This window comes from Brienomyrus brachyistius, chromosome 6 (genome assembly GCF_023856365.1).
Source record: "Brienomyrus brachyistius isolate T26 chromosome 6, BBRACH_0.4, whole genome shotgun sequence".
NCBI classification, from domain to species: Eukaryota; Metazoa; Chordata; class Actinopteri; order Osteoglossiformes; family Mormyridae; genus Brienomyrus; species Brienomyrus brachyistius.
Window position 1 is genome coordinate 23,747,036 of NC_064538.1, and position 141,049 is coordinate 23,888,084.

A 141,049-nucleotide genomic window follows, 5' to 3' on the forward strand; every position below is an offset into this window, starting at 1 on the left:
CAGTGTGACTGCTGCATTTTCATTCAAGAAAAAAACAGTCCACTGTTGTTCTACATGCCATTGCGGTCATGCTCAATGCAAGCTAATAGCTGCGTCGTATAGGTTTTCACTCTTTTCAATGTGATTGGAAATACTTCCATGTCACAGCACCTGTGCAGATAGTGATCATTTTCTCTCTTAAATGACACCGTAATAATGACACCGTAGCCTTAAAATATTCGGCATGGTACTTTTCCTTGTTGGGAATACCCCATCTTCCTCCTATGTGTCAAATGTTTCACCTTTGGGAAGTCTTAACAGCTGCATGCCATTTACTGTCTTTAACTGCACCAATGTTTGTCTTTACTGTTGCAACAAAATCCACATACGTGTAGTTTGTTTAATCAAGAAAATATGCAGCATGGTTATGTAAAGGAATGACGTTTTCTCCATTTTTCTCACCGATTGAAAGCTGGTAAACTTGAGTTCCTTCCCCCTGTAGCATTGTATCAAAAACGACTGAATCTAGTTGTGATTGCGTAGTCTAACATGCTGAAGGATGACTTGCATGGTGTTGATCATGCATTGACACTGTCTGATATTTGGATGATGTGGTACCATGTGAGTCTGCTCAGAAACAAGTAGCATTGCCTGGATTGGCTAATGGTTTTAAGAGGATAACTATGTTCCTTGTTAATGTCCCCTTTTAATGTCAATCTAATGTAAGCACTGCATTGCCAACTTGGATATTTTCTCATCAGAACCTTTTCATCCCCATACCCCCACCTGACTTAGCTACCGTGTGTACTGCTTGCTTGGGGATGGCGAGTGCTCCGAAGGCTCTGTGTGGGAGGCCATGGCCTTTGCCTCCTATTACAAGCTGGACAACCTGGTGGCCGTCATAGATGTGAACAGGCTGGGTCAGAGCGAGGCGGCTCCACTGCAGCACGACACCGAAACATATCGCCGGCGCTGCGAAGCCTTTGGGTAAACGCTCGAAGCTTCGTTATTGTATGACTTCTGAGCTGAGGAATGACCATTGACCCGTTTACGTTTAACACTGCGAGGCTGCCATGTTTTATGCGTAACCCTCACAGCTGGAACACTTACGTGGTCGATGGCCATGATGTGGAGGAGCTTTGCAAGGCACTGTGGCAGGCTGAGCAGGACAAGAGCCGGCCCACTGCCATCGTAGCCAAGACCTTCAAGGGCAGAGGTCTCCAAGGTGAGGGGCTGGTGGTGGGGGGGCAGAGTGTAAAAGATGAGCAGATGAGGTTCTTTTCATTTTTAAGGAAGAAACGCAAATAAAAAATAAAAATAAATGATAATAATAAAAGACAAAAATCCTAACGAAAATAAGAGGTCCATAGCACTAGGTTTGTGTATGTGGGACATGAGTGAAAGTGCCCCCCCCCATGCCAATATAACCTTTACCCTTTAACAGGAAGTTCCCTGTTTTTAACATGTGACTGGGTAGCCCGAGGTCTGATTTGGTATTGCAGCACTGGTACAGTATACATACTTATCTCTTTGTTCAATACGCAGCAATTGAGAACGAGGACAATTGGCATGGCAAGCCCATCCCGAAGGACCGCGCAGAGAGCTATATTTCAGAACTTAAGGGGCTGATACAAACCAACAAGCCCCTTTGTCCAGAGCTGCCCACTGAAGATGCTGCCCCAGTTGATTTCTCCCCCGTCCTCCTGCCATCCTTGCCGAACTACAAGCTGGGAGACAAGGTAAACCAAATGATTTCTGGGGCCTGCTGATGACCTGCATGATATAGAGTATGTCTTAGCTACTGAGTGGTCTATTCTACCATCAGGCAAGTATGATAGTAATGCTCTTATAAAGTTACGCACTTTTGGTACGTGTATTCTTCCCTCACGCCCACCGCACTTAACCCGACAAAGAAGGTGCAGCCATGTAAGAAGTGTAATTAATAATCAAACAGGAAAAGTGGCTTATGATTTTGGCAGCAAGTTTAACGTGGAACATGTACTATTTTATTTATATCGTGAAGCTAACTGAAATCTGTAAAAACACTTTCATTTTCAAACTAAAAGGATGGCGATACTAATATGTTTATATTGGGTCATTTTCATGAACAGTAGAATCTTTGACGAAAATGAAATGTTACATTGTAATACGGCGTACATTGGCTGGTTTTTCTTTTTTACTTAAGCAAGCGCATGAGAGAATGAAGCCCTCAGTGCATATGCCCGCGTTGTGCCCTGTTTTCAGATATCAACCCGAAAGGCATATGGTGTGGCTCTCGCCCGACTGGGGCAGAGCAGCACGCGAGTGGTGGCTTTGGATGGGGACACCAAGAACTCCACCTTCTCCGAGCTCTTCAAGAAGGCCCATCCAGACCGTTACATTGAGTGCTTCATTGCTGAGCAGAACATGGTGAGCAAGGACGATTATTGCTACGGCTCTGACCCATGATTTATTACACTTCTAACTGATGCTTAAAAAATTCTTTTCTTTTTTTTTTTTTTTTTTGCTAACAGTAACTCACCATTATAATTGTGGATGTGTAATCAATTTTTTGTCAAACAGTCTCTCAACTGAAATGTCCCAATGGAAATTGCCAGGTTTATAGACCTCTGGTTAAATGCATTTGCAAGGGAAATTAACTGAAATATCTTAACCATTTTTTTTATAGTAAGGACATCTTTATTTTTACTATTTTAATAGAAATGGTCCCTTTTGCATCCTTCAGGATGATGTTATACCCATTGCATTGTTATCAAATGGAAGGATCTGGAATAATCTGCTGTGAATCTTTACTGTCATCATACAGCTGGGAATAACCTTAACATATCCTCTTGAGAGTACTGTTAGGGCAGTAATACTCTGTACTGGCCTTTCAGCAGGATTTCTCTGTTTTATCCTTCTTCAGGTGAGTGTGGCCATTGGCTGTGCCACACGGGACCGCACTGTGCCCTTCGCCAGCACATTTGCCGCCTTCCTGTCCCGGGCCTATGACCACATTCGCATGGCAGCCATCTCCCAATCAAATGTCAACCTGGTGGGCTCCCACTGTGGCGTTTCCATCGGTAAGATCAACATCATTGTAAATCATGATTTTACTCATTTCTTTGCTAAATATTACTGGCTAGGATGTCCTTCATTAATTTGCAGATTTTTTTATAAGTCACTGAGGTCACATGACTTGAGACCATACCACTGTGCCCTCTTGTATATTGTCTAGGTGAGGATGGCCCCTCACAGATGGCCTTGGAGGACCTGGCCATGTTCCGAGCCATTCCCACCTGCACCGTGTTCTACCCAAGTGATGGAGTCTCCACCGAGAGGGCTGTGGAGCTGGCTGCAAATACAAAGGTGAAAGCTAGAGATTGTTGCATACCAACATTTTTCTTGCAACATCAGGGCAGGACTAGCCATCTGGTTTACTGTGGGTATGTGGGCCTGCAGAATTTATCGTTCAGGGCCTAATTTTTCTTATAATTTTTTTAAATTAATCCAAGTCCAACCCTGTGTAACACCTTACAGGTGTGTTCTTGTAAATCCTGGGATCAGGGCTGGTTGAAGCTTCACTGTCGCCCCTCAATCCCCTGGCGACTGCTACTGCCTGTAGCTCGTTGTGCTATGAAACACATGGACTAACTGAAGTAAATGTATTATTCTGCTACAAAGCTTAAGCAAGTTGGTGATGAAGTTTTTATAAGTTAATACCTGGTTTGTGTTTTACAGACAACTTTCCCCTCTTTGTTAATCACTGGTGTTTGATATTTGGCATACTTGCAAAACTACATGTATAAACCTCACCTTTCTTTCCCTCTCCTTTACCCTGCAGGGAATCTGCTTTATCAGGACTAGTCGCCCCGACACTGCAGTGATCTACTCCCCAGAAGAGACGTTTAAAGTGGGGCAAGCCAAGGCAAGAGACAAAATGCTTAGCCATTAATACTTAACGATGCAAGAACAGAATTAAGGGTGCTTTTGAAAAGGCTACATCTTGAAATTGGTAATTGCACAGTAACTGGTGCACCACTAAATGATACTGGGCAGATGACCAGAAAGGTTATGAGTTTAGGCCTTGCAGTTGGTGTTTTGTGTAGTTCTCTGTACAAAATCAGAACTCATTCATTCCTAATTTTGTAGTTTTGTCGCCAACAAGCATTTCTCCACACTGAAGTTACTTTTTCAAAACTCTTCACAGCTTGCATTACCAACATGCAGCTTGACTCAACAATTAAATTAATCTTAACTCAAATGCACTAAGACCAGATCCATGGTGCACTGGTTTTTGGGATGACCGCTCAATCAGCTAGTAACAGTGGGTTTCCAGGACTGGAGTTTGACTGAGAGGTCATCCCAAAAACCAGCTATCCGTGGATCAGGTTCCTTACCACTGCATTGGAGAACAACACATTTTCAATGCACAGCATGCACTGAAGTACACACAAAATTCTGCAGTATGCTTCACTGAGCTTCACATTTAATTTGTTTTTGCAAAAGTAAATTTTTATATAAATGTAATTATTATCTGCACTGCATCTACTGGCAGTATATCTGGGAAGTTATCTTTTAGCATGCCTAATCCAACCTTGGTAGTACTCAAGAGAAATATCTCATCATTTCTTCATTACATTTCTTCCACCCTCTGCTAGCACACATTCATTCTCCTCTCACTGTCGCTCGTCTTCGTCTAGAAACTTCTCTTACTTGATCCATGTTTATAAATGAAATCATTCCAAAGATGCCTCCTTTTTTATGGACAGTAATGAGTCTGAAAACCAAACTCCTGGATGAGTGTTCAGCTGAAATGGGAATCAGCTTTCTTTGGTCTAATTTTTAATTTTATTTCTCAGTATGTCAGTATTGTCATTATGCAAATGTGCCTAATTGCAATAATTCAGTTTAGAACATATTTTTAGGTATTCATGCATGTGCAAAATACATTAAGTTTTTATGGAATTTGAGTGAGAAGAATCTAGTTTTGTTAGATGTCCTGAAAAATGCTCCACAGTTTAGTCCATGTAGACCGCTGTTGTGCTAACTCTGTAAAGTGTATGAGCTTTGAAAAAGTGACTTCTGTATGGAGAAACGGTTCTTAGCATTTGTTGAAAAAGTTTAACAAGAAAAATTGTGTCCAGGTGGTGCGTCAGACAGGAAGTGACAGTGTCACTCTGATTGGTGCTGGAGTGACTCTGCATGAGGCTCTAGCTGCAGCTGACCAACTGGCTAAAGAAGGTATGACTGTGAAATTTAAGCGACCTTAGGGAGAGTTTACAGTGCATCGTTGGTAAAGAAAAGATAGATAAGATCAGATGAGACAAGATATGCTATATCAGTCCCAGAGAGAAGTTATTTTGTATACAGCAGTGAGATACATGAAATACAAAAATGCAAATGCTTAATGCAATCAAGGCAAGTACAGTGATCCCCCTCTATATCGCGGTTCAGCTGTCGCACCCCCGCTATACCGCTGATTTTTCCCAGATGCATCACAGTTACCCCTGCGGGCATTTTTGCAACTCCAATTAGCCTCAGCATGTTTTTGGACTGTGGCGGGAAACCGGAGTACCCGGAGGAAACCCCACGACCACATGGAGAGAACATGCAAACTCCACACACACAAACTCCCACTGCACCACCATGCCCCACACACACACACACACACACACACACACACACACACACACACACACACACACACACACACACACACACACACACACACACACACACACACACTATTATGATGTTACTCATATCCTTAGCCTGACATCCACATATCATATGTGTTTACAAAGTGTGTTTTAATAAGTTTACATGTATTTAAAGCATGTGGGAGGGGTATTTTAAGGCATAAACTATAAAAAAATAATAATTTATATAGTCTTTCTATATAGCGAAATTTCACCTATCGCTGATGGGTCTGGAAAGTAACTTCCGCAATAGTTGGGGGATCATTGTGCATGCAGTATTCTTACACTGTTTAATAATATACTGTACACTAGTGTAGGCTTATTTATTTGTGGGAAAATGTTTTAAAACGGACTTTGATAATGATGACCTTCAGGATTTATAAGTTGTGTAGTGATATGATTGGTACCTGATACAGCGATAGCATCTGGTGACTTTACCTTTTTTTTCTTTATCTTTGATAAAGTAAATAAGAGCTGAGTGAGCAAAAACCAGCGAACTTAGTAGCCACTCATTTTTAGCACTGTAATAGTGTTATGCTCCCAGCATAACATTATTCAATGAGAGTATGTTTGGGCTTGCAGGTGTGAATGTGCGTGTGATCGATCCATTCACCATCAAGCCCCTGGATAAGGACACCATCATAAGCAGTGCCCGGGCCACAGGCGGGAGGGTCATCACCGTTGAAGATCACTACCCAGAAGGTGAGCCTCAAACCGATCATTGCAGTTTTCTGCTATGCTGCTCCTTCTTTTCTTTATGCTTCCATTTCCTCCACCCTGTTCAGGTGGCCTGGGGGAGGCGGTATGTTCTGCGCTTCAGGGAGAGCCTGGGATGATGGTGCAGCGGCTGGCTGTGTCTGGGGTTCCCCGGAGTGGCAAACCCCAGGAGCTGCTGGATATCTATGGTATCAGCGCTAGTAAAATCGTGGATGCTGTTCGTACTGCCTTTGCCAACTGAAGGCAGATGCATCCTGCCCGGCATTTCAATGCCCAGTCAAAGTTCTTTTGCTGTGTAGGCTCTTGTTAACTGTAAGCTAAACACTGCACTGCTGTGTCAGTCTGTCTTTTTACGATTTCCCTTGGCCCACATGAGTTCCGCACCATTTTGTTTTTATAAATCTGCTTTCCCTGTCTTGCCACTCTTTTTCTGACCTGTAGTGACTCTGTCCTCTGTAACTTAAGTCAGACCAGTTCCCAGTTCCCAGTGCGAGTATTGCTAGCTGTGGATCTGGAGTCCATGCCATGGATAGAATTGTACCCCAAAAGTCATTGCTCTTTCCTGAGTTGATGCAGGCCAGGCATTGGAGTGGCATGTATAGGTTTTCATTTTTAATTTGTCTTTTAGCAGTTTTATCCACAGTCACTGGTTTCTCGTAAAGCGTGAATAGCTTAAACTGTACATTACATGAAAACAGCTGTAATATGTACAGCCCCAATTGTTTTCTGAGGACTGCAGCTTGATTTGCAGGGAAATACATTCCTAACTTTACTAATGTTGCGTGAAATGACCCTTATCAGCACATGAAGATGTGGTAGTCCACGCGAGATTTTACTAAATTGACAAATGCAGTTGTTTGCCCTTAGTTAACCCTTTATAATTAATTTTAATATTTTTGATTGCACTGTGAAGGTTACTGATCTAAATGGGAACACTTTTTTTCCAGCCTGTTAAAATGCTTATTCAGACAGCCATTGTGTCTGTGTTTGTGAGTGCATTAGTCTGTTAAGAATAAAGCACTTTGACACCTGTTTGCATTTGTGTTTTTTTCTGGTGTACAGTAGGGGGTACGTTTATGTATGAGAGAGGATCAAATATACCTGTGCTTGGTATCTAACCTCTTGCAGGTATTATAGAGTGGATCATAAGGTTTTAGTTGGTGCCTAAATCCTGTTGATGGTCAAGAAAGAAAAATCTGTAAAACAAGTATTTCCGTGCCACGCTATTGGTCTATTGTTGCCTTTTTTTTAAGCATACTTTTATATTAAAATGTACAGGATCTAATATAGAGAGGTTTACTATATGGATAAAAGTATTGGTTAGGGTTAGGGTCTTAATCATTGAATTTACGTGTTTCATTCAGACCCATTGCCACAAGTGTAAAAACCAAGCACCTAGCCATGCAATGGGTTGTTCAGAAGAGCTCAGTGAATTCAAGTGTGCTACTGTCATAGGATGCCACCTTTGCAATGAGTTCATGAAATTTGTTCTCTACTAGATATTCCATGGTCTACTGTAAGTGGTATTATTACAAAGTGGAAGGATTTAGGAACAACAGAAATTCAGACATGAAGTGGCCGACCACATAAAGTAGCAGGGGGATGTACAATTGCTGAGGCGCATACTGCATAGAAGCCGCTAACACTCTGAACTAGACTGGCCCACGCAGGGCCCACACCTCAACCATTAGCAGTGTGCTAACCCTAATTTGGGGACTTGGAGTGATACAACAGGCTGTTGGAAAGTAGGAAATATGCTACTAAAGCTTGCTAAACTGGTTTCCTATCCTATGGGGGAGCAGAACTGTCATAAAAACACATTCTGATGCCTGCTGATGCCATACTTTTTCTAATCCTAACCCTAGCCTCAGATGCCTAACCCTAGTTTGGCAGCTTAGGGTGATATGACAGGCTGGATAAGAAAGTAACCAGTAGGTGGCATTGTAAGGCAGCGTTTTTGTGAGAGCCTGGGGGAAGCTGGCAAATTAAAAAAGAAATGCCTGTATTGTAGTGATTTTTGCTTCAGTGAGCATAGTGTTTTTGCTTTTCAGGGACTGGATGAGAGTTGTGATATATGAAATAGGATCTCTACTTCAAGAACTAGTGAAATTTCTAAGGTTCAGTTTGATCTCAAATTTGATCTTCAAATATGGATTATAATATAAGATACTGTTTATTGTTTATCTGTCAAGTTGGGTTCTTTCCTGTATATAACAATTTTTTTCAGCTTAACACCATAACATCTTTGTAGTTATAACATTTCGTATAAGCTGAGTTTGTACTGTACATTCCAGCGTATAGTCCCTAGCCAGGTATTGGTATTTCATTTGGGTGCTTAGCTTCTGAGTCGTTATTACTCCTTTGTTTTCCTAAAAGGAGGCTGACGTCTCATACAGGTCTGGCCACTCCTCCACCATAGAAATATAAGGGCTAACAGAAGTAACCATTTGAGATTGTCGCATTGCCACATGAGGCGTACAAACACAATCATCTTGTATGGCTGCTGTAAACAAAGTTGCAGGTTGTTATTCGAAACACAATATAGGAATCGGTGTCTGCAAAAACCAAAAGTAAAAAACAAAATTGAAATAAATACAAAACCAAAATGGAATCCAGTGTGCAGAGATATAACAGACTAAGGGTCACAATACACAAGGAGATCAATGCACAGATAATATTGCACGGAAATGACTCAGTACAGAAAGACTTGCTGGTCAGCATGCTTTGCATTGCACCATGAGTATGAGTAAAGAGTGTAAATTAATATATGTATTTGTTTATGTTGTAAATAGTAAATGTTATGACCATATATTGTTTGCCGTGGAATTATTAGCTGTATAATGATGCGTGTGTCACATGATTGTTAGCTTCCATGCTTGTGCCTCTGCTAGTTGTAGCCTAACGGTGAGCTGTCATAGACTAAATCTCCATTTTAAAAGAGCTATAATCTCCTTTTATTAAAAGGACCTGCATACTCATTACATTGGTGTCAGTAACGGGATCACAGAAGCGACAAGAAGTTAACAAGAAGGTGCAAGGAGAAGATGGTCACAGACCAAAGGGGGACCCTTGGAACAAGCATTGTGCCTTGCTGGTTCAACTAGAATACTAGATGCTCATGCTAGTGTACTGCAGTGCCTGAGCTGGGCAGCAGAGGGAGCCATGGCTTCACAACAAGATGCTCCGCCAAAATTAATCATGCTGGATGGCAGGGTTTTGAAGCTGCCATGCTACAGCAGGAAAGAGCCCTATCTCGCCTAAGTTTGCCCTTTGATGTGGAGCACTGGTTGGCCAGCCATGGTCCACCTGGTGCTGGTGCTGCAAAGGGAAGCCATCCAAGTGGCCCTCAGCCTTACCCTGGACGAAAAGCAGAATCATGCCACTCTGTGCTAGAGCAATGATTCCAAAGATAGCTTTCCTGAAGATGTCAGGAAATGCTGGAGATTCTGGGGGCTTTCGCTGCAGATCCCTGCAATTATGCTGGCAGGGTTACTCGCACTTCACCCTGACCTTCAGGGCCGAGGAAATCCTGTCTCTGCCAGCAATACCATGCCAACCGCCAGCAACACTGTATCACTCACTGCAAAGTTGTGCCTGCAACACTGGGACCCCTGTGAGGAGTCCTTGCCCACTGATGAGTCTTCAGACATGTTCAATCAAGTCGACTGGCTGGGCCATGAGTAGAGCCTCTACGTAGAATGTATAACGGAGTGCACCCATTCCCAAGCCTAGGTGTTCACCTTCAACTGCCCAGGCATCCTCCGCGGCACTGACCAGGCAACTCACATCTGTCACAGGCATTTGTGTACTGATGACGGGAAGGTGGATGCTCAGTATCGCACTAACAGGGCAGATCATGGAACAGGAAATGTTGTTGGCCAAGATCCTTGACTGCTGCAACATCGGGCTTCACTTGCTGTCCCTTCTGGGGGCTTGTGTTGATGCGCTTCATCGCATTTTAGGATCGATGTGGTTCATCTCCATAGACTCCGAAATGGCTATTGGTTGAACTAGCCCTGGATGCCTGACCCAAGGAGTTACCATTAGTCACAGTCTGTGGCAATTCCAGGTCATCCTTTTCGTTATATGTAATATACCCACCGCCTTTGAGAGGTTGTTGGAGTGACTCCTAGTCTGTATCCCCTGGAGTCAGTGTGCTGTCTACGTGGATGTCCCACACTGCAAATTAAGATGGGGTGCTGAACAATCTGCGCATTGTCTTCACTGCCACCCATGAGGCCAGAGGTGAGGGCATGGTAGTGAACCCAGGGAAGATTGCTAGGGTAAGTGTTATCACAAACAAGGCTTCCGGGCGAGAGGGTGGTGGCCTAATTCAGATGCTGAGCTGACCCCAAATTAAGGGAATTAATGTGTCACGCGTTGTGAGCTCCTGGCCGTCATCCAAGCCTGTCGACATATTCACCCCTACCTCTGTGGATGCTGCTTCCAGCTACACATAGACCATGCATCCCCCCGATTGCTCAGCATCTGCAACCCACAGTAAAGCTGGTGTGTTGACTAGAGGTGCTGCAGGAGTATGATTTCAAAGTTACAATTTTTTTGTTTTACTGCAGCATTTTTGTTAAGCAAGATTTATTGTGTCCAAGTCAGTGATCACACATGAAAGAATGTCATCATTGTAGACCTGGGAGGTGGGGGGACATCCCTTATTTCTCAAGATTGAAATCATCGTCATGACTTCAATCTTGAATTTTTGCTGGAGTTCCTTCCAGCCAACTCCTCATTCCTCAGTCTAAATGAGGAGTTTTTTTCAGCATGGAGATGGAAGGTTCATGATCATTAGCTGCATGATCCAATGTCTGGCTTGATGAAATGGATGCTGCTTGTGCAGACATCACAGCAGAAACACGTACAGGATGGAGTGCTAAAAAATGTCTTCACTGTGTAACAAAGAATAATGACAGATGGGTGGTAGAGAAATTCTGTGGCCAGATATACAGGTGCAGATGGATGAGTGAGGTGATGGAGTTATTTACATTATTTTGATTTTTTTACTGTAGTTTCATAATGAATTTCAGTTTAAAGGCATTTTCTTTACAGTAGAACTATACACAAATATTTTTGTATTTCCTGTTTTCCATTACTGTAAAGGTACATTCCATAAACAACAACATAGCTAATTATTTTGCTCATATTGGTGTTTGTTATGGCATGGATATGAAGAAATAATTTTAACTTTATTTGTTGAGGTTGTTTTTCTCAATTTCAATGGAAAATGAGGTGAAGAAACACATTTTCATGGTATCCTATCCTATTGACACTTTCCTTTTGGATTTTGATTGTTGCTGTTTAAACAATAATAATGATATAATTCATTTTGGTGACAGCATTCATTGATGATGGTTTGTGACACATGAATTAAACATTTTGAGTAAGTTATGGCATTTGACTAGTGAAATCTAGTGTATAGCTGCACAGTATAAACTGATATGGTGACTGCACTTAAAACCTTTGAAAATTTTAACAGTGTTTCAGAGAACTTGATTAAAGAATTAGGAAAACTGTAACGGATGTAAAGGATGACATTAGATTAAAATTTTACTACATTTAGTATCAGATTTCCACTGTCCACAAATAAGATTGTGATAAGGCTGAAACTATAGCCCAAAGCAACAGATTTGTACACTGTAAAGTGAATTATGCTGTCACGTGGGACCATTTATGCAACAGTGTTGATATGTGAAACCTGCAGATGAATAGCTTAGGCATTTCAGCATATAACCTTTGGGGGGTAATGTTTACCCTATGGGATGTGCTGCTCTACACATGGCTACTTCCTAAACTCACAGAAGCACACGGTGGCACACAGAAAGACATTCAGACTTGCGGTCTTGCTGATTGTCTGAGTGTTTTTGACACCGTTTGTTTATTCAACCCCCTTCATGAATTCCAGGAACTCTGTCAAGGGAACAATGAACATTGAGGTGTGAGAGTGACACATGCAACGTAAAGGTTTGTCCAGCATAATGAAATATCTTTGCAAGATGATATACTAATTTTGTGTATTGATTATCTGACTCCAGTTCTTGGAACAAATATCCTCATATACTAAGTCATATACTAGACTAGGCTCAGAGAGGGTTGTGTGCTCACCATCATAGTCAATCTTGCCATCATTGTTTTTGTCACCGTCTTTCATCAGCTCCTCAATGTCATCTTCTGTGATGGCTTCACCTGTAGACTCCAACATGGTCTTTAGCTCCTCCAGGTCGATGTAGCCATCTTCATTTCTGAGATGAGCAGTGATTGCATTGAAATGATTAACTTGGGCCCTCTCTTAGACTTTCTCTAAGATGCCAAATACAAAAGACCTGGTGTTTCTAAATTCCCAGTAGTGATTGTGGGTATATGCACACTGAAATGCATTGGGCTGGTGTGCCTTTGTTCCCCTACCTTGTGCTCTATGTTTTTTGGGATGTGTAATACACTCCCTACTGTCCTGTACTGGGCTGGAGGTTGAATGGATGTGATGATCTTACTTGTCAAATATTCGGAAGAGCTCGGCCAACTCCTCCTCTGATTTTCCTTTGCTCTCCTCTTTCATGCAGCGGACCATCATCACCAAGAACTCGTCAAAATCCACTGTTCCGCTGCCTGCGATGGCATACAAGTAAGCAAGTTAGGCAAGCTTTCAGAGATTACTGCACTTCTTGGATTAAATTATAGCTAGACTACAACTTCTTATAACATTTTGTGGATATCATTAGAGGATAACCATTTTATAAATTCATTATGAAGTATGAATTTAAAACATCATCACAAGATCTCCATGTTATGCCCATTGACGCTTAAAAGTATTGAATTTTATGGTAACACTTTTTATGAATGCCGTGACTATAAGAATCTATGAACACATTCATAACACATTATAATGCATACATTAAGCATTATAAACACAGCTATAAAATTTTATATAAAAAGGCATAACATATTATAGTGATATTTATTATTCTTTGACTGCCTTAGGAAGCTCCCATCGATAATGCATTATAGATTCCTGCATAATGCAATACAAAGTATGCTTCATTCTCATACTGACCATTACAGTACATGATGAAGTTATCTATAATGCATTATAGATGACGGCTTTAAGTAAAGTGTTACCAGTTTTATTTTGGAATGTGAAGGATAACCTATCATTGGTGGACAATTTGTTGGCTTACCGTCCTCATCTACTTCATCGATCATTTCCTGTAGTTCCTCAGGGGTGGGGTTCTGACCCAGCATACGCATCACCTTTCCAAGCTCCTTGGTACTGATGCAGCCATCCTCTGCGTCTTGTACAAAGACGTCGAAGGCAGCTTTGAACTCTGACAGAGGGGAGATTCACACAAGGCTAACTATGTACTCAGCAGCAGCAAGACAATTCATGTGGAACATATAGAGTGTTTATATCTTTATATTTGGGGAGGCATGTAGTGGTTCTTGCTAGAAGCTAGGCTGACACTCACCATTTTTCTGCTCTTCTGTCAAGTTCTCAACCTTGCAGAGAACAATCAGGGAAAGAGTTAGTACTAAAACATTATAAAGGAAATGAGCTTGCAGGGAAGCCTTAAGGGCCAGATGTTGTGGTCATGAACATGAACAACATTTATTAGGCACAATGATGGATAAGGTATGTAAATGACTTTGGATAAAGCCAGGCAGTAAATAATGCAGAGTGATGGGGGATATATCTAATAACCTGTAATAATCAATATTTGCGCCAAGAATTCAATACAGTGATGATTCTACCTCAGCCCTCTCTTTCTCTCCAGTATTATGTGATGTACTACTTGTTCATGAAATATGTTGCTTTGCTCATCTGCTCCGACACATACTGCCATGGAAAAAAAAATAATAATCAGGAGACCACTCTATATTTTTAAACAAATCTGCATTTTTAAATCCCGGATTAATCGTAGTTCTGCTGGCAGAAGGTTCAAAATTTCTAAGACAGCAGGACAAAAGAATAAGGTGAAGCAGGAGACACTGGGAATGACCAGAAACCAGCCAGGTAAAGGGCGGAAGCGACAGTGTAATGACTGCTAACTTATTTTCTTATGAATCATCAAGTGACCTTCAAATGGAATGGGAAACATTAAGTGTAGGTGTGAGGTGCACTGCAAGGACAGTTTGTATCAGGCTCCAGTAGAAGCAGGACTGAAGTCCAATAAAGCGATGAAGAAGCCCTTCACTAATGAGAAACAGGATTAATTTTGCACACACAAACACACACCCATAACTTGAGAAATGAGTGAAACAAAAAAAAAATTGTGCTGTGGTCTCTTAATTTTTTCCGTGGCTGTGATTGTCCGTATAAAATGCTGTTTTTCGTTATTTTATACATGGTTTGTTTACTCCAGCGATTGTAATCATAGACAATCCCCTATTGATAGCAGACACATAGAGAAAATAACTTCTCATTAACAGAAGGTTAATAATGTTAATAAGAATACAGTTAAAAATGGTTGTACTCATAATATTTATGAACAAATTTGATGTTTAATAATTTTCAATTAAAAACTAAAAAAAAAAAGTCAAAACAAGTGTGTGCGTTTATTGGAAGTTGTGGAATTAAAATCTGGCAATTCTCATGCTTACAAGTAATGGTAGTAAGATCTATCAAAGTTCAAAGAGTTAAAAAAAAAAATCAAAATATATTTCTCCTGTTCATATGATCTCATATGAAAGACTGGAAAAGTTTCCACAAATAATTCGAGCAATATGCTGATCATGATCTTATCACTGTGCAACACAGTTTTCATTTTGGTGTGATCTGTCTGAACATTATTCTTTGTGTCTGTGATAAATCTGAAAAAGATCAAATACTTTTAGAGATACAGTGTGTGACGAAGTGTCCTCCACAGCTTCTCTTTCCTTTTTTGCTGCCACATTGCATTTCTGCTTCCTTTTTTTGCAATTTGTCTCAGAATAAAATCAGATATAGATCTCATCCATATTATGTTTTGTAAAGTAGTAATAAGATCCAAATACTTGATTGTGATTACAATCACAATCAATGGTAAATCTCATCTGGAGTCACTCTTTCTGTTGCTTCCCTTTTTTTGGGCAATTTGTTTCAAAATTCGTTCAGTTCCAGTTGTTCACCAACACAACATATTCGCAGTTTGAATAAGATCCTTCAAATTATTTTTGAGTTAGTTATGGTAACAGGATCAAGTCTCAAAATTGCCCTTTTCATTATTACTAGCAAAGCGCTGCTACAATTCTGGTGCAAATTATCTCGAAATATTGCCATTTCCAGTTTGCCACCACTACAATGTGTCTGCAAAGTTTGAAAAATATGTGCCACTTTGAGTTATTGAACTAAGTGGATCAAATGTTTGAATAAAAGCAATCTGACTGACAAGTTTGCAGTTCAATGGTTAGCAGCTTTGCCACAAACATGTTGTCAAACCATATATATCTGCCGATCTAAGGTATGATGAAAAGTCATCATAAAGCATAAGCTGACAATGCATACCATGACGATCATGGAAGGCTTTGTTACCCCCCATCAAAGACAGGTACACCTGCCTTACTGCTTGAAATCTAACCTTTTATAGCCTTCAAACTGGAGCCAGAATTTCATAAGTCACAAATGGATAGTCTTACAGGCCCAGCTAAGAGTCAAATCCAGCAACTAAAATTATGAGCATTGCCCACAAACCTACGATGCAAGTACTTTCATGCAAAGAGTGCTGTCACAACTAAATTATTGAATAGCCATGGCAGCCACAAAGAGTGAAAGGTAGATTACATCTAGCTGGGACTGACAAGGCCAGCTCCATCAACGATAACAAAGTCATTGCCAGTACACTCACCGCTGCTTTATACACATCATCCATGGCTGCTTCCTAAACTCAAACACGCATATGGTGGCACAGAGAGAGAGAGAGAGACGCTCAGACTGCCACGCACTTAGGATAAAAGGCGCAGGACTACACCTGCTTCCAGTTTTATGGTTGGAGACCCAGGCTTTAAAAAAAACCCTGACACCTCACACCATTCGCCTGTTATCATCAAGCTGAGAAAGCGAGAAAGACAGTGTTATTAATAGAAGTGCTGGACAGGACAGACAATAGACAATGACCTCCAAATTAGTTTATGACAGAGTTACTTCACCTCGGGGCTTTAGGGGACATTTACTTCTCTGGGGAACATTTCTGGGAAAGCCAAAATTGGTCCCCAAGTGATGACTCCTTGCCTGCTGTCTTCATTATTTCTTCGAAAAGGTACACCTGCTAAGGATATTTCATCACTGATTTGTTCTGATTCTGTCACAGTGCAGCATGATGGAAATAAGGGGACAATTAACAGGGCGGCTTCCGAGATTATTAAGAAAACAGAACATAACAGGGAAGGCACAAAATAAAAGGACAGCGAAAGGTCCAAAAGCAACCTGGAATAAAAAGAACTAACTTCGAGAACCATAAGTAACACAACAAGGGAACAGGGCAACACAGGGAACAGGGTATAGAGTGCCGACCACACAGTAACATAACACAATGACTGACTGGAGAACAGAGTAGGAACAGACACTTAAATACATACAAGGGTAATGAGACATAATGCAGAACAGATAAGAATAATAACCAAATTAATCAACAAGTGGAATCAGAAACAATTAACACAGAAACTATGAGACATAAACTGCTCACTAGGGCTACAACGTAAGGAAAACTATCGGATAAACAGAACATAGTACATGCAGTGCGAACCTAGTACAAGAAAACTAAGATAGAAAATAATAGACAGCAGGGAATAAATATCTAATAAATACAAATAAACAGCCAGCCTCTAGCCAGCCTCAATCTCATGGCCCAAAATTTCAGTCTTTAAGCTATACCCTCAACCAATAGCATCATGTGGTTGTACCAGGGAATCACATTAGGGCTAACAGACAATAGCAGGACGGCCTGTTGGCCAAACGGGGAAGGCAGACCAAGGGCAGGGTTGGACGGCACTGAACCTGACAGTCTGTTTCCTGTCTGCAGTGAACCTGGGGTGACTGTGGACAGGCTCCCCTTTCTGCCAGGAGCAGAAACCCTAATTTATTGTCTTAAATTATTGGGGGATGTTTTCATTTTCTCATATGGTGGTTATGTTATACTGTTTTATTATATGTGGTGAACTTTTATCAGTCTTAGGGAATAATTATCATGGAAAGTTTTAGTCCATAAACATCATTCTAACAGTCATTGTAAGGGAACTGGTAATAGCAGTAGCTGGTAGCACTGTGGAAAGTTTTTGCAAAAAGTGAGAATAGGTGAAAACGTGCCTGTTTCTAAATTTTTTTTTTTGGCAGAGGCTGCTATACCATTATGAGAGAAGGTAGGGCCAGACAGTTCCTGGGCCTGGTGGGAGTTCTGTGCCTTGCTTGGGGGCCCCACTGTGATATCGTTCTGCTGAATTTGTGATTTGAACCCAGGATTCTCTGAGCATCGGCACAGCAGCCTACCCCCCTGAGCCACACATCACCCTGTGTATGAATGTGCCGTTTAACCTCCCACAGAGGAAGCGAGAGACAGAGAGGTGGCGCAAGGCATGGAAACAGGGAATGGATCAACAGCAAACTAAGAACAACATCACCCACAACTTTTCCTTCGGTTAGTAATTTTATTTAGGTTGGATGGACATTCTGGTTAGATAACCTCCAACTGAATTAAGTAGTGTGTAGTAGATGTGCAACTACTCCTTCAACCATTTACTTCAGATCAGTTCCAAAGATGGTCATTTACCTGTTTTCCTTAAAACTGGTCTTGTTCACTCATCTATTTATAGAGTGTGTGCTCAAGTCTACGGCCTATATTTGGTGGTCTGTTCTTCTGCTTACCGTAGTGTCCTCACATTAGAAACAAATGGATATGGAACTGGAGGTGTATCTGGTTACCAGAGCAGCCTTGGGCCTTGGACGTTTCTGTACAGCTGCTGCATCTCAGTGCGAATAAACAGGGTGCACGTGTTTGGTCAACACTCATTTCCAGAAGCATTGTCCACTGTCCTGTGACCCTGACCAGGATAAGCAATTAGGAGATGGATGGTTGTCCAGTGTTAAGTTACTTAACTAAATGGCTTTTACACTTAACAGAATTTAACATCAACGTACTATAGATCAAAGAAATGGACGTTTAAAGTGCGTGTTAAGCAACGCACCCAGTGAGCTTTACTGAAATATATACGTTTGCAGTTACATAATAAGGAATCGCCTCTCATAGAATAATTTAAAAATTGCAAAGACAGAAGCAAAATAATGTAAAAACTGCAAAGACAGAAGTAACTATAGCCCCACATGGACTTTCTTGCTTCTGTGTTTCAAAACCTTTGACTTCTCTTGGTGTATGAATGACAAGAGAAACCATTGCTTTCACATTCACATGCTGGTCAGTTCAGAGCTGTCAGGATCATAGATGCTGCTATTTTAGATGTGCCATGTCCTTGACTCAGAATAGTGCTACTTGCGTGTATGAACCTCTCAGCTGTTGTAAAGAAAGAGTCGGTGAAGAAGTAAGAGACTGTGGGCATGTTGACTGAGCAAAGTCTTTAGTCACAGCAAGTGGAGGATCATCTGTCTTTGTCTTGTACAGGTACTTTCGTGGATTGACACCAATGTCAAATGTCAAATGTTTTCCTTTTGCCATAAAATATGGTGGTTGTTAGTTGCCTATGGGTTCCATGAAATGGGAACCACTGCCATAGGCAAAGTAGAGTAAGTCAATTAAAGGTTAAAATTCAGTAGAAAATATTTCAATTAATATTTCAATTCATCGTTTGTTCTGCAACACACCGTTTTTTTTTCATAATCAAACAACAGTACAAGAAATTAGCCTGCAGAGGTTAGGTTGTAGAACTAACATTTGACATAATTAATGGAGATGTGAAATATGCCAAAGTAGAAATTTACTTTAAGGTGTGACTAACAAGCATAACATGACACTTTTTTTCATATTAATTATTTATTGTCTTTGAGGCAGCAACCTACTTCATATTTCATTTTCAACTGGTCATTATTAATATCATTATTTATTGTAAGACAGTAACATGAATCAATATCTTGTATGTGAGAAGTTTAGTGCACACAAATTAGTTGAAATGGAAATGGAAAGTGTACTGTGATGCACAATCAAGGATGGTGTCGGAACGTCAGCAATATATTCCCCCGGACAGCCCCAGCACCCCTCCCCCACACCCCCAACCTCTACAATTTCTATGAGTACTGGAAATGTGAAAGCCAATAAATGTTTTACCAGAGACCTAGTCGTGACACGAAATTCTAAAACTACACTTATTCATTAATTGCTCATTCCACTTACAGTAGGGCACTTTTCCACTGCACCTGGCAGTGATTTTCCACTGGTGTAACAACTGGTACTGCTACTGAATGACATCACACAGGCACAGTATTTTGTACTAAATACAAAGAATGGCTATAGTAGATTAATGGGCTGGAGGACGTGAGATATCAATACCATTATCACACTGTATGCACAAGCAGTTCTCAAACCACAAGGACTGCAATAGTCACTTGCACTGACATCAGGTTTTCCCATATCTTCATGTCGTCTGCAAATTACAGCAAGGGGGGTTTAAGTTTAACAAGAACATTTTTATTTTGTCATATTGATTCAAGATTATCTACTACATGTTTTAAAAATCAGATTAAAATTTACTGCTGCTTTTGCATGAGCTCTGCATGTGCTTTTTGAGGCAATCATAATAATTTTCACCTTTCATGCAAAATTAATTTTGAACTCCATTTTCTTTGTAAATCTCCCAATATTTATTACAGCAATCACTTTGCAATATTTTAATTTTATTTTTTTTCCAATATTGGGCAGTCCTTATATATATTAGCATTTTTAAAATGATTTCTTGTCATGTCATCCAGATCTTCTTCTGGTTCTTCAACCTCTAATCCATCTTGGTACTTAACATTCATGCCATCCTCCCAAATGACACTGCATCTGACCCTCATCTTTCATCTTTTGTGTAGTGGGTTCACAAGAGGTTTCCATGTACCCATTTTTTAGTTGTGCCTGAATGAGTTCTGTGTATGGTTTATCCACCAAGTGCTCACTAGGCCGACCTGACTCCAGGGGTGGTTCCTGGTAACTATTCCATGCAGGGTACACATTCTGTTCTTGGTACCTTGGTTTTTTTTATTATTATTATATTGTGATTTTCCTGGACTCTTCCCAGAGACCACTGGAGGCCCTACTCAGATTTCTGAATAATGTAGATCTACAGATCATTAAGGCATTCAAACCTCTGTACCCAACTAAGGTCATAATCCGAGGACAGAATAACTCGGCTGTAATAGTAGGGTTACTTTCGTCAAGTGTATCTTTAAATACATCCTGCAATAAGACAACCTCAGACTTAAAGAACAAGCCACAAGCTATTTAATGGTTCCTCAAACATGTCTTTTCAGGATCTTAAGAGTACAACACCTCTCTTTTACAGAAACTGTAAATAAACCTTCAGGACCAAGACTAGCTGGACCAGTATGGACAATTTATTGCTTAATTCACAGTGTTTTAAAATACCATTGTATATTAAATGTTAGAGATTACACTACAATTATGTGAAACTATACATGTATATGTATTAGAGTTTGCATGTTTCAAGGTTATTAACCAACTGTGTTATGGTACAAAGTTATGGGAAAAGGTTTAAATTCTGGTTGTTGTAGCATGACACATTTCATGAAGAATTATTTATTTGTTTTTTAGTTTCCATTACATTTACAGGGATAGCAGTTTGACCCAATGTTGATTTCAAGATCTTAAGAATCATTTATGGTATGAGTCCTCCATCGCCCAAGGAATGTGCGCATTTCAGCATCTATACAGAAGAAATATCTGACATTAAGTTTTGCTGAAAGTCTTTTTTGAATATGTAAAGTGCTACAAAAACTTTAAAAAACAGAATAATTTGTACTGCACGAAGCATGTTGATGGACTGTTCAATTAAAATGTATAAATATTTGGTGCATTTGGTGCAAATGATTATGCTCAATGAGAGGGGATAGCAGAATGCAGGGAAATGGCAAGCAATCAAGGTGAGTCATTGTCAAATGTGTGACTGAACATGAAAAGCAAAGCAAAGCAAAAACTATACTAGTAAACTGCAGAATAAATGTAGTGACCCAGACCATAATGTTCTGAAAAATGTTCTTCAGAGATTTAAAAATAATCAGTAATATAATTTGGTAATGCTTTACATTAATTGCACCTTCATAATGACGTTATAATGCATTCATAGAACATTCATAAGCGGCATATAAGCATTTAAACAAACATAATTGTACAATCATTATGTAATAAACATTATAATAAAAAGCATTATAATTGTACAATCAGTATATGATTGTATGATTATAGTGTTTGTTATTATCATATAATGTTATTAATGTATATTACAGCTCTTAAAGTATGCTAAGACAATAAGGTATACGTACATCCTGCTTATGAATTTTCTGTGAATGCATTGTGAAGGTGCATTGAATGTTCTATGAATGTATAATGAATGCATTATGAAGGTACAGTTAGCGTAAACTACCCATCATTCATTATACGTGTCGTTCTATTTTTTTCAGGAAACTATCCCTGACCTTAAGTCTACCCTTAAAATTTTTTAACAGATTGCTTAGTACTTACTTAGCTAGACATGTTTTTAAGTAGATTTCGTGAAACAGGATATGTTACAGAAATAGAGCACAAGGAGACAATATTTGCTTATTCTATATTTCGGTCACAAACAGGTAATAGTAACTGGATTAAAAATTCAAACTTGTGGAATGAGGGGGAAGATCGATGTGGGTTTGTGGGAGGTTCAATGTATCATCCACATTTTTCCCTGTATGAATATAGTTTGGACCAAAGACAGTTTGGGGGTTTGTATGCTTTATAGCTGGCAGTCATATGTGCAGGGGTGTACAATGAGCAAAGAGGTCTGTGACACCAAAATGGAAGACATGGTGGTCAAGCGGTGTTGCAAAGCAGAGGCAGAGAGAACAGGGAATTTCTCAGGACTGTGGTCTCTGTGTCCTCTCTGGCATGTTGGCTGATGGAAGACAAAGGGGTCTTTCATTCCTGACCGGAGTCTTTTTGCGAAATTTACCCAGGGCAGGGTCTCTGCCCTCCCCAAATTGAATACCCCCTGTCAATGGAGAGTGACCAACATGGGATGTCTACAAAAATCTCTAGAAAGACTTCAGTGTTTTTTATTTTTTACAGTCTTGTTTTTAGGATAATAATAATTTAGTTTTTTTTGTGCGCAGTGCGCGGAATTTTTAAAAAATATATTTTTTTTAGCTATTTGGTTGACATAAAAATTCTTGTTGCTGATAAGCTCTCTCTTCCTGGACACCATGCTACTACTTGTTTGTTTGAGACCAGGACCTGGGGGTGTAAGGGGGGAGGGTGAGAGAGGTGGGCTAGGTGGTTTTCTAGAGGAATCAAAAGGGGGCTTTGTTGAAATGTTTTCCCATACCTCTTCCTCCCTCACATTTCCTTGGCTATCCACGCCTTTCACTTACAATCACACCTTCATATTTTTTTTGGAAAAGCCATTCCCCAGGCAAGACAATATAAAAAGCCGGGCAGGATTAAAATGTGCAGATTCATTCTGTTATTTCTCTCTAAGTGTGTGAGAGAAAAAGAGGTCAAGGACAACATGGACGGGACAGTGGTGCTGTGGGTCATCATTTGTGCTGCTTCTGCTACTGCTGCACATAGAAGTAATAGTGAGTTCACCAAGTATAGGCAATGGGAGAGGAGACACCGTGTCCCAGCAACAGCTTCTGTGGGTACGACTGGAAAACCCCACCCAGGTAAGTGCTGCTTGGAATGGTGCTGCACCATCTTTGTCACTAATGTTAAATATGAAACTCTTGAGGCGGAATTCTGTGGTCTTTACCTGTGTATGAGTGGTAGTGCTAACCTGCTGGTGCCTTTGTGACAGGAAGCACCGGGTGTCTGGTGAACGGACTTGTCCTGTTCAGTGGGGCAGTGTGGTTTAGTCATCCCTGCTCTGAATGCAAGTGCCTCAAAGGAGCTGTCAGCTGCCGCCCAGTCTTCTGTAATAATACTGGTAAGATGGGGGCCATTTTAGTGATAAATTAGCAGTTTTAATCAAAAAGTGCAGAGAATATGAATGGGGCACAGTGGTCACAGTAGTATAATAAGTGCAAAAGTTTAATGGCAGCAGGATTTCTATTGATGTTTTTGTAATAAGTTAACTATGAGATATCCCAATGTCCAGCGCACAGACAGAGACAGCTGACCCAAGATCAGAGGCATAATAAGGAAAACATGAAAACCCCAAAGTCAGCTTACAAGAAGAAAGTGTCTGGATTGAGAGTAGAAGAGACTAATTACAGGAAACCTGGGACTGTGCTGAAGAAGGTGAGTGTGGGTTCTACCTCGGTGGTGGAACTCGTTCACTGGCCCTGTGGTGCCTTTATTCCTGTAAAGCTCTGAGCTGTACTGAAAGACACTACCTAGTTTTGTGTTTATATCTGTGACAAGCAAAAATGTATTTCATCCAAGCACCATTCAAGGTGGTCACCACTGTTCTGTGATGCTGTCACCTGACACAGATTGTGCCCAAGGTCAATGCGAACCCGGTAGTCATCCCAAGAAGGCCGAAGGAGATTGTTGTTGATGTGAGGAAGATAAAGACAGACAATACCCTGAAAAGAAGAGGGCCGACACTTAAGGAAATTAAGAAATATAGACTTGAAAAGAAGCTTTTTTTGGGCAGTGACGATGACGACGATGATGACAGCAATGGTAAAGAAGATGATGACAACGATGATGATTTTCCTGCTAGAAACATGGCAGCTTTTCGTCCTATTATTCATCCTGCCTTTCGCACCGTCCCCCGTGCCACCTATAGAAATGGTGTCATGAAATATCTTCCTGCCGGGTGCCTGCTCTCTGAGTCTGTGATTGCCTGCGGGAATGCCGGTCTGACATACTGGCCTGTCATCACAGACCTGAGCATTAAAAAACTCTATCTGGCAGGTGAGCAGGGGCTGTAGAGGGTGAGGAGGAGGGTAAACAGAAGTGAAATGAACACTGTGGATTTTGTTCTGGATGTAAGCTTATCCTGTAATGAATTAATACTGGAATATAACATACATTCAGGTATAAATTCAATTATTTACCTTGGCCCCTCACCAAGCACAGAAGACAAGGATTTTGACACTGAGAAGGTTACAAAACCAACAGTCACATTAAGGACATATCAGTTTATTATCATTTAAGTGTTTAGCTAAAAACATGACATCCCAATACATTCATTTGTCTAAATTAAAATCAACGATCACCGATCACCGTGATCTTGACTGAGATAAGCAATTATAGAAATATTTTATTGGGAAGAATTACTTTCAAGTTGATTGCTTATGCGATCCATTTACAGAAGTTTCCTCTCAAAATTAGTTTGCAGCATGTTTAACCTCCCAAATAAGACAAGATGTGAAACTGTCATATGTTACCATGTTCCCGTTATTTAGAAAACAAAATCAGAAATATTCCTCCTCGGGGCCTAGCTGGACTGCCCAACTTGGAGTGGCTGGATCTCAGCAAAAATAAGCTGCATGACTCTTCAGTGACCCCAGACTTATTCAGGGTAAGTGTGCAGCCTGCTGACCGACAAGCCATCTGAGCAATCCTCTCAGCTTTTTATTGACCGCAGCAACATCCTCTAACTTGTGCTCAGTGTTTTAAACTGTTAACAACAAAGACAAACAGAAACTTCAGTATATAAAAGCACTGTTATTATGATCTTTTTAAAGCAAAACACCAATTATTAAAATAAAATGCCACAATACCCCTATTGCCCAAAAAAGATAAAAATAATGTATTATCAAACTGGACAGTCTTATTGCTGTATGCCACAAAGACAGCACCAACACACACATGCAAATCATATAGTTGTAGAAAGCACATCTAAATTAATTGACAACTAACAAGAACGTGGATGAATGGAGACTGCATATTTGCTTTGTGAACCCCAAAGGCTCACTCTCCCAGCTGCTAAAGCTGCCAGTTAGGCAAGCAGTTCTGTCAACACTTTATTATTGGCACAGAGCCTGGCTGTGCCACAAAGCAATGCTGAAGACCTTGGCAGCCCTGAGCCAGCCTGTCCAGATATGTGGAAAAAGTAACAGTCAACAGATAAACCGCATGTAAAAAAACGTGTATGTTATCTGGAATGATCTAATGTTTCACAGTCTTTCTGGCACTCAGATGCCAAAAAATACCCTCAAGCATTTAACAGTCAGCCATTTTAATACCTGAACACTGTAATTTAATATAATTGCTCCCAAAGAGTAGGCAATAGACATGCCTTTAAAAATTATAGAACTATTTTAAATAACACAATATGATTCAATATGATTTTTTCTACATTAATTAATCATTGAACCCTATTGCAGAATCTAACCAAACTGAAGAGGCTGAATTTGGATGGGAACAATCTTACCAAGATTCCGCTTCTACCACCATCTCTGGAGGAGCTCAAAATTAATGACAACAAAATCAGCATCCTCACACCCTACAGTTTTCAAGGTATTTTCTGAATTTCATCCTACATTTATATGTGTGATGCATTATGAGAATGTGCGAGACAAAGGATACCTGGGTTATATGTGATCCATCTCACCACTCACCACATCATAACCATCCATTTTCCAACCCGCATCAGTACATATCATTAATATTAATTATTATAATACTCTTTAAACCAAAAAGGATTTGAAGTGCTTTTTTTACTTCATACTATAGGAAGTATGAATATAATTTAACTAGAAGTTAAAAAATGAATATAATGAAATTAGATAAACATTATTTTACACTCTATCTTTGTTTTACAATTCCTATATTTACCAGTGCAAAATATAATTACTCAAAACATCAAAAAATACTGAATTGGATTACTTACTTATTTACTTATTTCCATGCAGTCATGTAAGATTCCTAGGACTGGTCTAACTAAAAGTGCATTTGTCATGAAGGAGATGAGTTCAGTTTGAAGTCAGAGTCAATGAAAATAGCTCCCATTTGCCTGAAGTGCAGGCTGTATGTTCCTGGTGGCTTGGAACCCTCGTCATATCTGTAAATAGTCTTCCTGTTTACTGCAGTGCAGCACTTTGTTCAAAAACAGAAATGTTTAGAAGTGCAGAGCTGAGTGTGACTTTTCACAGGTCTCTCCAAACTGTTGAGTCTGGATCTGGAGGACAACAACCTTCATGATGGGAATGTATCACCGTTTGCCTTCAAACCGCTGCAGAAGCTGATCTACCTGCGTCTGGAGGACAACAAGTTTCGAGCTATCCCGTCAGGCCTGCCCTCGTCCTTGCAGGTTGGTTTTGTTTTAGTACAGGGATGCTGTATCAAACAGGGGTAACTTATTTTAAGAGAGAACTTTGTCGTGTCTTATGCAAATATTCAAATTTTGCATCTACTATCTTTAAAATTGTGATACAATTACAACATCACTGAGGTTCCCTGAGCAAGGTACCGCCCTCAAGTACTGTTCCATGGGGGCAGAATTAGCTGTCCAGTGTCATAAAGGGGTTAAATTTTATTCGTTGTGCACTGTGTGTTGTGGTGTGTTAACAATGACAATTAATAACAACGGATACTTTGTTGATTCCTCCTAATCACATCCTTCCAGGTTCCACTGTCATTCCCCATATAAGCTTAAAGGCCACCAGTAGAAGAATGGAGTCCCCAGAGGTGGTGCTTTCCAACAGCCCACCCATGGTCTCCAAGAAGGCTGGATACTCTGAAATGATGTTTGTCTTTTTTACACCTCCCTCAACTTGCTCTTTGTAGAGTAAGCTGTCTGTGAAGGGCAGCCACCTGTAGCGGCGCCCAGGGAGCTGGGGGTTAAGGGCCTCGCTCAAGGACCCACAGACACGCTGAGGCTGGGTTTGAACCAGTGCTCTTATGATTACAAGCGCATAGGGTTAGCTCACTGAGCCACATGCTGCCCCCCAAATAATGACTAACACTGTACATTTTTATACAGCACTGTAAGTACTCCAAGATTTTTTTTTGTCATTACCAATTTGCCTTAGGACACCTTAATAGGGGCAATTACCCCCAACAACATAGATCCTAGGATCACTGAGAGTCAGAGGCGGGCTCTAACTGCTTATGCACCAAACATCATTTCAGAGTATCCAGCCTTCTTGGAGACCATGGGTGGGCTGTTGGAAAGCACCACCTCTGGGGACTCTATTCTTCTACTGGTGGCCTTTAAGCTTATGTGGGGAATGACAGTGGAACCTGGAAGGATGTGATTAGGAGGAACGGTCTGCCCGATCTGAACCCAATTTGTGCTCTGTTCTTAGATTTCTGTGCCAACCACAGTGTGCCCATAATGAACACCATGTTCCAGCATGAGGGTGTTTGGAAATGCACCAGCACCAGCTTGATGATCGATTTTGTAAATGTATCATTGGATCTGCAACCGTTATGAGAGGAGAGAGAGGCTGAGCTGTCAACTGATCACCAGCTGGTGGTGAGGTAGATCAGATGGTGGGGGGAAAATGCTAGATAGACCTGGCAGTGCCAAATATATGCGGAGGATATGCTGGGAGCATTTGGCAGAGGTCCTTGTCAGGGAGATCTTCAACTCACACTTCCTGCAGAACTTCTCTTGCATTCTGAGGGAGACTGGAAACATTGAAGCCAAATGGGCAATGTTCCATGCATCCATTGCTGAGGTGGCTATGCTGAGATGTGCCTGTTGTGGTGGCAACACCCAAACCTTGTGGTGCACACTAGTGATAAAGGTAGCCATCAGGCTGAAGAAGGTGGCCTTTTGAGTTTTATTAGCTTGTGGGACTGTGGAAGCTGCTGACAGGTATCAGTAGGCCAAGCAGAATGTGGCTTAGGCAGTTGGGGAAGCAAAAACTTGGGGGAGGGAGGCATTTGGTGAGGCCATGAAGAATGACTTTTGGTCAAGAGATTCTAGCAACTGAGGAGGGGGAAACAGAGCTTTGCCTATGGTGTTTATAAAAGGGGTGCAGTACTGTTGACCTCAACTGGGAATGTAGTCAGGCAGTGGAAGGAGTTCTTCAAGGACCTCCTGAATCCTGCTGACACACCTTCCTTGGAAGAAGTAGAGTCAGAAGACTCAGAGGAGGATTTACTGATCACTAGGGTAATAAAAAAACACTTCAGTGGTAAGGCTCCGGGGGTGGATGAGGTTTACCCTGAGTTCCTGAAGAATCTTGATGTTGTTAGGCTGCCTTAGCTGACATGCCTATTCAAAATCATGTGGAGGTTTGGGACAGTGCCTTTGGATTAGTAAACTGGGGGTGGTGGTCCCAAAGAAAGAGTAGCAGAAGGTATGTTCCATATTCAAGGGGATCACGTTCCTGAGCCTCCCTGGGAAGGTCTACACCAGGGTGCAGAAGAGAAGGTTTCATCCATTGCTTTAACCTGAGATGCAGGAGGAGAAATATGGATTCCTTCTTGGTTGTGGGACACTGGATCAGCTCTTTACTCCGACAAGGATCCTGGAGGATTCATACCAATCTACATCTGTTAAATGGACTTGGAAAAGGGGAAGATTGTATCCATGTGGGAGTCCTGTGGGGGGTGTTTCAGGAGTATGGTGTGTTTGGCCTGCTGCTACAAACTATTGGGTCCCTCTATAACTAAAGTCAGAGCATGGATCACATTGCCAGCAATAAGTCAGATTCACTCTTGGTGGGTGGTGGACTCTGCCAGTGTTTCTCTTTGTCACCGATTCTGTTCATTACATCTATGGATAGAATTTCTAGGCTCAGCTGAGGGGTGGAGAGTGTCCAATTCAGTGACCTCAGGATTGCATCTTTGATTTTTGCAGATGATGTGATCCTGCTAGGATGTGTGAAGCAGCTGGGATGAGGATCAGCACCGGAAAACCAGAAAATGGTAGAATGTCCCCTCCAGGTTGGGGATGAGTTATTGCTTTAAGTAGAGAAGTTTGATTATCTCAATATCTTGTTCAGGAGTAAGGACAAAATGGAATGGAAGACTGATAGGTGGATTGGTGATCATCAGCAGTTATGCAGACGTGCCGGTTTGTCGCAGTGAAGAGAAAGTTGTTGTAAGAGTCAATCTGCATTCCTGCTTTCAGCTCTGGGTAGCTACTGAAAGAATGAGATTCTGGATACCAGTGGTAGAGAAGCTTCCTTTGCAGCCTTAGAAATAGGATGAGGAGCTTAGACAATGAAGAGGAGCTCAAAGTAGAGGCTCTGTTCCTCCACATTGAAAGGAACCAACTTAGTTGATTCAGGCGTCTATCTAAGATGGCTTATGGATGTCTCTCTGGGGAGGTCTTGGAGGTACGTCCAACCATGAGACACCCTGGGTAGGCCAAGGACATGCTGGAGAGATTATATCTCATGGCTGGCCTAGGGGTGCCTGGGAACCAACATGAAGGAGCTGAAGGAAGTGGCTGGGGAGAGGGAAGTCTGGCCACCTATGCTTGGACTGCTTTCCCCGTGACCTAGAGTAGGATAAGAGATAGAAAATGAATACATAGATGGAGGAATCGTGGTTAAATGGTTGCAGAAGGTATCATGCTTAATTCTTTATGAGTCTCTTGTTTTAATTTGCAGCTTTTCTTCTCACTGCGTTTTTTATGACCCTGTTGATTATCATAGACACAGAGGGCAATCATACAGAGATCACACCTAAACATTTAGTAAATTCGAAGAATCTTACATATTTCTGAAAGGCATTTTACGATTTTTCCAGTGTCTGTAGCTTTTTGGTTCATTTCATTTGTAACAAAAAGCTATCCAATAATTATGCATTCCTGAATAAAGTATGCCTTACCTTAAGCTGTGCCTATTCTGAATTCAGCGATTACATTATCTGACAGTGTGTATATCTAGAGAATATTCAGACTGATATGATCTGGAGATGGAAAGATGTTCTTGGAATGGACTTGCCTAATAATTATGCACACACAGTGTAATGTGTCTGCATGAGCATATTCATTAGCTCAGCTGGTTACTCAATTATATTCTGAGCATTAGTCGTCATGTTGTGAACAAAGTTTATCTGTGTGCTCGCCCAGGGACAGATTACGGACCGGGCCAGCGGGGCCACTGCCCAGGGGCCCTTGGGGCCCCTAGCCCAAAACAATTTGCAACGCTTATCAACAATGTATTTTTGTTTGTCTGTTTTAGAGGGCTTACATTCTTTGATCCTCTGCCTACAAGAGCCCCTGACCCTATAGGGAGGGCGTTTGGCTGCCAAGGGCCCTTGAATTGTGGTGGTGGTGGTGGTGGAGGGGGGGGCCCTCGCGAACGTTTTGCCCAGGGGCCCACACAACCCATAATCCGTCCCTGTGCTCACCTGTCCAGGAGCTGCAACTCTCAGAGAACCAGGTTGAGGTGATCGATGAAAAGGTCTTCAACAAAACAGTCCATCTGAAAGTTCTGGACCTCAGCCACAATCATATTCGGGAAGACCGCATCGCCCCAAGGGCATGGATACACATGCTGTGAGTGAAACTGCCATAATACCATATACATGTAATGGCTTTGCCAACGTCCTCACTAAAACTTCTTTCACTAACTACATCAATGGTTCTATTGTTGGAGGGGGATATTTTTCTTTTGGTTATCTGCCCTTGTAAAAAGAAATCTATATCCATGCACTATGAACTTTAGAATTCAGATTAGCAAATACTGCACTATAATTTCTTAAATGACCCTGTGGTGCAGTTTGTCTGACAATGGTCTTGTTGTGCAAATGCTTCACTGAGATCTACAAATCAAATGATCTTAAAAGTATGTCAAAGAGAAACACACTCAAAAAGATACATTCATCCACAAAATGTGAAATTGCATTGTTTACTCTTATCCTGTGGAAATGACAGTTGAAAGCTAATTTTGGTGCAGTATTAATTCCATAAATTTGTGTAGCTACCATAAATGACATTGCTAGTGTATGTTCATGCCCTTCCCAAATGGCCAAAAAGTTTTCATAATAGTATTTTATACTGTATTTCAAATAAGATTGGATTTTAATATAGTGCACTTAATAAATGTGATCATTTTGGGCATGACTTAAGTTTAGCATTCTCTGCTTCCATGGGAACTTTTTGGTAGTCATGGCAACCAGTTGGGCCATGTGACACTAGCAGAGTGGGTAAAGTCTGTTACTTTTCATTTATCCACAGGCACGTCAGTGATGAAAAATGTTTTCCAAATTGCAGTATCTGGCTGTTTTTATGGATTCCAGAGTCACAACACAGTCTAACTTAAGGAGTTTAGCATCTTTTGGTCAAATGACCAAATCTTTCCAAATAGTTTAGTTGTTTTCAAGCTTTTGAAAAGCAAAGTGGAAGAGGTGGAGAAAATTGCATTTTTTTAAAAACCACACCGAAACCGACTATGATTCTACCCTTGGATCTTTATTTTTGAAACCATTGTTTATGAAAGCCTTTGCCAAATCATTTGGCTGTAACTTTTGTTTTTTTAATTCTTTCCACGTGTAGAGAAAAAGAAAGAAAGGATATGAAAGAGAAATATACACTGTACATGGTGCTATTACATTTCAAATTAAAATAAGCATATGGAAATCTGTTTTTCCAATCAACATCCCTCAAAAATCTAGAAACATCTGCTATAGATCTGACAGATGATTAAAGTTACACATTTTACACCCTACACTTGCGGGGTTATTTGAAATCCAGCTGACCCATTGAAACCCTCTGCTTTACTGAGGATGACCTCCTGTCTGTGCCTCTTTATCCAGCAAGGAAATAATTTCTGTAAATATGTTTTCTTCTTCGTCATGGTCTGAAAATATCTAAATGCAGAAAAAAACACATTTTGATGATTCTTCATATTGTGTCAGCAAGAAATAATACATTTTAGATTAATCTTCTACCATCATCAAATGCTGTCATGTATAATTTCTGATGAGACCTGTGATTGTGCTAAGGGCTGTATTTTAAGTCTGATTTATGGAATATGTGCACGTTTTCTCCTGACAAAGCTGATTCATTTTTAGAACGAGACTCGCTAATGATTTTGCCATGTCACTCCTCAAGTTTCAGCTTAAACTGTAGACCTTTGTTGTTTTATTACTCTTAGGCTTATATTCGATATGTATTCAAAGGAGAATATCTAAGCAATTCAAAGCAGTCATCCATCCATCCATTATCCTCCTGGGTTGCGGGGGGTCCGGAGCCTATCCCGGAAGCTATGGGCACGAGGCAGGGAACAACCCAGGATGGGGGGCCAGCCCATTGCAGTCAAAGCATTCATTTATCTGTGAATAATATGCAACATAGTGGATTGAATTATGAATTACTTCTGCTTTGTTATGCTCTTTGAAGTCCTCTTTGAAGTAGCCATCTTGAATAAGTAGTAATGCTTTTTGGGTCTTCTCTGTCATTTCTCTTTGCCAGTGAACTTGTGGCTCTGGACCTGTCCCACAACAGGCTGGTACATGTACCCTCCTTCCTGCCTCCGGCCTTGCTCCATCTCTCACTGCACCATAACCAGATTGAATTCATTCCTGGTTATATATTTGGTCACCTGCGGCCTGGCCTAAAATCCTTACGACTGTCCCACAACCACCTGGCGGACCAGGGTGTGCACGCCACCTCCTTCCAGGGGCTTCACAACTCACTCAGTGAGCTCCTGTTGGACCACAACAAACTGCAGTCTGTGCCCCATGGTCTCCTTCAGCTGCGAGCTCTGGAAAGGCTGAGGCTGGACTACAACTTCATAAGGTGCCACTTTGCCCTTTACACCATGACATGATGACCCTCCCTAATCAGGTCTCTTTGTACAAATCCTTCTTCTAAAAACAGCTGACTCAAAGTGTTTATAGAGAGCATAGGGGGAAAATTACATATTAGATTGTATTTTGACACTAAGTCTGATGAATTAAACCATGTGTGTTTCAAAGCGTTTTGAGTTAAAAAAAATCTAAAAGCAGCTTAAAGAATCCCTGTCTTTTGCGGGTGATGTGTGACTCGCGTGGTTAAGCTTCTATGCTTATAATCTAAAGGTCATGGCTTTGAGTACAAGTGTCAGTAGAAGAGTCCCCTGTCCATGGTTCCTAACTCCCAGCTGACCCATTACTCTAACCTGCATGTGTGTCTTATGCAAAGTAAATAGAGTTTTTCCCATAATGATTAATGAAGTATCACTAGTAGACATCAATCATGTAAATACGTACATTTGACAACGCTGCAAATTCACTGCTACTCTCAGTGGTTCAATTCAGAGGGCAGTTTAAATTCTCATCATTTAAATCATTTAAATTTTCCTCCAAAAATCAGACCTGTAGTATAATGAGACAATCCCTGTTCCATGGCATTCCTCCTTACCCTGGATAAGTGTGTCCCAGTGTTTAAATTTGTCCACTCAAGCCTGCCAGACAGGAACAGTGTTATCAGTGTGGAATCCAAAGTAAACAATTTTTTTTCCCGTCACTTAAAAAAAATAGACATCCAAATGGACAAATGCCATCTATATTGCTGTTTTTCAGACTAGAAATGCACAGTACAGACTTGGTTACATGATCACTAAACACAACTTAATGTTTTCTCTTGCCCTTTGCAGGAAAATTCCCAAGAATTTCATTTGTGACTTCGCTCAGGTCTCGGTTCACCTGGAGAACAACCTGATTGATCATCGCCTCATCTCTGCCATGGCATATTCTTGCTTGTAGAACTACCACAGTGCTCCGCTCTGGCTCCAGCACCATAATCGAAATTAGACCCCAACATCCCTCCATCGTTGTACCATTGTATTTGGTTTCCATAGTGTAGTGATTATCATTTTCACCTCACTGATTTCGAAATCAAGTGGAAACACACCTTCTTCCAGAATTTCAGTCAGTGATCAATAATTGTATTAACCGTCAGTGCTCTCACTGCCTACTAGTGACTCCTTTGGATTACCTAAAACATATCTGCTCTTCTCTTTGTCTTTCAGCATCAGCCTTCTTTGCTTTTTACTTAGATTTCCAGTTAAAAATAAGCTTGGGGGTTATGCTGCAGTCTGTGCTTAGGGTTTATTGTCCACTGCAACAAGTACTTTATTTTGCTTAAAAATACATTTGCAGTCAAGCCGCAACATGAGAATTATAGAAAGCATTTGTATTTAAAATGAAGCGCAATAAACTGGAAAATTCATCCATCCATTTTCTGGATCTGTTTGTCTTATGAAGAGTTGAGGAGAATATCCTAGAAATAGCAGGCACGATGCAGGGAATAACCTAGAACGGGGTGCCAACCCATCACAGGGTACTCACACTTACAGACAATTTGGCAATTCCAATTCACCCTAACATGTTTTTGGACTGCGGGGAGAAACCAGAACACCTAGAGGAAACCCCATAGTAACGCATGGAGAGCATGCGAACTCCACACACATAAAGCCAGCACAGAAACTTGAACCATATTCTTTAGAAGTGTGGGCCAACAGCACTAAAAACTACACCATTCACACTATAAATCATTAAAATGAAAGTCCTGTTTTATATTTTGTTCTTCATATACACTCACTAAGCACTTAATTAGATATACTTATACATGCAATTATCAAATCGAGCAATCGTGCGGCGAAGTCGCAGTGCATAAAATAACACCGATACAGGTCAGTTAATTATTGTAATACAATTGCCTGTGGTTGCTTTTTAACAGTGAAATTGTTAACTTCTCATGTTTTTGTCAAATAAAATGATTTTTTTTCTTTACAAAGATATGGTTTGGTATTCCAAAAACAATTGCTGAAAAAGTGTGTGTGTGTGGGGGGGGTCATCTTGAAATCCAGGTCATCCCCTTTCATCAGGGGGTCACCAGTTCGAGCCTGACCTCAGCAGAATAGTCACATGTCCCTGGGCTCTTGAGCAAGGCCCTCAATCTCCAGCTCTCGGGCGCTGCAAGGTGGCTGATCCTGCACTGTGACCCCCAAGCTTGCTCTCAGCTATATGTGTGTCTCAAAGCTTGTGTGTAGTACATAGACCTTTGTCATTTACTCATTAAAATAGAAGGAAACTTCACAAAGACATACAAACTGAGAAACAAACGGGTAAATTTAGTGTAATTTGAGAACTCGAACTAGCACACTGAAAGCAGAATAAAAGTAAATTATGTCCACATTTTAGGATTTTTCAAAAATGGACATTAAAACATACACAAAGGAATACAAGTAACGACATAATAGGTGGAGAAAGATTCTGCAAGTTGTCATATAAATGGAATGTACAATGAATGAATAAGTATACTTTAAGACATACATATCACAACAAGGACTCATTCAGGTAAAAACTCATTAACTTTTTCATGTCATCCATCCAAGTACTTCTAGAAATTGTACAAGTTCATGAGTATGGAACGGGTACAGTTTAATTGGGCAGACCAAATAACAGCATTGTCTGGGAAATTCAATGCTATCGTTTCTGACGTCACCAAATCTATTTTTTCCCCCTGTTCCTCATCCTTGAATGTACAAGTCTTCAAACAGATATTTTGATGATATTTTCTGCACAATTTACCCTGCTTATAGTGTGATCATGCAAAGCCAAACCAGACAGAATATGATTCCCAAAACCATCCCTCCATCCACTCATTTTCCAAACCACTTATCCTACTGGGTCGTCCGGAGCCTATCCCGGAAGCAATGGGGACGAGGTAGTGAACAGCCCAGGATGGGGGGCCAGCCCATCACAGGGCACACTCACACACCATTCACTCTCACATGCATTCCTTTAGCAAGTCCAATTAGCCTCAGCATGTTTTTGGACTGTGGGGGGGAAACCGGAGTACCCGGAGGAAACCCCACGACGACATGGGGAGAACATGCAAACTCCACACACATATGACCCAGGCGGAGACTCGAACCCGGGTCCCAGAGATGTGAGGCAGCAGTGCTAACCACTGCACCACCATGCCGCACCTAACAAAACCATTCCAAACCAAAATTACATTTCATTTATCATGACACAACATAAGAATTCTTTTTTGCTAATTACCCTAATTGTTTCTGTTTAGCTACATTTTTTACCTCTAGTAATTGTGTCATCCGTCCACACAAAACATAGCTTTAAACAATTTCACCATATTATTCTATTCTCTACTAAATGTTTCTTAATAGTTGAAATAACAACTGTTGCCAGCCACAGCTACACCTTACAAATCCGTACACTGCAAGGTCCAAGAGAACAATACCCCAAAAGAAAAAAGGCCTGCCAAACACCCCCATAAAAAGGCTCCCTTGGTGGCACCAACCCCTACTGTAGGTTCAGGGTCTGTCAGTCCCCCCCAGTCATCACTCATTTTGCCCCAAAGGGAGACGCCCAAGAACAATAACAGAAGAAGAAACCATTTACAGTAAAACTACACCCCATTCCCAAGACTGGCTTGCTACAATATGATACTGCATGTTTTACACCATTTATTGTAACCTGTACTACCATAGTTCATCATCCTTTGTTTTTCTTAGCATTTGTATGTCAAGCAAATGCACTATGAAGGTAATTGTATCTTCAAATTCATCAAAAGTGTCTTCGAGTCACGGTTTGTGGATTTCTTTACAACCACACATACAACGTTCCACTTAAAAACAGTGTTGGCTCTACAATTATGCTAAATCACAGTTACGCCAAAAGAAGATGATGAGTCACAGTGGAAATGGATGCTGTTGAAAATAAACTATATTATTATAAGCTTTTCTGGTGATTATATGCTAAGTGAACTCAATCCTATTCATGTTAAATTATATCATTAGTTTTTATCAATTCCTAGTCCTACTTCTAATTGATACAGAATGTCAATCCATTGCATGTTTTATGAATGTAAAACTGAGAAGGATATGTGTGCTGGCCTGTGTATGGCAGGCAACAGGTAACTCAGTACTGTGTGAAAATATGAGTAGCTAATAACTGTTTAACACTTTAACACTGTTTCATCCATAGATGCTTATCCAGGTCATAGTTGTCTGGAGCCAATCCCAAACAGCATAAGGCACAAGGCTGGGGTGTACTGCGGGTGGGACTCTCATCCACTGCAGGGAACATTCAATCATGCCCACAGTCCTGCTCTGCGGGTAATTTAGAGATACCGGTTAGCCTAACTGAACAACCTTTGGATTGCAAGAGAAAATGCAATATAGGGAAAACTATAATTATTATAACTGTTAAAAAACTATGATCCATAGTACATGTTTAAATTTAGGCTGTTGAGAACTTGCAAGTAGAAAAACCTGAAGGAATATTTATTTTATACTTTCTTATAAGTTGAATTATTCCTGTCACCTTTTGCTTGAACACTTTAAATAAAATGTAAACCTAACAGATGCTACTTCTGACATGTTTTGGAAAAAAAACATGTAAACATGTTTAAACAACAAATTAAATGAAAAACAAGCTTAGTTTTAGTAGGTAAAGAAACCACATCCTTGTCTTCAACAGCCATTGCATCAGTTCAGTAAAAGTTTGAACCACGCATTTCATTTGCCTTCCCTCTCTCTGACTATAGCATTGCCCATGAGAAAGAGTTTTTCATTCTACATTTTTCCTGGTTACTAAATCCAGTTTTATGCTCAAGCATGATCCCAAATAAAGGGCGGAGGGACTCTAAGACATCCTACAGGAAATTCTCAAATGTCCTATATAAGATTTGCAAGCCCAGGTCACAAGATGAACACTAGTCATTTTCAACACACTTTGGAAATCCCTGTCTTACTAAATAAAGGTAAGTTGGAACATTTTTCATATGTTTCATATTTTATTGTTTTAAAATTCTATATTGCTTATATGGTTTATGATTATATGGTTTGTATAATTTAATAAATATTATAAGAATTTAAATTTCCAGTGCTTTTGGGGAGTGACAAACTGCCTCATTAGCTCCATGTTATTCACCTATGACCAGGTACAAGAAAACACTTTTATAGTTCTTAACTCACACACAGTAAACGTAATTGTATTGCACCAAATTGATTTTGGTTACAGATATCTAATGACAGTTGTTATAGATCTCTTGGAACCCAAAGAGCAGCATCAATTAAGCACAAAAACAAAAACAGAAAAAAATTATAAATTGTACAGCTGTCAATTTCTTAAAATAGTCTGTTTACGCTTTATTTTGTCATCATTTGGTTAACACTCTACAGTAATTCAGCGGACTGACTGTCATATCAAGAAATATCCACCCAGTTTAAAAATACTTATTCTATTCTGGGCCTCAAGGTGAAAGCAAGAATCAAGTGAACAATTCAACAATACAGCAGCACACAAACATGGCTTAGTAATATTAGTCTGCATAAGTATATTACCATTACATTTGAGCAAATAAACAGCAACCATAGCATTGCAATCTGGATATATTACAAGCAGCATACTAGACACAAAATTTAATTATACTGAAATGTTCAGCAAACCCAAAAAAGTGCAAAAGCTCAGAATTCTTATCTTATATGTTATCTTTAACTTTAGCAAAATCAGGAGTGCTGTTTAACAGGATTTGCCAAAAAGTATTTTGCGTATTTATAAGTCTCATAAGGATGCTGTTTAATCCTGTAAGTACAGTCGCCCCTTCAGATTCCCAAATTTGATGTCTGGTTTCGGTTATTGGCAAGTTGGCAGTGAACAATTAAATGAGAATATTTTTGGACAACAAGTAAGCCAACAATATATAAACAATACTGAAAATTATTTGGATCAGATAAAATGATGTTATTTAATGTTAGATAGTATACAGTATGCAGTAGAAGTGCATACTGTATTTTTAATATTAAAAGTTATTTTTGGTAAAAAAAAAAAAAAAAAAAAACTGTAGGATCTATGCAGGGCTGTTGTCTCACACCTCTCATACCAGGGTTTGAGTCTCTGCACAGCTCCATGGGTGTGGAGTTTGCACATTCTCCTGTGTCATTCAGGGGTTTCCCACCTGACCCCCCCCCCCCCCAGTACAAAATCATACTGAGGTGAGCTGGAGTTACCAAATTGCCTGTAGGTGTCAATGAATGGTGTTTGAGTTTGCCATGCAATGGATTGGTGCCTCATCCTTGGTCGTTGCCTTGTACCCATAAACTCTGGGATAGTAGCCCACAGTCACCTCCATAGCATGAGCAAGTTCAGAAAATGGATGGATGAGATTTATGCATTTTGACCGTTATCTGTGCCTCAGCAACCAGCCTGCTTCATTCTGCATGCGTTAACTGTCTCTGTGACCATGGAATGTCATGTTTCTCAGAAGTAATTTTTAACTTTCCGGTGCCGTTAATTTTGCATTTTAATTAATGGACCCAAGTATTATTCACAGATTTCTATATCTGCAGGGATCTTTCCCCCAGACCTTTCTGAATGTGAAGGGGTGACTGTATGTGGATGTAATTAAATTCATATAGTGCCCTGTCCTGAAACAGGAAAATGCATTCTGCCAAGGGATAATTGTTCTTTCTTGTTTATTTATATGAGCCCACAGAAGGTCTGTGTTATTTGCTCGCTACCTGAATGCAGCTTACAGGTCTATACTCATGATGATACATGCAGACATCCCATATAAGGGGATTTTTTTGAGAAAATAGATCAATTTCTGGTCAGTAAGGCTCTCATTTGGGGTATAACATGTATGCATAAACATGCTTTGAACCATAATCTTTGAGTACATGGAGAACATGCAAGTGTTGCATTGTGTATGTCTGAGGGATGAGGAGGATACAGGCATGCAGGTTTGTACTGTAGTTGTCTTTGCACATATATGGGCTCCCAATTCTGTGTCACCTCTCATTTCACTGCCAGACACATTTAGTGGAGTATAATTGTAGGGTCTGGGTGCTGCATGCAGATGGTGTTTGCTTCTTTCAAGCTTAAAAATCAATGGTTCACAGCAGACAAAATAGCTTATTCACAGGTGAAGTAGATGAGGTATTCTTTTGTTGTTTTTGTGCTGTAATGTATTGAGTATTTGAGTCCCCATTGTCAAGGTGGGTGAAAATCAAGGGCCTTGATACTTGAATTCCGAACAGGACACATCAGCACATTTTTCTGTGACACCACTATTGTAGCAAAACAGATTTCACACAATAGCTTCCAAGCTGCAAGAGTAAATTTATGGTTTGCCTGATTATGGTGATTAAAGAAAACTGGAAGCCAATGCTTTGATGTATAACCTAACTTAAATGATTTAGGGTTTTTTTAGAGTAAAGTGCAAAGGGATAAATCTTTTTGCTACTCTACACTTTGGATACACAAATATAACTATTTGAATTTGCATAATACAATATCTGACTAAATATCACCAGCAAATCTAGTATATTTTTGTCTTCAGTTTGGGCTTCAGCTTACTTGGCCTGCATGAATTTGCTGTCTTTTATGCATTTGACTAAGGGAAATTTTATTTAGTATCAATATATATATATATATATTTCTTGCAATTACAGCTTTCTTCATTCCTCATTTACTCTCTTGTAGGTCTGGGATGCCAGCCATGTTCCCCAGCAATGCCCTTCTTTTCGTACTATGTGTTGTCCACCTGCTCTTTTCTGCATCTGCCCTACCGTTTGACCAGGGGAGTTTCTTGGACTTTGGGATGGATGCTAATGAGGAGGGTCAAGCAATGATGAGAGATGTAGAGGATGGTTCTGCCGGAGGGGCAATATCCTTTCCTGAAGAGATTGTCTGTCCTTTCTCCTGCATTTGTTTCAACATGGTCGTGCAGTGCTCTGACCTGAGTGAGTAATACAGGAGTGGGCATGGGGGAAAGTACACACACACACACACACACACACACACACAACACACACACACAATACACACACACAATACACACAATCAAATATATCAGTAGCATCTCAGTATTAGAGCCATCTTAGCTTCATCATAGCTGAGTCTAATACTGAGATGCTAATGAAGGGCTTGATAATCTGTATCAGTTCTACAGGGTGGTAGATCTCCTGGGTCAGGGTTGCGCAATCCTGGTGTAGACATACATTGGCTATTGGCTGGCAGCTCAAATAACCAATTTTTCAACAATTGCTACTTTAATAACTGCATAATGTTGCCAGATGAAACCCCCAATGAAACATATTAAAATATTACCTGTATTCAAAGTATCAACCAGGAACACTGGGAAATCTTTTGTCTTTTTAGCATAAAACAATAACAGCAGTGTAATTGAATGTCTGGTGCAGTATGTAAAATGCTTTTCACAAAAGGATTAAACACCAAGATGGTTTCACATAATAAAAAGTTATACTGCATCTTTTTAATAGTTGCAATTATTTTGTCCTCACTTGTGTACTAGAAAATGCCATATGTGTAGACAGCAAGGTTCAGATCAATTCTGAATTGATCTGAGAAATGCAGATAAAATTTGAGGACTACATTACAGTTTATGTTTACAATTTGTTAACAGTTAAAAAAACAAGTTGAATTTTGATTTTGTGTAGTTACTACCTGCAAGGTGAAAGATGGGTGTCTGGTACAGTGCGATTTGGGTAGCAATCATGAGCAGGATGGACCCAAATGGATCAAACCTTGGAAATAGAGACTGGCTTTGGGCATGTAGGATGTTACTTCTCTGGTGGGAAAGAAACAGGAGCTAGTGCAGGAGAGATGAAGGTAATGGCTAGATGATGACTGAACCTAGACCTCAGGAGGTAGATGATGGCCAGACTGTGGAACTTTTGATAAACTCCTCTCCGTTACACAGTTGTATAATGCTTCATGGGAGTATGCCAACACAGTCTACATGTTCATATGCTCCATCCATTGCAGCGCACACACTCACATCCTGTGGGCAAGTCAGAGGCCATTTACATAACCACATATTTTTGGACTATGGCAGGAAATTCAGGCCCACATAAAATCCACACGTTATAAAAAGGTATTTTATAACTGGACAGAATTATTTAATTGCAGTTCCTTAGGTGTTTTTTAAATCAAACTCAAAAACTAACAAACTAATTTGGAGACCGATCCAAAGTTCTGAATTGGCTGTAAGCCAGATGTGCATGGAATCAAATTCTTAGTGTAGGTACAAATATCCAGTAATCTTGAAATAGGTTTGTGATGCCTCAGTTTATCTGATATATGTTTTTCCTCAGATCTACATTACATTCCACGGGAAATCCCCCATGATACAAGACTCCTGGATCTACAGAATAACCTGATCGTAGGATTAGGAGAACATGACTTTGAGGGGCTTAGCAACCTTGAAGTAAGGAGCCATGTCAAAAGCATGGGTAGAATAAGGTGGGGAGTGGGCAGGTGAGGGACGGCATCAACCATCAAAAGGTACAAGGGAGAGAAAATAGTAGGCACTTAATGGAGCAGCCAATGTGAAATCATCATCATGTGTGAATATTTGTGCAGAACAACTCCATATTCTGCAATCCCAACACAAAGCAAAAATATTGCAAAACAGTGATCATCAATATGAATGTTGGTGTTCACTCCTCTTTCCTGCCCTCACGTGACTCTTTCTCTTATAGACATTGGTGCTGGAGAACAATCAGATATCCATGGTGCACCCACAAGCTTTCCATCCCCTTAAGAAGATGAAGAAACTCTACATCTCGCACAACCTTCTGACAGCTATCCCGAAAAACCTGCCCACCAGCCTGGTGGAACTACGTGTCAATGACAACCGCATCAAGAGGGTGCCTCACGGAGCCTTCTCTGGACTAGACAAAATGAACTCAATTGGTCAGAAATCAACTCCTGTGGCCACAAGATAATACCACAAACACCTTTGATATTGGAGTCATATTAATACAACTATTCAAACTTTTTAGGTTTTTATGAAACATAGCCATTGTTTATTTAATTTTTTTGCATCCAGCTTTCGTGTAAAGTTGTCATAAAGAAAATCTATAAAACAAGCTTTCAGGCAAACCCATTTGGTAATACTTTACTTGAGGGGGTGCAAATGCTGAGTAGTAACTCACAAACCATAAACAAATATAGTAGCTAACTGAGATTAAAGATACATCACATTTCATTAATGATGCACAAATATGAGATCAGTATTTCACTTGCTATTCATTATTTGTTCCTTCAGTAGTTCACAGGTTTGAAGAATTAACAGATATAGTACCTCATACAGTAGCTGCTTGAAATAAAAGATGCTGAGTAGGACTGTTGATTATTGTATGCTTGGTAAACCTAGTCTTTGTCTTTCAGAAATGGGCAGGAATCCCATCCAGAACAGTGGCTTTACACATGGTGCCTTTTATGGACTCACGCTCAACTACCTTCGCATCTCTGAGGCCAAACTCACAGCAGTGCCAAAAGGTTTCAAAACATTCATTCACTCATGGAACATATGTAACACTTCGATTAAATGTAATGATTTTTGACTGATTTTATGATAAGCATGACCTTATTTTTCTTTTTACCCCGCAAACACATATCGCCATCAGACCTTCCTGATAGTCTGCATGAACTTCATCTGGACTACAACCAAATCAAAGCCATAGAGCTGTATGACCTCAGTCGGTACACTAGTCTGATTAGGTATGTATGGGTCATAATCCAGTATTCATTTCTGTATTTAGAAACTACCTTCTGGTTTAAAATTATGAAACTTTAATTAACAATTTTTGGCTTTCCTTATTCCACAAAACCATTGTTTTTACACAAGTACCCCTTCTTTAAGTCATCCAACATTACTTTGAAAACACTGCAATCTAGTGGTTTCATATGAAATAGCAACTTAGCTGCAGCTCAAATGTACATTATATTGCCAGCTGGATTAAAGGGGACAAAATATGATAACATTTATCACATCCATTTTAAGTATATAATAAACACATACAGGATACAAAGTTTTGTAGTAGGGATTCAGCAAATAGAAACTTTAATTTTTATTGTAGATAATTAATCTTCCTTCTGTTTTCCAGACTGGGATTGGGCAACAACAAAATTCTCACTATTGATCATGGCAGCCTGGCATACCTTTACAACCTCAGAGAGCTGCACCTGGATAACAATCGCCTCTCTCAGGTTCCCACAGGACTGCCTTACATGACGCAACTGCAGGTGAGGCGAGTGGGTGATGCGAGTACTACTGCCGTTGGTCTTTGGATTTTGCTGAGCTCCAGAGTAATCATCTGTTTACACTGTCATCAAATGACAAGCATGCATTATACATTTTTTTGGCAAAGAACCAAAAGATATAAGTTTTACATGTCACTAGTGTGATCTGAGGCGGCATGGTGGTGCAGTGGTTAGCACGGTTGTTTCACACCTCTGGGAGCTGGGTTCAAGTCCCTGCCTGGGTCACATGTGTGTGGAGTTTGCATGTTCTACCCATGTCGTTGTGGGGTTTCCTCCGGGTACTCTGGTTTCCCCCCACAGTCCAAAAACATGCTGAGGCTAATTGGCGTTGCTAAATTGCCCATAAGTGTGCATGTCTGAGTGAATGGTGTGTGAGTGTGCCCTGCGATGGGCTGGCCCCCCATCCTGGGTTGTTCCCTGCCTCGTGCCCATTGCTTCCGGGATAGGCTCCAGACCCCCCGCGACCCAGTAGGATAAGCGGTTTGAAAAATGGATGGATGGATGGATATCCACCTCAATTTCCATTGAGAATGACTCAATTATGACCAATGTCCCCATCTTTAATTTGAGAATTATCCATTGCTAAGCCAAAAGGCCAATGGTTAGTTCAAAACTGTCTGTATTTCCAACACCTGTGACAAAGAAATGTTCAGAAAAGTTTGGGATAAAGGATCCATGCAAAATGATCACTTAAATTTTAAACTGAAATTTGTGGATGATGACCTGAATGAGTAATCATGGTATAAGTGTCGAGTGGTTCTTTGCCTCTACTACCATGCATTTGAAAACGTAAATATGCAGCATGTCGTGCATTAGCCTTTAGTTATAATTAAATATTATAATAGTGCATTGATTTACTACTGTGATTTGCCTGGCTGCCACTATGAGTGCAGTTATAGAAAATTAATCTACACTCTTCTGACCAATCAGATTTGGGAATTCAACAAGGCTGTGGTATAAACACAGATAAATGACCTCTGTCTCACTTTCTGTAGGTGGTCCACCTGCATGGCAACAATATCAGTGAAATTGGGTTAAATGCCTTCTGCTTGGACAATGCTGGGGCACATCAGCCCTTCTACAGTGGCATCAGCCTCTTCAGCAACCCAGTGAAGTACTGGGAGGTGGATCCCAATGCTTTCCGTTGCATCAGAAACCAGATAGGTATACAGTTTGGAAACGCCAGCAAGTAGAGAAAGAAGTGGTGAGTGAGAGAGGAGAAGTAGAATAATGAACCAATAAAGTAACAAAAAAGTAAAATAATGTTAAAAGGAAATCTCAAGAGCAAAGACAACATTAAGAAACAGACTGTAGGGGAAAGTGGATGAAGACTAAAGCCGCACAGAGGATGAATGCTATTGTGCCTCAAGATTCGTTCAGCTGTAAATGACTTGTAAAGATACCCCCCCCACACACAGATGGACATTTCAGAAGGTAACAGAAAAATACCTGACTTCTTTTTGCCAAATAGCATTAAATTAGTATTTGTACACCTTCTTATAACAGACTAAAAGACCTGACTCCCAATCTGGCTCTGTAATTATTCCCGTAGTGTTTCTAAATCTTTCAATTTTTAATGAATCACTAGCGTTAGTTACAACTGTTCAATAAATCCTGTTACATGAATGTTTTACGTACAATAAAATAAAAACGATAACAGTAATGATAAATTCCATTCATCTTCCAGCAACTTATTCTGGTTAGAGTGGCAGGATGATTATAATAAAGAACGAATATTCATTAAGGTCATTCAGTTATCCTTCTGAGTGACATGCTAATAAATAATGTAACAATTACAAGTTTCATCTAAATATTTTGGTACACACAGATATATTATTATTAATAATACATAATTCAATAATTACTCAGTCATTGCTTTGGGAAATCACCATCTGAAACTAGCTCTATTGTACTATAGATTTTCGGATGTATGTGTTTCCAGGTTGGAAATAGTATAAGTGTAGCAATTAAGTACATTTCTGCAACATAAGGTAACGCAATATACATTCTACAAGACATGTCTAGGATCACTTTGTTATCAATAACTAAAGAAACTGACATATGTTTATGTAACTGTTGCAAAAATAGCAAAACGCAAAATAAAGTTAAATTAAATTAAATCTAGAAGTGTTTTCCAAGCATGATTTCCGTCCCCTGCATTTATACTAGGGTAACAGTTAAATCCTGTATTTTGAAATACTAGTGTTGCTTAAGTGGTGCTTAAGAATAAATTATATTGAGCTTTAAGGCAGCGGCAGGCACAACTTACGATTGAGTTTTTAAAGCTGTAAAGAATGAAAAGATGTGTCTGTATTGCCTTTCTATCTGCCTCTATGTCTGTCACACATCACACATGCCAACGACCCGTGTTAATGATTACAACGACAGACCGTTTTCTCAGTAGAAAAAAAGACATTTCAATGCGGTACTCCATTTACAGTCAATTCCGTAAATAAAGAAAAATGACCACATTATCGTTTCATTTTAAAATATCTACAACTCATTTCGAGTTTTACAATCGGTTTCCTTTTCATTAATATATCGATTCTAAATTCATTTTTAACGAACACGACCTGACGTTTTAGCTTTCTTAAAATGTTAGAAAAAGGCAATCTTACGTTACAAAATTATGGGGCAGAGACCTGCCAAGTAATTACAAGAGATACAGCAGCCGTTCATGCATGAGCTGCCAACACTGAGCTCCGGCCGCTTCCGGCCGCATCCGAAAGGCTTCGGCGTCTCTGTCACCCGCCATTGCGCTTCTTCTTCACATCAATCGACGTCACAAGGTTGAGGCTCTTGGGGGGACGGTGCGGCGCTCCTGGACGCTGCGGCCGGGGACAGCGTCGGTAGATGCATATAGCCGAGGACTACACACCTTGGGAGAGTAACGGGACTCGGGCAGCGTCGCATGGGTAAGTCCCTGGCAGAGGCGCACGTTAGACTGTCGCCCGCCCCCCCAAAAAAACAAAATAAATAAATAAATAACAGCGTTAGAGGGGCCGCGTCGTGGAAGTCACGGCCTACGTTGTTTATGAAGCCTCGGTATTGATTGCACGCGACAGGGAATGATGGCCGAGCTTGTGTGGGGGGGATCATGGCAGCGAAACCAGGGAAGGTCAACGTAATGCAATGGTTTATTAGCTCCATACGAATGTATAGGTTTTGCCCCTTATGAAATAGCATCTGGAAAACACCGGAAGCCCTCTGGCCATACAAATTTATGCATGTTTATTGTTTATTTTATTCTAAAATCAGTATACTTATTCAAGAATACAACTAGCCAGTTAAAGGTATAGTATCAGATCCAGTCTTGTGATTGTATCTGGTCAAATATTAACAACAGGTTGTCCACAAAAATCTGCTTTCACTGAGTCAATGAATTTAATTTGAAACTGCTTAATACATTGTTGTTAAAACAAAGATATACAAATTTGCCAGAATCTGGAACTAAATTATAATGTATGGTTATTCACTGTTTTCAATGTCACTAAAGCATAATGTACAGTATACTGTGATTACTTGCATTGTGTACTTGTTCCTGGGTTATTTTAATTAATCATTTTCACCATTTTGATTAAATTTGGCATGTGAACTACACACACAGTTTTCAGAGCACAGAAATTTCATTCATTCATTCATTCATTCATTTAAAATTTTCCTGTGTTATATGGTGTGTTTTCTACACCTCTAGGTAGCAAATGTTTTCTTCTACACAATAACTTATTTAAAATTAGACTACATGTAGGAGTGAGTGACCTGATGCTGTTTTTTGGGGGATTGTAGGCTAGAAAGTTAAATCAAAAACTGGATATATTTGGAGTTGTGTGTTTCTCAAGTTTTCCAACTATGCAGCCCAAATGGGGGGTGTGGTGGTGCTGGTGGTCCCTCTTGCCAAATTTTGCCAACTGTCACAGAGAGGTTGGCTGGGGGGCACATTATATATGTAATATAGAAATTTTATGTATGTACTACAGCCCAACCAATACTGCATTTTCTGATACTGATTTCTATATTTGCGGATCTAAGAACTGATTATGTAGGACTATTAATATTATTTTTCAGGGGCACGTAACATAAACAAAGATTTTCTCTAAGATTTGTGTGCTTTAGTCATCACTACGATAACATGGCATAATTCAGTTTAAAAATCAATCTGTTATATTGTCATAAATAGTACTTTGAACAAAAGTAGGACAAAATATTTTAAACTTTTGATAGGAGTCAAGTGTATGTTCCAAACACGTTACCTACAAGGGAGTTGTAGTGTTCCCTCTGGTGGACAATCTACACAATGACAACACTCATAACATGGTTGAGGGTTCCGTCTTCTGTCTCCATTTTTTTTCGATTGTCATTTATTGGCTGTTATAAATGCCATTTCTGATTTATCTGCAATTAACTCATATCAGACAATAATATTGGCATGGCAGTCTATCGGTTGGGCTTTAGTGTATATGCAAACTTTTATATCATACAACGTTACACTACAGAATACTTACAGTACAGTTTTATGCTAGGTGCTAGGTACCTCGCTGTTTGTTACAGGGAATGGGTTTGACATTGCTGGTAGAGCTGTCACCTGCCCTGTGGTGAAAAATAAAATGCTGTGTCCCATTTTTAACCAGTATGGGACCACATTTGTCCTGTATTTCTTCATATTGTAAGTTTCTCACTGCAAATATATGTATTCTGTATGTTCTACTGGATCGTAATGCTTCAGTTGGTGAAAAATATGGGAGGTATTTCCTGCCAAAAATATATAGAAAAAATATATATATAAAAATATAATGAAGATTTAAATTGATAATGTTAAAATAAAAATACAATCTATACTTTGCTATTTAGTTTTCAAAGTCTATGCACACGATCCTGCCAAAATGAAAAATAAAATGCAATGCAAATATTTGTTACTTGAAATGGTCCAGTGGCGGCGCTATGGATGAGAGAGCCTCAGGCACTGCTGCGCTTTCTCAGTGCGGTTGCTGCTTCTGTTGTTGTGTTTCTTATACATGGTCACTCTTATTTTGTGTCTTATTATTCGCAGCTTCACTAGAGGGTAACCTTCACTGCAGCACAGTAGATAGAAACATTTTGTGGTATCAAAAATAGTATAGAGTATTCAGTATTTTCCTGGGTATCAGTATCAAGTTTGAAATTGTATTATTGTGATAACCTTAGTTCATAATATTTCCATTTTGAATGAAGTTTTCGGCAGAGGTTACAGTACACTGCACCAGCTTGTTGTGTGTCGGACTTCACACTTGATCTTGTTAGCGAGATAACTGAAAAAGTATTTTAAGGATCTTCTTCAAACTTTGTAGACACATTGTGTGGGTGAGCAACTGTAAATAATAATATTTTGAGATAATTTGTCCCAAAATTCAAGCAACGCTGCTTAGTGGCAGCAAAGGCGAGGGTGAAAACAGATTACATATGACCACGTGAATAAGTCAAAAAGTATTTAGTGCATCTTATTATTGCTTTTAAAAAAACAGTATATGGATGAAGATCTACGCCTGATTTCTTTTTGAGAAAAAATGCTCCCAAAATGATGCAGCAGTACTGTGTGGCAGCAAAGGAAGGAATTGGTAGCTGTTGAAGACACACGGTCTTGTCAATGCAGTAACTCTAATAACTTTTCCCAGGTCGTTTTCAAACTTTGCGACATGTTGTGTGGGTGAAGATCTGGACCTGATCAAATTTTGAGATAAATTGCACCAAAAAGAGAGCCTTTTTGAGCCACTTGATCTTATTGGCATGATAACTCAAAAATTGTGTGGTATTGTTTGCACCTGTTCAGAATTGAGAGAAATTGCAACAAAATTGAAGCAGTTGCTCTAAATGACAGCAAAGGGAAGGGTGACTTCGATAAAATGTTTGACCTTTTGAACAGGATAAATATTTGATATTATTATTCAATTTACTCTATTCAATCTTTGAGTGAGCTTCACAATATCATATCCCAGTCCAGGTTCATGATATAATCAGATGTCGAACAGAACAGGAACGGGAAGGGAGAGAGGGTATTGGGACACGAAGAACAGTGACAGTGATGCTGGAGTTGTATTCTACATATATTGTGACAAATCAGGGATACAAAACACCAGGGTGAACTTCGGAGTGGCACCAGCCAAAATAATAAACAAAACAAGTGAACTAACACTGAACCCCAGGTAAGACTACGCCAAAACCAAAAGGAAAGTGAAACCGAAAGACTAACACTAACCTCAATTCCTAACTACCGAAAAAACAGAGAAAAAATGATACCCATGCAAGAAAATAAATGGCAGCCTCTCTGTGCAACCCTTATTCATAACATTGATACAATAATTAATAAAACAAAGCAATCAAGTTCAAATCGAAATCCAAAACAAAGTAACTGTGACAGGAATAAGGTTGCAATACACTGAATATCAAAAACAAGTAATCACAAAAATACAAGTAAAATCTTCTGAATGGGGTTGCTGGGCTTTTATTGTGCTGGATGATGAAAGGCGGGAAACAGGAAGGAGGCAATTTTTTTTTTTTACTTTCGGGACAGTATACACATGGGGAGGAAATGGAATTCCTGGAACATGGAATCTGTAAAGAGAGAGAGACAGACACATGCACACACAGTTTAACAATAAAAACATTATAAGGTGAAAAAGGTACACCTGAAAATCGAGACATGATAGACCTGAGACAAATCGGTGCAAAATTGAAATGGCAGCGATAGGTGGCAGCAAAGGATGGAGAAGGAGGTGTAGGATGGAGAAGGATCTTGTGCACATCAGTCTGATTAGTTTTCCTCTTTTCGTTTGGTTAGTGAGGTATTGAAGTTAGTTGCAAGTGCAATGCCACGCTCTGCTGAGTCATTGACAACTTTAAGTGAAAAGCAACCTTCTTTGCATGCTGCTATGATTCCAGCTGCGGCAATTGCTCTGCAGGCACGGCCAGAAAGGATTTGATGAGATTTAGGACATGAAGTGTGATGCTCGCCTGCTAAAAGTTATCAAGTGTCATCACTTAGATCTTCTTTACCAGTGTATTTGATTGATCTTTCACCTTCAGCTTATCAGCTACAGGTTTATATGTAGTTATGAGACAACAGGCCATCTTAAACTTATCAGTTGAAACAAGATTAGAAAACGGGGTGAGAGGTGCAAGTTCCTGCCCTAAGTTCCAGAGAGAGTGTCCAAAGGTGGTAAATCTGGTGTCTGCAATAATCTTTGAACTTGTGAGGTAATCAGTTAGGCATTGAAAAAGAAAGAGATCTTTGGTGATTGATATAGAAGCAATTACTGGCTTTACTTAGTCATGCAGGCCTATTTCATACAATTTTGGTATATTGCAATACTAACTGATTTGAATTATTATGCTGATATCTATATAGCAAATGTTCCACTGATTACAACAAAAGTTCTTTTCCTTCTGTAGTCTTATAAAAGACCAAATAGAACCACATCTCTGATCTAGTCCTTTAGGCGGCTGAAAAATTTCCCGAGCACTGTCACTGCCGTCCGCCATGTTTTCAACACAAAACAAACCCACGTTTCATGTTGCACCTCTGCACCTGCATCTGGGAGATTTGCTAACTTTGCTTAATGCTGCAAAGTATTTAACGTATTGTAGCTTCGGTGAGATGGCTCCACATAACAGAGCCCAGTAACAGCTCAAGAGCATGCTGGGAAATTTGTAAATAGCCCCTGTTTTGTGTTATTGTTAATACTTGTGTTCCTGATTGTCGTGGGTGCCCTTGCTTGTGTCTTGTGTGAACCCTGTCCAGTCCTCATATGTGTCTAGTTATTGTGTAAGTTACACACCATTTGTGTGCCTTATAGTCCAGAGTCAGACCTCTCTGTGTTTACCAGTTATATGTGTTCAGTGGTTGTCTGATACCTGTGTTAGTTCTTTTAATAAAATAATAAAACAAGTATCTTCGTTTCTTTCATGTGATACGCTTCCTTGGTCTGTTACACATTACAGTAAGTGTTTCAAAGATTATCAACCTCAATGTTAACAGTAATTAAAATTTGAAATGGTAATACTAAGTGTCAGAAAACTGACCAGGTTTACTGTGAAACCGGTAATCCCATAACCACGCGTGTTTGCTAACTGAAAGAAACTGAAGAGTTAATAGTTTAGGATTAGTTTATCAGTGTGCCAGTTATACATATACAGTCATGAATCGCATAACTACAATTTGGTGAAAAACTGACCGCAGACAGGATAAGATAACGGAGTTGACTGCTGCTGTTACGTCATAGTGCAACGCATTACTTAGATGTTTGTATTGATGCAGGTTTAAATAAGCCTGCTGTGTGGCTGGTCATATAAAAGTATATATAATATATAATAATACCGTCAAAAATACACACTCCTATTTCTCTTAAACCACGGGTGGCCAATCTTATCTGCAAAGGGCTGGTGAGTATGCAGGTTTTTGGGATAACCTGTAGGTTTTTCAGCCAATCAGCCCTCTAATTAGTAATCTAATTAGGGAGTTGCAGTGAAAACCCGCATACACAGCAGCCCTTTGCGGATAAGATTGGCCACCCCTGTGTTAAACCGACATGAAAATTCTGTATTGCTGCGATGCACTACAATATCAGCCTACCGCACAGCCCATGTCACTTGGACTTGGCAGATGTCAGTCTTGTCACTGACATTGGTTTGGAAAATGTGGTGTGAGGCACAGACTCCCTCCAATACTGTTTTGAACTTGCTGCATTTTTTTTGCACATCTGAGCTGTTTGTCCTATTTACTGCTGTCAGGCTTGCACTGTTGCTGCTGTCTTTACTATCATTTGTTGTTTATGCTGCTAATATTATGTATATTGTGCATACTGTTTATGCTATTGTTATTTAAATGTCCACTTACTGTTTTCAGTACTTTATTAGTTCCGGTGCAGCTTTTTTTATTTACCACCAATTATTTTATCTCATTTTGTTCTATTTTTATTTAATTCATTGTCTATAGCATCGAGTATGGAAATTGTTAACTGAATCTCATTGAAATTGTACTGTGACAATTATATGTGTGAAGTGACAATAAAGATATTAATTCATTCTAAAATATTCATTAATTCATTTGCCGCATAATGTGATAATGAAGTGACCTTTGTCATCTCTGCCTCCACCAGGGCTATTGTGAGGGTCTGTGGGCGAAGAGGTGGGCATGCCGCCAAAGCCGCTCTGGTGTGAGTATCTGCATGAATGCGTGGAGTGCCAGTCCCTCCTGGGCAGCCACAGTAAACCAGGGATAGGCTACTGCAGGTTGGCTGCACATGAACCCAGACTCTCTCCTTCTTGGTGGTGCCAGCTGGTTGGCTGATCCCTCAGAAGCATTTTCCCAGGGCTATAGTGAGAGCCCCACTGGTCTGCTGAGAAAGGTCTACAGGAAGTTCCTGTCCAGTTTCTGGTGCACAGCAGTGTGCTGAGTTCTCCTTCCATCTGTATCTGGGTGAGGTGTGGTTCCGGTGCCCTAAACCCATTGTACTTCAGGAGCTAAAGTGTGGTCCTCTGGGGACTTGCTTCGATTAGTCTGCAAGTGTGAGTGGGGCCGACCATGTTGTCTTGTCGGCTAGTATCAGCATTTTTGACACCATTGCATTGATTCATCACCAGCAATCCTGGAGTAACAGCTATCGTGAGTGAAGCCCATTAGGGAGTGGTCGGTGCTAGCTCCATCAGGTAGCCATGGAGAAAGGAGGTATTTCAGGGAGCATTATCTTCCTCAAGCCAGCCAGCCCAGGAAGCAGAGGAAACATAATGCTCAATTCCCAGTTATCCCAGATTTTACAACCCCAGTCTCTCTGCTGCTGCTCCAGAAGCTAATTCCCTCAAAGAGTATCAATCCCTCTTCTGAAGCTTGCGTAAAGGGTCTCCATGTTGGGAATGAAAACCATTATGAAGTGAACTCTTTTATGGCTGGTAGAAACTACCAGTAAACATGGTACAAATGCTAAGGTAATCGGTGAACAATCACCATAACAGTGAACAAAACAAACGCAACAGAACAATTATTTAACCAGACACAGAACAACACACCACAAACTCATGTAAAAAATAAGTACACCTTATGTAAGGGTTTTTCTTTCTATGAGGGCATGAATTTTTGATCTTCATTTAAACAGAATCTATAGATAATGGTGATGTAATGGAACAAAAAAAAAATGACTGAAATAATTTGTTCATCAAGACACAGGCATGCCATTTCCTTCTGTTGAAAAAGTAAGTACATGCTTGGCTCTAATAGCTGGTATTGCCCTAGTATTCTTGTAACTGTCTACCAGTCTCTGACATCGATAGGCTTAAAGTTTTTCCCATTCCTTTCCCAATGCAACATTCTTTCATCTGTGCGATGTTTCACGGGTTTCTTGCCTACATAGGCTGGTCGAAATCCCCCCAAAGCTGACTGATAGGATTTGTATCCAGACTTTGACTGGGCCATTCCAGAACCCTCAATTTCTCGCTTTTTAGCCATTCTTTGGTAAATTTACTACAATCTTTAGAGTAATTTTCATATAGGAGGGCCCACTTTCCATTGAGCTTCAATCTTCTGACAGATGATCTCATATTGGAGTGAATTCTCCCATGCGTGCAAGTCAAAAAAGCACTTAAAGCGCGCTTTTTTCACTTAAGCATCAGTGAATGCCATCCTCAGTCACCTAAGAGTGGTGGCACCATCTTTAGTCCACTGGAAGGGCCACCCGTTTTCTGTGAGCTGGTGGAGCTGTTTGGCAGTGCCGGCAAAGTCTCAAACAAACCGCCAGTAGAGTGAAGTGAGGCCCAGCAAACTGTCGAGCTCAATGACACTTTGCAGTGTTGGCCAGTCCTTTACCGCAGCAGTCTTCCCTGGGTATTAATTTCATTAATGAGTGGGATCTCACTACTGACACCAAAGTGGCAGAGAATGGCTCGTGGGTCTTAGTTTTATAAACAGAGAAGACAGCCCTTTATGTAACAAAAGAAACTTCCACTGTTATTCACAGCGCGGTATGGGAGACATCTAGCAACAGCACGGATAAGAGAAGCTGACAATCTACACAACACTCACACTGAGGGTAGCCGCTATGCACGCACAGGCATGCCATGGTAAAACATTAAAAGACTTTGAGCATAATAAACACATTTATGGCATAAATACGAAATATACACATTAAATTATGGACTACATTATACTAACAGTGCAGTGCAAAGCATGCTGGTACACAAATAATTAGTCTCAGCTGACTGGCCCTGCAGCATCTCAGTATTCTACCATCAACTGAAGTCTGAGGTTTACACATTCTTAGGCTAGATATGCACTTTGCACAGAGAAAAACCAAAATATGGCCGTGTGGCATTTAATACACCTTTGTGTGCATTCTCCCACTGACATAACTGCTTTTAATAGCATTTTTGACTACGTGATCTGGAGGGCTATACAATAAAATATATACATTGGCATATCCTCTGGACATGAAATGTGTCCTACCTGTCATGTAGAGGTAGTCAGAGGTAGAGGCAAAATGTTATATTTGGGGGCCTAAGAACAGGTATTCCAAACAAAAAAGGTTGACTGGCAACACATTGCTGCTGCAGTAAGCAGAACGCATTATACCTGAAATAAAGAAAGAAGGTTGGATCTGAAGATAGAAGGAAGGAACTTGCTGTGCAAAAGGACAGTGTGACTGTTACTGTCAGGGACAAACCCACGTTTTCATCCTCAAACGTTGACATGCATATAGCATCTACAATCAGGGATGCCTTGTTATGCGGTGATAGACCAAGCCCATTGGGAGATACTGATGTGGTACGTTGGATCTCTGCAAAACAGCCAGATAAAGGCATTTTACTTTTGAATGAAAGATCCAGATATCCGCGCACAAAAGATAATTTAATGACGTGGCTTTAATTACCATAAAATAATTAGCGATGGTTGTGTGGGAGTAGCCACGGTGGGCTTTAGTATACCCGGTCCTAGCCAAGTTTTGCAAGAGACAGCGATGGCCTAACCATGGGCCCTGACAGCCCTCATCAATGGCCATGTTGTGAATCAAAATCTTGATTCGAAAACCGGTAAATCTTTTCATTCACATTTAAATCACCCCAATTTGATGGTCCTTGTTTTACAGCAACCGTGTATCAAAGCACTGCCTGCATTGTTGTGGTTTCAGAAGTGTGGTTAAAAAGATTTATGGTATAATTTCAAATTGAAATGCATTTATCTGTGACCCAATGAAATAATCATAATATTATATCTTTTTTTCTCCAGCCTGGAACATGAGACTAAGGGTGGGGCAGCCGAGGTATTACCACCTCCACCAGTCAGTTAATTGGCTGTAACGCTGTCTGTACTGGACTGATCTGGACTGGAAAAGCCTGGAATGAGCCATCACATAGGTAACAGGTGTGTTTGAGGGAAAGAAATTTAGAAAGTGTTTGCATTGTGTGGTATGTAATACTGTCATGTCAATCTAATACATGATTTACGTTTTAATTTTGTTTTCATTTTTTCCCCTCTTTCTTAGAGTTCTTTCGGTGCCCCATATCTGCTGGATTAGCTGTGCTCCTTGTACATCCAGCTCTACTGAAAAGTGTGCTGTCTGGCTTATTTAGCCTTTAACCTTCTTATTTCCCTTTCTGAGTAATATTTTGTAATTTTGTCATCTCTATTCTCTTTTGTCATCTCTTCTCACTCGTGTCCTGAATGTCACTGACTCATGTTTTTACTACATAATTAAGAACAAAATACCTCTTTTAACATTTGAACCCCTTAACCACTTGCAACATTTCAAATCACTGTTAAATCATCCGTATTTCTGGAAAAGCTCAGATATCAACCTGCCCGCTCTACCATTTTCAAATTCCTTCTAGGCACCATGCTGTGTCTTGGTCGTATGTTTGACTCCCCCTGCACCCTGGCTATGTTGGTGGGCTTCCAGTTTGCCTTCGTGCTGTACTTCTCCCTGGGTGGGTTCCGTGGCCTCGTATCCGTCCTGGTGCGATCCTCCGAACCAGAGTTTGACTACTCACGTCCTCATGACGTGTACACCAATCTCAGCCTGATCGGGGCCCTGCTGTCTGGATACACTGGGGCCCCCGGGAATACTCAACCCAGGAGAGACTGCCCTCTGCTTTCACCCTTGCTAGGTACAGTTTTTTTTATTTCTTATTGTACTTTTCATCTCTTGTGTCACTGTAATTGCTGTAATCTGTAATGTGCTGACTATCTTTCTACACCACCTTCAGCAAAAAGTTAGGGTTATCTCTTATATTTTTAGTTATTTTAGTTTATTTATCTGTTAGAAGCACGTTAGACACATGGGAATTAGCATAGCTGCATGGCCCACATTGTAATTGTATGGTTTATATTTACATTTACTTTATTTGGCAGCCACTTTTGCCCAAAGCAGTGTAGTAAGTCAAATAGCACATTACAAACACACGGCTGCCAAGGAGTCGACTAGGTATTACTGTGGCTAGGCTGATCTTCCAATGGATGCCTAGGTGCTCATGTAAGTAGTGTTGGAGCAAGAGCTACACAATATCTTTGAAGCAAGGACCTAACTATACAACTATTCAAATCAGCAGACAAAAAGAAATTTATTTCTAATTATTTTTATAGAGCACCTTTAATAACAGTTGCTCCAAGCCACTTGACAAGAGTGATTACCATTCATTATTGCACAATTTCTACAGAATGGCACATGAAACAGAGAAAACGAGAAAAAAAAAAACGAATGAAAGCCAGAATAGAAGTTGTTAAGTGAAACAGCTTACTAGACTGTAGGAGGTGTTGGTTAGAGCTCTTAGACCCACATCTGAATATGACGTAAACAGTCATGGCACGGGCAACTGTGGCCAGATCTAAGCTGGCTGTAGACTCCTATTGAACGGTATCTAAAAATCCCTCAATCTGCTTATTCTTCAATATGGTTCTAAAGCGCCATTCCAATGCGCAAATCCTGTCCTCCAACTCTATTATAACTAAATATTTCTGACATACAAAATTGTCAGGAACATTGGAAGGACAGTCCCCACAGAAGACATAATCATGACCTTTTGCTTATAAACGAGTGTTGGAGATGTCCAGGGAAGAAGCTTAATCTGTTTGAGTTTGGAGTTATACTTTCAGAGTTTTTCTTTAATTTTATTATTATTTTTAATATTTCTTTATTGGTGAAACCTAGATCTCTAGAGTTTACGAGTTCAGGTGTTACCCACCAGCTCAGCTGTTGTAGTCATGAGAGCATCTGTGGAACATGGGGCAGTGTGGACTAGTAGAGGTATTCCTGGAACAGATAGGTTTTGGGTTTCTCGAAAGTAAAGAGGGTGTCTGATGAGTGTATATTGTCTGGTAGCTCATTCCACCATGAGGCAAGCACAGATGAGAAATAACCTTTGCTACCACTCATGTGCCCAGTAATGCAGGCATATGTGCACAAGAACGAAATGGATTTTCTGTGTATATGTTGACTTTCCTGATGTTCTGATTTTCCTTTCTGTATGAAACTCATAATATCCTGGTTCTTTCTTTCTCGCTTTTCTTTTCCTTGCTTTAGTGGGCCCTGTGTCTGTGCGTCTGTCTTCCCCTCTGTCCCTGGATGAGATTAGTGAGAAAAACCCCCTGGTGTTACCTGGGGGGCGCTATAGTCCCCCCGACTGTGAGCCCCGTCACCACACAGCCATTGTGGTCCCCTACCGGAACAGGCAGTCGCACCTACGTGCCCTGCTCTACCACCTGCATCCCTTCCTACAGAGGCAGCAGCTTCATTATGGCATCTATGTGGTGCACCAGGTCTGCCTCTCTCTCTCTCCCTCCCACTTACAATTGCCCCCGTTTCCTCACATAGTAAGGGCGTAAAATCTGAGGTGAGACAGATGTTCTCCAAGGAAAACAATGTAGGGGTTAGGACATCTGTAGAGGTCAGAGTCAGAGAGTTTTATTGTCAATTCCTTTACATGTACTAGCCATATAAAGGTCTTATGATAATGTGAGATTTTGATTGTATGTCTGCAGATGAATGCCTTTTTTTCAGTGAATAGTATTCCCCCAGAGCTAGTTAGTATGGTTGTAAAATGTAATGCTAGTATAAATTGCCATAATTTGAAAAATTTTAATAACGTGCACTGTCTTGACCATTTAAATATAGTCATAGAAAAGCAATTAGCACTTTCACACATCTGTTGAGATGGATGTTCAGGTTAAGTACTTTGCTGATGGTTACCTCAGAAGATCTCTCCTAGGACCTGAACCTCCAGTTTTTGGGTTGTGAATTAATATTGTAATGAAAAATATTACTGTCTCCAGACAGGAAACTCAACATTTAACCGTGCAAAACTGCTGAATGTAGGGGTGCGTGAGGCCCTGAGAGATGGGGAATGGAGCTGTGTGTTTCTGCATGATGTTGACCTCCTGCCTGAGAATGACCACAACACTTACACCTGTCACACCCAGCACCCCACGCACCTCTCTGTCGCCATGGACAAATTTGGATACAGGTCACTATTAAATCTCTGGTGCTCTAACTGCACTGCTTCAGTTTACTGCAATTTAATCATTGCAGCAAGCTCAAACTTTACCCTCTGATGCAGGTTGCCGTATCCTCAGTATTTTGGAGGGGTGTCTGCTGTAACGCCTGACCAGTACCTCAGAATGAATGGCTTCCCAAACCAGTACTGGGGATGGGGTGGAGAGGATGATGACATTGCAGCCAGGTAAGGGGCTTGTTGCAACATGGCAAATGTGATGCAGAAAGACAACAAATATGATTAACTTGGTGGGGGGGGGGGGGGGGGGTGAGTGAAAGAGTTTTTTGGGGGAATGTATGTAGCCTGGTGGAGTAGGGTTTTTTTGTAAATCATTTTTTCCCGTTATTTCCCATTCCCTGTGTGTTATCTTATCCTATCTTCATACTCACCAGTGTCTTTCCCCCTGAAATTTACCAAGTTTCAGAATGCCTGCAAGTATAACTGTAGAAGGATCAGATGGACTAATCCATAAAGTTGAGCTTTTTGATTGCATAGTAAATCATCATAAGCATGTATGGATGAATTAATGGACATAATATTCTGTTACTGAACTTATGTTCAGTGCTGAGAACTGACTGCTGAAAGTAAACATTACACAGCCCATCCATTGACATACCGGAGTAATGCTGGAAATGGGTAACGTAAAAGTTCAAGCCCCAAGGATTGAGTAGATCTGGCCTGCCCAGCCTTGCTCCTGGAGCCAGCTTAGCTTCAGCATAGCTGGCTGTAATGGTTAGATTTTATTGAAAGGCCTGATTATCTGTATAAGGTGTGATAAATTAGGACTGTAACTAAGCTCTGCAGGGTGGTAGATCTTCAGGAGCAGGATTGGGCAGTTCTGTGTTGGAGGATCTAGCTTGACCAACAGAGATGTAGCTTTAGCCCGTGTTTTTCTTAGTTGTTTTTCATTCACAGTCAATTAACTCTTTGTATTTGGTGATTATTTATACTGAACATTACAGTTATAATTTGTTCCTTCTCATCAAACTAATTGATTGGACTGATGTCGTTTTCATTTCTACCAAGTTTATCTGCACTGATTAAAACTGCAAGTGGAGTAACTGGACAAATGGACAAAAGTTTACCTTGGTGTTCCCCTGGACACTCAGTCTAGAAGATGCAGGGAATTATGGAAGATGGGGTGATGACTGTATCAGGTGTTAACAGTTGTGAAGTAGCCACTCATTTGTAGTGCAGTCATAGTCCCAACACCACGAGCATGTAGTCTGGGTTCTTATACACAGTATCTAATCAAGTGTGTTTCCCTTTCTTCTCTCATTTACATAATCCAACCAACTGGTTTTGGTATGTTTTTACTTACTGAAGAAATCCTTTGTTTTGGCTTTTTCATTTTTTTTTTTTTAATTTTGTCGTTTTCGTCGTCTCCCCTCCTATTTTATTTTATTTTTTTTTGCTCTTGTTCTGTTAACACCTGTTTACAGAGTACGTCTGTCAGGGATGAAGATAGTTCGACCCCCGGTGACAGTTGGACATTATAAAATGATTAAGCACAAGGGTGACAAGGGCAACGAGGAGAACCCACACAGGTACGAGTCGAGTCGCGTGTTCTGAATAAGGTCAAATTCAGGCAGCTTTCTGCATGTATGAAATCACCACTGTTTATCAACAGGAAGTGAGGTGCAAACTTCCAAGTGGAGGCAGGTGACACTTGTGTTAAATAATGTTGAAATCACATAGAAATAATTGCTTTGTTTGCACAGGAGTTCTTTTTATGAAGTTTGTCTAGCAGTGATGTCTATCACGCATGCCTTTTGAGACCTCTGCCCTCCTGACATCTTCGTAGGCTTTTTTTTTTTATAGAGTCTTGGATATTTTTTTCTTTTTCAGAGAGTTCTTCAGCCAGGTGCATCTCTCTTTAGAATCTTAACAGGATATATTATGACCGTATTGATAAGTCTAGAATAATGTTTGCATCTTTATGTACATCTTGGCCATTAAGATTGTCTTTCTCCATCCATCTATTTTAAGACTACTTATCCAGTAGAGGTGCTATTAGCCAAAAATCTGTAAGTTCCAGTCCCCAGAGAGGCTCTGCTGCTGTACCTGCTTCAACTTGAATGTAATCTGAATAGCCTTATTACAGAATATTTTGGTTTATATAAATATATAAATCCCTGTGGAAAAACTGTTAGCGGCAAAATTAGCTCAAGATACCTGCTATGCTCTTGTGTCGTATTCTTTCATTCTCCCTAATGAAACTGTCCACCACCACTCACTCCGATCAGGTTTGATCTCTTGAGTCGGACCAGGAGGAACTGGCGCTCCGATGGCCTCAGCTCACTCACCTATGAACTGCTTTCCAAAAAGCTGGAGCCACTGTACACTAACCTGTCGGTGAGCATTGGTGGTGACCCGTACAAACCGTCCCAGAAAACCCAGCCAACAAAACAAAACATGCCCACTCTAGCCAAAGCTGTAGAAATGAAAGTCAAAGAGGATACGGATGGTGCTGCAAACGGAAGTCAAGGTCACCAGGCTGCGGTTAATATGACCAGTGAGGGGAAGAGGAGGCTCAAGTACAGTGTGGATGGAGCCAAGGATAAAGAACCTCTGGTTAGTCACGCAACAGCTCGGATGACGTAGTAAGCAGGTCCTCACCAACTAGTTTTTTTTTCCTTCACCTTTTTGTCAAAGGCTGCTGATACATTGTCCCCATTACTTTCAAATTTGAAAATAGTTATTTACCTTGATCCTCTTTGTGCCTTTCAGTTTTTGTGAACAAAAGTTTTAACTAATTACCAGGACTATTATTTTATTTCTTTTTCCTTCTGTGAACAAGTGGCATAGCAGTCATGACTTTCTTCAGTGGATGTTTTGCCACCTTCCTGTGGTTTCTGTCCATCCAACCACTGCTCATCGTATTGCTTTTTTTCCCCTTCAGTTAGTTTTAACCAACTTTATGGACATCATGCTGATAATCTCGTTTTGTTCAGCTTTACCAAAAAAAAGTAGCTTTTGCTGAGTATCTGATTCACAAAAGAATTTTCATGGCAGCTTTTGCTGAGTTTTGCTGAGTATTTTCATGGGCAAAAATTGCCGAATACAGACTTCAACAAAATTCTGACATGGCAACAAAATACTACCTGTCGATAAATTATCTGGACTGGGGTACTGCAAACCATCTGTACCAGTTCACCCATTAGTATACCTGCTAACACTCCTATTTCTTGGGGGTTTCTCTTGTATCTCCCGGCACCCACAGATTTCATTGTTTCTCCTGGGAAACTCCCATAATTTGTATGGCCATTGAACTTTATTTTGAATAATTGTCATATACATGGATAAATAAGTCTTGCATATTTGTCTGACATTACCCAGGTTGCCAGAATTTCAACCCATCTATCTCCGCATCCTGGCAATTCACAGCCTGATTCAAGGGGTGTGTGCAGCTGCTGTTTGCGCAGACCAGCTGAATGCTGAACGAATTATCTAGCTAACCTAGCTGATGTCAGAATGTCAGTGCAGGATGGCACTCCACTGAAAAAACAGATGCATATGCAAAGTTGGACTGAACAGTTTCCATTTATATCTGCAAATCACCAGGATAGTGCCCGTGACAATGATGTTTTGTCATAACATAAATAGAAGGAATGTGGCAGGTATGCATTAGATGAAAAGCAACATCAGTCCTGGGATATTATTGCCAAACCTGATGGGAGGTTTTAAGTGTGAATTTGTTTCTTGCAGGAAAATATATATAATTCGTGTTTCATGTACATCCTTTTGGTACTTGGGTTGTAGTTCCTTGGATAGGTGTATCATGTTTGGAGTTAGTCAAATTACAATATGTAAAACATTAATCTATCAAATTAAGGATTATAAAGGAATTGTTAAGCATTTCACTTTTTACTTTATTAGATTTTATATGTGACTGAAGAAATATAGTTATTTGTACTGTAAGGGCAGTAAAATTGTGCAATTTTTAAAGCAGCCATTTACAGCTGAGATTAATGGTTGTATATCTTGAATTAACTTATTGAATAATCATATCAGTGGAATGTTCATTTCATAGTTTTTTTTTTTTAGTGATCAGTCTCAGTGCAGTACCATATTTAAGGTTTCTGTTCAGGGAAAGAAATGAGATTGCTGGATATTACTTGAATATGATAATACAGGCAAGATGACATAAATCTGGTATTACCAAAGTTAATGAATTGGTAAACTAATTTGAACGCGCTAACTCACTATTTCGTAGCTGCAGGCCAGTCACAGTGCCCATGCTGACCCCTCTCCAAACGCCCCTACACTGGGCATGCAACTGTCAAAACTGCGTCTCTATGCATTGTGTGTCATGACACATTATTCCTATGATCATCATTGAAATTGTGTGTCATTTGTGCCACAGTGCCCTTTTGTAGCTGTGTACCACATTGGATAGCCTTTATTTACATCTCACAACGATGAGTCTTGGCTGCCCAGCACCCTATGTGGGGATTGTGGTTTTTCCCTACTTGGACCACTCTCAGTAGTTACTCACCATGGCTGACCGTGAGGTCCCCACAAGCCTTAATGTTTCGGACATACTCTGATCATAATAATGTGGCTCATGTCAAGGTCACTCATATCTTTATTTCTGCCCATTTCTTTTGCATTTAACATTTCTACGACGAGTACTGAATGTTAGCTTACTGTCCTTGATATGTACTGTTTTTACGAGACGATCAATATTATTCACTTATTGGTGGTTGTAAGATTTTGGCTCATTGGTGTATGTGCTCATACACTGAAGCTTCATTTCCTATAAGACAAAATTAAATCCAAATTGTTTGACTTTTGGTGCATTATTTGGAGACTATATATGGAAAAAAATTTCTAATATGTAAAATTCTAATAACCAGCCAAAAGAAATGTGACCCTCAAACAGAAAATAATATCTTTTGGTTCCAGTTAGTTAAATCTTTGTAAAATAAAATCTCTAGCAGTAATCTACTATTAGGCTGGTTATGTTACAGGTTTGAGTGTTATATTGTGGGCAGCGTGTCATGTCTGGTTTCATCTAGCTCTCTCCTGGTCACTGTTTTTTCCCCTGAGCCAGGGCTCTGTGTCTGTTATTAAAAGTTGGTTACCTTCCACGTAAGTGTGGCCATGAGTTATTCCAGTCTCTGGCACAGTCAAATGCATTGACATAAAAATCTATATAGTAAAACTTTGGTCTACGAGTAACTTGGTCTGCGAGTGTTTTGCAAGATGAGCAAGTTTTAACTTGATAAATGAGCGAGGTCTTGAAATATAAGTATTATGCTTTGTCTGCTTAGCTTCATGTAATCACAACTGAGCCAAAAGGAAAAGGAGGCAAGAGCCACTCTCATTGGATAGGTTCCTTAGGTTGTTAGTCACACAAAAAGAAAAAGTTTCCAGTGAGCCAACAGATAGCAGTGATTCCGTTATAGTGAAAGTCATCCTACGAAATAACCCTCCTCATCTCCCTCACACCATCCACGATTCTTTTCAAAGGTAAAGTTCAGGTGAATTTATTTTAAGTATTTTTACTTTATATTTTGTATTAATCATTTTTATATGAATATTTTTGGGTTGTGGAACAAATCATCTGAGTTTCCATTATTTCTTATGGGAAAACTTGCTTTGATATTCCGGAACGAATTATGCTCGCAAACCAAGGTACCACTGCTACTTTAATTTCCAAAGTGTCCATTGTTTACTATATGTAGACTATATTCATCTGTGCTCTGTATAATGGCTCAACATAACTTGCAATGCCTCAGCTTTTTGGTAAATGAAATGTGCTTGCTGCGCTCATCTTCCCAGAAGCGGAGCCTAGCAAAAACACATGAAAGCACAATGCTATACCATCAATGGGTCATGGTCTAAATGCAAGCAATATGTCGATTTGGCCATTTCTTGCAGGAAAATGTCAATAAATTTGAAAAAGTGCAAGCTCTTGCAAACGTTGCCGAGTTTGGGGGGGGGGGGGGGGGGTTGCATATCTGTGTGCTTAGACAGGTAATTACAAAAATAAAAGATAAGTCTATTATAAGAATAAAATACAGTTGTTGAACTGTCTGCTCTAAGCTGAAAAAAAGCATATTAAATAAAAAGTCATAAGCCTTTATGTTATTGTATTGGTATTTCTTATTTTAATGAATAATAGGCAATCACTGTTATGAACTTAAGGTTTTTCTAAAAACTTATCAAAATGCTGGCTGCTTTGTGGATGTGGGGGTAATGACGGGACAAGTTAAGCTGCTTTGTATGCCTTAATGTAAAAGTGATAGGTTTTGCAGAACGGATCAATAGTCAGTTATTCACTGTGCAGAATGATGCAGGAATAGTTGGTCCCTGATGCAGATAGACACTGGAAAGTAAAACCAAGACACTTTAAAGTATTACTGGAAATATAATGACAAATCAGTTATCAACAATGAACACTTTTTTGACTATTTGTGTGATCTATATTTATAAAGGTGTTCTTTTTACAGAGTATTATTTTAGGGGAGAATGGGTATGCTAAAAACGTGTGTGTGTATGTGTGTGTATATATATATATAAATATATTTAATGTTCTAATTCTTTTCTTTTAGATTCCCATGCAAAAGAATAACTTTAGATCACCTAATTCATTATATTAGGACTGGTCATTTGTGAGTAGATTACAAGATTGCATCTATTGTGCAAAAAGTGGAAAGGTTGTATAGAATTTGTAAGTTGTGTATATTTCACTGAATAAACAAGTAAAACTGAACCTGTAATATGTTTCTTTAAAATGTCGATCCAGCCGTTACTGATAACTACTTTTTCAATGGGTCATTCCATCATGGTTCATCAGATTTAAGAAAGACTGCCCACTTGTCCACCTCAGGTTTGTTTACAAAATTCCAGGAGGAACATAGACTTCCTAAGAGCAAAAGTCCAACATTTCAGGTCTGTACTGTCATTAGTTATCTCAGTTGTTTTACTGATTACTGTGTGTTGCCGCACCCACCACAGGACAAACCACCTCAGGAATGATAACTTGAGTGCAGGCATGCAGCAGGCGATACCTCAGCACCACACTAGTCCGAATGGAATAGCACGAGTTGTTTTCTGGTAGCTGGAGTGCCAATCCTGCAACTAACCCCCAAGTTTTCCCCATACGTTAGAGGACATGCTTGCAGGGATGGATATAGGTTCACATCATACCCAGACAAAGGCCTTGCTCAATGGCCTAACAATAAGATCACTCCTGCCATTCATAGGATTTGAACCAGCAACCTTTCAATCGCTGGAAATGATTATGAACTCTCGGGACTGTAGCTCAAGTTTGACATAGAATGCTGGGTGCTAGAATTTACTAAAAAAAATCGCAAACAATTTTGAGATCTTGGCGAAAAAATAAGGCATTTGAAGGATCCTCGGATACAGGATGGCCTTGTTGCACCGATGTGACACATTCGGTCTTCAAATGCAGCCATAGAAGGATGCAACCCTTCAGACACATCCGAAATAAGCCTTAAAATGCAAACTGTCAGTTTTGAGGGTCCTAGTGAATACTGGTGTTTAACTGGTTCATCATCTTCATTCGATTGCTGCCGTCTAATCCAACATGGCCACCGTGGACATAAATAGTACAGTATCTCACTAGAAAAATGCTTTTTACTAAAGATGAAATGGATGCTGCCGATAATATAACAGATAGAATAGAAAGACTGCTGGAAGAAAATGGGAGCTTTTTCCCAGTACGACATTGATGAGAATGTGTTCGCAAACTTCGAGCAACAGAGGAAGCTACGAAACAGAGTATATGAGTGCGGAGTTGTGGTGCGTTCGATTATTTCCACCCTGGGATACGTTTCCCAAAAGCATAGTTGGAACCATGCAACTGAATGGATGAATTGTTGCTAACGGGAGCTTTTGGGGACCGCACCCCCGGACGGCTATCCTGTGAAGCTGCTTCGCAAAGTAATTCGGAAGAACTACTTGCACTCATACAACCTTTGCAAGAAGTCTGGCTTATGGCGTTAAATTAGTGCCAAAAGTCATGCGATTAAAAACCCCGCGCGCATGCGAGCAGAAAATCCATGCTCTCTACGCGCTTGCGATTGCACAGCACTCACTCGCTCGGCGTTAAATTAGTGCCAAAAGTTGAACCACTCGCGTGTGTGCACTCGCGTGCTGGAAACCCATCCCCTCTACGCGCTCGCGTCTGCACAGCACTCGCTCGCTCGACAGGAAGAATTTTGACACTTTGGAGGCGGGAACAGTGGCTAATGGCTCCGCTTCTTTGTTTTTTTTTTTTTTTTTTAATATTGACTACGATTGGCTATTTGCTTTGGTAGAAGATGAAGATAATTGACCAATGGATGTGGGATTCACACTGTCATCATGACACTGAGTATCATGATGTCGGAGCAAGTAAGTTTTACACTGAGTTCACATCTTTTAGAGATTCTGTTTTCATATTCCACGTTGAGGATTGGCATCGTGTGTGTCTTACTTAAAGCAGAGCTTGAAATTCAATGCGGTACAGCTGGTATCTCGTGCAATATTATTTATTCACAGTCTGCTATCATAATTTGGGAATTTCCCGCTTCCTCTTACCGTATATAAAAGAATGGGCCAATGTACGGTAAATTGCATTGTGAATAACATTTGTTAATACAACATCACAAAGCCAATTTAATAAATTCAAATCCTGGTAAGAGCGCTCCTCAGATATTAGTTCTCGGGTTAGTATTAGCAGACTATAGGCGAAACCACCTTAAGTGCTATCTGTTAATGTTTATTAAATTAGCATTAGAATGGAGAGGTTTCTTCTGCATAAAATGGAAATGGGATTCAGCGCGACTCCACTAAATTTGGATTACCTGGAGTTCCTTTGTCATCAGGAGCTGTATCTTCTGCAAGCCCTGTCTAATCACATTGAAGTACCTCCTGCTATCACCCTGGCTTTGCAAGAGCTCTTTGACCTTGTGAGGGCACATCTGGAACGTCCAGCCCCATGTGTCACACAGGAAGTCACTGCCACCAATGGACGACCCAAGATTTTGATTGAAGAACAACGTTTTAAAGAAATGCTCCATACTCAACTTCCTGTGCCTTGCATAGCCACACTGATGGGTGTTTCAAGAAGAACAATCTTAAGAAGAATGAAAGAGTATGAGCTCTGTGTTAGGGACACATATAATTCCATCAGTGATGAGGAACTTGACAATTTGGTTTCTTCGGTTAAGAATGATCTACCAAATGCAGGCTACAGGATGGTCAGAGGGAGGCTGCAGTCAATGGGCTACAGGGTTCGGTGGAGAAGAGTTGCAGCCTCCATGCATAGGGTTGATTCCATGGGCATCATATCAAGGTTGTCAAGTCTTGGCTGTGTTGTACGCAAAATGTACTCTGTACCAGGGCCCTTGTCTCTGGTACACGTGGACACAAACCACAAGTTGATCCGGTTTGTATTAACATCAAATTTATTTGAAGTTTGTTCATCTACAGCCCTGGGTGGATTGGTGTGAGGTGGTGGTGGGGCTTTGGAGAAGATTTCCTGCCGATCAACACTAGCAACTTATATCTATCTGTCATGGAGGTCTCGGGACTCACAGATATTCAGAGACATGTGGATAGTTTACCAGTGTTTTTCAGCAGGAAATAGTTATTACTACAAATTGTCACCCCCGCCCCCCACAGAAACTGGATCTGGCTATAGTGGGAAAATCTTTTTTTTTTTTTTTATTTGTGAGAACTTGAAAGCAAAGTAAACAAAACTTGGAAAAAATATATGCTCATTCACGAATTTTCTAATCTGGGGTCTAAAGTGGTCAGGCTTGCAAGTGTATTTGGTTATTTGTCTATCCTAGCCTGTTGCAGTGTATATTTCCTGTATATTTTGCAGGTAAAAAATGTTGTTTGTTATGTCAGTGCTTAATATTATCATGTAGTCTTCATGAACTTTGTTTTAACCCGACTTATTGGCTTTCTTCATCTTGGCCAGGGACTGCATTTGAAAAGTAGCCACTTGACTAAAATTGGCACATTTTCAGAAATGCCAGCAACAATACTGATAATGAACACCCCTCTAACTGACTCTCAGTTGGTTTAGAAAAAAGACTTTTAAGAGAAAAGAAAGCCTTCCTTTGGTTTTGCATTTTTCTCTTTTTTGTTAGCTGTGCACAACATATCAGAAGAATACATTACAATTAAATTAGTTAAGAAATAACAGATTGCGTATATACAATATTAAGGTGATAACAACAACCCTCACTGTCTCTAGGTGCTGGTTCAGACGGCATTCTGCAGCAGGGACACCACCCGTCGTGCAGCATCCTGCAAATCTCCCTATCTCAACAGCCCACATAACAGAATAACATTAGTGTATGATTCAGTAGGGCTAGTCCAGGTCTGGAAAGTAGTTGGGCCAGATTTTCAAACCAAGAAATTCAGCTGGGCCAGACATTTTCAGTGGCCCAGTAAGCAGCAGGTAATGGCATTTTAAACAAACACAAATCAAGGTACATTATTTTAAAAAGCTACAACTGAACAGAATCTGAGAGCAATATTTTTTTTTCACTTCTGAAATAAAAAAAATATTTTGGTCGTATCTGACCTAGACGCATCTCAAAGTGCATAAAAAGAAAAAAAATGCCTATGAGATGGTAAACTGCCAGACATAAAGAAAAAGGGAAAAATCGGCTATATACTGTAGTGATCCATTTCACCCACACAGGCATGATCACCATAAGCGGTTTCCACATTATTGTCGAGGTGACTATTCACTTTACCTCTGCTTTCTCCGACATCTTCCTGATTCTGCCGCCAACAAGGGGCTCATAGGGTGGAGACTGAGGGTGTTAAACAGGCGAATCTTACTTTTGTCACTGAATGCAACAAATAAAGTTGTATTTATTTGTCAAAAGTCCAGCACCAGGAAAAGCAACAGAGCGACAATAGAAACTGCAATAATAATGGAAGTGCGCCGCCCTACAGGGAAGGAGGAGTGATGGGAGTCCAGGTGGTGGCTAAGCGTGCGTGGGGAGAGGCGTCGTACTGTGAGGCTTCATGAACTTTCGATGGAGCAGTGCCGTCATACAGCGGGGAGCCTGAGAGGGGCACTGTGGCTGGGTGCGAGAGCCCTGGGTGATGAGTTGTAGAGCTGCGCAGGAACTGAGAGACCAAGCTGTTGGACATTCCACTGGACTAGGAGACTGGGGTGAGCGAGGAGGAGCTCAATGACCACAAACTGGGATGCTGGCTGTGTGTGAGCAATGGGGTGGAGATTAAGGAAAGACGTTAAATCAGCATGCAGTGTTACCTGGAAAGAACAACAAATATACTACAGTGTCACTGTACTAAAACAATATCAAAATAATGCCTATTTTTTATTCACTTTACTTGTAGAGTGCAAAGTACAAAGGAAAACAAAGAGTAACTATGGCGAAATAAATCAAAGCATGTCCCAGAATGCAGTGATGGGCCTGAATGGATCAGGACAGAAGAAGGTGAAAGACCTGTTAACGAGGTGAGACGATGCAGACACAGGCTAGGATGTGGGTATAGGCGAGAACAAGAGGGAAGACGGGGGCCCGCGACTCAGCATGGTGGGGGAGGGGAGGCACGGGCTCACCTGGAGCTGCTCCCGGAGGTGCCGCTATGACTCATGGGTAACATGCCGGAATGGGACGGCACCTGTAGGCTGGACCAGTTGTCATGGGACGGCAACATGGACAGACAGGTAGACAAGCTGTCTGAATAAGCAGCTGCAAGTATAAAACAATAAATGAAGCAGGTATGTGGTGAGCAGTGTTACAGCGTCCTTAATATGGTCAATACAGAAAAGGCATGCCATCATGTTATGTATATACTGCCTCCAGTTACTTAATGCCTAACTTTAATACATTGATTTGTTCACTGCTGTAGCCTGTGTCAATTTTCCTTTCAGACAGATGTCCTTTCTGTTTTTGTTCTTTGGAGTTTTTTTTGAACAGCATACGGCTGAATTCTGTTAAACCTCAGTTTGAAGAAAATTGTGTTAATTGAAAAGCAAATGTCAAAAACTCAGTCCGCAGGAATGTTTTTCAGTAGATTTCTGTGGACTTTTGGAAACTTCACGAAATTCCATCGCTCGATTACATAAACACTGAGTGAGATTTCATTCCCATTACTGCAACGTATGAAGAGGATTATGACTTATTACTTTAGGTTATCGGACTGAGTGAGTTTTGGAAATTTGCTCTTTAATCGATAACTGAAGCAGTGCTGTGATTGCGGAGGTTATATACGTCGCATATCAACAGAGCTGTACGTTTATGTCTTGTCTTAATTATTTTGATTAAATGTCTGACTCTTCCCAATATATGTGAACATACTTTGCCAAATAAAGCTGATTCTGATTCAGTCAGAGGGTAATCGTCGGTGTGCTGTACTATCGTGGTGACCCACACAAAGAGCTTAGGACCATGATTTCAGTGTGCGCTTGTGTGAGGGGACAAGCAGGGCGGCTGCTCACTGGGTGATGCGCTCCTGTGGGTGTAGGGGCTGGGATAGGGTGCGGAGCGGTTACTCCTCAAGGAGGAGCATGACTGAAGCATGACTGTCCAGGTGTACCTTTTCCCTTTAAAGGTGTGTGCAAACCAGTACTGAGAGTCTGGGTGAACTGGAACAGAGAAGAAAGCATTTGCCAGATCAATAACTGAAAACCATTTAGACTCTGGGGGTATGGATGATAGAATGGTGATTGGGTTAGGGACTATGGACGCTCGTGGATACACTGAGTCATTTACCCCCCTTAGGTCCTGCACAAATCTCCAGGACCCATCTGCTTTCTTTACTGGCAGGATGGGGGAGTTCACTGGAGAATAGCTTATCTCAACCATCGCCATGCATTTTTTCAATTCCCTCTTCTGCTTCTCTGGAGAGGGGGTACTGCGCGCGCTGTGGTCTGTACTGAGACTTAGGCATTACCCGTAGAGGTTCAGCCGTCACAATTTGCCCAAAATCGTTTTTCCCTTTTCCCGTTTTACCTCAACAATTAAAACCTTGTCATACCTTTGTACAGTCCCGTCCTTAGTTACCCATCTACCTTCCTCCACATTCACCCAATCATCTCGCTCCTTACACTCTTTTACCAATAATCCTAGAAATTTCCAGTTTTTACCTTCTACCTTTCCCAAGGAGACATATGGAACGCCTTCATCTCCAGGGCAGAACCAGCGAAGCTGTTGTTCTTGGAGTGTCACAGAAGCAGCAGTGGCTTGATGTCCCACATAAATATAGTCAATTTGAATCCTTTCTGTAGGAAATCCGTTCCCCATGAAGTCTTGCATATCATACACATCATGTCGTGTGTGGTTTTCCACATAAGCAGCTGTGCAGTGGAGTCGTGGTGCTGGTAGACGTCGTCCAGGTTCATCACCTCCTGCCAGAAGCGGTGTCCTCCCACCTCTCGTGGATCTGGGAGGGAGTTGACCATCTCTCTCAGCTCAGCCAAGTCCCAGTTGCGCTGGACATACACCATCGTCGGTGTTCCATCAGGCGCAGGGCCCCTTGGGTCAGGCATCTCCACTAAGGGGTACAACTGCGATGGCTGTGAGGCTGAGTCTCCCCCCTTTGCAGCAGTCTCTGGCTCTGTCTCAGCGGCAGGGCTCCTGCTCCCCCCACTGCGTCATCTTCCTCCTTCTTCTCTGAGGGAGGGGCAGTGGCCTCCACAGACGCCAGTGCTGCTGCAGCTGCTCCTAGCTGAGGATGATAAGCAGGGGGAGGGGGCACATTTGGCAGAGGAGGGTACAGAGGTATCTCTTCCTTTTTCTTCTTAGTATTCTGTAACACCATGCTGAGGGATTGGGCCTGAGCCTCATTCTTGGCCCTTTCAGCGTTTAACTCCGCTGTCTCCCTGGCCAGTTGGTCCCTCAGTCCCTTATTATTTGCCTTTTCCTTCTCTAACTCTTTCAATTTAGCCACATATATCCACTTTTCAAACTTATCAATATCCCCATATTTTCCACAACATCCCTTTTTGCTTTGTATTACACGCTTTGTATGCTGCATTATTGTTGGATCGAACGTGCCGTCCACGGGCCAGCGCCCGCTTGTCATTTTACTCCATTTGGCACATTCTTTGCAAAACTCTCTCCCATCTCAGTCTCGACCACATCACGACACGTACGTTTCTCGCCTGGCTTTCGACAACTGTGTTTTCTCATTTGTTTTTCAAATTTTGTCATACCCTCTGGAGCCCATTTGTTTTCTTTGCTATTTGAACTGCCCATGACTATTCCTATCTGTTCAACAGTTACCCTCAACAAAGCACTTCAGGAAATTAAGCGGTTTACTTCGTTGCGAAAGCAGAAGCAAGTTTCTTCGTTGCGAGAAAGCAAATTGCGATAGAGCAAGCTATTTATTATGAACACAAACGAATACTTTGATTTAGCAGGATTGGTGAATAATATAATTAATATTTTATTATGCGCACCAGACACACATTCCAGCAATATAAATTTTGACTTGTGTCTGTCCTCATAAATGAGACAAATTTAGTTTGGGCACGGCCGCTTGGCCTCCGGCGCTTTTTACACCGGTATCTCTGTCTAATTTTCTGGACACTTATTAGTTTGTTTACCTGATATTCCGCATTAGGCAACACAACACATTCACATTCATCACAACCAGGATATTTACACGCTTCACACAATTTCCTCCGGCAGGACACGTATCACAGCGCGGCAGCTACTATTCATTCACTTCCCTGGCAGGACTCAGTCCGCTACCAGGCTGCCCCTGGCAGAGCCGTGTTAACTGCCCGACGGGACAGTTTCCACACACAACCTTATTTATACCCAGGTGGGGCAAATGCCAACCAACCCGCTTGTTTTCACTCCCTCGTGAAAACCCTTTCACTTCCTTGTGAAAGACCTGTGTCTCTACAGACACCTGTATTTGCTTCCTTGCAAATACCTGTATTCACCTTCCTGTGAATACGAGGATCCTCCTGTGGATATCGCAATCCACTAGCGCTTTTCCCAAAGTTTGTCAAACAGCAGATATAGATACTATACAAACTTAAACATCGACTTGTGATTTAATAAATCAATTTACAATTTTTTTTTTGCTTCAATTTTGGTCCGTTGATCGGATTGGGACGTCCAGGCGTCCGTCCGACGAGGATGGGATGCTGAGCCGGATCGAGTAACTTTTTTCCTCGCTCCTTGGCTGACGGTAGCGCTTCACCGCTCCCTTCTAACAGGACACCTTGTTCCTCGCCGTCCGTGCGCTCTGGCTGCTCCCTTTCTCCGATCCCGGACGAGCCCTCAAATCTGTGGAAGAAATTTCTCAAAGTCCAATGTTTAAGTGTTTGACAGAACTTTATTATTCGATGCGCTCAAAGGGAACAGACACTCAGCAATCATGCGTCTCGTGTTCTGCTCCCCGAGCAACAAATGCATACATTTCTTATGGCCTAAAATGCGACAGTCATCCGACAAATCAAGGACAAGTCGGATATCTGGACGTTCCAGTTACTTCTGCCTTTCAAGGTCCAGGCAGCAAAAGGAAAGTTTGGCCATCTGGAGATACCAGTTTCTTCTACTTTTTCAAGGTCCACCTATCAGCTTAGAACAAGTCTATCTATTTGGGACTTTTCCTTTTGCTATATTATTCTAGGACTCGTTGTTCTCTTTTTCTACATTTTATATTATCCAATACCATGCATACATTTTATATCATCTTCTGCAACAGCTTACTTCTCAGGTCATGCCTTTGCTTTGACCTGGGCCTCTTGCTTAACAAGCAATATATGGCAAACATGTTAATTCCTCTATAGAAAATAGAAATTTCTTACTTAAGTAGATTTGCATGATTGTTTGATACATTCAATTAATGACAAGTAAATTACATTGTTTCAACCACTTTGTGTAAATCAACAACACCATTATAAACTCAATTGTTAATTACTGATTAGGTCATTCATTTTGCATAATCATCTATATTCCATTATTGATTACTGATTAGCATAATCAAGAATTTTCTATCACACTATCCTTATATAAGGGACTTTAGCTTGGATTTCATTTATCAGGACACTGCTGATTTAAGGACTTCAAGACACTGTAAATACAGCGGGCAGATACCTGTCCACAGTGCGTTTCTGCTGATATCTTTCAGGTAAGAGCAGTGCTGATAAATGTCATCAATGAGGTAATCTTTCAAATATGGCAGCTTAAAAAATCTCCTGATATATCATGAACATTGGCTTATCAACAGTCTAAAATGAAATAATTTCTGACATAGGTTTGTTTGATGTTTAATTTTGAGTATTCCATTGGGCTGTGCAAATTAAGTATTTAATTTATAGGCGCTGACAAATATTGATTTAACAAATATGTAACCTTTCTACAAAATGAACACTTGTTTGCTAGTTTGAAAATAACAGAATAAACACTGAATATTTTGTAGTTTCATTTAAAGGCACCAACATTTAAACACGGTGAAATCTTTCTTATCCAGAGTTACAATAAAAGCAAATCTGCTGAGACTGCGACTCTGTTCTCAAAACTGTAAGTTCATCAGAGGTGGAGACTTACAGTCCACAGGGTACAAATCCAGACCAAGATTTTGTTTCAACCAACCAGTAGTATAAGAAGTCACATTCACAGAGCACTCAACTGGTTGGTTAAAACAAACTCTTGGTCTGGATTTGTACTCTCTGGACCTAAAATCTCCAGCTCTGAAGTTCATATGCAAAATAAGCCCACTATTTCACTAAATCTTCGGGAAAGTCTGTTCAATATAGCACTGTGTTCAAAACCAAATACACAAAAAGACATTTTGCAAGCAAATCCAAACACAAGTGGACACATAGACCGGTTCACCCTACGCCATTTCCACACTAATGAATTTACAGCACCACTGGGTTAGGAATAAGGCTTGATGTGATAAACCACCTATAACATTATATAACACAGACCTGCTCAAAGAGAAGAGGCGGAAAGCATCAAGGGAAATAACTTTCAGAGTGAAGGAACCAAACTGGGCAGGGAATATTGCCCCTCCCCCTGCTTCCCGGGGGCCATAGATATGGGGGCTGAACTCATATACCTCATGTCAGTGTCATGCCGAGAAAAGTTCTGTTGGGCTAAAGAGACGGGAATATGGAGGCTCATGGACTCAGTTCTTAATTAGATTGGCCCACTGGAGTCTCCCGAGGTCCCAGGTCACACAGGGTATTTATGTCCCGGCCTCACCTTCTTGCGTGACGCAGCAAGGAACACCTTCCTGCTCACTGATGGATGTTTCCTGCGCTGATCAGGGTCATGAGCGACATCTCAGAGGCCAGCTACACACCAGCCACAAATCAAACCCAGCTACATCAAGGAGAACTGCATCTAAGTGAGATCTTGTCTATAGTTCACAGTGTCTGAAAAACAAAATGGCATGGAACCTCTTTAAGTTAACAGTGAAGGACATTAAAATGCTGTATTCCTTAACCAGCCTGATAAATTTCTGCTCAAAGCACTGACAGCAATGAGAGTTACACTTCCCGCACTGTGCCTTTGCTAAATCGCACTGATGAGATAGATGCATGACCTTGTACTTTTAAGCCATATAGACAATAGTCCAAATTAGGTTTTTCTCAGAAGACTTTCTCAGTAGTTTTTGATTGCACAGGCAAAATTGTCAAACACTGACACTTTTTTACAAAACTGCAGATGCACAATGAAGAATTAACAACTGGGTACAAAAGAAATGCTTTAACTGTCCTGTAAAATATACCTCAACAGCATGCACACTTATGCGCCAACAGGCCAATCAAACCAATATTTGCACAGCTGTGAAAATGAGTGCAATCAGCAGACGTCCTGTAAAATGTTTTCATACATGGGAGATGTTGGCACAGTCTAGAAACACAAATCATATAAAATAAAAACAAACTAAACACAACAAATAAGGAATAAAAAAGCAAAGTATACTCATGGTATGCTTATATTTTACACAAAAATCCTCTGAGGGCAGAACAAAACGTGATTGGTTCAGAGAGATTACCAATCAGATTGTAGAGGGGGTGGGTCCAAGCAACTAGTGGAGTGAGGACCAAGACATCTGATTGGTCCTGCCTTGTCTAGTTGCTTGGACACACCTCCTCCTGCAATCTCCGGTCACTGATTTCCCCAGGAAACTGATCTTACCGACCATGTAATCAGATAGAGGCGGTTGTCTGCCTTCCTTGGGCTGTAGATTGCCTGTATTTCACTCCTTATTCTGGGAATGAACAGAGAAGACGCATATTTCTCCATCTTTAAGAATAATAATGTCCAGTCACATGCTTTAAGCACAGGTTGTCCAAAGAAATCAAGGCCTGCTCTTCTGAACTTCTGTAGAAATCCAATTGAGAAACTATTTGATGAAGACGAAGGGAAATGTGAAAAGTCTGTAAGCAGTTCAATGTGTCCCTAGAAATGCAGGTATCCCCAGGAGTAAGATATCAAACCAGATATGGACTACATTGGCTGACACGTTCAGTGACATGTCAGCATCATAACGCCTACTGAGGACAAGAATATAGATGACACGAAATCACCGTTCACCTCACTGTGTTATGCTTTGTACGGTACGGCGAGGGTCGAGTCTAGCAGATATGTACTAGTGGGCGGTCACTGGAACACTCCGTAGCGTCCGTCGAGTCTACATGCCTCCGAGCAGGGTGCTCAGCAGGAGCTCACAGCAGCAGCTTGATTTTGGGTTTCGATCAGACTCCCTGGGTAGAAAATGCTGTTAGGACACTAACAGCACATATAACCAGCGTGCAAAAGCACTCGGGTGTGGGATGAAATTATTACTTCGGGGAACAAATTTAATAAGGTCACGTTAAAGATAAAATTACACAACAGAAAAATAATTCTGAGGCGAATGTCTATTATATCTCCATATGTGTTTGAAATTGTTAGATGCCTTTCAATAAACCATTTCAATAAACAACCTTGTGGATGATTTAAAAGTAGCAGCATCTATCTTCATTATTTCACCAGCATAAACCTACCAATTTTCACCTTTCATGATGCAGTATTTGGGATATGAAGGTTTTGGGGGTGTGAATGTAGTATTCTGAAAAGGACTCCATTTGAAAACTGGTCCCAGGTTCAAACATGCAGCCATAACATAAAATAAATACATATAAACAATACACAGCTCTGTAAAAAACTGAGAGACCACTCTATATACTTTTTTAAAATCTGCATTGTTAAATTCTGGTTTAATCCTGGTTCTGCTGGCAGACGGCTACACTGTGAGGCAGGTTGCTTCCATGCTCATGAGTTTCTAAGACCGCAGTACACAAGAACAGGGTGAAGAAGCAGGAGACACTGGGAAAAATCAAAAACCAGTCAGGCAGAGAGCAGAAGCAACCCTCTAATGCCAGAGATGACCATCAACTCATCCGTCAGTGTCAAACAAATCGGAGGATGACCTCAAGTGACCTTCAAAAGGAATGGAAAACATTAAGTGTGAAGTGTACTGGTGGGACAGGCTCCTAGAAGCAGCGGTGAAGACCCATAAAGCAAGGAAGAAGCCCTTCATCAATGAGAAACAGGGAAGAGCCAGGCTGGAGTTTGCAAAAAAATGTGAAAATACACAGGCTCATACCCATAACCCATAAACTGAGAAATGAATGAAACTGAAAAATCTGATGCGGTGTGGGAAAGGGGGGCCAGACTCCCCTGGGAAACTGTAAGGGGTTGCTGCAGGAGGGTAGTACTCCCTGTGGGATATCAGTCAAGATTCAGGATAGACAAGATGGGGGGGGGGGGGGGGGCTGCTGACCGTATTTCAACAGATACACGTTCTCAATCAGGAGGGGGGAACAATTAGTTTTATTCTGGCTTATCTTACTTGAGGTCAGTTGGGTGCACACTCAGACGAAGTGGGTTGCTAAGTAAGTTTGTATTTATGTATGGTTCTATAACAAATAAACAGGAAAAACTAATTACCACAGTGCTTACAATGGTTATTACCATAATACACTAACATGATGCATAATTGTACCATATCGCCTTAACATTGATAAGTTTGGCTATACCCACAACAATACATTACATTAGCAGCAATTCGTATTATAGGGAATGATTGGACGGGAAATAAACGCAAATATCTTTCCGAGGTATACAACGGAACACTCGTCAGCGATAATTATAACAGTACCCAAGCTAGGTCACGTTAACCTACCCGCGCAATTAAGTACACTAAATTAGTACAGCGTCACTTATGACTTATAATCAATAAACTTAGTACTTACATTCGTCAGTGACGCATACATAAAAACCAGGGACTGTATTTACTGCGAGGAACAACTAAACTAGCTATACATAAACTGCAGCTCGCTGACGTGCTACCTATTCCTTCAGGCTTTCCCGCGCGCTCTCGTCTGCATGCACCCACAGTCCTTTGCACGCACCGGTGTTCCTTAAAGCTACAAGAGCCTTTCTAACATGCGAAGATGGGATTCAGAGGGAACTACCATTTGCAACTGAACAGTGCAGCATTAAAAACATACAGGCAATAAGATTAATCAAAAATGGATTTTTCTCCTACTTACTGAAATACTCAGTTCTGTAAAAGTTCACTTCCACTCATGAAAACACATGAAAAACACTGCATTCCATCCATCCATCCATCCATTTTCTGAATCCATTTGTCCAATACAGGGGTGTGTGTTTCCAGAATCTATCCAGAAAGCTCTGCCTACAATGCAGGGACATTACAGACGCTGCTAAACCTTACCAAATGTTTTATCGCACCTCCATTAAATGTACCCAAACACTGATACCCAACCCCATACCCCTCCTTGCTGTGACCCATCACCTGGCGGCTGGTTCTTTGGTTAAAAACTGGCCTCCACTACCATTGCTAATTAGAATCATCTCACTTATATAAAAGTTTTGAAGAGCCAACAGGATTCGAAGCCTCTTACACCTCAGGATGAATCGGAAGTCATCGGTCACGCGATATTGCATAAACTTAGCAAGCCCCGATTCCCAGCTTGAAGTCGCTGGGCCACACTTTGAGGAGGCGATCTCCAGAATCTGGGTATTAACTGTCTCATCACTAAGTTCAGCACCTTTCACAATATCCTGAGTAAAGTAAAGCTCACTACGCTCTGTGAGCACAGGAACGGCCTGGCAATGTTTGGTAGGTTTCTGCATTGTTTGTAAGTACAGAATATTAGCTACACGTAAACTAATTAAGGTAAATATGGAAATTCATACAATATATGCTGCAGAATATGAGCTGAATAAAGCATATTAAAAATGCAAAGAATTAAAAAAAATTTAACCACTGACCAAATATGGCACCTACAGTTGTTTTTCAAATAGAATTCTAGAACAGATTGTTACCCTGACAACTCTGATGTCATCATTCTGAAGGTATAAACTGAGCTGTAGGCACTAATACCACTTCAAAAGAAATCAGACATTGACCGTAGCGCATCTCAATATGAACTGGTGTTTTCTGAACTGTATTAGGCCGCCAGCGGTACCAAACGACGCTGGGGAAGGTACAGAGACAAAGGAGGAAGGAAAAAGGAAGGACAAAGGAGGGAAAAAAAAGAAATGCTGGCTAAGGAAATTTTTCGCCAGTAAAGGAAAAAAGGCAATGGAGGAGGAGAGCCAGGCAGTGGTGGTGGAGGAGGAGGAGAGCCAGGCAGTGGTGGTGGTGGAGGAAGAGAGCCAGGCAGTCGTGGTGAAGAGCCAGGCAGTGGTGGTGGTGGAGAAGGAGAGCCAGGCAGTGGTGGTGGAGGAGAGCCAGGCAGTGCTGGTGGAGGAGGAGGAGAGCCAGGCAGTGCTGGTGGAGGAGGAGGATAGCCAGGCAGTGGTGGTGGAGAGCCAGGCAGTGGTGGTGATGGAGGAAGAGAGCCAGGCAGTCGTGGTGAAGAGCCAGGCAGTGGTGGTGGTGGAGAAGGAGAGCCAGGCAGTGGTGGTGGAGGAGAGCCAGGCAGTGCTGGTGGAGGAGGAGGATAGCCAGGCAGTGGTGGTGGTGGTGGAGGAGGAGGAGAGCCAGGCAGTGCTGGTGGTGGAGGAGGAGAGCCATGTGGTGGTGGTGGAGGAGGAGAGCCAGGCAATGGCAGAGGAGTGCAAGGCAATGGAGGAGGAGTGCAAGGGATTTGTGGAGGAGTTCAAGGGATTGTTGGAGAAATGCAGGGCAATGATGGAGAAGAGAAAGGCAATGATGGAGGAGGAGAGCAAGGCAATGCTGGAGGAGGAGAGCAAGGCAATGATGGAGGAGGAGTACAAGGCGATGGAGGAGGAGTACAAGGCAATGGAGGAGAAGTGCAAGGGATTGGAGGAGGAGTACAGGGCAATGGTGGAGGAGAGCAAGGCAATGGAGGAGGAGGAGAGCAAGGCTTTGACTTTCACAATGGAGGAGGAGGAGAGCAAAGCAATGATGGAGGAGGAGTACAAGGCGATGGAGGAGAAGTGCAAGGGATTGGAGGAGGAGTACAGGGCAATGGTGGAGGAGAGGAAGGCAATGGAGGAGGAGAGCAAGGCTTTGACTTTCACAATGGAGGAGGAGGAGAGCAAGGCAATGGCGGAGCAGTGCAAGGCAATGGCGGAGGAGTGCAAAGCAATGGCAGAGAAGTGCACGGCAATGGAGGAGGAGTGCAAGGGATTGGAGGATGAGTACGAGGCAATGGAGGAGGAGTACAAGGCAAGGGAGAAAATGATGCAAGAAGTGTAGTGGATAAGACTGAACATAAAACATATTGACTATCAGTACTACTTAAACATGTAAATCCTTGTAAATAAAGCATTAAAAATAAGACACCGGTGTTTTCCATTGAATGTGAGTAGATGTTAAATGTCAGGAATATTCCAAATGTCTATTACGTGTTGCCGATAGGGAGCCATATGGTTTGGGTGATAAGGGTTGCCTTTAAACTTTAATAGAATGAAAATACATTACATGTATTTATGTTGTATTTTTAAGTACGTTTTTAAGGAATAAAACATAACGGGATGAATGTAAGATACACGTCCAGCGGGGACCCGTCCGGCCGCAGCCATGTGTTAGGAGTAGGCACAAGCGCCACGGCGTATTTTAAAAGAAAGCACCAAAATGTTTAAGAAAAACTTTAGCGGAATTTATCAGTGTTAGGTTGAAGAAAGCATTTGAACAGCAAACTTTTAGAAGAAATAGGCCAAAAGGCGAAACGAGCGAGTCCCAGAGTTCGGCTATAACCGGCAGGTCTGTGAACGCGGTCGAGATGATAGACCGAAGTGGCCAGCCCGTTTCAAAATGGCGACACCAGCGGAGCGCCTATTTCAAATAAAAACGTCATGGTTATAGGGGTTTAAGTAATTTATTCACATTGGCAGAAAAGTGCTTCATTACTTAAACCCCTATAACCGTAACGTTTATTATTTGAAATAGGCGCTCCGCTGGTGTCGCCATTTTGAAACGGGCTGGCACTTTTCTGCCAATGTGAATAAGTAAAACGCTCTAACCATTTCAACAAGAATCAAAGAATAACGCGGTAATTCTTGTTTAAATGAGCGCACGCGCTCTCCTCTCTGGCTCGCTCTCATGTAGCGCTTGCGCGTAGAGCCACACAGTATTTTCTTTTAAGAGCCGACACTCTTGCGTTAATTTATTTAAACAAGAATTAACTAGGTTATTCCTTGATTCTTTTTTTCTTTTAAAATACCGCTAAAGTTTCTTTAAAACATTTCGGTGCTTTCTTGTGGTGCCCAAAGCACAGAATACCCACACTGCTTTCTGACTACGCTACCTCCTGAGAAGGGCAGGAGCAACCCCTAATGTTCCTTCTGTAACGTGAACAGTTAAGTTCGAACCCTCCCCGCAAAGGGACAATAACAAAGAGGCATGTAAAAATAAAATCCAATCCACTTTATTACAAATATCTAAAATCAGACAAAGAAGGTTGCTGGGGGGCGGCTGACTATCCTCCAGATAGTAAGGTCAGATCGGCACGCGCAGCTCTCAGCTCAGGAGGCACCTGGTGACAAAGAAAACAGCAAAACCCAACACCACACAGCATACAATACGACAAACACTACACACAACAGTACAGTGTCCGCTATGGCGTTAAATCAGTGCCAAAAGTCGAACCACGCGCGTGTGTGCGCTCGCGTGCTGAAAACCCATCCCCTCTACGCGCTCGCTTCTGCACAGCACTCGCTCGCTCGACAGGAAGAATTTTGACACTTTGGAGGAGGGAACAGTGGCTAATGGCTCCGCTTCTTTGATTGTTTTTTTTAATATTGACTACGATTGCCTATTTGCTTTGGTAGAAGATGAAGATAATTGACCAATGGATGTGGGATTCACACTGTCATGATGTCGGAGCAAGTAAGTCTTACACTGAGTTCACATCTTTTAGAGATTCTGTTTTCATATTCCACGTTGAGGATTGGAATCGTGTGTGTCTTAATTAAAGCAGAGCTTGAAATTCAATGCGGTATAGCTGGTATCTCGTGCAATATTATTTATTCACATAATTGAATAAATTCTATTTGCTATCATAATTTGGGAATTTCCCGCTTCCTCTTACCGTATATAAAAGAATGGGCCAATGTACGGTAAATTGCATTGTGAATAACATTTGTTAATACAACATCACAAAGCCAATTTAATAAATTCAAATCCTGGGAAGAGCGCTCCTCAGATATTAGTTCTCGGGTTAGTGTTAGCAGACTATAGGCGAAACCACCTTAAGTGCTATCTGTTAATGTTTATAAAATTAGCATTAAAATGGAGAGGTTTTTAATATCTTTTGTCCTTGTAGCTGCTAAATACACTCATTATTAAAGCCATAAAGTTGTCTGCCTACTACATTGGAATCTCCACTGAGTAAGTGTTTTTGATGGATTTTATTTAACTTTATTTGATTCTGATCCTTAGATGTCATACTTCTTCACTTATATTGTTTGTGAAAAGGTTTACCGCGGTCAAACAGAGCAGCCACTACATCATCATACATGAACAAGCACCTCACAAAACAAAAACATTTCATTTTCATAATTAAAACTTTTGAATGGTAGGCCTAGTGTGTGGATCAGAGACAAGATCTTGACACCTCATTAACTATAATTTGTTCTGTGAACAGCTCACATACCACCTTCTCGAAAGTCTTCTGCATAAAATGGAAATGGGATTCAGCGCGACTCCACTAAATTTGGATTACCTGGAGTTCCTTTGTCATCAGGAGCTGTATCTTCTGCAAGCCCTGTCTAATCACATTGAAGTACCTCCTGCTATCACCCTGGCTTTGCAAGAGCTCTTTGACCTTGTGAGGGCACATCTGGAACGTCCAGCCCCATGTGTCACACAGGAAGTCACTGCCACCAATGGACGACCCAAGATTTTGATTGAAGAACAACGTTTGAAAGAAATGCTCCATACTCAACTTCCTGTGCCTTGCATAGCCACACTGATGGGTGTTTCAAGAAGAACAATCTTAAGAAGAATGAAAGAGTATGAGCTCTGTGTTAGGGACACATATAATTCCATCAGTGATGAGGAACTTGACAATTTGGTTTCTTCGGTTAAGAATGATCTACCAAATGCAGGCTACAGGATGGTCAGAGGGAGGCTGCAGTCAATGGGCTACAGGGTTCGGTGGAGAAGAGTTGCAGCCTCCATGCATAGGGTTGATTCCATGGGCATCATATCAAGGTTGTCAAGTCTTGGCTGTGTTGTACGCAGAATGTACTCTGTACCAGGGCCCTTGTCTCTGGTACACGTGGACACAAACCACAAGTTGATCCGGTTTGTATTAACATCAAATTTATTTGAAGTTTGTTCATCTACAGCCCTGGGTGGATTGGTGTGAGGTGGTGGTGGGGCTTTGGAGAAGATTTCCTGCCGATCAACACTAGCAACTTATATCTATCTGTTATGGAGGTCTCGGGACTCACAGATATTCAGAGACATGTGGATAGTTTACCAGTGTTTTTCAGCAGGAAATAGTTATTACTACAAATTGTCACCCCCGCCCCCCACAGAAACTGGATCTGGCTATAGTGGGAAAATCTTTTTTTTTTTTTTATTTGTGAGAACTTGAAAGCAAAGTAAACAAAACTTGGAAAAAATATATGCTCATTCACCAATTTTCTAATCTGGGGTCTAAAGTGGTCAGGCTTGCAAGTGTATTTGGTTATTTGTCTATCCTAGCCTGTTGCAGTGTATATTTCCTGTATATTTTGCAGGTAAAAAATGTTGTTTGTTATGTCAGTGCTTAATATTATCATGTAGTCTTCATGAACTTTGTTTTAACCCGACTTATTGGCTTTCTTCATCTTGGCCAGGGACTGCATTTGAAAAGTAGCCACTTGACTAAAATTGGCACATTTTCAGAAATGCCAGCAACAATACTGATAATGAACACCCCTCTAACTGACTCTCAGTTGGTTTAGAAAAAAGACTTTTAAGAGAAAAGAAAGCCTTCCTTTGGTTTTGCATTTTTCTCTTTTTTGTTAGCTGTGCACAACATATCAGAAGAATACATTACAATTAAATTAGTTAAGAAATAACAGATTGCGTATATACAATATTAAGGTGATAACAACAACCCTCACTGTCTCTAGGTGCTGGTTCAGACGGCATTCTGCAGCAGGGACACCACCCGTCATGCAGCATCCTGCAAATCTCCCTATCTCAACAGCCCACATAACAGAATAACATTAGTGTATGATTCAGTAGGGCTAGTCCAGGTCTGGAAAGTAGTTGGGCCAGATTTTCAAACCAAGAAATTCAGCTGGGCCAGACATTTTCAGTGGCCCAGTAAGCAGCAGGTAATGGCATTTTAAACAAACGCAAATCAAGGTACATTATTTTAAAAAGCTACAACTGAACAGAATCTGAGAGCAATATTTTTTTTTCACTTCTGAAATAAAAAAAATATTTTGGTCGTATCTGACCTAGACGCATCTCAAAGTGCATAAAAAGAAAAAAAATGCCTATGAGATGGTAAACTGCCAGACATAAAGAAAAAGGGAAAAATCGGCTATATACTGTAGTGATCCATTTCACCCACACAGGCATGATCACCATAAGCGGTTTCCACATTATTGTCGAGGTGACTATTCACTTTACCTCTGCTTTCTCCGACATCTTCCTGATTCTGCTGCCAACAAGGGGCTCATAGGGTGGAGACTGAGGGTGTTAAACAGACGAATCTTACTTTTGTCACTGAATGCAACAAATAAAGTTGTATTTATTTGTCAAAAGTCCAGCACCAGGAAAAGCAACAGAGCGACAATAGAAACTGCAATAATAATGGAAGTGCGCCGCCCTACAGGGAAGGAGGAGTGATGGGAGTCCAGGTGGTGGCTAAGCGTGCGTGGGGAGAGGCGTCGTACTGTGAGGCTTCATGAACTTTCGATGGAGCAGTGCCGTCATACAGCGGGGAGCCTGAGAGGGGCACTGTGGCTGGGTGCGAGAGCCCTGGGTGATGAGTTGTAGAGCTGCGCAGGAACTGAGAGACCAAGCTGTTGGACATTCCACTGGACTAGGAGACTGGGGTGAGCGAGGAGGAGCTCAATGACCACAAACTGGGATGCTGGCTGTGTGTGAGCAATGGGGTGGAGATTAAGGAAAGACGTTAAATCAGCATGCAGTGTTGCCTGGAAAGAACAACAAATATACTACAGTGTCACTGTACTAAAACAATATCAAAATAATGCCTATTTTTTATTCACTTTACTTGTAGAGTGCAAAGTACAAAGGAAAACAAAGAGTAACTATGGCGAAATAAATCAAAGCATGTCCCAGAATGCAGTGATGGGCCTGAATGGATCAGGACAGAAGAAGGTGAAAGACCTGTTAACGAGGTGAGACGATGCAGACACAGGCTAGGATGTGGGTATAGGCGAGAACAAGAGGGAAGACGGGGGCCCGCGACTCAGCATGGTGGGGGAGGGGAGGCACGGGCTCACCTGGAGCTGCTCCCGGAGGTGCCGCTATGACTCATGGGTAACATGCCGGAATGGGACGGCACCTGTAGGCTGGACCAGTTGTCATGGGACGGCAACATGGACAGACAGGTAGACAAGCTGTCTGAATAAGCAGCTGCAAGTATAAAACAATAAATGAAGCAGGTATGTGGTGAGCAGTGTTACAGCGTCCTTAATATGGTCAATACAGAAAAGGCATGCCATCATGTTATGTATATACTGCCTCCAGTTACTTAATGCCTAACTTTAATACATTGATTTGTTCACTGCTGTAGCCTGTGTCAATTTTCCTTTCAGACAGATGTCCTTTCTGTTTTTGTTCTTTGGAGTTTTTTTTTTAACAGCATACGGCTGAATTCTGTTAAACCTCAGATTGAAGAAAATTGTGTTAATTGAAAAGCAAATGTCAAAAACTCAGTCCGCAGGAATGTTTTTCAGTAGATTTCTGTGGACTTTTGGAAACTTCACGAAATTCCATCGCTCGATTACATAAACACTGAGTGAGATTTCATTCCCATTACTGCAACGTATGAAGAGGATTATGACTTATTACTTTAGGTTATCGGACTGAGTGAGTTTTGGAAATTTGCTCTTTAATCGATAACTGAAGCAGTGCTGTGATTGCGGAGGTTATATACGTCGCATATCAACAGAGCTGTACGTTTATGTCTTGTCTTAATTATTTTGATTAAATGTCTGACTCTTCCCAATATATGTGAACATACTTTGCCAAATAAAGCTGATTCTGATTCAGTCAGAGGGTAATCGTCGGTGTGCTGTACTATCGTGGTGACCCACACAAAGAGCTTAGGACCATGATTTCAGTGTGCGCTTGTGTGAGGGGACAAGCAGGGCGGCTGCTCACTGGGTGATGCGCTCCTGTGGGTGTAGGGGCTGGGATAGGGTGCGGAGCGGTTACTCCTCAAGGAGGAGCATGACTGAAGCATGACTGTCCAGGTGTACCTTTTCCCTTTAAAGGTGTGTGCAAACCAGTACTGAGAGTCTGGGTGAACTGGAACAGAGAAGAAAGCATTTGCCAGATCAATAACTGAAAACCATTTAGACTCTGGGGGTATGGATGATAGAATGGTGATTGGGTTAGGGACTATGGACGCTCGTGGATACACTGAGTCATTTACCCCCCTTAGGTCCTGCACAAATCTCCAGGACCCATCTGCTTTCTTTACTGGCAGGATGGGGGAGTTCACTGGAGAATAGCTTATCTCAACCATCGCCATGCATTTTTTCAATTCCCTCTTCTGCTTCTCTGGAGAGGGGGTACTGCGCGCGCTGTGGTCTGTACTGAGACTTAGGCATTACCCGTAGAGGTTCAGCCGTCACAATTTGCCCAAAATCGTTTTTCCCTTTTCCCGTTTTACCTCAACAATTAAAACCTTGTCATACCTTTGTACAGTCCCGTCCTTAGTTACCCATCTACCTTCCTCCACATTCACCCAATCATCTCGCTCCTTACACTCTTTTACCAATAATCCTAGAAATTTCCAGTTTTTACCTTCTACCTTTCCCAAGGAGACATATGGAACGCCTTCATCTCCAGGGCAGAACCAGCGAAGCTGTTGTTCTTGGAGTGTCACAGAAGCAGCAGTGGCTTGATGTCCCACATAAATATAGTCAATTTGAATCCTTTCTGTAGGAAATCCGTTCCCCATGAAGTCTTGCATATCATACACATCATGTCGTGTGTGGTTTTCCACATAAGCAGCTGTGCAGTGGAGTCGTGGTGCTGGTAGACGTCGTCCAGGTTCATCACCTCCTGCCAGAAGCGGTGTCCTCCCACCTCTCGTGGATCTGGGAGGGAGTTGACCATCTCTCTCAGCTCAGCCAAGTCCCAGTTGCGCTGGACATACACCATCGTCGGTGTTCCATCAGGCGCAGGGCCCCTTGGGTCAGGCATCTCCACTAAGGGGTACAACTGCGATGGCTGTGAGGCTGAGTCTCCCCCCTTTGCAGCAGTCTCTGGCTCTGTCTCAGCGGCAGGGCTCCTGCTCCCCCCACTGCGTCATCTTCCTCCTTCTTCTCTGAGGGAGGGGCAGTGGCCTCCACAGACGCCAGTGCTGCTGCAGCTGCTCCTAGCTGAGGATGATAAGCAGGGGGAGGGGGCACATTTGGCAGAGGAGGGTACAGAGGTATCTCTTCCTTTTTCTTCTTAGTATTCTGTAACACCATGCTGAGGGATTGGGCCTGAGCCTCATTCTTGGCCCTTTCAGCGTTTAACTCCGCTGTCTCCCTGGCCAGTTGGTCCCTCAGTCCCTTATTATTTGCCTTTTCCTTCTCTAACTCTTTCAATTTAGCCACATATATCCACTTTTCAAACTTATCAATATCCCCATATTTTCCACAACATCCCTTTTTGCTTTGTATTACACGCTTTGTATGCTGCATTATTGTTGGATCGAACGTGCCGTCCACGGGCCAGCGCCCGCTTGTCATTTTACTCCATTTGGCACATTCTTTGCAAAACTCTCTCCCATCTCAGTCTCGACCACATCACGACACGTACGTTTCTCGCCTGGCTTTCGACAACTGTGTTTTCTCATTTGTTTTTCAAATTTTGTCATACCCTCTGGAGCCCATTTGTTTTCTTTGCTATTTGAACTGCCCATGACTATTCCTATCTGTTCAACAGTTACCCTCAACAAAGCACTTCAGGAAATTAAGCGGTTTACTTCGTTGCGAAAGCAGAAGCAAGTTTCTTCGTTGCGAGAAAGCAAATTGCGATAGAGCAAGCTATTTATTATGAACACAAACGAATACTTTGATTTAGCAGGATTGGTGAATAATATAATTAATATTTTATTATGCGCACCAGACACACATTCCAGCAATATAAATTTTGACTTGTGTCTGTCCTCATAAATGAGACAAATTTAGTTTGGGCACGGCCGCTTGGCCTCCGGCGCTTTTTACACCGGTATCTCTGTCTAATTTTCTGGACACTTATTAGTTTGTTTACCTGATATTCCGCATTAGGCAACACAACACATTCACATTCATCACAACCAGGATATTTACACGCTTCACACAATTTCCTCCGGCAGGACACGTATCACAGCGCGGCAGCTACTATTCATTCACTTCCCTGGCAGGACTCAGTCCGCTACCAGGCTGCCCCTGGCAGAGCCGTGTTAACTGCCCGACGGGACAGTTTCCACACACAACCTTATTTATACCCAGGTGGGGCAAATGCCAACCAACCCGCTTGTTTTCACTCCCTCGTGAAAACCCTTTCACTTCCTTGTGAAAGACCTGTGTCTCTACAGACACCTGTATTTGCTTCCTTGCAAATACCTGTATTCACCTTCCTGTGAATACGAGGATCCTCCTGTGGATATCGCAATCCACTAGCGCTTTTCCCAAAGTTTGTCAAACAGCAGATATAGATACTATACAAACTTAAACATCGACTTGTGATTTAATAAATCAATTTACAATTTTTTTTTCGCTTCAATTTTGGTCCGTTGATCGGATTTGGATGTCCAGGCGTTCGTCCGACGAGCATGGGATGCTGAGCCGGATCGAGTAACCTTTTTCCTCGCTCCTTGGCTGGCAGTGACGTCTCACCGCTCCCTTCTAACAGGACACCTTGTTCCTCGCCGTCCGTGCGCTCTGGCTGCTCCCTTTCTCCGATCCCGGACGAGCCCTCAAATCTGTGGAAGAAATTTCTCAAAGTCCAATGTTTAAGTGTTTGACAGAACTTTATTATTCGATGCGCTCAAAGGGAACAGACACTCAGCAATCATGCGTCTCGTGTTCTGCTCCCCGAGCAACAAATGCATACATTTCTTATGGCCTAAAATGCGACAGTCATCCGACAAATCAAGGACAAGTCGGATATCTGGACGTTCCAGTTACTTCTGCCTTTCAAGGTCCAGGCAGCAAAAGGAAAGTTTGGCCATCTGGAGATACCAGTTTCTTCTACTTTTTCAAGGTCCACCTATCAGCTTAGAACAAGTCTATCTATTTGGGACTTTTCCTTTTGCTATATTATTCTAGGACTCGTTGTTCTCTTTTTCTACATTTTATATTATCCAATACCATGCATACATTTTATATCATCTTCTGCAACAGCTTACTTCTCAGGTCATGCCTTTGCTTTGACCTGGGCCTCTTGCTTAACAAGCAATATATGGCAAACATGTTAATTCCTCTATAGAAAATAGAAATTTCTTACTTAAGTAGATTTGCATGATTGTTTGATACATTCAATTAATGACAAGTAAATTACATGATTTACACAAAGTGGTTGAAACAAACAACACCATTATAAACTCAATTGTTAATTACTGATTAGGTCATTCATTTTGCATAATCATCTATATTCCATTATTGATTACTGATTAGCATAATCAAGAATTTTCTATCACACTATCCTTATATAAGGGACTTTAGCTTGGATTTCATTTATCAGGACACTGCTGATTTAAGGACTTCAAGACACTGTAAATACAGCGGGCAGATACCTGTCCACAGTGCGTTTCTGCTGATATCTTTCAGGTAAGAGCAGTGCTGATAAATGTCATCAATGAGGTAATCTTTCAAATATGGCAGCTTAAAAAATCTCCTGATATATCATGAACATTGGCTTATCAACAGTCTAAAATGAAATAATTTCTGACATAGGTTTGTTTGATGTTTAATTTTGAGTATTCCATTGGGCTGTGCAAATTAAGTATTTAATTTATAGGCGCTGACAAATATTGATTTAACAAATATGTAACCTTTCTACAAAATGAACACTTGTTTGCTAGTTTGAAAATAACAGAATAAACACTGAATATTTTGTAGTTTCATTTAAAGGCACCAACATTTAAACACGGTGAAATCTTTCTTATCCAGAGTTACAATAAAAGCAAATCTGCTGAGACTGCGACTCTGTTCTCAAAACTGTAAGTTCATCAGAGGTGGAGACTTACAGTCCACAGGGTACAAATCCAGACCAAGATTTTGTTTCAACCAACCAGTAGTATAAGAAGTCACATTCACAGAGCACTCAACTGGTTGGTTAAAACAAACTCTTGGTCTGGATTTGTACTCTCTGGACCTAAAATCTCCACCTCTGAAGTTCATATGCAAAATAAGCCCACTATTTCACTAAATCTTCGGGAAAGTCTGTTCAATATAGCACTGTGTTCAAAACCAAATACACAAAAAGACATTTTGCAAGCAAATCCAAACACAAGTGGACACATAGACCGGTTCACCCTACGCCATTTCCACACTAATGAATTTACAGCACCACTGGGTTAGGAATAAGGCTTGATGTGATAAACCACCTATAACATTATATAACACAGACCTGCTCAAAGAGAAGAGGCGGAAAGCATCAAGGGAAATAACTTTCAGAGTGAAGGAACCAAACTGGGCAGGGAATATTGCCCCTCCCCCTGCTTCCCGGGGGCCATAGATATGGGGGCTGAACTCATATACCTCATGTCAGTGTCATGCCGAGAAAAGTTCTGTTGGGCTAAAGAGGCGGGAATATGGAGGCTCATGGACTCAGTTCTTAATTAGATTGGCCCACTGGAGTCTCCCGAGGTCCCAGGTCACACAGGGTATTTATGTCCCGGCCTCACCTTCTTGCGTGATGCAGCAAGGAACACCTTCCTGCTCACTGATGGATGTTTCCTGCGCTGATCAGGGTCATGAGCGACATCTCAGAGGCCAGCTACACACCAGCCACAAATCAAACCCAGCTACATCAAGGAGAACTGCATCTAAGTGAGATCTTGTCTATAGTTCACAGTGTCTGAAAAACAAAATGGCATGGAACCTCTTTAAGTTAACAGTGAAGGACATTAAAATGCTGTATTCCTTAACCAGCCTGATAAATTTCTGCTCAAAGCACTGACAGCAATGAGAGTTACACTTCCCGCACTGTGCCTTTGCTAAATCGCACTGATGAGATAGATGCATGACCTTGTACTTTTAAGCCATATAGACAATAGTCCAAATTAGGTTTTTCTCAGAAGACTTTCTCAGTAGTTTTTGATTGCACAGGCAAAATTGTCAAACACTGACACTTTTTTACAAAACTGCAGATGCACAATGAAGAATTAACAACTGGGTACAAAAGAAATGCTTTAACTGTCCTGTAAAATATACCTCAACAGCATGCACACTTATGCGCCAACAGGCCAATCAAACCAATATTTGCACAGCTGTGAAAATGAGTGCAATCAGCAGACGTCCTGTAAAATGTTTTCATACATGGGAGATGTTGGCACAGTCTAGAAACACAAATCATATAAAATAAAAACAAACTAAACACAACAAATAAGGAATAAAAAAGCAAAGTATACTCATGGTATGCTTATATTTTACACAAAAATCCTCTGAGGGCAGAACAAAACGTGATTGGTTCAGAGAGATTACCAATCAGATTGTAGAGGGGGTGGGTCCAAGCAACTAGTGGAGTGAGGACCAAGACATCTGATTGGTCCTGCCTTGTCTAGTTGCTTGGACACACCTCCTCCTGCAATCTCCGGTCACTGATTTCCCCAGGAAACTGATCTTACCGACCATGTAATCAGATAGAGGCGGTTGTCTGCCTTCCTTGGGCTGTAGATTGCCTGTATTTCACTCCTTATTCTGGGAATGAACAGAGAAGACGCATATTTCTCCATCTTTAAGAATAATAATGTCCAGTCACATGCTTTAAGCACAGGTTGTCCAAAGAAATCAAGGCCTGCTCTTCTGAACTTCTGTAGAAATCCAATTGAGAAACTATTTGATGAAGACGAAGGGAAATGTGAAAAGTCTGTAAGCAGTTCAATGTGTCCCTAGAAATGCAGGTATCCCCAGGAGTAAGATATCAAACCAGATATGGACTACATTGGCTGACACGTTCAGTGACATGTCAGCATCATAACGCCTACTGAGGACAAGAATATAGATGACACGAAATCACCGTTCACCTCACTGTGTTATGCTTTGTACGGTACGGCGAGGGTCGAGTCTAGCAGATATGTACTAGTGGGCGGTCACTGGAACACTCCGTAGCGTCCGTCGAGTCTACATGCCTCCGAGCAGGGTGCTCAGCAGGAGCTCACAGCAGCAGCTTGATTTTGGGTTTCGATCAGACTCCCTGGGTAGAAAATGCTGTTAGGACACTAACAGCACATATAACCAGCGTGCAAAAGCACTCGGGTGTGGGATGAAATTATTACTTCGGGGAACAAATTTAATAAGGTCACGTTAAAGATAAAATTACACAACAGAAAAATAATTCTGAGGCGAATGTCTATTATATCTCCATATGTGTTTGAAATTGTTAGATGCCTTTCAATAAACCATTTCAATAAACAACCTTGTGGATGATTTAAAAGTAGCAGCATCTATCTTCATTATTTCACCAGCATAAACCTACCAATTTTCACCTTTCATGATGCAGTATTTGGGATATGAAGGTTTTGGGGGTGTGAATGTAGTATTCTGAAAAGGACTCCATTTGAAAACTGGTCCCAGGTTCAAACATGCAGCCATAACATAAAATAAATACATATAAACAATACACAGCTCTGTAAAAAACTGAGAGACCACTCTATATACTTTTTTAAAATCTGCATTGTTAAATTCTGGTTTAATCCTGGTTCTGCTGGCAGACGGCTACACTGTGAGGCAGGTTGCTTCCATGCTCATGAGTTTCTAAGACCGCAGTACACAAGAACAGGGTGAAGAAGCAGGAGACACTGGGAAAAATCAAAAACCAGTCAGGCAGAGAGCAGAAGCAACCCTCTAATGCCAGAGATGACCATCAACTCATCCGTCAGTGTCAAACAAATCGGAGGATGACCTCAAGTGACCTTCAAAAGGAATGGAAAACATTAAGTGTGAAGTGTACTGGTGGGACAGGCTCCTAGAAGCAGCGGTGAAGACCCATAAAGCAAGGAAGAAGCCCTTCATCAATGAGAAACAGGGAAGAGCCAGGCTGGAGTTTGCAAAAAAATGTGAAAATACACAGGCTCATACCCATAACCCATAAACTGAGAAATGAATGAAACTGAAAAATCTGATGCGGTGTGGGAAAGGGGGGCCAGACTCCCCTGGGAAACTGTAAGGGGTTGCTGCAGGAGGGTAGTACTCCCTGTGGGATATCAGTCAAGATTCAGGATAGACAAGATGGGGGGGGGGGGGGGGGGGCTGCTGACCGTATTTCAACAGATACACGTTCTCAATCAGGAGGGGGGAACAATTAGTTTTATTCTGGCTTATCTTACTTGAGGTCAGTTGGGTGCACACTCAGACGAAGTGGGTTGCTAAGTAAGTTTGTATTTATGTATGGTTCTATAACAAATAAACAGGAAAAACTAATTACCACAGTGCTTACAATGGTTATTACCATAATACACTAACATGATGCATAATTGTACCATATCGCCTTAACATTGATAAGTTTGGCTATACCCACAACAATACATTACATTAGCAGCAATTCGTATTATAGGGAATGATTGGACGGGAAATAAACGCAAATATCTTTCCGAGGTATACAACGGAACACTCGTCAGCGATAATTATAACAGTACCCAAGCTAGGTCACGTTAACCTACCCGCGCAATTAAGTACACTAAATTAGTACAGCGTCACTTATGACTTATAATCAATAAACTTAGTACTTACATTCGTCAGTGACGCATACATAAAAACCAGGGACTGTATTTACTGCGAGGAACAACTAAACTAGCTATACATAAACTGCAGCTCGCTGACGTGCTACCTATTCCTTCAGGCTTTCCCGCGCGCTCTCGTCTGCATGCACCCACAGTCCTTTGCACGCACCGGTGTTCCTTAAAGCTACAAGAGCCTTTCTAACATGCGAAGATGGGATTCAGAGGGAACTACCATTTGCAACTGAACAGTGCAGCATTAAAAACATACAGGCAATAAGATTAATCAAAAATGGATTTTTCTCCTACTTACTGAAATACTCAGTTCTGTAAAAGTTCACTTCCACTCATGAAAACACATGAAAAACACTGCATTCCATCCATCCATCCATCCATTTTCTGAATCCATTTGTCCAATACAGGGGTGTGTGTTTCCAGAATCTATCCAGAAAGCTCTGCCTACAATGCAGGGACATTACAGACGCTGCTAAACCTTACCAAATGTTTTATCGCACCTCCATTAAATGTACCCAAACACTGATACCCAACCCCATACCCCTCCTTGCTGTGACCCATCACCTGGCGGCTGGTTCTTTGGTTAAAAACTGGCCTCCACTACCATTGCTAATTAGAATCATCTCACTTATATAAAAGTTTTGAAGAGCCAACAGGATTCGAAGCCTCTTACACCTCAGGATGAATCGGAAGTCATCGGTCACGCGATATTGCATAAACTTAGCAAGCCCCGATTCCCAGCTTGAAGTCGCTGGGCCACACTTTGAGGAGGCGATCTCCAGAATCTGGGTATTAACTGTCTCATCACTAAGTTCAGCACCTTTCACAATATCCTGAGTAAAGTAAAGCTCACTACGCTCTGTGAGCACAGGAACGGCCTGGCAATGTTTGGTAGGTTTCTGCATTGTTTGTAAGTACAGAATATTAGCTACACGTAAACTAATTAAGGTAAATATGGAAATTCATACAATATATGCTGCAGAATATGAGCTGAATAAAGCATATTAAAAATGCAAAGAATTAAAAAAAATTTAACCACTGACCAAATATGGCACCTACAGTTGTTTTTCAAATAGAATTCTAGAACAGATTGTTACCCTGACAACTCTGATGTCATCATTCTGAAGGTATAAACTGAGCTGTAGGCACTAATACCACTTCAAAAGAAATCAGACATTGACCGTAGCGCATCTCAATATGAACTGGTGTTTTCTGAACTGTATTAGGCCGCCAGCGGTACCAAACGACGCTGGGGAAGGTACAGAGACAAAGGAGGAAGGAAAAAGGAAGGACAAAGGAGGGAAAAAAAAGAAATGCTGGCTAAGGAAATTTTTCGCCAGTAAAGGAAAAAAGGCAATGGAGGAGGAGAGCCAGGCAGTGGTGGTGGAGGAGGAGGAGAGCCAGGCAGTGGTGGTGGTGGAGGAAGAGAGCCAGGCAGTCGTGGTGAAGAGCCAGGCAGTGGTGGTGGTGGAGAAGGAGAGCCAGGCAGTGGTGGTGGAGGAGAGCCAGGCAGTGCTGGTGGAGGAGGAGGAGAGCCAGGCAGTGCTGGTGGAGGAGGAGGATAGCCAGGCAGTGGTGGTGGAGAGCCAGGCAGTGGTGGTGATGGAGGAAGAGAGCCAGGCAGTCGTGGTGAAGAGCCAGGCAGTGGTGGTGGTGGAGAAGGAGAGCCAGGCAGTGGTGGTGGAGGAGAGCCAGGCAGTGCTGGTGGAGGAGGAGGATAGCCAGGCAGTGGTGGTGGTGGTGGAGGAGGAGGAGAGCCAGGCAGTGCTGGTGGTGGAGGAGGAGAGCCATGTGGTGGTGGTGGAGGAGGAGAGCCAGGCAATGGCAGAGGAGTGCAAGGCAATGGAGGAGGAGTGCAAGGGATTTGTGGAGGAGTTCAAGGGATTGTTGGAGAAATGCAGGGCAATGATGGAGAAGAGAAAGGCAATGATGGAGGAGGAGAGCAAGGCAATGCTGGAGGAGGAGAGCAAGGCAATGATGGAGGAGGAGTACAAGGCGATGGAGGAGGAGTACAAGGCAATGGAGGAGAAGTGCAAGGGATTGGAGGAGGAGTACAGGGCAATGGTGGAGGAGAGCAAGGCAATGGAGGAGGAGGAGAGCAAGGCTTTGACTTTCACAATGGAGGAGGAGAGCAAAGCAATGATGGAGGAGGAGTACAAGGCGATGGTGGAGGAGTACAAGGCAATGGAGGAGAAGTGCAAGGGATTGGAGGAGGAGTACAGGGCAATGGTGGAGGAGAGGAAGGCAATGGAGGAGGAGAGCAAGGCTTTGACTTTCACAATGGAGGAGGAGGAGAGCAAGGCAATGGCGGAGCAGTGCAAGGCAATGGCGGAGGAGTGCAAAGCAATGGCAGAGAAGTGCACGGCAATGGAGGAGGAGTGCAAGGGATTGGAGGATGAGTACGAGGCAATGGAGGAGGAATACAAGGCAAGGGAGAAAATGATGCAAGAAGTGTAGTGGATAAGACTGAACATAAAACATATTGACTATCAGTACTACTTAAACATGTAAATCCTTGTAAATAAAGCATTAAAAATAAGACACCGGTGTTTTCCATTGAATGTGAGTAGATGTTAAATGTCAGGAATATTCCAAATGTCTATTACGTGTTGCCGATAGGGAGCCATATGGTTTGGGTGATAAGGGTTGCCTTTAAACTTTAATAGAATGAAAATACATTACATGTATTTATGTTGTATTTTTAAGTACGTTTTTAAGGAATAAAACATAACGGGATGAATGTAAGATACACGTCCAGCGGGGACCCGTCCGGCCGCAGCCATGTGTTAGGAGTAGGCACAAGCGCCACGGCGTATTTTAAAAGAAAGCACCAAAATGTTTAAGAAAAACTTTAGCGGAATTTATCAGTGTTAGGTTGAAGAAAGCATTTGAACAGCAAACTTTTAGAAGAAATAGGCCAAAAGGCGAAACGAGCGAGTCCCAGAGTTCGGCTATAACCGGCAGGTCTGTGAACGCGGTCGAGATGATAGACCGAAGTGGCCAGCCCGTTTCAAAATGGCGACACCAGCGGAGCGCCTATTTCAAATAAAAACGTCATGGTTATAGGGGTTTAAGTAATTTATTCACATTGGCAGAAAAGTGCTTCATTACTTAAACCCCTATAACCGTAACGTTTATTATTTGAAATAGGCGCTCCGCTGGTGTCGCCATTTTGAAACGGGCTGGCACTTTTCTGCCAATGTGAATAAGTAAAACGCTCTAACCATTTCAACAAGAATCAAAGAATAACGCGGTAATTCTTGTTTAAATGAGCGCACGCGCTCTCCTCTCTGGCTCGCTCTCATGTAGCGCTTGCGCGTAGAGCCACACAGTATTTTCTTTTAAGAGCCGACACTCTTGCGTTAATTTATTTAAACAAGAATTAACTAGGTTATTCCTTGATTCTTTTTTTCTTTTAAAATACCGCTAAAGTTTCTTTAAAACATTTCGGTGCTTTCTTGTGGTGCCCAAAGCACAGAATACCCACACTGCTTTCTGACTACGCTACCTCCTGAGAAGGGCAGGAGCAACCCCTAATGTTCCTTCTGTAACGTGAACAGTTAAGTTCGAACCCTCCCCGCAAAGGGACAATAACAAAGAGGCATGTAAAAATAAAATCCAATCCACTTTATTACAAATATCTAAAATCAGACAAAGAAGGTTGCTGGGGGGCGGCTGACTATCCTCCAGATAGTAAGGTCAGATCGGCACGCGCAGCTCTCAGCTCAGGAGGCACCTGGTGACAAAGAAAACAGCAAAACCCAACACCACACAGCATACAATACGACAAACACTACACACAACAGTACAGTGTCCGCTATGGCGTTAAATCAGTGCCAAAAGTCGAACCACGCGCGTGTGTGCGCTCGCGTGCTGAAAACCCATCCCCTCTACGCGCTCGCTTCTGCACAGCACTCGCTCGCTCGACAGGAAGAATTTTGACACTTTGGAGGAGGGAACAGTGGCTAATGGCTCCGCTTCTTTGATTGTTTTTTTTAATATTGACTACGATTGCCTATTTGCTTTGGTAGAAGATGAAGATAATTGACCAATGGATGTGGGATTCACACTGTCATGATGTCGGAGCAAGTAAGTCTTACACTGAGTTCACATCTTTTAGAGATTCTGTTTTCATATTCCACGTTGATGATTGGAATCGTGTGTGTCTTAATTAAAGCAGAGCTTGAAATTCAATGCGGTATAGCTGGTATCTCGTGCAATATTATTTATTCACATAATTGAATAAATTCTATTTGCTATCATAATTTGGGAATTTCCCGCTTCCTCTTACCGTATATAAAAGAATGGGCCAATGTACGGTAAATTGCATTGTGAATAACATTTGTTAATACAACATCACAAAGCCAATTTAATAAATTCAAATCCTGGGAAGAGCGCTCCTCAGATATTAGTTCTCGGGTTAGTGTTAGCAGACTATAGGCGAAACCACCTTAAGTGCTATCTGTTAATGTTTATAAAATTAGCATTAAAATGGAGAGGTTTTTAATATCTTTTGTCCTTGTAGCTGCTAAATACACTCATTATTAAAGCCATAAAGTTGTCTGCCTACTACATTGGAATCTCCACTAAGTGTTTTTGATGGATTTTATTTAACTTTATTTGATTCTGATCCTTAGATGTCATACTTCTTCACTTATATTGTTTGTGAAAAGGTTTACCGCGGTCAAACAGAGCAGCCACTACATCATCATACATGAACAAGCACCTCACAAAACAAAAACATTTCATTTTCATAATTAAAACTTTTGAATGGTAGGCCTAGTGTGTGGATCAGAGACAAGATCTTGACACCTCATTAACTATAATTTGTTCTGTGAACAGCTCACATACCACCTTCTCGAAAGTCTTCTGCATAAAATGGAAATGGGATTCAGCGCGACTCCACTAAATTTGGATTACCTGGAGTTCCTTTGTCATCAGGAGCTGTATCTTCTGCAAGCCCTGTCTAATCACATTGAAGTACCTCCTGCTATCACCCTGGCTTTGCAAGAGCTCTTTGACCTTGTGAGGGCACATCTGGAACGTCCAGCCCCATGTGTCACACAGGAAGTCACTGCCACCAATGGACGACCCAAGATTTTGATTGAAGAACAACGTTTGAAAGAAATGCTCAACGGAGGCGGTCGCACTTCTTACCCTCTCCCTCCCCTTATCTTCCCTGCTTCGCTCCTCTCGTCTCGTCTAGTCTACTGTCTTATACTGTGTCTGTGAAGAGACTCTCTCAGCCCTGCTCTCCAAACCACGAAAAATTATGGATTTTATCAGCTGGTCTCTCAACGCAATTGACACCATCTTCTCGACGAGAAGCCTAGGGTCGGGGGAACCTGACTGTCCTGCAGGAACGTACGCAGCTGGCTACACGATGGACGGATGGGAGCGGTGGAGGGTCGTGTGCCTGGCAGCTCTTTCCGTGGAGGACATTGAAGACATCTACCTATTCGGAACCATGATTACAGGTATTATGCTGATTGGCTTAGGCATTGCCCTGGTTTATCAAAGATTGAAGAAGACGGTGACAGCCTCTCAAAGCCCCACTAGGCTGGCCGGAATGATTGATGGAGTGGGCAGAGCTGTTAGCACTCAGACTGTGCAGACTGTGCAAATGGATCGCAAACTGGATAACATCATGGAGAAGCTAACAGCTTTGCAAAAAATTATTGGATGGCGGAGATCAGCGTGGACATTAGAGGAGCTGGAAATTTCAGCTCCTCGCATGGAAACCCAAACAACCTTATTCTATCAAGTATTTGGCTCCCCCATATCAGCACTGGCCTTGGCCAAGGCTGCTGCTGAAACTAACAACTCCCCCAGAAGAACAAGGCAGTGAGACTCTCTTGCATTCCTCTCCCCCAATCCCAAGGACTTACCCTCCCCCCATCCCATGCCTTCGCCGCTTCATACCCCCAGCGTGAACAGGCGGGTCTGTGACCAGCGCCTCTATGGCAGCAGGACCGGATGGCTGTCTGTCTCTGCTGGGTCACCTCCACACCCCCTTTCCCCTACCCGTTGCAAGTCGTGTCATTTTTATGTAAGGTGTAGTGCCCATGTGCTTATGTTGCTGAGGTGTTTTTTTCGGTTCCCACAATGTACTCCCTACTGGAGTGCAATCTGGGGGGTGTTTTTTTATTCTCCTCCTCTCCCACCATGTTATCCTGTTTCTATTCTTCTCACTTCCCCTGTCTCCCGGCCGGTCTTCCCCCTACTGTGATGTCTGTGTATATGTAAGGTCGGTTGATGGCCTGCTCTTCACCGGTACTTGTGACTGGTGCCATGGTATATTGCATCAGCAATAAAGGGCTTTTCCAATCCAATTCCAATCCAATCCAATACTCAACTTCCTGTGCCTTGCATAGCCACACTGATGGGTGTTTCAAGAAGAACAATCTTAAGAAGAATGAAAGAGTATGAGCTCTGTGTTAGGGACACATATAATTCCATCAGTGATGAGGAACTTGACAATTTGGTTTCTTCTGTCAAGAATGATCTACCAAATGCAGGCTACAGGATGGTCAGAGGGAGGCTGCAGTCAATGGGCTAAAGGGTTTGGTGGAGAATAGTTGCAGCCTCCATGCATAGGGTTGATTCCATGCGCATCATATCAAGGTTGTCAAGTCTTGGCTGTGTTGTACGCAGAATGTACTCTGTACCAGGGCCTTTGTCTCTAGTACACGTGGACACAAACCACAAGTTGATCCGGTTTGTATTAACAGCAAATTTATTTGAAGTTTGTTCATCTACAGCCCTGGGTGGATTGGTGTGAGGTGGTGGTGGGGCTTTGGAGAAGATTTCCTGCCGATCAACACTAGCAACTTATATCTATCTGTCATGGAGGTCTCGGGACTCACAGATATTCAGAGATATGTGGATAGTTTACCAGTGTTTTTCAGCAGGAAATAGTTATTACTACAAATTGTCACCCCCCCCCCCCCCCCCGCCACCCACAGAAACTGGATCTGGCTATAGTGGGAAAATCTTTTATTTTATTTTTTTATTTGTGAGAACTTGAAAGCAAAGTAAACAAAACTTGGAAAAAATATATGCTCATTCACCAATTTTCTAATCTGGGGTGTAAAGTGGTCAGGCTAGCAAGTGTATTTGGTTATTTGTCTATCCTAGCCTGTTGCTGTGTATATTTCCTGTATATTTTGCAGGTAAAAAATGTTGTTTGTTATGTCAGTGCTTAATATTATCATGTAGTCTTCATGAACTTTGTTTTAACCCGACTTATTGGCTTTCTTCATCTTGGCCAGGGACTGCATTTGAAAAGTAGCCACTTGACTAAAATTGGCACATTTTCAGAAATGCCAGCAACAATACTGATAATGAACACCCCTCTAACTGACTCTCAGTTGGTTTAGAAAAAAGACTTTTAAGAGAAAAGAAAGCCTTCCTTTGGTTTTGCATTTTTCTCTTTTTTGTTAGCTGTGCACAACATATCAGAAGAATACATTACAATTAAATTAGTTAAGAAATAACAGATTGCGTATATACAATATTAAGGTGATAACAACAACCCTCACTGTCTCTAGGTGCTGGTTCAGACGGCATTCTGCAGCAGGGACACCACCCGTCGTGCAGCATCCTGCAAATCTCCCTATCTCAACAGCCCACATAACAGAATAACATTAGTGTATGATTCAGTAGGGCTAGTCCAGGTCTGGAAAGTAGTTGGGCCAGATTTTCAAACCAAGAAATTCAGCTGGGCCAGACATTTTCAGCGGCCCAGTAAGCAGCAGGTAATGGCATTTTAAACAAACACAAATCAAGGTACATTATTTTAAAAAGCTCCAACTGAACAGAGTCTGAGAGCAATATTTTTTTCCACTTCTGAAATAAGAAAAATATTTTGGTCGTATCTGACCTAGACACATCTCAAACTGCATAAAAAGAAAAAAAAATGCTTATTAGATGGTAAACTGCCAGACATAAAGAAAAAGGGAAAAATCGGCCATAATCATCATCCGCTTATCATCATCCGGGCTCACCTGGAGCTGCTCCCAGAGGTGCCGCTATGACTCATGGGTAACATACCAGATTGAGACGGCACCTGTAGGCTGGACCAGTTGTCATGGGACGGCAACATGGACAGACAGGTAGACGAGCTGTCTGAATAAGCATCTGCAAGTATAAAACAATAAATGAAGCAGGTATGCGGTGGGCAGTGTTACAGCGTCCTTAATATGGTCAGTACAGAAAAGCCATGTCATCATGTTATGTATATACTGCCTCCAGTTACTTAATGCCTAACTTCGATATATTGATTGATTTGTTCACTGTTGTAGCCTGTGTCAACTTTCCTTTCAGACAGATGTAAAGTCCTTTCTGTTTTTGTTCTGTGGAGTTTTTTTAACACAGCATATGGCTGAATTCTGTTAAACCTCAGATTGAAGAAAATTGTGTTAATTGAAAAGCAAATATCAAAAACTCAGTCCGCAGGAATGTTTTTCAGAAGATTTCTGTGAACTTTTGGAAATTTCACGAAATTCCATCGCTCGATTACATAAACACTGAGAGATTTCATTCCCATTACTGCAACATATGAAGAGGATTATGACTTATTACTTTAGGTTATTGGACTGAGTGAGTTTTGGAAATTTGCTCTTCAATCGATAACTGAAGCAGTGCTGTGATTGCAGAGGTTATATACGTCGCATATCAACAGAGCTGTACGTTTATGTCTTGTCTTAATTATTTTGATTAAATGTCTGACTATTCCCAATATATGTGAACATACTTTGCCAAATAAAGCTGATTCTGATTCAGTCAGAGGGTAATCGTCGGTGTGCTGTACTATCGTGGTGACCCACACAGAAAGCTTAGGATCATGATTTCAGTGTGCGCTTGTGTGAGGGGACAAGCAGGGCGGCTGCTCACTGGGTGATGCGCTCCTGTGGGTATAGGGGCTGGGATAGGGTGCGGAGCGGTTACTCCTCAAAGGGGAGTAATGGTCACAGCCGTGGGGGGAGGAGAGGGAGAGGGTGCTCCCAAACTGGGGGTGCGGGTTTGATGAAGAGCAGAGAAGCCCTGAGCCTGGGATGAACCAGCTGCCTACTGAAACGAAAGCGGACAAAGACAGAAACTAGAACCTCAAACTAAACAACACAAACAATATCAAGTTATTTTCAATCATTAAACAGTTATATATTTAATCTAAACAATAGTAATAAATATCGTTTCGATTCAAAATATTATTTACGGGTGAATCTTATGACTTGCATTGGGAAACAGGAAATGGGCTAAGCTGCAGGGCCAGTTCAAAGGCATAGTGCAAGGCGCCCAGAAGGGGGCGCGGTCTGGGTGGAGTCAGCTAAAGAAGAAAAAGGCCTGACCTTTTTCTGGATGCTGTGGACTGTGTTTGTGTGTGAGCTGCAGCTGCATGTTCCTTACATTTTTTTATTAACACCAGCACCGTGAGGTTTGGCCTGGACTGGGTCCTGTCCTGCACGGTTGAAGGCATGTTGACTGATGGTCAGCCCGTGTTCTGTTGGATCCCACAGAAAGGAAATGGGAATCCCATTTGGATCGGATGTTGACAGTTGAAAAAAAACTCATGTCTGTGTGTTATGAAAGAATATCAATAAATGTTTCCGAAAGGGGATGACTCATTTGGTAATTATTTCCGGCTTATGTTATGGCTGCCAATTTACAGTCTTTACTGAAGTCTGACTTCTTTCGAGTCACCTTTAATATAGATTGGACACTCTCTATGCAATGTGCAATACTTATATAGATGGTAAATGTTTACCTGCTTGCACAGATGGTTGATTAGGTAATTAGTGTAAGTGTGTGTGTGTGTGTGTGTGTGTGTCCAATCGCATGTATGTCCAAGGTCCATAGTAATATACACTGATCAAGAGATGCCCGAAAGTGGATGAAAGAGGACATTAGTGGGGGTACCACTTAGTGTAACGGGTGCAGGAAAATGAACAGGACTGCAAGCCATATAATGACCCACTGTCCTTATCTAGCTCTTAATACAGTATGCATACAGTGATTTATCTACAATGGACAGCTACTATAAGCAGATAGCACAGTACAGGTGCTTAATCTGTATGATATTTCCATCCATCCATTGTCCAAATCGCTTATCCTACTGGGTCACAGGGGGTCCGGAGCCTATCCTGGAATCAATGTGCACGAGGTAGGGAACAACCCAGGATGGGGGGCCAGCCCATCGCAGCTCACACTCACGCACCATTCACTCACACATGCACACCTACGGGCAATTTAGCAACTCCAATTAGCCTCAGCATGTTTTTGGACTGTGGGGGGGAAACCGGAGTACCCAGAAGAAACCCCACGACGACATGGGGACAACATGCAAACTCCACACACATGTGACCCAGGCAGAGACTCGGACCCGGGTCCCAGAGGCGTGAGGCAACAGTGCTAACCACTGCACCACCATGCCGCCCCCTGTATGCTATTTCATTGTATAAAAAGAAGCTTACTGTACTGTACAATAAAGTATTTCACCACTGCTTCTTCCTCAACTCCCACTGTTTGCTAGCACATGCATCTTTGGATTTCTTAGTGCAATCTGTGCTTTATTTTTTTCATGAAATGTAAGTGCAGTATCTGTTTATTAAGTGCTGTGGTTTAATATGTACATTATTATTTCAGTACTGTGTATACTGTCCTTAATGTCTTGCCTCTCTCGTATAACTTGAGATACGCCCAAATTGACTTGCAACAAGTGGTCCTGGTTCCAAATGCGGAAGCCGATGGATACCTGTACTTTATATGCTGTAGTGTGCTGGGTGTCAGACATTGCAATGCACTTTGCTTTGATTTTGACCCGTTAGATCAGAGGGAGGTAATCTTATCTAGAAAGGGCCGCTGTGTATGATGGTTTTCACTGCAACTCTCTGAACAGCGAACCAAACGGTTATCCCAATACCTTGATCTTGCTAGCATATTTAAATGCATACCTATTCAGGAATAGAGTGGTGAAGGCATTCAGAGGAGGACTGATGATTATCAGAGGGAAGAAAGGGGCTGGGTACTTGTCAGTATCCAGTAGAACCACCAGACTCTTACACTGAATGGTTCTGGATGTGGCACAGACGTTAATCCCTCTGTATTAGGGGATCCGTCTCCAGTTAGTACTCTTCCAGTTAATAGGTAGATTATCAGACAGATTTTCACCCTAGTCCAGTACTCATTGACAGCCTAATACACCGTGTTTCAGTTTCTCTTGATAATCAATACATGTGACAGGATGTACATTACTCTGATGGGCAGGCCCTCTTACATATGATGGAAACACTACAACAACTTAAGAATAAGGATCAGAAGAGTGAAATACATATAATGAGTGTGTAGCTCAGCCGACTAAGACTCTGTGGCTGTGATCAGAAGGTCGATGGTTCGTACTCGGAATTGGCAGGATAGCCACATGTCCACAGGCTTTTGAACAAGACCTGAAAACCCTGGGGGCCTCAAGGTAGCAGTTTCTTCACTGTGACCCCCAAGCTTGTTCTTGCCTTTATGGAGAGTAAGATGGGGCAAATTATTAATCCCATGGGGCCTCAGCAGAATTACAAACCAGTACAAGGAAAATAGTTGTTAATTTTACATACTACCTTCTGCTGGCCTTATGAAAATATTCAGATTATCATTTTTCCCCATAATTGCAATTTTAACATTAAATTGATGATTTTCCCACGGTCCTGTGGCTGCTTTATATGGTAATTATTGATGAAAACTTTTTTGGAAAGTGAAACAATATTAAAATTGCTTTATTGCGTAAAACAAACTGTTTTTGTTTAGTAAAATAATGTTTTTTCGCTCTTTATACTGCCGTCTTGTGGCAAAATTTAAATACTGCAGTTTGAAAACAATTAAATGATTTCTTCCCGAACTTGCAGTAATAACATTTAACAAATTATTTTCCCACGGTCTACTAGCAGGTTGTGGTTTTTTGCCAGTTTTAGATGTTAATTCTTCATTAAAATAGTTTGACTTGGTCCAATGTATTTTTAATACAAACAATTACCACACAAAGCTGCTAGTAGACCGTGGGAAATTAATTTTTCTATTTTCCTGCTGCCATCTCGTGGCCAAAAGTAAGTACTGCAATTTCGTTGTTTTTTTACTCTTTATACTGCCGTCTTATGACAAAATGTGAATACTGCAGTTTGAAAACAATAAAAAGATTTCTTCCCGAAATTGCAGTACCTACGTTTGGCCACGAGATGGCAGGAAGAAAATAGAAAAATAGAAATTTGCTTTTTAGGTCAGATACGACCAAAATATTTTTTTTATTTCAGAAGTGAAAAAAATATATTGCTCTCAGATTCTGTTCAGTTGTAGCTTTTTAAAATAATGTACCTTATTAGGCGGCATGGTGGTGCAGTGGTTAGCACTGTTGCCTCACGCCTCTGGGACCTGGGTTCAAGTCTCCGCCTGGGTCACATGTGTGTGGAGTTTGCATGTTCTCCCCATGTCGTCGTGGGGTTTCCTCCGGGTACTCCGGTTTCCCCCCACAGTCCGAAAACGTGCTGAGGCTGATTGGAGTTGCCCATAGGAGTGCATGCGTGAGTGTGCCCTGCGATGGGCTGGCCCCCCATCCTGGGTTGTTCCCTGCCTCGTGCCCATTGCTTCCGGGATAGGCTCCGGACCCCCCGCGACCCAGTAGGATAAGCGGTTTGGAAAATGGATGGATGGATGGATGTACCTTGATTTGTGTTTGTTTAAAATGCCATTACCTGCTGCTTACTGGGCCGCTGAAAATGTCTGGCCCAGCTGAATTTCTTGGTTTGAATATCTGGCCCAACTACTTTCCAGACCTGGACTAGCCCTACTGAATCATACACTAATGTTATTCTGTTATGTGGGCTGTTGAGATAGGGAGATTTGCAGGATGCTGCACGACGGGTGGTGTCCCTGCTGCAGAATGCCGTCTGAACCAGCACCTAGAGACAGTGAGGGTTGTTGTTATCACCTTAATATTGTATATACGCAATCTGTTATTTCTTAACTAATTTAATTGTAATGTATTCTTCTGATATGTTGTGCACAGCTAACAAAAAAAAAGAGAAAAATGCAAAACCAAAGGAAGGCTTTCTTTTCTCTTAAAAGTCTTTTTTCTAAACCAACTGAGAGTCAGTTAGAGGGGTGTTCATTATCAGTATTGTTGCTGGCATTTCTGAAAATGTGCCAATTTTAGTCAAGTGGCTACTTTTCAAATGCAGTCCCTGGCCAAGATGAAGAAAGCCAATAAGTCGGGTTAAAACAAAGTTCATGAAGACTACATGATAATATTAAGCACTGACATAACAAACAACATTTTTTACCTGCAAAATATACAGGAAATATACACAGCAACAGGCTAGGATAGACAAATAACCAAATACACTTGCTAGCCTGACCACTTTACACCCCAGATTAGAAAATTGGTGAATGAGCATATATTTTTTCCAAGTTTTGTTTACTTTGCTTTCAAGTTCTCACAAATAAAAAAATAAAATAAAAGATTTTCCCACTATAGCCAGATCCAGTTTCTGTGGGTGGCGGGGGGGGGGGGTGACAATTTGTAGTAATAACTATTTCCTGCTGAAAAACACTGGTAAACTATCCACATGTCTCTGAATATCTGTGAGTCCCGAGACCTCCATGACAGATAGATATAAGTTGCTAGTGTTGATCGGCAGGAAATCTTCTCCAAAGCCCCACCACCACCTCACACCAATCCACCCAGGGCTGTAGATGAACAAACTTCAAATAAATTTGCTGTTAATACAAACCGGATCAACTTGTGGTTTGTGTCCACGTGTACTAGAGACAAAGGCCCTGGTACAGAGTACATTCTGCGTACAACACAGCCAAGACTTGACAACCTTGATATGATGCGCATGGAATCAACCCTATGCATGGAGGCTGCAACTATTCTCCACCGAACCCTGTAGCCCATTGACTGCAGCCTCCCTCTGACCATCCTGTAGCCTGCATTTGGTAGATCATTCTTGACAGAAGAAACCAAATTGTCAAGTTCCTCATCACTGATGGAATTATATGTGTCCCTAACACAGAGCTCATACTCTTTCATTCTTCTTAAGATTGTTCTTCTTGAAACATCCATCAGTGTGGCTATGCAAGGCACAGGAAGTTGAGTATGGAGCATTTCTTTCAAACGTTGTTCTTCAATCAAAATCTTGGGTTGTCCATTGGTGGCAGTGACTTCCTGTGTGACACATGGGGCTGGGCGTTCCAGATATGCCCTCACAAGGTCAAAGAGCTCTTGCAAAGCCAGGGTGATAGCAGGAGGTACTTCAATGTGATTAGACAGGGCCTGCAGAAGATACAACTCCTGATGACAAAGGAACTCCAGGTAATCCAAATTTAGTGGAGTCGTGCTGAATCCCATTTCTATTTTATGCAGAAGACTTTCGAGAAGGTGGTATGTGAGCTGTTCACAGAACAAATTATAGTTAATGAGGTGTCAAGATCTTGTCTCTGATCCACACACTAGGCCTACCATTCAAAAGTTTTAATTATGAAAATGAAATGTTTTTGTTTTGTGAGGTGCTTGTTCATGTATGATGATGTAGTGGCTGCTCTGTTTGAGCACACACGCAAGTGGTTCGACTTTTGGCACTAATTTAACGCCGAGCGAGTGAGTGCTGCGCAATCGCGAGCGCGTAGAGAGCGTGGATTTTCTGCTCGCAAGCGCATGCGCGCGTGGTTTTTATGCGCACGACTTTTGGCACTAATTTAACGCCATACTGGCTGCAGTACAGTGCACTGTCTGCCTCTGACGTCACGTGCACGCTCTGCCACAACTGGAAATGTATCCGTAGAATCGCTTCTTGATAGCGATACATCCATCCATCCATTATCCAACCCGCTTCTTGATGGCGATATGAAATTATTTTTTTGATATTAACACATGCGCACAATTAAAATGCTGCTAAATGGGCTGCAACCTACAGATGGAGGTCGAATAAATGACAATTGTATATCACACTATTTAATATATTGTTTCCAATAAACAGAGCTGACGCTCTGCTGTTCAGTATTCACGTCATATCCCAGGGAAAGTATTTTGGTACAGTCATGAGAAATGTTTCATCCCGATAAGACCATAATTACAGATTAAATGCTACAGCTTTAAAAGATGAGCAGAGGTTTATTGAATAAGGGGCGGCAAATGTAATAAAAAGAAACTATTATATAAAAAAACATCATGTACTGATAAAACCCTTTTTATTTTTACTGCTCAAAGTGTTCAAAGTAAATTTATACTATACTATTTTTATAATGTTAAATATATGGGGTGTTAATAATTCACTGTTTAACCGATAACTGATATATGAATTTTAATGGATTAATACTATCAGTTAAACGGATAATAAAAGAATTCTAAAAAGTTTGTAGTATGGTAAACGTACAGACTGCAGAGGGTAAAAGAAATACACTTGGATACAAAGCCTATAAATTCACGAGGGCGTGTCGAAAAGTGCAACCAGCTACTTTGGTTGTTGATCATTAGTTAGGCTAGATATACCCGATAGTGGAGCTGGTTTTGTTCTCCATGCTATACGTTAAAAGGTGTGCAGGCTACTTGTAGTTCATTTGTTTTACATTATTTCCCTACCCTAGAAATGGACGTAAGCTGTGCCGGACCTGCCAGTTAAGCGTGTTAATTGGTGTTAAAATGAATTGTTATCCACTCTGCAGAAAAACTATTAAGTGCAAATGTTTTTTTCTCAGCCTCAAGTTGAATGTCTGATACCGGGATCCGTCATGGTAATGTTTCTTCCAATAGGCGCTCTTAGCTTCTTCGCCTTAGCGCGCACCCTACAGTGTCAACATTGTGACTCTTAGCTTCCGGAGAAATGGATTTCAAACAACAGGTATTAAGCATTTCCACTTTCTTAATTCATTTATTCTAAGTTATTTACATGTGTGCTGTTGGGTCGATTGTAGTTAACATTACAGTCCAGGAATATTTAATGAATTTTATTACAGGACCTAAACCGAATGTCATGTTTAGACATTTCTGAGTATACTATCAGGGTTGGCAACTCTCACGCATCTTGCGTGACGCTCACGGTTTCAGATTCTCACGCAACAAATCATACGGCATATTTATGTTTTTCCATTATAAACCTAAAATTAGCTACGTTAAAAGCTTTGGGGCAGTTTGCAAACGCTGCAGACTATTTACAATGTAATAAAACCGATTCATGTTCAGACGTGTCTCGAATTGAAAATCATTCTCCGGCTAGCTGACCAAAGTTGGCAACCCGTCCTATATTGGTAAAAATATTTCTCTGGCCAACTGTATGATTAAAAGGAAAACTATATTATTTATAGAAATCAATTTTAATTTGGATTAATTCCCAAATGATTTAATACCCATTTTTAAACTTGACTGATTTTTGAGACATCAGTTAACCTCCTTTCAGGAAAGAGCACAAATAATTATAGGAATACAATTTAAGGCAAAAGAGAAAAAAATGAATTTTAAAATTCAGTGCCCATGACAGACTGCCATCCAGTCTATACCCCTGCCTGTGCCCCATAAAGCCACCTGTATGTTGCAGTTGAATACTTAACTTTTACACCAACAAGTGATGATATGAAAAGCTGCAAACTGGTCAGACTGGATCTAAAACCTGACTAGAAAATGTAGACCATCAAGTTGTAGTCTATGTCTATGCACATTGTTGTTTTTGTTACAGGTTAGTGAGGTTGTGTCCACCGCCCAGTTTGGAGATTTAATAGAATTTTCCTACCCCATTGGATACTCACATTGGGGTATATATGATGAAGATGGATACATTATACATTTTGCTGTAGCAGGTAATAAATATTACTATGTTGGACCTCTGTTTTAAAAATAGCAGACGTTACACAATACCATGATTATAATAAATAAACATATTCTAACAAGTTACACTTTGAAGAAGTTAAACAGGCATGATTTGTGTACTGTGCGATTTTTCATGTCACCCTTTTCAGGCCCTACTTATAATATGGTAAAATTGAGGTGGCAAAAAATGTAATATGATGCTTACTTTAGGTATGAGATTTTAATGTACAGATCACAGAACATGAATGATTTTATATCTCCATTAACAAGCCTTGTTTAGTCACTTACCGGTGACTGATACCTACTTATCGAGTCACCACTGTGGGGGAATTGTCTTTCACCTGTATCCCATCTTGTGCATAAAGACACACATGCAGGCGAGCGCAAGCTTGGGGGGGGGGGGGGTCACAGTGTAGAGTCAGCCAGCATGCAGCACCCCTGGGGCAGAGAATTATGGGCCTTGCTCAGGGGTCCAACGGCGGCATCTGTCTGCTGGCTCTGGGATTTGAGCCACTGACTTTTTCCGAACATGGGCACAGTTCCTGACCTGCTGATGCACACATTGCACCCCAGGACAGAAAATTCTCATTACATTTCATAGATTATTAGCAAAGTCCAGGTAATAAACTGTCATGACCATTTTGTGTGTTTTGGGTTGTTATTCATTATTCTAGAGAATGCCATGACCAAAAAACTACAGCAGCACTTCTTTAAAAAGGCCAATATAAATGCAGCTTCCTAGTTGAACTTCAGCAGTAAGCCATCTTAAGCCATAGCACTGATTCAAGCAGAAATTTGGAACAGAATTTTAAAATAATATTCATCTATTTTTAAATATAGATTAACCATTGGGCAAACACCAGACCCAGACACATGCTCTGAAATAACAAATGACTTCTTTGTAGATGAGGGAGAGCTGAAGAAAAGGCTCCGCCAGTCATTGCAGACCGTGTTCCCTGTGTGCGGTGACCTCCTGCTTGGAGAGACACAGATACGGCGACAGCTCCTGTCAGAGGTCAACGTGCCCACCGGTGCACAGGTCATAATCAGCAACAACCGACATGCACGGACCGCGTCCCCAATAGCAGAAATGCGGCAGAGGCGAGATGCCTTGCTGCACAAAGAGCTCAACTACAATTTGTTCACGCTGAACTGCGAGCACTTTGCTACCTTCATTCGATATGGACAGGCTGTGTGCAACCAGGTGAGAGACAGCTCAAATCTGTAGCATTCGTGAATATTATGAGTAATCTAAACCATGTGGGTATGATCAATACAAAATAAAACTGAGGCAGTTAAGCAAATTATAGCTTAGGTTCCTAATTACATATGTGATTGGTCATATGTAGGCAATATGTTCATCTTATAAGACTGGATTTTAGCACAGTTTGATATGTCAACAGGATGGTGCATTACCAATACAACACACCATTGTAGTTAAACAGTTCATCATTAGCAAATAGTTTAAGGTAATTTACTAATTGGGCCATTTAATTGCTCATTTTCCTTTATACTATGAAATAAATACACCACTACTGCTTCTGGGAGAATGATAATGTTTCACTTTCTTATTTTTTGCTATAATATTCTATTTTACAGATACCAGGAAAATCGAAAAACATAGAATGTGAAAGTGCAACTAAGGTTTTCCAAGACATTGTTCGTGAAGTTTGGCCCTAACAGAAAATTTTGATTCCTGGTAATTCAAACTTTATTTTGAGTATTTTGTTGAATCTGGTAGTAGGTAATGTGTTTACACATAAAATTCAAATCTACGAGGTAGCATGGTGGTGCAGTGATTAGCACTGTTGCCTCACACCTCTGGGACCTGGGTTCAAGTCTCTGCCTGGCTTACGTGTGTGGAATTTGCATGTTCTCCCCATGTCATCGTGGGGTTTCCTCCGGGTACTCCGGTTTCCCCCCACAGACCAAAAATATGCTGAGGCTAATTGGAGTTAATAAATTGCCCGTAGGAGTGCATGTGTGAATGAATGGTGTGTGAGTGTGCCCTGCGATGGGCTGGCCCCCCATCCTGGGTTGTTCCCTGCCTCGTGCCCATTGCTTCAGGGATAGGCTCCAGACCCCCCGCGACCCAGTAGGATAAGCAGTTTAGAAAAGGGATGGATGGATGGAATCAAATCTACCATAGCTATAACATAATAGAGGGTAAATTATAATGTGTATTTATATGAATAAACACTGGACAATTCCTGGCTTTCAGAAGTTTATACAGAGTTAGTTCAGACTTTTGCTACTATGCTGATTACATAGGTAGCATCTCCGGACTTTGTCAGGGACCCTAAGTATGCAACAAATGCAGATCTCTTATTTAAAACACTGACACGGAATTACTTTAAGATAAAACTCTTAGCAATTTACTATTACATGTAATACCTTCCAGCTAGGTGGCTGAAACCCTCAAAAGTGAAAAAGTAATCTAGTCACATCAGTTCTATCAATTCATATTGCTGTTAGGATTACAATTGAGGAAAAAAAATTGTTGTACTTGATTATACGTCATGTCAAAATAATAAGCTTTTTACTTTCCATGTTCTCATATGTTATGCTGTGTAATGCAGTTAATGTCATTCAGTTGTCACTTTTATTCCTCCTATAATTAAAAAAATGGCAGTGACACTCCTGATTTTTGAGCCCACTGTATCATGCATGTGCGGCTATAGACCACAGCTGTTTCACTAGATTTGTTTGTTTTCGAGAAAATATTCTACACGTTGTACTTAAATTTCATGGGGGCCAATAATGGTGACCAGGACTGTATACATCTTCTAGCCATTTACCCTGGTCAGGATCATGGTGGCGGTGGAGGGGATTAAGAGCATATGCTATGCACCCTGAATGGTTTGTCGGCTCATAACAGGGCACACACATTCAATAACTATAGGCAGTACAGAGATGATAATTAGTCCAAATGTCCATATATACCTGTTATTTTGAGAGACATTTTACCAGAAATGTACATTATTTGTCCTGGATTTTAACAGTGAATAAAACTTGTATAAAACATTTTTTTTTCTAAAACTGACTAGATGGTTCATTTCTGTGAGTGTTTCTACTGTATAAAGGAATTTTTCATTCAGTATGTTCTCATGTTTTTTTTGTTAATTTTGATGGTGATTGGTTAAAAAAGAAAAACAAAAAAATGCCAATTTATCCAACAGAAATATTAATAATATAATCACCCACTGGATATGGTTTGATGTCAATATGTTGAGAAATGAAGGATTCATTCAAATAATTGTATTTCATAATCACCAATAACTGTCCTGAAATCCTCTTCTATTCAAGATATGCAGAATTGCTATTGTTGAAGGCAAATGGTGTGAAAGATTAAAGGGGAGCTGACAAATGTAATGAATTGTGTTGGATGTTGACTGGCTTGAAAATGAAGTTATTACAGTTTATCCAATTGCAATATTGATACATGGTTATAGGACACATACAACTGATGTTCTGGAAAATAAATGGGTGTGAAAATTTGCTGAAAGGGTGTGAAAGATTAGGTAGGACCCGCGGATCTCATTCAACTTGGTTTGGTGTTGATTGACTTGGAAGTGAAGGAGTTATTACGATTTATCTAATACAATATTGATAGACGGTTGTAAATCACATACAAGCGGTGTTTTGGTGACCGGTTTTGCACTTTTACGCCGGTCCCTAAGTTTTCCGGCAGTTTCGTGTAAGGAGAAGGATATTCGAGTCTTTCTTTGTATTTCTTATTAATACTGCTGGAGAATGTGGAGCTAACTAAAACTGCGAAATGTTCCCCTCATTTTACTTTACAAACCGAGCCTACTCTGAAAGGAATTACTTTCGTGTTCAGGAAGATATTGCAGTTTAGATGGCAATAACCTAGCGATTATCGAATATAAAACCAATTTCACAGCAGTAAAGTCTGGTGACAGTCAACAAATCACCTTCAGTGTTACATTATTTTCATTTTAAATCTAAAACACTGAATGGGGGGAAAACGTCTTAAGTTATGCGGTACCCAATAGCACAATGATGAACGTCTCACAGACCAAGATTTCCCGGATGCTGCCCTCACTATGACCGTTTCCCGCATGCTGCCCTCACTATGACCATTTCCCGGATATCTGCCCTCACTATGACCATTTCCCGGATGCCTGCCCTCACTCTGACCGTTTCCCGGATGTTCCTTCATTTTAGCGGAGGAACAAAAATAGCAGTGTATTCTAAGGTTCAGCTGTTGGGGGACTTAGTTTAAAACACTAAGATATATTTTAAACCTGAAAAAAATGGTTGTCGTTTAAAGGAGAAAAGCGACAGGGAGGACGTGCTGTCTGGTAGAATATTCTTTTCAAACCAATACCGTAACGCTTGTAGACCTCCTAGACTGACGTTAATGCCTAGATTGTTAGTATTAGCAGCAGCAGCAGTAGCAGCAGCAGCAGCTAAGTGTTTGATTTACTGTAAAAGAAAAACGGATACATTTACCCGGTTTTCATTTTGGTCTACGAATTTTATATTGTTTTCGTATGTAATGTTTTAATTCTGTTTTGTTTTAACGCTTGCAGTTTAAATAGATTGTTTATTTGGATTATTGTTTTCGGCTAGCTAAACGAAGCTAGGTCGTTCTTCCTTATCTATCGCGATAGCAAGCAATCCGCTAGAAGGGGGAGTTCAGCAAAAAACGCTCCGGTTTATCCATTTGTCTAGTTGTCAGACGAAGCTAAAACGGCAAACAAAGCTGACACGCATCACCAATAACGGAATAAATGCATGTGTAAGTATTCTGTAATTTGTAAAACCCGGCAACGTGCTCAGTACCGCTTTCAGTTATTTACATTGTGGCTAAGCTACAGTCCCTGTCAAAGAAGTTGGCTCGCCTGCTAGCAGGACAGCGCCATCATATGGAAATGTTGTACACTGTTTTGGACATTTTTAAATATGTTTTCTGTTGTATAAATAATCTTCCTTATTTGTCATTCTGACATAGTGTGCCTACCAGTAGTAGTATCGCCCTGCCTTTCAACCATTTGCATTAGATATGTTGTTAATTTGCTAGGATTATCTTTAAATTGGTATGATAAAGCATAAATGCAGGTATCCGTCTGAATTGTGCTGTACTCTTAGTATCAGCTTTACATGTTGTTTATATGTCAGTTTCTGGTAATTCTCCTAAATAGTGCAAACTCAGGAATTTCCCAATAGAGAAAACTTAGTGTGAAATTAAATGCATGTTTCTCAGTTCATTACTACTGGATTGAGGGATCTTAGAATGGTCATCTCCATTACCAAGAATGGTATACAAACTTAGCAAAATGATAAATAGAACTATCTATGTCCTTTAAATCCTATGTATTTGTTTCATTTTATCTAGTATTTGTGAGATATCAGTGGATAAATCCACTGTGAAACTTTCATTCATCTCAAACTTAAATATCTGTCTATAAACTACTGCCAACAGGAGATGACTTTAGAGGTTAGTTTTGTTGATTGGGTTATGGCTATTAAAGATGTGCCTCTGTGTGGGTAATGATATTACTTTACGTTTATCAGTCTTAAGGTTTATAATGTAGTTTGAGACATTGAAGTGTCCCATGTTAAAAATATAACAGTAATTTGCAATAACTGTAGTTTGGGACTAGCACAGAGTATTGCTTTGATTGTAATTTGACTTTTATAAGCATAATGAGCTATACTTTATTTAACCGTTTGTTTCTTGCTGTTTGTACAAGGTTTTAGAGGTTAAAGTCTATAAAACAATTTGTCCATCTACCCAGCAACTACAACATTAATAAAACTTGATTGAACTTGTTTAAATCAAATCTCTTTAAACCAAAAATATTTTTAGAACTAAAATAGAAGATACATTTACAGTAGAAAATGAAGTATACAATTAAATAGAGGTGCCCCAATACTGATACTATTCGGGTCCTATGCTGTGCTCATGTTCTTTTACTCATTCCCATGACAATGCGCTGATGCCTATAACCGATAGCATATAATGATGTATCAGCAATATCGTTGTCAAGCAAAATAAATGGGACAAAATATCTGTGGTGTGGATGTACTTCAAAGTTAATGATGAAAAATAAAGCATTGCTGAATGCAAATTGTGTTCTACTAAACTATCTAGAGGAAGTATGACAACAGGTTCATACAGCCCTAGTAATGTAGTTAATCATCTAAAAAAAAGAGTAAAGAGTAAAAATTGCTACTAGCGGCACTGTGCAATAACCCAATATGTAACAATAGCTAGCACAGTGTGTGAAAATATCAGATGATAACCCTTGTAAAAATAACACAAGCTCTGTATGGATGCTCCTCGCTTTATGATCTTTTGGCTCACGATATTTCATCCTTCTAGCCACGCTTTCAGTCTCTGTAGCAATCAGGAATGTAAACATTTTGTAGTGTTTAACAGTGTATTGTATGATTTTTTTCCCCCTGTGTTTAACCAGATTTCCCCAAGCCTATTATGTCTACTGAATGCCCAGGTGTGTCTCCTGCTACTGGTAAGAAGAAAAAGAGAAAAGCAATTACTTTGGAGTTGAAATTAAGATAATTGCCCAGCATGAAGGTGGCAAGTCCATAATGGCCTTAGTGCATTATTTATTTACTAATTTATCATATCATATTCATGTTTGGCTTGTGGTATTTTCAACTTATTACGGGTTATACGGAAAGTAACCCCCCAACATCTGTCAAGGAGCATCTGTATATTGTTCTTGACGATCATGCATAATATTGTAATGGTGGTATACGCAGAGCATAATTCTTCCTGCGGTGGTGTAAAGAGTTTGAACTACTGCTTTAGATTGTTTTAGGGGGTAGCGTGTGGTTCAGTGAGCTAAGCCTCTGTGTGTGTGATTGGATGGCGGTCAGGTTAAACCCAGCTTCGGCCCTTGAGCAAGGTCCTTAACCCCCAGCTTAACCCCGGTGCCCCGGCTGGAGGCTGTCCTTCGCTACCAATATTGCTCTTGCCTAAATAAGTGTCTGTGTGTCATGGAGTGCAACATGGGGTAAGCGAAAAGCAAATTTCCCCCCATGGATCAATAAAGTGTCATTATTATTATTACTGTTATTTCAGACTGCCCACATCATGTTTTAACATCATCAAATAACTGAGTTAAATCTGCTGATCCATAGATTTCCACAGGTCAAAAAAAATAAAAAATGACAGTGGGGGAGAATCTTGATACTGTTGTTTATTCCGATTCCTGATATTTTAAATGTTAAAATTAAAATATTGCGTATTACTTTTTTAGACATGGCTCATTACTAATTGACATTGATATCACTGAATAAGCAAGCATGGGAACTCATACTTGGCCTGAAAAAAAATAGTATTGTTATATCCCTAAACATAATATATAATTTAGAAACGATAAACCAATTTAACAACCAAATTAATTAATGAATGTTATTTTGGGTGGGGGCAGAGGGTTAACATTAATTTCGTCAAAATTACTTAAATGAAAACATGCCACCTGACGACTGTGAGATGACTTGGGCTAAAATCATATGCAAAAGCAAGCTGTTGAAACGTGCATATCGATCACGTACTCTGGACTAAACCTTAATCAGAAGAAGATCCTTTTTCAGAAATAAGCACTTAACACTGCACAAAAGCACAAAAAGCTGTTTTGTCTGCCTTTTTGCATGTGGGGATTGGTTTAAATGTGAGGCAACAGATTATTAAGCAGATGTTGTGATGAACATGTGCTGTGATAAGGATCGGACAGAAATCTTTGCACGACCTCTGTGAATACGATGCTCTTTCATAGTCTAGCACCGCAGTGCCTCTTTTAAATGAAGGAATTCAAAATTTGTGATCTCATTATCATCAGAAAAGCTTAAGATCCTTTAGTATTTAATAAATTATGCGGACTTTATTGAAAGAAGTGTTCTGGGGTCAGGTGTGTGGCACAGCTGCCATTAGGGCTGCACGATGTCGCATCATGTTGTAATCGCAATATGCATGCATGTGCAGTAGTCACCAAGGCTTTAGATGACGGACAGAAAAATTTGTCCAGATACCGGCTTTTCTGTACTATACAGATGTTTACTTGTACCCACAATTTAATAAGCAGATTAGTAATATAAATTCTGTGAATTCTTATGGTTATTAAATTCGGTTAGCGGAGGAAGATGGGCTGATCCAGAATTTTTTGGTTCCGATTCTGATACACATCCGCCAATACGATACAGATTCCAATTTTTACTTTAATGTTTTAATATGATAAATAAGTGTACATATTATATAAATATTAATACTTTATATTAATATTTCTTTAAAATAGTAAATACAAATAAAAAAAGTATGATAAATAAGTTTTAATTATGCTGGTATGTGCATAACGCACTGTTTCTCCTTGTTGGTACATCTTGTTTTAAACGTTTATGAGGAATTTGCGGTTCAATGCTTAAAATGCTTCACAATTTTTCTCCCACTGGCAGTATGGTCACTTGCTCTTCATTGCAATAGCAGCCTCTTGTCTGTCACAGCAGCCGAAGTTAGTGTCTCCCAAATCATCCATTACTTTTTTCATATTACTTGCATTGTCTTGCAATTGCGTGCACTTTGTATAGTGAGATTTTCTACTAAACGCTGCTTCCACTTCTCATAACTTGGTTTTTACAAAGATTGCAATTTGCTGTACTCATAGTTGTTAAAAATGTAAAAAACTTCACGATCGTCACCCTGTAATGTTCTTGTGCTCCTTGTACTACAAAGGGTATGCACATGACATCACAGCAGGCGGAAGTCACTGCTCACACCCACCAAGTGCCAAAAAACTGAGTGGCAGCATTGGCGTTCAGCTTGAATGCCACAAAAAAACATATATAAAATGGGAAAGAGCTGTCGTGATTGTTTACAAATCGATTTAACAAGAAAAAGGAACCATGACATGATGTTGCTGGAATGATATGCCGCGCAACCCTAGTCATAAGTTCCAAATCTTTGAAGAAAATACTTGCCTAACTGATGAATTTGTACCATTTTGTTAGGCAGTGCTAGTTTTTTCCACCACTTAGTGGACCTCTCGAGTAAGACATTGGTTTAACTTCACAGTTGTCATAAACTATTCTTATTGTAATCCACTTTCACTGTTGCTTATTTTCTTGTTTGAGGTCAGTGTGTAGCTCACCAGGTTATTGATCTGTGTCTGTGTCCATAAGGTGAGTTTGAATCTTGTGGCCAGCAGGGTAATCATTTCTCCATTCCTTGTGCAATGCCCTTAACTCCAGCTGCTCCAGGGGTGCTGGATGCTGACTAACCCTGTACTATGACCCGTAAACCTGTTCTGACATTCATATCCATGTGTATCCTTATCTTTATTGGGTAGTAAGATGATTTTGGGTGAGAATTACCCAATGAATGACGTTCCCTTTTCTGTTTATAAGAATGACTACTTTAGCAGCTGGTCATATATGAAATGTACAGTTTTTGTGTTTATATACAAAATATTTAAGCTTATCTTAAAAATTGAAACGCACTGAAATCAATCACCTTCAAATAACATTTTTATCTTCTGTCGTAGAAGCAAGTTGAGGGTGAATGCTGGGTGATCGACAGTTGGAAGAAGGTGGATGAAGTGACCTGAGGGTCAGTCCCAGGTGTTTGATTGTGGCTGCTGCATCCCCTTTGTGCTCACTGATCCTCTACACACTCCATCCCAGTACAGAGTGATGACTTCACAGCAGCACCCACTACCCCACGCAAGCACTAATCCTTCATTGCTCCTCCCTCGAGATCCTTCTGCCAGCCAGGGCAGGTCGTCCCTACAGCCTGGCCAGCTAGAATCCACCCATAGCGGTTCCAGCTCAAGTAGGGATATTCGCATGGGCAGTGTTGGCTCTTCCTTGTCTCTCGGGAGTTCCACTGGGGGAGGCCCTGCCTGGGCTGCCCCCACTACTTCTTCTGTCACTACACCCTCACGAAGACAGACAAGTGGACGTTTTGAACCTTGGCCAGAGGAGGCGGTGGACAGTGCATATGGACTGTATTCCCTGCATCGCATGTTTGAGATTGTGGGGGCACAGCTCACCCATCGTGATGTGCGGGTGCTCTCCTTTCTGTTTGTTGATGTCATTGATGAGTATGAGCGAGGTGGCATCCGGAGTGGGCGGGACTTCCTGTTGGCTTTGGAGCGGCAAGGGCGGTGTGACGAGACCAACTTTAGGCATGTACTGCAGCTGCTACGCATCATAACCAGACATGACTTGCTGCCCTATGTCACACTCAGAAAGAGACAGACTGGTGAGTGCATTGCTGGTTCAGGCCTCCAGGAACTTGCTTTGAAATTGCCCGGAAACAGTCTCTGGGTTAACCACATACATTTCACACCATCTTAGTCTTAGTCTTTGTCTGAAATGTATTTGACATGTAGGTGTGCTGAAGTAGCTGGTAAAATTTTTCTTCAAGAAAAGTGAAAAAAATTCCAGTTTGTGGTTGTCTAAATTGAGCATGCCAGATTACCAAATCAACAATTAATGTTTTGCTGTCCCAAATGGAAGTACCGTACTCAAATTTTGAACTATACTGGGTGTGGGTATTTGTATTTTTGAACGTCCCAAATTTTCATATGCTTACTATGAACTCTGTGACCTTCCTATGCAATGGCCATATCATTTACTTAAGGAGTGTTCCCAATGCCGGGTTTGCGGAACACTGGGGGTTTAGCGGAGGGTTTGATTAACATCCAAAAATAAACTATTCACCTGAAAAAGATGGAGCTGGACTGGATAAACTTAAAAAAATTGTCCATTAATCTGCTATCCACACCCTGGATTTACTAGTCTGTGAAACTTGAGAGATGGAACCGGGTCCACGAACATCAAAAGGTTGGAAACCCCTAATTTACTTAGTCAAAGGTCGCTTTACCCTGGATTATTATTTCTGAAATAAGCGCAAGAGTTCTAAAATATTTATCTTGTTTATGTCAAATGTATCTTGCAATATCATTATGCTTTGTTAAGAGACTATTAACAGGGACCACCGGACTTTGACAGCTGTTTACTGTCTTTTGTCTTGTGGTTTTCTACTGTGTCCTGAGGTCACTGTCTGTGCAGGTTAATAATTATTTGCTGAGTTTACTTTGCTTTTTTGTTTGTTTATTTAATATTGTTCAAAGGCTGATTCATTGAAGGGAAAAAACAAGATTATACAGGAGTATAATCACAGATTATACGACTGTTCCTTGAAATGTTCTCATATCTTAATGAAATCAATGAATAGCTGATTGTTGGCAACCAATATACAATGTGCACCATTAGGATCAGATGACAACTTCCATTGGGATAACTGGCCCTGGAAAATGAAATGGCAACGGAAGCAGTGTAACTTATCCAAATTAATTCTGCTTCATTTTATTTTAATGTTGTGAGGTGGAACTGGTTTGGCTGCTGTATGTCAGCGTTAACTGCAGCATGTGTGTGTATTCCCTGCACACCTTTTTTTGTGCTGTGACACAGACAGCAGACTGTTCATTTTTAGTTTGGTCTGTCACCTTACCTGCTGTCATTTCTGTCTTTTTAGTTTGTCCAGACCCAGTGGATAAGTACTTGGAAGAGACATCAGTGCGCTATGTTTCTCCCAGAGGAGGGGGAGAAAGCAATAAAATCACAAACCACAGGAGAACAGGTCAGACCAGAAGACCTCAGGGTTGGGATACTGGTGGCTCTTTCACAAACGTTTGTGGTGGCCTTTTATTTAATTACTTACTTATATTGATATTAAGTTATAATACAGAGCGCTGGTGTTTAACCATTGTGCGTGTCTTTTTGGCTAAAGCATTTAGAACTGGTTGCTGGCCCTTATCTAGGACGGTTTAACAGTTTAAATGTGTAAATGTGGTTAGATATAATGTTGTAAAATAAGTCAGAACTGTCATAATTTGGACGGATATAGCAAAGTTGGAGTTTGCATTTTTGTTTGTTATTTAGCGCAACGTCTCAACCTGCTGCCAGAGAAATGCTTAAGAAATGCATTGGCTGTATGTTGACACCTCTAGCTGCAACAAAGAAATTGTAGTGAAGTAAAATAATATGTAAGGCGTTAGGATGATACTGCATACTAGTGTGTCTCAGTGCTGCAAAGAAAAACCTCTGGGGCCAGACTGATATTTAACGTGTGTTGGCCAGTACGTCTTTTTCTGCCTTCTTTTCCATTACTGATAACAGGGAGCTTATTGATACAGGAGCTTTTATGATTATGCGTTTATGTTTGTGTCTTCAGAATGAAAGGCAACGTGGTGGATCCATCAAAAGTGTTAAAAGCCGTTTCTCTATCCTTCCCCTGTGTGAAATATCCCTCAACAGGCCCCCAGCCAGTAATTTGCTGCTCCCCATCCGGACCGCAGGTGTGCTCTCCACGTGCCAAGCCAGGTCCCCCTCTACCCAGTCGCAAAAGGAAGAGGGCGCATGCCACAGCAGACTGCAGGGAGAAGCAGACCTGCGGTAAGGGCTTCATCATAGTATAGGGAATTTCAGTAAGTTAGGAAAACCAAAGCTGTAAAAAGTATTTAGTACCTGCTGATAGTTATTCTGAGAATGAAAAATGAAATGGTCTTTTCTGGCATAGCTTTTAAGTAACCACTTATCTTATCATAGCTCACTTTTCTCAAAAGGCTATGTTTGTAAGGCAGATTGTGCTTTTAGTGGGGGCCCAGTCAGTTTCAGGGAACTCACATATTTAGTCATATTTTGGTCTATTGATTTGGGTTATAGTGGGAAACCAGAGGACCTGGAAAAAAACCTGGATCTAAAGCCACCAAAACAGCCCCTAACATTTGTTTTTGACTGCAGAATCTGGGAAACCTATATATTTTGTAATTAAAATCTATGCATTCTTGCCTAAGGAGTTATTTTGGCCAACTACTTTTTAAAATGTACATTAGCCTTTTGTGACATGAATATCAACATCCCATGTTGTGCAATACTGTGATAGCTGGGTTGAAATGATCAATAACTTGCGCTTAACCGTTTTTACTGTCATAGGTAACAAAAGTTAGCCAGCGCTACAGTTTTTTACCAATTTGTTCCATTTCAAGGTTTATTAGCAAGTTAAATATAACCGCCACTCATAGACAGTGTGGCGAGTTTGAGACATTATAACAGAGAGTGAAGTCACCATGTATGGAAATACTGGAAAACTGGTCACTATGTACGTACTTTGGATTCCATGGAGGTTATATTGAATGAAAGAAAATAAGGACTGTTTTGTGTCTGTTGGCATGACTCTTGGTTACACCACCAACGTATTTGACCCTGTTGGAACATAAGTTCTATTTGGCTGTAGTTTATTTTGAATATCTCAATATTCATCGCAATGTACTTTTTTTGCAATTTTCAGGCCTAATATAATTAATAATCTGTGTAGCAGTGATGAAACCTGTCATCGCGTCGCCTAATGTGTTTGATCCATTTCGTTCCACAGATATTCGCCTGCGAGTCCGTGCGGAGTACTGCCAGCATGAGTCTGCCTTGCAGGGCAATGTCTTCTCCAATAAGCAAGAGGTCCTTGAGAGACAGTTCGAAAGGTTTAACCAGGCAAACACTATCTTGAAGTCCAGAGACCTTGGCTCTATCATCTGTGACATCAAATTCTCAGAGCTTACCTACCTGGATGCATTTTGGCGGGACTACATCAATGGCTCATTGCTAGAAGCCCTAAAAGGCGTCTTCATCACAGACTCGCTCAAGCAAGCAGTGGGGCATGAGGCCATTAAGCTTCTTGTCAATGTGGATGAGGAGGACTACCAGGCAGGCCGACGGAAGCTTTTGCGCAATCTTGTCGCAGCTGGGGGTGCCGGAGGCAGCCGAGAGACTGTGCCGATGTAAGGCCACAGCATGTGCATGTGCCTGGGAGGAGGGCAAGGGTCCCATGGGAATGGGTTTGAGTTGAGGGATTGGAAATGTTATACGGAAGGGCTGCACCTCAGGAGAGTAGAGTATTATTCATGGAGTTGACCTAGGAACTCAAACGGGCCAACTTTACTGCAGCGTTTAGCATGGAAAGTCTTAGCATTTAATTGGTTGTGCTTTGAAAATAAATGGATAAAGACTGCCTGGGAGAAGTCCTTTTGTGGGGGGGGGGGGTGGAATTGAGGTATGTTGTGTGGAAAAAAAAACCTGTGAGATACAGATTTTTATCAGAAGTTTGAAAAATAGTTGATTGCAATATTTTGATGAAGAACATTTTCCTTTTGTCATAAAGTTATGTCTATGGTTAAAACTGGCCAGTTGGCATAGTGCTTGGTTGTCCTAAACACTTTGCAAAAGCTTGGGATGGCCAGTAGAAGATCTAGTATTCTTAAGAGACCCACAGTGTTTCTAGGACTCTGCATATGTTTGAAGCGCACCCCAAAGTCATTTTAAATACTGGTCACTTACCTGAGCCCCTTCAGCTTCCAGTGCTGTATCATTAGTTATAGCAGTTTCCTTGTAGAACATTTCAAAAGGCAGACCTTTTTAAAGGAGATTTGGTTAATTACATAAACACATGCCTCACTAATTCTGAAGACAGTCCTACCCGTGCTTTTGCTTTGTATGGCCTGGCTTGTTAGGGGTCAAGCTTGGTTACAGAGGAGCCAAGATAATTGCTTAAGCAATTGGTAAATGTGAATCAATATAGGATCTTTTACATAGTATACACTGAAACGGGAAAAATGCCCCTTTTTGTAAGGGAATACGTTGTAAGGTTTTATAAAAGAATTCAGGCATACATGATTATCTGTTTTAGTTCTGTCTTCATCTTTGACCCCCCAAACCTTGATTTATTTGATTTAGTTATTTGAATTAGTTCTGTTCAGTTACATTTATATATAATCTGCAGTGCTTTGACAAGTGTTACCTGCAGTTATACTTAGGATTTTTACTGAAATCGTATTTGTTGATACTGCAGCCTTTGAACTGTAGAGTATAACACTCCTACAGTAATGCCCAAATCTGTTTTCCCTCATGGTTGACAGTATCGTTTGAATTTGTTACTGACTGTTGGGCTAGAGGACCTGAAATGTATTTGTAATTACAGCGCTTGTAACAGATGGTCTTGTCATGCTGACGCATTGGCCAGAGGAATTTAAAGTCACCAAACATTCTTTTATTTTCTTTTTGCATGAACTAGGGAGGAAAGGCATTTAAGCCAGGATGGACACTGGACTCTCTTAGTCACGAGTGGACAGCAAAAATCATAAACTGTGAATTTCATCTGCCTGTATTTTGTTTATACAAGGGGAACAAAGTATTTTCGGAATAGGAAGAAATTTAAGTTATTTTTCTTACTTTGGTTATATGACAGCTGAAGTTGTGACTTGACTGTTTGGCACTCCTATCAAGTCTTTTTATGCCATTTCAATCACACAGAACGTTTGCAGTGCAGTAATGTTGACCTGTGGGGATCAGGCCCATCCTCCTTTCCATTGTATAAATAGGTGAACATTCAGCTTGCATTTATAATAAGCTGTGCTCACTCTATGTCCACACTTGTATGACCAAGAGGCCAACAGTACAACTCATGGTGCGTTGGTGGAGGGTTGTCCATGAAAATACATTTTGGCAGCATATTGTTACGTTTGATTTGAATTTTAATTAATATATTTTTATGAGTGACATCATTTTTCATGTCTGTGTATAGCCTGCAGCAAGGTAACCAATGTCAAAAATCAACAGGCAAATGGAAAGGGATCCCATTGCCACAGAAGTTGGTGTTGTTGGATTACCATTTTGTTCTGTTTTCTTACTGGAATAATATAACAAGAAGCTGTAAGGATGGTATCTATTATATAGGTTGTACAATTTGTATACATAATGTATGTTTGGGAGTCCTGATAAATTTGACATAGGCCTAGATGATAAACCCCAGAACAAAATAAACACACTCACGTAAAATTTGTAAAAGTATGGACATGTATGAAGACTGCTATTCTGGTTTCAACTGCTATTAATGAACCTGTAGATCTATAAGACGATCATTTTTAGATGTTTTGTATTGATACATTTTTTTTTTCTTTTCCATAGCCAAAGCAAGCAGGAGTAAACTGAAAGGTGAACTTCCACCCGAGGCCACACTAGTACATGGAATAGAGCACTTTATTTTTGGTGTCCAAACGTTAACATATATTATTCTCTATTGCTCATGCAGTGAACATGTAACAAAATACCACCCTTAAATATTTGCCTTACCACTTTGCATTTAGTTTTTTTTTTCCATTTCCCATTTAAAATGGTTTTGATTTTGATGACAGATTGATATTCCGTGTGTTCCGGGTGTTTCTACATATTTGATCGGTACAATTAATGTCTGTACGATAAAATGTATTGTCTACAAAAAAATGAATAAAGATGTTGCATAATCAGTTTCACTAAACATGTTTGACAAATTCTTGTGGATTGCTGATCTAAACAACATTCAAGAGAGATGCTACACATCCCTTTGTGCTAATGGTAACTAATTGTGCAACATGTGCTAACTGAATGTGTGGATCTAATCTGATCAGCTGGACTGATTATACTTAGAGTATTTGTGACCTCAAGGTATTTCCATGTATGTATTTTATTTTGCATTTTATTTTGTTTGTGTATGGTACTGTAGTCAGCCAGGCATCAGAATGGCTTGGTATTAGCACTATGGCTTCACATCTCCAGTTTTCGGATTGAAATCACACTTGTCTTTGGATGTAGAGTTTGCAGGTTCTTGTGTTGTGTGGTTCACCATTAGGTACTCCAGTTTCCTCTGGCAGTCCAAAGACTGGCAGCTGGACTTACTGTCATTTTATAAATTAAATTACCCTTAATATGTCATTGTGTGCCTTGACATGGATTGGTATGCTGTCCATAGAGTTGCCCTGCCTTGTGTTCTGTGCTGTATAGGACAGGCTATCCACGAGAAGCAGTTGGAAGATGCGTAGGTGGATGCATGGATAGAGGGATGTACTATACTTACACTGGCCAAGGAAAGTGCTGCTATAATGTTTTACAATTTTTCAAAATAGATTTACAGTTTTTTGTTGTTAAAAACACCTGAGCCTTATTTAATGACCAAATACTTTGTTTTCCAGTAACTACACACATTTCACTAGAATGAATTTCTCAGCCAGAAACAAATTCAGGGTGATATCCAGGAAAACTTTTGTTTGCCTGAAATGTGGATTGATTCTAATTTACAAAATTATAGTTTTAAGATGGTCATTTTGTGTGACCATCAAACATTTCTGTTGTATTATGTCTGAATATACAAGGTGTTCTTTTCCTGTTAAAGTCTGTAACGTGACTTTAAAAGTTCTGTATGTCAAACACACTGGGAAAGAAGTGAACTTTGAGCAGTTAAGTTCTGGGGATTCAACTGTAAACACTTCCATGTTTTTGTGCAATTGCTTATACAACAGATGACATGGTATTTATACTGTAAGGCACAATCCAATTTAATGGAAGTGACTCAAATGAAATTTAGTATTTAAATTTGTATGCCGGTGACATCTCTCTACAATGGCACCTGTCAAGCGTGGCATTATATATTATGCAAGTGAACAGTCAGTTGTTGTAGTTGATGTGTTGGAAGCAGTAAAAATGGGCAAGCAGAAGGATCTGGGCAACTTTGACAAGGGCCAAATTGTGATGGCTAGATGACTGGGTCGGTGCTTCTTCAAAACAGCAGGTCAGTACGTACCAAAAGTCCATGGAAGGCCTGCCAATGTGCAAGCAATGGGGTCATGGGAACCCGAGGCTCGTTGATACGAGTCAGAACCATGGACCATGGAGCAATGGGGGCAGGTGACCTGGTCTGTTACATCATTTAAATGGCCAGAATGCACCATGTGAAGAAGGCAAGCCATTGGAGATAGTGTGGTGCTCTGGGCAATGTTTTCCTGGAAACTTCCATGTGCATGCTACTTTGACACATACCACCTACCTAAACATTGTTGCAGACCAAGTACACCCATTCATGGCAATGGTATTCCCCAATGACAGTGACCTCTTTCAGCAAGATAATGCACCATGCCCCACTTCAAAAATTGTTCAGGAATAGTTTGAGGAACATGAGAAAGAGGCCATGGAGCAGACTTCACTTCCAAATTCCCCATATCTCAATCCGATTGAGCATCTGTAGGATGTGCTGGACAAACAACAAGCCTCACCTTGAATCTAAGGTCTTAAAGGATCTGCTGCTAACATCTTAGTGCGAGATACCACAGGACTCTTTCAGTGAGATTGTGGAGTATTCACTAATCAGTCATAACATTAAAAACAGTGCAGTAATATTGTGTAGGTCCCCCTGGTGGCACCACAAGGCATGGACTCCATAAGACCCTTTCACCAGTTCATATTTTCATAGTCTTTTTTGCTCCTCACTACTAACCATGTGTGGAAGAGAAAATCACTTCAGGTATCCTTTATTAACAAATGTGCCCGGCAGCCTCCTAGGAGTGGACTGGAAGGCTTCTAAGCGATGACAATAAATATAACTCAGATCAAAGGTACAACAGGATCATGGGCCAGGAGGTGTGCCATTTGGTCCGTTGTATATTTGCACCTCCTTGACTGGAGGGCCAGGAAGGGGTGAAAGTAACTGCATGTCATTTGGACCCTATGAGCTAGGTAGGCCACTTGCATATCAAAGGGAAGGAGTATATTGTCAGTGGGTGATGAGAGGTAGTTCTCATGGTTGGAAGAGCAAAAGAAATGTTGGTTTAATGGGTTAAAAAATTATTTTTAAAACTACAAAACAAGGGGTGTAAAACCAAACCAAAAACATCTATGTGAAGTTGTCCTGTGCTATAAACCACATCTTGCTAAGTAGGTGGGAAGGAACCTCTGTATCAACTGGCATAGACAAGTATGTCAATTTCAAACTGTAGAAGAGTTCCGAAAGAATCAAACTTGCCACAATGTCACAGATGTCGGGGGCTGGGATTTCATGCTTGGGATCATTGTCTTATAAAAAGATAAGTTTCCTAACAAGCTCCATTTTTTGCACTGAATCTAGTTCATAGTATATTCCCACAGATATCATTCTGACTAGGTGACCAGTCCCAGCTGATGAAAAAATGTTGCATAATGTTGTTCCCAGCATGCTTTATGTGAGTCAAGCAGTACTATGGATTTTCAGATACCAGTTATGTGTTCAAGACCATCTGTTTCAAGATTAAGACAAGATCAAGACTCATCCAGTCGAAAACCAAGTTAAGACCAACACCTATCCGAAGCAAGATCAAGACTTAAAATCAAGACCAAAAGAAGACCAGGACTTGAAAATTCACAATAAGAATTTAGATTTTTTTTGGTTGGGTGCACCCATATTGAGGCTATACTTTCATTTATGTAATTCCAAGAGACTCTGTTACTGAAAAACTGCAGCTATATGCTGCAGCACTCCAGTAATTTCTCAGCAGAGTCCTCCTCTTCATCAAAGTCAGACTCTGGAGCAGCCATGAGAGCTGCTCTTTTCTTAGGCGCTCAGACATCTCTGGTTGCTGTGGCTGTGCAGCCTTCTGCTCCCCAAGCAAGGCCCAGATCAAACCACACTCAGGCAGATACTTAGGGTCCTTAAACCTAGGATCAAGTGCTGTGCAAATCTTCATTCATGTGATATTTGTTTTATCCTTACGTTTCTCCATGTCTGCTGTGAAGGTCTGTTTGAATTTTATTATGTAGGCTGGGTCATCCTCATAGGTTTCCATCATTTGCAATTGACAGCACGGAGCAGGCAGCACCATTAAGCATGAAACAAACTTTTCTCCTTCAAGAGGTTCAGTTATGTACCTGTATTAATACAGAAAAGAGCATATGTGAAACCTAGTGTGATGTTGATATGATTGCATCACATACTTTCTACAAATTTGTCAGCTGCACATCCATGCTGCCAATCTCCCGTTCTACCACATCCCAAAGATGTGCATCTGGATTCAGAACACTGAACTCAGTGGCATGTTCATGAAATCAGCTGGAGACAACTTTTGCCTTGTGAGACGGTGCATTATCCTGCTGGAAGTAACCATTAGAATATGGGTTAATCGTGGCCATAAAGGGATACACATGATCAGCAGCAATACTCAAATATTCAGTGGCATTCTACCAATGATTGGTTGGTATTAACGAGCCCAAAGTGTGCCAAAAACTCATTCCTCACACCAGTACACTGCAGAAGGCAGGCTGGGTCTGTGGATTCATGCTGTTAATCCCCAAAATCAAGATTGCTTAGACCAGGCTGTGTTTTACAGTTGTCAATGGCCCTTTTTTAATAAGCCTGTGACTTCTGCCGTCTAAGCTTTCAGCTTTTGGCTGACAGGGGTAGGACTGTCGTAGTTTTGTCTTTTGATACTGTAGCCCATCCAATCCAAGGTCTGATGTGTTTCTGGGATGCTTTTCTGATCACTACAATTGTACAGAGTTACTGCCACCTTTCAGCTTTTCAGCTCGATTCAGTCTAGCCATTCTCCTCTGGCCTTTTCTCATCAAGAAGGCTTTTCCACCTTAAGACTTTGCTGTTTTTTTAACACCATTCTGAGTAATTTTTAGAGACTTTTGTGTTTGAAAACTCCAGTAGATGAGCAGTAACAGTAATACTCAAACCAGCCAGTCTGGCTCCAACAGTCATGCAACAGTTAAAATGACCGAGATTAAATTTTACCCCCATTCTAGTGGTTGACGTGAACATTAACTGAAACCCCTGCCCTGTATATGAATGATTTTTTGCACGGTACCTGTCACATGATTGGCTGATTAGATAATTGCATGACTAAGCATGTGTACAGGTTTTCCTAATAAATTTTTCAGTGAGCGTACTGTACACATACTATGTACATTTCAATAACAGTTTGCTTTCAATACAAACCGCATAATTTTCTCAACCTACACTTACAGTAGCTCTTAAATAGGTTTTAACAGAAAATAAAATAAGGGTATATGTGACCATATGCACATAAACATACCCTTTGTTACAGCCAGGCATGGTGGAAGGATGAAGGGACGATCCACGTAGCAGATCAAATAAACAAAGTGGGTAGACAACAAAAACAGGGCCAGGCACTTAAATACATTTACAGTGAGGAAAAACAAGAGACAGGGATGGGCATTAAACAAGCACTGACTAACATAGTGACGCAAGTGAGTTCAATCAACAGACAAAGGATCAAACACCAGGAGAAGAGGTGGAGGTAAGGAGCATGCACTGATTACTGCACATTGCCACACCCACCACACAACAAACCACCTCAGGGATGAGAACCTGAGTCCTTACCAGCCCTGTGGTGGGTGATACCTCAGCACCACACCAGTCCGAATGGACCAGTGAGAGGTTTTTTCTGGCTGCTGTACTTCCAATCCTGCCACCAACCCCCAATTTATTCCCTGTAAGTTGGAGGACCTCCTTATAGTGGCTGGTTGTGGATTAACATCATACCCAGGACAAAGCAGTTGCAGGTTAAGGGCCTTATTAAAGGGCCCAACAGAGTAGAATCACTCTGGACATTCACAGGATTTCAACTAACAACCTTCCGTAACCTCAGAGCCACCACTCCTTCCGGGAGAAATAGAGACTAAAATAACAAACGTAACAGACCAATACTATATACAAGGGAATAACAGGGAGCAATGAAAATGAACTGCAAGAGAAATACACAAGTACATGATAAACCAAGAACATAGAAAGAAACATAAATGTTGAATTATAACTAGTTTATAACGAGTTAGACCCACAAGGGAAGAGGAAGCCTCGATGACAGCCTGTCAAGCCAAGCAACGGCCCAGGGAAGAGGAGAAACATAAGGAGCTAACATGAAACGGGATGGCCTGTTTCAGTAGTCAAACATAAGCTTAAATTGCACTATTTCTGGCTGCCTAAGCACTGTAGGAGTTTGGCGAGCATATTTAGGTTTTCTCATTACGTCAAGGGTAGCATATTTTGATAGTCAAATTCTATTACTTATAAAACAATGCTCTCAGTGCAAACTGGACTTTAAATTAGATCAATTCTGACTACATGTGCACTACAAATGTGTAGGAAGCATATTCTGACAGTATATTATGACATATTATTATTATATCCAGGGTAACATGTTTTCATATAGAATTATGCCTTAACAAATAATGCTCCCAGTTACAAGCTTAGATGTGAAGGATATTCTGAGGTATCATGTAGAACATGTACAATAAAAAAATGCAAAACTAGATCCCCACTTTTTATAGTACGTTTTTAGCACTTCAGCTTATCTGTAATTTAATTTCTACCAGTTGGTGCCAAGTGACTGAGCAGTCTTGTTATATTTGTCTCATAATAAGGCATTAATGTGGAAATGTGTTCAGGCAAAATTTCTTTAAGAATAACTCCCATACTCGTGAATGACAAGGCCATAGTAATCTTCTCAACTTATCCCAGTGCACATACTCAGTTTAAGCTGACTGTGCAAAGTAGAATATCACTGAATGTAGCACTTTATTAGGATGACAAAGTCCTGAAGAATGTGAAAAAAAGAAAATGAGGGTGCAGCAGTATGCATAAATAATAAAAATTGGAGTAGTTTACCAGAGAGTTAAGGGCTTGAAATGAAAACAAAAAATAATCCAAAGGCATGACTTCTTAAACTCGCAAAATATTTTCAAAATTCTGTCACCCTTCTCATTTTTGCTATAAAAGCAATTCATCTTTCATGCATTGGCAAAAAATGACCACAAGGGGTCCTAATAACCTTCCTCAGATCAAATACCAAAGATCCTTTCCTAATTGACTCAGCATACTCATTAAAAAGGTAAACATTTTTTTGATTTGGCTGTTTCAAGATATTGTGGATTTCTTATCTCACACTCACACACCATTCACTCACACAATGGGCAATTTAGCAACTCCAATGAGCCTCAGCATGTCTTTGGACTGTGGGGGGAAACCGGAGTACCCGGAGGAAACCCCACGACGACATGGGGAGAACATGCAAACTCCACACACATGTAACCCGGGCAGAGACTCAAACCCGGGTCCCAGAGGTGTGAGGCAACAGTGCTAACCACTGCACCACCATGCCGCCCCACATTAGGAACCTTTAACTGTATATTTCACACCAAACAATGCTAAGATGGACAATCGCTATACCCGCACTATGTTTTAGCTATGTAGTCAGGTTAAAACATTGTGAAAGAAATGGCTGTTCTGAAGAGCTCAATGAATTCAAGTGTGGTACTGTCATAGGATGTCACCTTTGTAATTAGTCAGTTTGTGAAATTCCTTCCCTGCTTGATATTCCACAGTAAATTGTAAATGGTATTATTGGAAAGTGGAAATGTTTAGGGACAAAAGAAACTAAGTAAAGTAACAGAGTGGGGTCACCAAGTGCTGAGGCACATAGAATGTAAAAGTCACCAACACTCTCTTGACTCAATAACTGCAGAGTTCCAAACTTCCTCTGGCATTAACCCCAGAACGAAAACTGTGCACCTGGAGCTTCATAGAATAAGCTTCCATAGCTGAGCAGCTCCATGCAAGCCTCACAGCATCAAGCAAAATGACAAGGGTGGGATGGAATAGTGCAAAGTCTGCCACAACTAAACTCTGGGGCAGTGGAAACATGTTCTGTGGAGTGACAAATCACATTTCTCTGTCCGGTAGTTGGATGGATGATTCTGGGTCTGGCAGATGCAAGGAAAAAATTACCTGCTTGGCTCCATTGTGCCAACTGTAAAGTTTGGTGGAGAAATAATAATGGCATAAGGTTGTTTTTCAGGGGTTGGGCTGGGCCCCTTAGTTCCAGTGAGGGGAAGTGTTAATGTTTCAGCATCACGAGACATTTTGTACAATTCTATACTTCAAGCTTTGTGGGAACAGTTTGGGGAAGGCCCTTTTCTGTTCTAGCATGACTGTGCCCCAGTTCAGAAAGCAAGGTCCATGGTCATGGACATGGTTGGTTGACTTTGGTGAGGAAGAACCTGATTGGCCCACATAGAACCCTGACCTCAAACACCTTTGGGATGAACTACAACGGAGATTGCGAGTCAGGCCTTCATGTTCAACATCAGTGTCTGACCTCACAAATGTTCTTCTGGATGAATGGACAAAAATTCCCACAGACACACTCCAAAATCTTGTGGAAAGCCCTCCCAGAAAAGTGGCAGCCATTATAGTTGCAAAGTTGAGACCATCTCCATATTGATGCCTATGGATTTAGAATGGGATGTCATAAAATTTCCTGTAGGTGTAATGGCCATGTGCCCCAATAGTTTTCTCGATATAATGTTTTGCATTGTACTTCATGTTATTCACATAAATTATTTCATAGTTACTTTTATATTATTTACAGTTTCACACTGTGACAACAGAACACAAGGGAGTGTCGTATTCATTAAATGGATGGACCACCATGTCAACTCTGAAACATACAACACTGCCAATATCAGCAGACTTTTCTAGACACACTACAGAAAGTAGCATTGAGTATAGACAGAATTTTTTGTATCTGTTTATTATGTAACAGAGCCTTTTTCCATGTATGTAAGACAGTTTTGTGTATTCTGTACTCAATTTTCTTGCTGCGAGCCATTAAAATTTGTACTAATGGAGAATTACTGCAACAATCTTCTGCAACATTCTGTACGCATAATACTGAAAAGGCAAAAAGCGCTGCAAAAGGTATTTTCATTGAGCATGTCAGTCTGTTGACAGACTGATACACAGTGTTTCATTTAGCAAGATATCTGAGATATTTAGCTCATTGTGTGAGGTTTTTATATGGTTTTGAGAAAATGAGCCAAGTTAAAAAAAATGAGTGTAAGCATTGTAAAAACTGTAACAGAGAGCAAAAATCTATTTGTATTATTGCATTGACCCTTTTAATAGCAGATGCAGAAGTGTGCTCAAATATACTTCATCCATCCATATATATTTACATAGTGTAAAATGACTAATATTCAAACAGAATCATCTCTCTGTACATGCTAACAGTACAAATACAAAAGTTAGCATCTATTTTCTCAAGCTCACTTGATTCAGATTTTTTGCTCCTCTTTTATTGACATATTTTACTTCAGAGTTGCATCAAACTAAATGAATGCCATTTTCATATCTAAGCCTTTTCTGGCATAGCGCATATCCCATTATTTTATGTATAATTCAAGATGAAATGGCTCAGGTGAGCCACTCTGCACTTTGCAGTTTCCCCCAGGGCTGTACTATGTTAGGCCTTGCATAGAAGCCTTTCCTTCAATCCAAAACCAGAGTCTGAGATGTTAAAGTCAGTCGGTGCAGGGAGTAATTTATTTACAGCACTGGTGAGAGTTTCCTGTCTGACTTCAGATTTTTGTTTTTGTTCTTTATTTCTGCATTTCAAAAGATCTTGAAATGAACTGTGTTTTAATAAAATGTTAATAAATGATAATAAAATAATAACCTGAACAAAACTTGCAGACTAAAACTAAAAAAAGAACAAAAATTCCACACTTTCCACATAAGTTTACTGGTGTTGATATGAAACAACACATGCAAATGTGCTATTAGCTTAAGCTACTGAAAAACTAAAAGGCGGCAGTCATTTCTATAAACAGCTTCTTTATATTTATGGGATGCCACCCTCATCAGCCTACTTCAGAACTGGAGGGAAGCAGATCTGACAACAATTTACTTGATTTTGAGAAGAAAAGAAATTTGTAACGAGAATAGCAATGGTAGATGTAAGGTTACAAAATAAATACTGCACCCAAAACAGAACAGAGATAATGTATAACATTAGGCTAAACACATCAAAGTCCAACCATTTCCTGAAACTGCTCAATCCCAACTGGGGTTGTGGGGGGGACCGGAGCCTGTCCTGGGAACAATGGGCTCAGGCGGGAACCAACCCTGGGCAGTCACCAACACACTCACACACACACACTCACACTTTACACAACTACAGGGCCAATTTAGACTCACCAATCAACCTGCCCTGCACGCTTTTGGACCGTGGGAGGAAACCAGAGCCCCCGATGAAAACCCACGCGAACACAGGGAGTGTGTGTGAACTCCACACGGAAAGGACCCGGGACCGAACCCTGGACCTTATTGCTGTGAAGCAGCAGCGCTAACCACCCAAATCAAACCCCATTTTAAATAATCACTTCCATGAAGCATACACCATAAATGGAAAAGTAGTCCACAGCAAACTATACACATGGACACATGCTTGAATTATTTAAAGTTACTTCAAGTACTACTACAAGTACTATCGTCACTTGTTATGAAATGCTAAACAGAATTCACACATGGGAAGAAGATGCCAATTCCAATGCATCCCTGGAGGTAACAGCACAAATCTCGCAGTCTAGGCCAGGGGTGGGCAATTTTATCGCCAAAGGGCCAGAGTTTATGCAGGTTTTTGGGATAACCCTTAGGTCAGCTGTTCAAACCTAGGTGTGAAAACTCTTCAGCCAATCAGTCATCTAATTAGTAGTCTAATTAGAGAGTTACAGGAAAAAACTGCACACTCAACAGCCCATTCTGGGTAGGATTTCCTACCCCTGGTCCAGACTAAGGTTTTGGGGTATTGTATTAAATTATCTATTGTGCTGTAATTACTAATGGCTAGAAATTTCTAGGTCACAAAGAGATAGAAATTGCTGCTGCTGTCAAAAAGAACAAACCCCACCCCATAAACCAAATATATTATATTCCATTTGGCCTCCATTTGACATTATCACTATGCTTGTTTACTCCTTTAATGGCCATTGCAAATCAGAAATTTAATGCACTGATATACCACTTATCACTATAAGCAGAAATCAATATGCCACATGGTGAAGGTTATGCTTGACCACAAGAGAGTGCAACTTACCTCACTAACCTCCTGAAGTTTCCCAGTCACTCGGCCAATCACTGCACTTGAGGTAGTCTTGTCAGGGAGCTGGCTAACTTTGCACCAGCCATCCCGTTATCACTGCCAGAGAACTGTTTTAAAGTTAAGGCTAGTTCTTGGATTATCAGTAAACTTACAGCATTCAGCAGATCAAATATACACTCCACCCAGTCACCCAAATAAGGGCATCTAACATAGCTGCATGATTTTTCAAATGACTCCACTTCTGACAGAAGTACCATTTTCTCACTAAGCCCAGCATGATTTTAGGAATTCTGTCTTCTTTCTAAGTTGTTACTGAATTCAAAAGAGGACGAACAGTCCAATTCTTATGAAGCTAATCAAGGTCTTGCTTGTTCCATTGCATAATATACAGTACAATATATTTCCTTAAGTTTCTAAATGAAATTAAAAAAAAGTCTGAAAAGCTACTAGAAGGTTTTGAGAGCAAGTAAACCAGATTGAGAGATAAATGTCGTTGCACAAATCAATTCCACCTTCCTTCCCTTTTGTGTAATGAAAGTTGATGTTTTATTGATGGCCGGGAACCCAGCTGTATGTGCATCTACTCCATAATTAATGGAATCAAATATTAGTGGCTAACCTGCAGAGAAGAAATACAACACGAAGAAGTAAATGTAAAGGTAAATGTGAACTAAAACAAAAATCCAGTATGTGATCAGTGTTTTTCTTAGAAAATTAATATCGGTCTTGTGCATATGCAGCATCTAAGTGAGTGAAATAATAAAACTGAATGGACCTTCTGCTCAGAATGATAAACATGCCAGTAAGGATAAACTTAATGCCTGTGATAGATTCCCACAGCCTCTGCTAAAATTCCCCAAATCCATATTATCAAAGGTGCCCCTTTGCTAAGAGATTCTCCAGAATTAAAAAAAATATATATAATAATCAGGCATGAT

At 40.9% G+C, this 141,049-nt stretch overlaps 11 protein-coding genes and 1 long non-coding RNA gene across 50 annotated transcripts in view; 9 read left to right on the forward strand and 3 right to left on the reverse strand.

Annotated features, from left to right (window-relative positions):
* Positions 1-7,411, forward strand: part of LOC125745315 (transketolase-like) — a 15,319-nt gene extending 7,908 nt beyond the window's left edge. The window contains exons 5-14 of the mRNA XM_049018030.1: positions 775-966; positions 1,077-1,204; positions 1,525-1,718; positions 2,224-2,388; positions 2,885-3,041; positions 3,197-3,327; positions 3,803-3,886; positions 5,106-5,202; positions 6,243-6,362; positions 6,446-7,411. Of these exons, the coding sequence (XP_048873987.1) occupies positions 775-966; positions 1,077-1,204; positions 1,525-1,718; positions 2,224-2,388; positions 2,885-3,041; positions 3,197-3,327; positions 3,803-3,886; positions 5,106-5,202; positions 6,243-6,362; positions 6,446-6,618 (1,441 nt within the window). The 3' untranslated portion in view covers positions 6,619-7,411. The remainder of the gene's footprint in view (positions 1-774; positions 967-1,076; positions 1,205-1,524; positions 1,719-2,223; positions 2,389-2,884; positions 3,042-3,196; positions 3,328-3,802; positions 3,887-5,105; positions 5,203-6,242; positions 6,363-6,445) is intronic.
* A 4,500-nt stretch (positions 7,412-11,911) lies between these two features.
* LOC125745337 (troponin C, slow skeletal and cardiac muscles-like) lies at positions 11,912-16,358 on the reverse strand. Its single transcript, XM_049018094.1, has 6 exons — positions 16,205-16,358; positions 13,850-13,880; positions 13,562-13,708; positions 12,878-12,992; positions 12,492-12,628; positions 11,912-12,296 (listed from the first exon to the last, which is right to left on the reverse strand). The coding sequence occupies exons 1-6, from the start codon at positions 16,226-16,228 to the stop codon at positions 12,265-12,267; spliced, it is 486 nt and encodes a 161-aa protein (XP_048874051.1). The 5' UTR covers positions 16,229-16,358; the 3' UTR covers positions 11,912-12,264.
* A 6,628-nt stretch (positions 16,359-22,986) lies between these two features.
* Positions 22,987-34,566, forward strand: LOC125745313 (extracellular matrix protein 2-like). Its single transcript, XM_049018026.1, has 10 exons — positions 22,987-23,214; positions 23,346-23,474; positions 23,646-23,788; positions 23,983-24,409; positions 24,904-25,019; positions 25,828-25,960; positions 26,596-26,753; positions 30,766-30,905; positions 32,823-33,149; positions 33,988-34,566. The coding sequence occupies exons 1-10, from the start codon at positions 22,995-22,997 to the stop codon at positions 34,094-34,096; spliced, it is 1,902 nt and encodes a 633-aa protein (XP_048873983.1). The 5' UTR covers positions 22,987-22,994; the 3' UTR covers positions 34,097-34,566.
* A 3,469-nt stretch (positions 34,567-38,035) lies between these two features.
* On the forward strand, positions 38,036-46,561 carry bgna (biglycan a). The gene is made up of 8 exons (XM_049018076.1): positions 38,036-38,123; positions 40,847-41,106; positions 42,481-42,593; positions 42,868-43,081; positions 43,559-43,669; positions 43,798-43,891; positions 44,278-44,416; positions 45,430-46,561. The coding sequence occupies exons 2-8, from the start codon at positions 40,854-40,856 to the stop codon at positions 45,625-45,627; spliced, it is 1,122 nt and encodes a 373-aa protein (XP_048874033.1). The 5' UTR covers positions 38,036-38,123; positions 40,847-40,853; the 3' UTR covers positions 45,628-46,561.
* Positions 46,562-46,706: 145 nt separating this feature from the next.
* b4galt3 (UDP-Gal:betaGlcNAc beta 1,4- galactosyltransferase, polypeptide 3) lies at positions 46,707-64,729 on the forward strand. 4 transcript variants are annotated; one of them, XM_049018069.1, is made up of 10 exons: positions 46,707-47,349; positions 53,563-53,619; positions 56,679-56,806; positions 56,935-57,000; positions 57,281-57,556; positions 58,969-59,204; positions 59,718-59,908; positions 60,002-60,124; positions 61,381-61,485; positions 62,185-64,729. In XM_049018069.1, the coding sequence occupies exons 3-10, from the start codon at positions 56,791-56,793 to the stop codon at positions 62,540-62,542; spliced, it is 1,371 nt and encodes a 456-aa protein (XP_048874026.1). In that variant the 5' UTR covers positions 46,707-47,349; positions 53,563-53,619; positions 56,679-56,790; the 3' UTR covers positions 62,543-64,729. The 4 variants fall into 4 exon arrangements, with proteins under 4 accessions (XP_048874026.1, XP_048874028.1, XP_048874029.1 ...); XM_049018071.1 differs by having other exon boundaries at positions 56,679-56,813; positions 56,935-57,556; XM_049018072.1 differs by lacking the exon at positions 56,935-57,000 and having other exon boundaries at positions 56,679-56,813.
* A 3,439-nt stretch (positions 64,730-68,168) lies between these two features.
* LOC125745343 (uncharacterized) lies at positions 68,169-71,520 on the forward strand. Its single transcript, XR_007398638.1, has 3 exons — positions 68,169-68,308; positions 68,782-71,099; positions 71,288-71,520. It is a non-coding gene; the product is annotated as an uncharacterized LOC125745343 (long non-coding RNA).
* Positions 70,773-81,053, reverse strand: LOC125745341 (T-box transcription factor T-like). Of its 5 annotated transcripts, none has more exons than XR_007398633.1 (8): positions 80,169-81,053; positions 78,466-78,635; positions 78,071-78,139; positions 77,125-77,297; positions 73,044-75,198; positions 72,396-72,542; positions 71,514-71,646; positions 70,773-71,141 (listed from the first exon to the last, which is right to left on the reverse strand). XR_007398633.1 is itself a non-coding variant. In XM_049018098.1 (4 exons), exons 1-4 carry the CDS (start codon positions 73,210-73,212, stop codon positions 71,087-71,089), a joined length of 504 nt encoding a protein of 167 aa, XP_048874055.1. In that variant the 5' UTR covers positions 73,213-73,368; the 3' UTR covers positions 70,773-71,086. The 5 variants fall into 5 exon arrangements, 1 of the variants encoding a protein (XP_048874055.1); XR_007398635.1 differs by having other exon boundaries at positions 78,067-78,139; XR_007398634.1 differs by lacking the exon at positions 78,466-78,635.
* A 246-nt stretch (positions 81,054-81,299) lies between these two features.
* On the forward strand, positions 81,300-99,027 carry LOC125745320 (trichohyalin-like). 21 transcript variants are annotated; one of them, XM_049018039.1, is made up of 3 exons: positions 81,300-81,790; positions 97,944-98,168; positions 98,199-99,027. In XM_049018039.1, the coding sequence occupies exons 1-3, from the start codon at positions 81,368-81,370 to the stop codon at positions 98,943-98,945; spliced, it is 1,395 nt and encodes a 464-aa protein (XP_048873996.1). In that variant the 5' UTR covers positions 81,300-81,367; the 3' UTR covers positions 98,946-99,027. The 21 variants fall into 21 exon arrangements, with proteins under 21 accessions (XP_048873996.1, XP_048874000.1, XP_048874010.1 ...); XM_049018043.1 differs by having other exon boundaries at positions 98,235-99,027; XM_049018053.1 differs by having other exon boundaries at positions 97,944-98,066; positions 98,295-99,027.
* On the forward strand, positions 84,108-86,942 carry LOC125745333 (uncharacterized). Its single transcript, XM_049018086.1, has 3 exons — positions 84,108-84,241; positions 84,999-85,660; positions 86,479-86,942. Exons 1-3 carry the CDS (start codon positions 84,227-84,229, stop codon positions 86,570-86,572), a joined length of 771 nt encoding a protein of 256 aa, XP_048874043.1. The 5' UTR covers positions 84,108-84,226; the 3' UTR covers positions 86,573-86,942.
* On the reverse strand, positions 85,243-97,371 carry LOC125745340 (T-box transcription factor T-like). Of its 6 annotated transcripts, XR_007398631.1 has the most exons (9): positions 96,487-97,371; positions 94,782-94,951; positions 94,387-94,455; positions 93,441-93,613; positions 89,360-91,514; positions 88,712-88,858; positions 87,829-87,961; positions 86,987-87,456; positions 85,243-85,348 (listed from the first exon to the last, which is right to left on the reverse strand). XR_007398631.1 is itself a non-coding variant. In XM_049018096.1 (4 exons), exons 1-4 carry the CDS (start codon positions 89,526-89,528, stop codon positions 87,402-87,404), a joined length of 504 nt encoding a protein of 167 aa, XP_048874053.1. In that variant the 5' UTR covers positions 89,529-89,684; the 3' UTR covers positions 87,088-87,401. The 6 variants fall into 6 exon arrangements, 1 of the variants encoding a protein (XP_048874053.1); XR_007398629.1 differs by lacking the exon at positions 85,243-85,348 and having other exon boundaries at positions 87,088-87,456; positions 94,383-94,455; XR_007398628.1 differs by lacking the exons at positions 85,243-85,348; positions 94,782-94,951 and having other exon boundaries at positions 87,088-87,456.
* A 12,990-nt stretch (positions 99,028-112,017) lies between the features above and the next one.
* Positions 112,018-116,700, forward strand: LOC125745409 (phospholipase A and acyltransferase 1-like). 3 transcript variants are annotated; one of them, XM_049018258.1, is made up of 5 exons: positions 112,027-112,120; positions 112,224-112,366; positions 113,198-113,318; positions 114,234-114,532; positions 114,928-116,700. In XM_049018258.1, the coding sequence occupies exons 2-5, from the start codon at positions 112,349-112,351 to the stop codon at positions 115,006-115,008; spliced, it is 519 nt and encodes a 172-aa protein (XP_048874215.1). In that variant the 5' UTR covers positions 112,027-112,120; positions 112,224-112,348; the 3' UTR covers positions 115,009-116,700. The 3 variants fall into 3 exon arrangements, with proteins under 3 accessions (XP_048874214.1, XP_048874215.1, XP_048874216.1); XM_049018259.1 differs by having other exon boundaries at positions 112,045-112,061; XM_049018257.1 differs by having other exon boundaries at positions 112,018-112,366.
* Positions 116,701-117,463: 763 nt separating this feature from the next.
* Positions 117,464-129,685, forward strand: dedd (death effector domain containing). 5 transcript variants are annotated; one of them, XM_049016936.1, is made up of 8 exons: positions 117,464-117,653; positions 117,966-118,093; positions 119,775-119,828; positions 122,859-123,577; positions 124,856-124,960; positions 125,638-125,775; positions 126,755-127,154; positions 129,337-129,685. In XM_049016936.1, the coding sequence occupies exons 4-8, from the start codon at positions 123,007-123,009 to the stop codon at positions 129,353-129,355; spliced, it is 1,233 nt and encodes a 410-aa protein (XP_048872893.1). In that variant the 5' UTR covers positions 117,464-117,653; positions 117,966-118,093; positions 119,775-119,828; positions 122,859-123,006; the 3' UTR covers positions 129,356-129,685. The 5 variants fall into 5 exon arrangements, with proteins under 5 accessions (XP_048872893.1, XP_048872894.1, XP_048872891.1 ...); XM_049016937.1 differs by having other exon boundaries at positions 118,027-118,093; XM_049016934.1 differs by having other exon boundaries at positions 117,464-118,093.
* The last annotated feature ends 11,364 nt before the right edge of the window (positions 129,686-141,049 follow it).

What these genes read in the sequence shown, in the direction of transcription:
- LOC125745313 (XM_049018026.1), top strand. Translation starts at nt 22,995, where the DNA reads ATGTGCAGATTCATTCTGTTATTTCTCTCTAAGTGTGTGAGAGAAAAA. An exon ending in CACACCCTACAGTTTTCAAG is followed by an intron (nt 25,961 to 26,595) that starts GTATTTTCTGAA and finishes GACTTTTCACAG; the next exon opens with GTCTCTCCAAACTGTTGAGT. An exon ending in GCCTGCCCTCGTCCTTGCAG is followed by an intron (nt 26,754 to 30,765) that starts GTTGGTTTTGTT and finishes TCACCTGTCCAG; the next exon opens with GAGCTGCAACTCTCAGAGAA.
- LOC125745333 (XM_049018086.1), top strand. An exon ending in ACAAACCACAAGTTGATCCG is followed by an intron (nt 85,661 to 86,478) that starts GTTTGTATTAAC and finishes CACTGTCTCTAG; the next exon opens with GTGCTGGTTCAGACGGCATT.
- LOC125745341 (XM_049018098.1), bottom strand. Translation starts at nt 73,212, where the DNA reads ATGCAAGACTTCATGGGGAACGGATTTCCTACAGAAAGGATTCAAATT. An exon ending in CTCCTTGGGAAAGGTAGAAG is followed by an intron (nt 72,543 to 73,043) that starts GTAAAAACTGGA and finishes TCTCTGTTCCAG; the next exon opens with TTCACCCAGACTCTCAGTAC. An exon ending in CCACAGGAGCGCATCACCCA is followed by an intron (nt 71,647 to 72,395) that starts GTGAGCAGCCGC and finishes TTATACTTGCAG; the next exon opens with CTGCTTATTCAGACAGCTTG.
- LOC125745320 (XM_049018034.1), top strand. Translation starts at nt 81,368, where the DNA reads ATGAACTGGTGTTTTCTGAACTGTATTAGGCCGCCAGCGGTACCAAAC. An exon ending in TGGAGGAGGAGGAGAGCAAA is followed by an intron (nt 82,310 to 98,459) that starts GCAATGATGGAG and finishes GAGGAGAGCAAG; the next exon opens with GCAATGATGGAGGAGGAGTA.
- LOC125745409 (XM_049018257.1), top strand. An exon ending in TATACATTTTGCTGTAGCAG is followed by an intron (nt 113,319 to 114,233) that starts GTAATAAATATT and finishes ACTTCTTTGTAG; the next exon opens with ATGAGGGAGAGCTGAAGAAA. An exon ending in GACAGGCTGTGTGCAACCAG is followed by an intron (nt 114,533 to 114,927) that starts GTGAGAGACAGC and finishes TCTATTTTACAG; the next exon opens with ATACCAGGAAAATCGAAAAA.
- bgna (XM_049018076.1), top strand. Translation starts at nt 40,854, where the DNA reads ATGCCAGCCATGTTCCCCAGCAATGCCCTTCTTTTCGTACTATGTGTT. An exon ending in AGGGGCTTAGCAACCTTGAA is followed by an intron (nt 42,594 to 42,867) that starts GTAAGGAGCCAT and finishes TTTCTCTTATAG; the next exon opens with ACATTGGTGCTGGAGAACAA. An exon ending in ACTCACAGCAGTGCCAAAAG is followed by an intron (nt 43,670 to 43,797) that starts GTTTCAAAACAT and finishes TATCGCCATCAG; the next exon opens with ACCTTCCTGATAGTCTGCAT.
- LOC125745340 (XM_049018096.1), bottom strand. Translation starts at nt 89,528, where the DNA reads ATGCAAGACTTCATGGGGAACGGATTTCCTACAGAAAGGATTCAAATT. An exon ending in CTCCTTGGGAAAGGTAGAAG is followed by an intron (nt 88,859 to 89,359) that starts GTAAAAACTGGA and finishes TCTCTGTTCCAG; the next exon opens with TTCACCCAGACTCTCAGTAC. An exon ending in ACCTCCGGGAGCAGCTCCAG is followed by an intron (nt 87,457 to 87,828) that starts GTGAGCCCGTGC and finishes GCTCACACACAG; the next exon opens with CCAGCATCCCAGTTTGTGGT.
- b4galt3 (XM_049018069.1), top strand. An exon ending in TCTGCTTTCACCCTTGCTAG is followed by an intron (nt 57,557 to 58,968) that starts GTACAGTTTTTT and finishes TCCTTGCTTTAG; the next exon opens with TGGGCCCTGTGTCTGTGCGT. An exon ending in GCATCTATGTGGTGCACCAG is followed by an intron (nt 59,205 to 59,717) that starts GTCTGCCTCTCT and finishes TACTGTCTCCAG; the next exon opens with ACAGGAAACTCAACATTTAA.
- dedd (XM_049016934.1), top strand. Translation starts at nt 123,007, where the DNA reads ATGACTTCACAGCAGCACCCACTACCCCACGCAAGCACTAATCCTTCA. An exon ending in ACTCAGAAAGAGACAGACTG is followed by an intron (nt 123,578 to 124,855) that starts GTGAGTGCATTG and finishes CTGTCTTTTTAG; the next exon opens with TTTGTCCAGACCCAGTGGAT. An exon ending in CAGGGAGAAGCAGACCTGCG is followed by an intron (nt 125,776 to 126,754) that starts GTAAGGGCTTCA and finishes TTCGTTCCACAG; the next exon opens with ATATTCGCCTGCGAGTCCGT.
- LOC125745337 (XM_049018094.1), bottom strand. Translation starts at nt 16,228, where the DNA reads ATGGATGATGTGTATAAAGCAGCG. An exon ending in GACAGAAGAGCAGAAAAATG is followed by an intron (nt 13,709 to 13,849) that starts GTGAGTGTCAGC and finishes CCCCTCTGTCAG; the next exon opens with AGTTCAAAGCTGCCTTCGAC. An exon ending in CGATGAAGTAGATGAGGACG is followed by an intron (nt 12,993 to 13,561) that starts GTAAGCCAACAA and finishes ATGCCATCGCAG; the next exon opens with GCAGCGGAACAGTGGATTTT.